This window comes from Meles meles, chromosome 21 (genome assembly GCF_922984935.1).
Source record: "Meles meles chromosome 21, mMelMel3.1 paternal haplotype, whole genome shotgun sequence".
Taxonomy (NCBI): domain Eukaryota; kingdom Metazoa; phylum Chordata; class Mammalia; order Carnivora; family Mustelidae; genus Meles; species Meles meles.
Window position 1 is genome coordinate 14,666,344 of NC_060086.1, and position 132,713 is coordinate 14,799,056.

Here is a 132,713-nt window from a genome sequence, read left to right on the forward strand (position 1 = left end):
CTGACACACACGCCTGATACTGATTTGTGATTAGCTCCTCTCTCCGTTCTCTTTTTCCCTGCCTGGAACGCTCCTTTCCCGGGCCTCGGTCTTTTTAAGTTGATCACATAACATCTCAACTCGTCTCTCACACTTTTCATTTCTTTTATAGTTTTTCATTTTAATTTTATTTTTAAAAATATTTTATTTATTCATTTGAGAGAGCGTGAACACGAGAGGACCTGCAGGGGTGGGGCAGAGACAGAGGGAGAAGCAGACTCCCCACAGAACAGGGACACCCACCCCCATGCGGGACTTGATCCCAGGACTCTGGGATCATGACCTGAGCCGAAGGCAGACGCTCAACGACTGAGCCACTGGGGGGCCCAACACTCTTCATCTCTCTGTGGGTTTCATTTGGTTTATTCTCCAGCCTAGGAGATCCCACTGGTGGGCATCTCCCCGCCCCGCTATTGTACTGTATTTCCCTCGTCTTGTATTTTGACAGTCACTCTTCGTACTTACATAAACTGTCCCTCTGTTCAGGCAGCCCGTTCCATAGCAATCTGTTCTTATTTTTCGGGTGTGATTTCTGCTGGAATCTCTTGGAGGATACTCATTAGAGGTTTTTTTGGATCATTATGCTTTCTTCCCTTCCCTGTGTTACCCTTTCTCCCATGGGAGATGCTTGTCCTATTTGCTCAGAAAGTCCCCTCTTTCAAGCTGCTGCTTTATGCCCACATTTCCAAAGACCAGGGGTTGACAAATGTTTTCCGACCTCCTTATGAGAGGCTGGCGGGGCTCTGTGGGGCAGACGTGGCGTGCCAGGTTGACTTTTCTCTAGGGCAGCGCGATACAAAATCTGGCTCATGAACCCCAGTCCTTCTGTGCAACAGAAATCGAAACTGAGCGCTTAGAAACTCTTTTACACCATTTCGACCTTGCCTGGATAACCGAGCATGAACGGCAAGTTTGTATCTTGAGTGTCTTTTTTATTTACTGTCAATTGCTAGTAATTCCTTTTATTATATTTGATAAAAGTACAGTCCAAAAGAGATTAGAAGCTTTTTTTGAAAAGGTGGAGGGCCTGGGAAATGTCTTCTCCTATCTATAGTTCAGGAGACACTGCTTTGGAGGGCTCAGGTGAGGGGAGGTCTAGGCAGGCTGTCCCTCTAGTAAATGTCACATGGGGAGGGGTCCTTGGGCCAGTGTCCCCATTCCAAGAGCCCTGGACACTCAGAGCAGGTTTCCCTAGAAATACTTCTTTGGCCTTAAATTTTAAATTTTCTAGTAGCAACATTAAAAAAGCAGGTGAGATTCATTTTAATATATCTTTTATTTAATTGAACTTATCTAGAATACTATTATTTCAATGTGTGAGTAATATCAAAAATCTGAATGAGATATTTTGTATTCTTTTTTCTAGACTGTCTTCCAAATCTGGGTAGCTCTTACACATACAGCACCTGAACTCAGATGCTAAATTTTTCTTGAAAATACTTGACCTCTTCTGAGATTTTGTCAAATTTACGGTTGAAAAAGTAGATTAAGACACAGTTCTGTCTTCTTAGGGGCTCAAGTTCCACGGTGTGTGCTTTTGTCAAAGCTTATCTCATGACATAGTTAAGATCTATAAGTTTTACCTTAAAAAAAATGGCCAAGCCAACCTCTATTTAATGATATGCATGTATGTAAATTTTATGCCCAAACCCACCACTAGTTAATGAGATGCCTACCACAGTACTGAAAGGTAAAGTCTGCTGATGTTTTCAACTTACTTGGAAATGTGTCATCGGAAATAAGGATTGATGGCTAAGGGATACCTAGATGGATATATATGTAATAAATCAAATTAAGCAGAATGCTCATTGTAGAATCTGGTGGGTGGGACATATGGGTGTTCGCTCTACAATTTTTCTAACTTGTCTGAATGCTTAAAAATTCTAAGAAGGTGTTGGGGAAGAAAAGAGACATGCATGTCTTCAACCGGCTGTACCTACAAGTAATCTCACTGCTAAATCTCAAAATTACAGTGTTGAGTGAAAGAAACCAGACTCTAGAGAGGATCTAGGTGTGGTTCCATTCACACAGTTTTGGGGCTGCATAGGTCAGAGGCCAGGCACAGTTATCTATGCTGTCAAGGGTCAGAAGGTGGTTAGCTGTGGTGGGGAGGGTGCCTAAAAGGCGGCACAGCGTTCTGAGGCACAGATGAAGTCCTATTTCTGATTACGTGTGTGGGCTCAGGGGTGTGTGTTTGCCTTGTGACAACTCACCAAGCTTTTTGCAGAAATTTGCACTTGGCTGTGTGCATTCGCTCCCTAATTGGTTTCGTTGTTTTAAGGCAGGCTGACCCTTCACACCGTGCATAAAGGAAACCAGAATTCTTGAAAAACCATGCTGCCTGATGTGAAGGTCTCCGAGTGCAAGGGAGATCCCGCCCCGATCCCCGGCGAGTCCTCTGGGCCTCGCTGCTATTTATTTGGGGGAACTTTCTCTATGCGGGTCTCGATCACAGCCTCGAACACGCTCCACAGAAAGCAAGCCTGTATTCCTTCGTCCCCAGTGCACACACATCCCCACCACCGCGCCCCCCAAGACGGCCTGGATGTCAGATTCTCCCGCGCCCCGACCACACGCCATGATTGATTTTTCTCTCGCTTAGTGTGTTAATATATCAAATGCCTTTCGCTCTGGTAGCTCAAGGGACTTTTCTCTGAGAACTTACAACATGAAATGGGAAGGCATGTCCTCTAGCTATTACAGGGGTAAATGAAAAGAGTGGCAGAAGGGGGAGAAGAATGGCAAACTGAGGCAGAATAGGAGGGGTGGGGGTGCTGGGGGAACAGGGGTGCCTCAGCAGGGAGAGAAGGGCCCGAGAATTATCAGGCTGTGTCCAATTCAGCCAGATTTGGGGGTTCATGATTCAGATAAAGCCTCAGGCAGGATCTTCCCAGCCATACAGTGAAGATCAAGGACCACCACCACCACCCCACCCCACCCCGCCCCAGGGCCTATGGCCATAACTGCCAAGAGTAAATTATTATAAACGTGGACATCTGGAAAGCACAATTTCTCTTATGGGGTCATTCAGCAGAACTTTGAGAGTACTAGTGAAGGTGGGTGTCCTGGACCCAGGACAGTGGGTGGGGGGAGGAAGGCACAGGTACGGTCTGTGGCCATGAAGTGTCCAGGAGCGGCACGTGCCAGGCAAGCCCAGGGCAGTTTCCAGAACAGAGGGTGAGGAGAGGTTAGGGCTTGGGGGGAAGGGGATGACAGGCTATAGGATTCCTAGCTTCCCGCCAAACCACAGGAGGAGGCCTGCAGTTCTTCAGAATGTGCCCAGTTCCTGTAAAAGGACAGCTGCCCACACCCCGACCCGGGCTGGAGAAAGGGGCATCCCTGCCCGAGTCACCCCCTAGGTCCTCCCCAGGTTCCCTGAGCCAAGGCAGTGGAGCTGGGGGGTCTGAACTGCAGCCCCAGGACCCACCTGCTCTCCCCTCCACTCTCCTCCCCTCTGCTCCCCAGGGACCAGGGACCCAAACCCCGCCCCACCCCCTCTTCCTTATCTCTTTCTAACCTTTTGCATTTTTTAGTCTCATTTCCTGTCGGGTTTTGCATTTCCCTCCCCCTGCCAGCCTATGACACACTTTCTCTCCTTTTTTTCTCTCTTTCACCTCCTCTGGCCTCGGGACTCCGGCCTGGGCTGCGCGCAGCCCCCTCCCCGCCCTGCAGCCCCTGGGCCGGCGGCACCCTTTAACCTACGGCCGGGCGCGGTGCCGCGGAGGGCCGGAGGGCCGGGGCCCAGGGGGAAGCCGGGGGCCTGCGCGAAGGAGGCGGCCAATGCGGCTGGTGGAGCATGAGCGCCCCAGGTAGGCAGGGCGGACGCGGGGGTGGGGGGCATGGGGCGCGACTGGGGGCGCAGAGTGGGGATGCCTCCGCCGCGGGGGGCGCCGTCGGGGGGGGGGGGGGGCGGGGGAGGGGTGTGCTGCCCGGGAGAGGACATGCGGGGGTGGGACGGCGTGGGGGGAGCCACAATGCATCCGGGCCCAGGAGGGGTGCGGCGGGAAGATGGGGGGTGGGCCAAGGGGGACGGTGCTGGGGGTGGGGTGCGGTCGCTGTCCGGGCGCACCTGGGGAGAACACACGCGGGGTGGGAGCGACTTGAGAGGTCTGGGATGACTTGCCCTCCTCGCCCTGTGGAGCTAGACCCCCATCTGTCTGTCTCCCCCTCCCTTTCTCTACCTCACTCTCCATGCGAGACCCCCCCCCCCCAAACCGCTACCCTAACCCTCTCCCTCCAGTCCTGATTAGTCCCACTTTCCACCTCCCTGTGTCCCCTCCGTGCCTCTCTGGGGCGGTCTGTCTCCCTGTATTTCCAGAGTCCCCACACCCATCTCAGAAGAAAGGGATGAACCTGGGAGTGGGTCAGGGGAGCAGGTCCCTAGAGTGGTCCCTGGCAGTGGCCTGGCAGGGTGCCCCTTGGTGCACCTGCCCCACAGAGAGGAAAAGAATCTTTTCTAACACCTGAAAGGACAGGAAGTTTCCATACCACAGCGAGGCCTGACTCAGAGGCTCCCAAGAAGGTGGGGCCCCTGGGTGCAGAGGGGGAAGGACGGCCTCCCCCATGGGGAGTGTATGAGAAGGGGACCCGAGGGGCTCCAGTTCCCAGCAAAGCCAGGAGGAGGTCCTGGTGACCCCAGCCTGGATGGAGGACCACCCCAGCACAGGGTTAGGCAGGAAGGCCCCCCTCCCCCAAGCTCTCCTGCACCCTGGGGCATGGGGAGGGAAGGTGAGTTCTCTGTGGCTTCAGAGCTCAGAGCAAAATTAGAGGGGCCACGGGGAGACTAGTAGGCTGTAGGGAAACAGCCTTCCCAGTCACACTTGCCCTGCAGGAACGGAGAGGTTTGTCTAAGCTGGGAGCTTCCCAGCACCAGCCCAGGAGTGGGTCAGCAGAGGGCCATTTGCTTACACCTGGACTTGGACCAAACTGACCTCTGTGCCCAGACCGTCCTCAGAGCCTTTGATTTGCAATTCCAAAAATTTGCCCTGACATTTACAACTCTCTCGAAGCTACAAGGTTATCAACCTTCTAGAAAGGGAAAACATGTTGGTCAGTCCCTTGACAATTACTGAGTGGCTACCGTGTGTGTAATGTTCCCTGGCAGTCCTGGGGGCCATGGATTCATGCAGCGACGGGAATTTAGTGAAAATTCTCCTCTTCTGTCCCTTCCCTGCGTATCCACTTCTGTCCACCTCCGAGGAAGCCATAAAGAAATGCTGGTCCCACGGTGGGCCGGGGGTGCTCTGAGGCCAGAGGGAGCCTGGCACCGAGCCTTGCCACACTCCAGCAACAAAGATTCTATCAGCCCTGGCATCAAAAAGGAAGGCTTCTGGCCCCGCCAGTCCAGTCTTGAGTCAGCACATGAATGATCCTCGTTGGGTTGTTTTTCTTAATGGTGGTAAAATAAACGTAATGTGAAATATACCGTCTCCACGGCTGTTGCCGTGTCCAGAACTTTCTCATCTCCCCACTCTGAGACTGTCCCCATTCAACACTAACCCCCACGCCCTCCCCTCGGTTCTTGGCATCCATCCTTCTGCTTTCTGTCTCTGTGAGCCTGATTCCTCCAACGACCTCCTGTAAGGGGGTTCCTACAGCATTTGTCTTTCTGTGGCTGGCTTGTTGCAGCGAATGTGATGTCCTCCAGGCTTACCCACGCTGTAGCGGGCATCTGAATTGCCTTCCTCTCTAAGGCTGAGTTGTATTCCATGGTGCCAACGCTCTTGGTTTTGTTTTCTCCATCCATGCTTGGTGAGATCTTTTCAAATGACTTGTGGACCTAACTTCATCGAAACGTCACAGCCCTTGTTTGAATCAGGCAGTGGGCACTGTCTAGGGGGGTGCTGCCCTGGGCGTCGTGGGGGACATACTGAAGGGAAGTGAGACCCAGATGCCCTCGCCCTAAGTAGTTCGTGCTGAGCGTACGGAGACTCAAACAAGATGGAACAGAATTGAGGGGAGGGAGGACGGAGGGAGGCGGTAAGGCTGCGACATGGTAGGTGGGCACGCCTAGAGGGCATGGTACTAGTAGAAGGTTCCAGGTTGAGACAGCACTGGCAGGACAACATCCTGGCCTCTTCTTTACTTTCCTACTAGTGTTTCTCCATCCCTTGGAGAGATGACTTGCTTCCCAGGACTGAAGGGCTGTGTGTCTGGTGCTCCAGGGGCAGAGGGGAGGGGCGGAGGGGAGCGGCGGGGTTGGGGGCAGGGGTGACGAAGGATGAAGGCGGCCCGTCCCGGCACCTCACTTGGAAGACGAGCTCGGGTCCTGATGTTCAGATGACGGCAATGAAGAGGAACGTTGGAGGATTCTTAGAGCTCCTCAAGTCCGTTTTAAGGCTGTCTTCTGCTCTCTGCTCAGCCTTGGAGGAAGTGCGCCCTGGTGATGGGGACAGGGAGTGACGTCTCATCTGTGCTCTGCCTGTGACCTTGGATGGGCCATCATGTCAGCTTCTGGGAGTCATTTCTCCCCAGTGAAACCCGGATATTCATACTGATTATTCTCAGGATTGTCAGTTACACCAAGCATAAAATGAGAAAACACGAATTGTGAAAAATGACCACCTTTTTGAGTATCACTGAGATCTGGGGAGGAGGAGAGGTGGGACAGCGAGGTCCAGACTTTCCCACTCAGCCCAGCTGGGTGGACTCCATCACTCAGCTTCCTTGCCCACAAGCGCCATCCTCCGGGCAATTGTGTGGACGTTCTTCAGTATCCCATCGGCCTAGAAAATATTTGCACAATTTAAATACAGGAACAGAGAGAAAAGGAAAAGACAACTTTCTAGGAAGCCCCTTAAAAATGCTTTTCTCTAGGGCACCTCAGTGTCTCAGTCATTAAGCGTCTGCCTTCGGCTCAGGTCATGATCCCGGGGTCCTGGGATCGAGCCCCGCTTCGGGCTGCCTGCTCCGCAGGAAGCCTGCTTCTCCCTCTCCTTCTCCCCCTGCTTGTGTTCCCTCTCTTGCTGCCTCTCTCTGTCAAATAAGTAAACAAAATCTTTTTTGAAAAATGCTTTTCTTCTAAGATTAGTTTCCCAGATGCCAGTCCTGACCTGGGCCAGCCCTCGCAGGAGAAACACTCTGGGCATCGTCCCCTGACCTCTCGGCGAGCTCCTCCTGCTCTGCGGATCAGTGGTTCTAATGTTCTCAGGAGGGGAACATTTTTGGTCACAATCTGTTCAGGGCGTCGAGGTTATGACAGTCGCTGTCATACTTTTGTTCGGGTGTCCATGGCCCAGTGCCAAGGAGTCATAAGGGTTGTATTCCCACCTTCCCGGGCTTGTGTGCTCTCTCCGTGGTCCAGCCCTATGGTCAGGCTGCCCCAGACACATGTACTGTGGACAGCTCCCCACACAGCTTGGGGTGGGTCATTCCCCACTGGATGATGGTCCTCACTCGTGGCTGAGCCTGAGGGAGGGGTGCACAGACTCCACATCCCAAAGGAGGCTCTCTCCTCCCCGTTGGTTTCTCTTCCGAGGGTACAGACTCCCTTCCTGCCCCACTCCCACTCAGGAATGAGCAGTCCTCAGACACACATGCGGCAGTGACAAGGTGGGGCCCGCTACACTTCTGTCCCCAGACCCTGGTGGTGCCGCGGGCAACACTCATCACCCTTGACTTTCTCCAGTCACCACCACCCACCCGTGGTGCTGGCCCTGTCCACGAGGAGACAAGATCCTTGAGTGGGAAGATCTGTGGTCTTGGAGCCAGGCAGAAGGGGCGCGCACCCTGGCTCTGCAGAGCGCCAGCTGGGTGCCCTCAGCACACTCAGGAGAGTCACCATGGCTCCAAGCCTTAATTGCCCATGTGTAAAATGCGTATAAAAATACCAACCCTAGGGGCACCTGGGTGGCTCAGTGGGTTAAAGCCTCTGCCTTCGGCTCGAGTCATGATCCCAGGGTCCTGGGATGGAGCCCTGCATCAGGCTCTCTGCTCAGCGGGGAGCCTGCTTCCCCCCCTCTCTCTGCCTGCTGCTCTGCCTACTTGTGATCTCTGTCTGTCAAATAAATAAATAAAAATCTTAAAAAAAAAAATACCAACCCTAAATTAACGTAGACCTCAGTGTCTCCAAATGAAGGTGCCCAGAGGACTTCTCCTTTTAATGTCGTACTTCTGACTTGGTTCCTTGGGGTGGAGGTGGGGAGCGGGAGGTAGGACAGAGTGAGGAGTTAAACACAAAACCATATGTACCACGGCGCTCTCTTCTAATTCACACACATACACACAAATCAACGAGATGTAGGAATTGGCACACTTTCTCTGTGACGGTCCAGAGAGTAAATATTTTAGGCTTTTCGAGACAGTCGGTCGCTGTGGAAACTGCTCAGCTCTGGTCTTACAGCATGAGACAGCGGGCACGAGCAAGTGTGGCCCAGTCGGGCCAAGGGCACAAAACGGCACGCAGGATTCACCCCTGACCATAGTTTGCCAACTCCAGAATGGGGGAACCTGGCCCATGAGGAAATTCTTTTTTTTTTTTTTTAAGATTTTATTTATTTATTTGAGAGAGAGAGCATGAGCGGCGGGGAGCAACAGAGGGAGAGGGAGAAGCAGGCTCCAAGCTGAGCGGGGAGACCCACACGGGGCTTGATCCCAGGAAGCTGAGATCATGACCGGAGCCAAATTCAGATGCTTAACTGACTGAGCCACCCAGGCGCCCCAAGAGGAAAAGTCTTAAAGGACCTGAGCAAACAGTATGAACATGCCAGTCAACGCACTTCCTTTCTAATTAAACGCATGCAAAGTCATACGGCAGGGGCATACCAGTTTCCACATCGTGGCTTTGACAATATTTACCAACAGGATAAGTGCATAAACCCTCTGGCCTAGGAATCCGCTTCTAAGAATTTATCTCACAGATGGAGGGTTTCTGCGCGCCGATGTCCACTGTAGCATCATCACAAGAAAAAGTTCGAAGCCACACCAGTGTGCCCCAGGAGTGAGGTCCATCCAATACCATAGAATTCTGTGAGGCCATTAATGGGCCAGGCAGGACTCTAGGGGACATCTGAGGGGTTTCTGGAAAAAACTCTAACACGTATAAGAAACTGCTCTGGTCTGGACCTTGGGGAGAGCGGCTTGGTATTTATTTTGTGTTTTGTAGGATTTGTTTTGTGTCCTTGTCCCTCTTTATGTTTCTTTTTTTACCAAGAGCATCTGTTATCTTTATGATCAAGAAAACAACAATGTAGGGGTGCTTGGGTGGCTTGGTTGGCATCTGCCTTTGGCTCGAGCCCTGATCTCAGGGTTCTGGGAGTCTGCTTCTCCCTCTCCCTTTGCCCCTCCCCCTTGCTCATGCATGCACGCACATGCTCTCTTTCTCAAATTAAATTAAAAAAAAAAAAAAAGAAAACAATGTAAAGTAAGGTTAGGAAGCATGTCTAGGGTTATTCCCATCCACTGTTGCTGCCGTCCTAGCTGCCCTGGGTCCCACCTTCCAGCTCGCCCCCCTGCCCAGAGAACCTGACTTCTGATCTCAGCGGCATCACAGTAAGAGAAATCCCAGGACCTCAGCGCTCCCGTTGAAAGACAAGACATGCATCTGACCTGCACAACCGCTGAGTGTGTCCATCCACCCATGTAGCCAAGCACCCAGGTGGAGACACAGGTCCCTTCCAGGCCCCTGGGGTCGGGGAGTGTCTGGAGCTCCTGCCCTGCCGCTCACCCCCTACCTGCTTTGCCTGCCCTTGGATGTCACATAAATGGAACCAAAGGGCACGTTCCCTTCTGCCTCCCACCTGAGACCCGCTCGTTGGCACCGTGTGCTGCCGCACTGGGGTTGTGGGACCCGTGCCGTATGAACATACCACGCTTTCTTTATCATCTCCCGCTGGGAAACATCTGCGTGTTTGCACTTAGGGGCTCTTACAATAAAGGCACAGTGGACATTCTTGTGGAAGTCTGAGTAGCAATGACCCATTCTTTTTTTAAAAATCTAAAGGCGCACAGAAGCCCCACGCCAGCCTTACTGAACGTCAGTTAATTATTATTGTAGCAGATGAACATTGGAATGAAATATAACCGTGACTTACCAACATTAGTACTTCCTTCCTGGCCTCTGAGTAAAGATTATGGGATTCACTGAAGGTTCCTAAGAAGAAATGGCCTTTTCTTTTTTTTTTTTTAAGGGATTCAAGTATAGTTGGTTCAGGGCGACATGTTCAGTTGAGTAGTAGGGATACCTCACTCGGCCGTCCCAGGCTCCAGGCCCTGATTCTCAGATGCTTTTCGAAGCCCTGAATGTGAACCATCACTCCTGGGGAGCCATAGCCCGCGGTCATCCTTGTTTTTGGAGAAGAGACGGGTGCACAGATCCCCTGTTCCCAGGGATGTTCTCCTGGGGCCTCTTGGGAAGTTTCTGTCTTATGGCTTCTATATTCGGGGAGGTTTTAGGTCTCAGAGGAAAGTGACTCCAAGTAGGGGACCCCCCCCCCGACTACAGCAGAGCACGGGGCATCTGTAGGGAACGGACTCATCTTTCTCCCTCAGCGTCATATAGAACTTGGACACTGTATTGCATCTTTCTTAACTAACTTCAAAATACACTTTTTAAGCCCAGCCTTCTCTGTCTTGTGGCAGAGTCATATGAACAGGCCTTCCTGCCCTGAGCCGGCAGCCACCTTCCCTCCTGGGTCTGGGCACGCTGCTGCTGTCCACCTCCTTCCCCCTGCACCGGTCCCAGGGCCAGTCGCATCTGTCCAGAGACTCCCTGCCTCCCAGCACCCTTGCTCTCCTGCATCGTCCACATCTCCCCTCTCCCCAAGGATCATGGCCATCTGCCTACAGATAGGCTGCGGCTCTACCAGACTTTAAAGAAAAGAGCAGCCCCCTACCCCCCGGCTTTCCTGGCCCCTCGCGGCTCCCGGCAGGTCTGGCTCTGGCCGGATTCGCACCAGTCCCCCGCCGCCGCTAGAGCAGAATCCCACAGTGGGGACTTACTGTCTCAGTCCGGGAGGCTGGACGTCCCCAAGGAACATGCGGCCAGGGCTGGGGTCTCCGAATGTCCATATCCGGGGCGGGTGGATAGCCGCCTTTCCCTCTTGGTGCGTTTGCTGCTAAGACTCTGTGTATGTCCCATTTCCTCCTCTGACGGAGACATCGGTGTGCCAGATTGCTTTAACTTAACTTAAATCAGCTTCCTTTAACTTAACCACCTCTTCGCAGGCCTTATTGCCGACTACAGGTCCAGGGCTGGGGCTTCAGTTTATGAACGCGGGGGATGCAATTTAGGCCATCAGCTTTCGAGCAGGTCTCTCTGGAAAGGTTGTCTACACTGTCTGTCCCCCACTCCTCCGCTGCCCTCCCTCTGGGCCCCAGCACTCAGTTTTAATAGCTCTCGTCAAGGTCACTGATGGCCCCCAGGCAGCTTAGTCCAAGGGTCCATTCTTAGTCCTCCCATGACCTGATCCTGGCCTCAAGTGACCGTCCTCTCCGTCCTCTTCAGAACACGGCATGGGTCCCGCCGCACTGACCACTCCTTCCTACTTCTCTTTTTTGGTTCCTCTGGAACCCCCGACCTCAGGGTCAGAGTGCCTGGGGCCTCTTCTCCCCGTGCTCACCTTCCCCGGGTGCCCCCAATCTCACGACAGCCAGGTCTCTGTCTGCTGATCAGGCCCCTTCCTGAGCTCTGGAGGCTAACAGCCAACAGTCTCAACTTGACCTGGACACGGAGCAGATCCAGAATTTCACGACCCTGCCAGGTGCCCAGGCTTAACCACCTCCGAGAGGCTCCTGATTCCTCTCTCAGAAACAGCAGCGCGTGCCCAGCTCAGCGCGGAAATCCACCTGCTCTCACGAGGTCGTGGAGAACGCCCTTCTTACGCCTTGTTGGTGCATCTGTTTGGGGCCTCGCTCCCCCAGCAGGTGGAGAATGGCGTGGGGTGTTGGAGACACCGCCCGACTCAGCAAGGCGGGGGGGACTCGGAGTCTGGGCCACAAACCCATTGCGCAGTCTTGGCCAAGTCCCTTCTGCCCTCTGGGCTCAGTCTCCTCCGATACAACTCAATTACACAGGACTTGGAACGCACGCGAGGTCCTTCTCGAGGGCCAGTCCTTGCAGCTAGTGATGGCTTGCGTTGAGAAGGACCGAGCGCGGTGGAAGAGTTCTGTGCTCGATTGCCCACGTCTGCTGTGGGTGTAAAAACTGAAAACTGAAGCCGGTGCCCCCGATGAGTCATCTGCGCACTTGCTTGTCAGAACCAGGAACGCTCAGAGCCTTCAAAATCCGTGATCGCTCCATGACCTTGAGCAAATCACCTCACTATCCCAAGATTTTTGCTTCTTCACGAGCAAGAGGGAGATAAACAACCTCTGCCTCCCTACCACCCGAAAATGGCTCCAGGGAGCATAAGAGATAGTCGGTGAAAATCGCTTTGGAAATTACAAAATGTTATAATGTTATATAAATGTGAGGTTTTATTGTTATTAATTGACCTCTCTAGTCCGTAATTCTTGGTAGCCATGCCTTCCTTGGGACCATCTCCTTGGGCTTTGCTTTCCTTTTCTCCCGCTCTGGCAAGACCATGCCATTTGTACTTCCCTGATGATGACGAGGAAGGGGGTGACATAATATTGGGCGTGGGGCATGATCTTCTGAGCTCGGAAGATCGCGACATCTTTAATGCCAGGGCAGGTGGCTTTCTCTGGGGCCCTGCAGGTGGGTGGGGGTAAGCCGTTGTGTCTCCAACCATGGTCTGGTCCCCCCGACTTCATGATGCTTTCGCACAACAGGTGGGGAACAAAAATCTTCCTGAATTAAATTTTTGTCTTCTTCAGGGTTCATCCTTAGGACCCAAATTCTGGAGTTAAATGAGTTCTCCCTTTGGGCAGTCAGGAGAGGTTGGTCCTGTGGCCGAGTCCGGCTCTGGCTCATTTCCAGAGTGGGCATCCGTGGAGGGGTCCTTATCCATCCGTTCTGTCACCTGATTAAAAACGTCCCTATCCCCAAATCCATATGTCTCCCTGCTTTCACCTTGAGCGTTGTTAATGCCCTGTGTTTTCTGTGAAAATCCCAAACAAGAGTCCCCATTTGTAGCCTCCTGTATGCATGAACTTTTCCCTCAGACCCAGGGGACCCATCTGTTCTTACATTATTTGGTTTAAGCGAAGCTTTGGGGCATTTCTTCTTGCCAGTGGTGTATTCTGAGTTGGATTCATTGGTCGGGCTCTTATTTATTAGCGAGTGTGTTTTATTGTAATTCATTTCCTTCTGGCTTCATTCTCCGGCCTTTGTCATGAACAATGTTTGGTGTGGTGTGAAATGAGAAGCATTCACAACTTTTCGAAGACATAAAGGGTCTTTTTTTTTCTGGGTTGATTTCTTTTCTTTTCTTTTTTTCTTTTTCTTTTCTTTTTTTTTTTTTTTTTTTTTTTTTTTTTTTTGGTTAGTGGCAGAAAAATAAAGGACTTGTGTTTCCTGTAGGCCTGGAAACAGTGAATCAGATTTTTGTTTTGTTTCAAACCTGAAAATCTCAGGCAGGGGTTGAAAGTCTCTGGACAGGGCTGAACGTCGTGTTTAAGGGCTCGGGGTGGTGCCCCTTCCCGATGGGCCGTTCCACAGGAGAGGGGGTGGCTACCCACAGAGACTGATTTGAGCAGGACCAGAAGGGTACCCTGAGTCAAACCACGGCTGGGGCAGAGTGGGTCCTGACAGTTCCTCCCTCGCCTTTCCTGTCCCGAGGGACATTTTTGTGATTCAACACCTGGTTGTTATTCACAGAAGAAAGAGTCTACGTGGAAGGTGTGGGCTCTGCCTCCCACCAGACACGAGACCTTGAATGGATCCCCGAACATCTCTGCGCTTCTCCTCTACTGTAACGTGGGGGTCACAGCAGTATTGGGCAAGATGCCCTCCCCTGGGGGCCCAGCACCTGCAGTGGGCTCATCACTCGGGGAGACACATGGGAAGGGACACGTGCACACTCATTGTACAGAAGTACGCTGCTTGTTAGCACGGGAACCTGTCCAATCTAGAATTTATCGAGAACAATTTACTCCTCTACCCGATCCCACATACCTGAACCCCCCCTTTACTACCATTATCCATTTACCCATCCCTCACACATGCCCAGTGTGCACCAGCCACCGGCCCCATGCTAGGTGCTAAGGATAAAAGGAGGGCAAGCTGGCATCCCGGCCCCAACCGGCCTGTAGTATGGTGAGGAGTCAGGCGAGGGAGCACCCGGGGCTGCCCGAGGAATTTAGAAAGACTTCCCAGGGCCGATCGAAGCTGAACGGAGTCTGGGAGCGTAACAAGGCTTTTGCCCGCGGAGAACCAGCCTATGCTAAAGCCATGGAGGGGTGGTGAGTGTCAGGCTCAGACAAAAAGATGGGGAGGAATCGGGGCAGAGGGAGGAGAGGCCACTGAGAGTCGTGGGCTGCTGTGCCAAGGAGGCAGATGCTGTCCTGTGGGCAAGAGCCGGCCGCTGGGGGGTTCTGAGCAGGAGCCACGAGCCAGGATGGATGTGCAGGTTCAAAAGATCACGAGTGGCAGCAAGGAGAACAGATGGGAGACTCGAAGCAAGAGGCAGGCCCCTCCCTGGGATGGGACACAGGCCAGGATTCGTTTTATTGTGATTTCAGATAAACTTCCCATTGAAGGGTAACTTTCACAGGAGAGACGTGTGCAGACCCCAAGCACGTGACCCCGAGGAGGTTACGCAAAGCTCACGTGCCCATGTCACCAGCGCCCAGATCAGGAAACAGAACGTGACCGGCTGAAAATTAACGACTGACATTAGTGATCATAGTGACTCTCCATATAGTCATAATGACTAGTATGGGTGTGTCCCAAATATTGTGTGGGACATCGAGGTGCTAAAAATATACTGTTTCTTCAAACTACAAATCTAATTGGGTGCTCTGTCTTCTCTCCAGACCCCCCGAGTGGCATCTATGTTTTGCACGTGTGGCTGTACTTTGCACTCAGCCCCTTGCCAGAGACAGCCCATTTCATGAATATGGCACATTTTATACATTTTATCTGAACTTACTGGTGAAGGCTCCTTGGGTTGTTTCTGATTTCTTGCCATTGGGAATAAGGCTGCTGTGAACATTCTTATCCCCGTCTTTTGGAGATCCATGCCTGTATTTCCACTCCAGAGGGGGATCTGCTGAATCACTGAGTATGCTGCTAGTCAGCTCTGCTAAATTCTGTCAAGTCATTCTCCAAGAATGTTCCAGACTACACCCCTGTCAGTGCCACATGTGAGGTCCAGCTGCCCGGCATCTTTGCTCACACATGCTGGTGTCTGTCTGTGCATATTATCCATTCCGATGGGGCTACGGCCAAAACAAATAACGTTGTGGTTTCAATTTGCATTTCGCCTGTGACTAAGTCTAGTCACTTTTTATGTGCGTATTGGCCATTTTGGATATCGTCCTTGGCAAAACACCCCCTCACGTGTTTTGCCTGTTAATCTCTTGGGTTGGCAGTTTCTTATTGAATTATAGTAGTTCTTTATATATGATAGGTAGGAGTCTGTTGTCAGACATGTGTGTTACTGCTATCTTTCTTCAGTTTATGGCTTGTTCTTTCACCTTCTTAATAAAGTCTGCTGATGAATGGAAGTTTTTCATTTTAACGTAGTCCAGTTGACATGGATTTTTTTCTTATGGCCAATTATTTTTTGAATCCTTTGCAGAAAGACTTGTCTACCCCAAGGTTTATGGCTTCTACTTAAAGCTTTACTGTTTTGTCTTTCACATTTTTTTTTTTTTGACTATTTCATTTATTTATTTAAGAGGGAGAGAGAGAGAGGGAGAACAAGCAGGGAGAGGGATAGAACAAGAGGGAGAAGTAGGCTCCCTGCAGAGCAGGAAGCCTGATAGGGGGCTCTATCCCAGGACCCTGGGATCATGACCAGAGCCAAAGGCAGTCACTTAACCAACTGAACCACATAGGCAGGTGTCCCTCTTCTTCCACATTTAGATCTATAATCCCTCTAGAGTGGTTTTCCTTTAATATAAATTTTATTGAAGGATAATTTACATAGGATAAAATGTACCCATTTTAATTATACAGTCCAGTGTGTTTTGAAAAATGTATATACCCATGTAATGACAACCACAGTCAAGACATAGACTGTTTCCATGACCGCATAAAGTTGCCCCAGGTCCCTTTGCCACTCAGGGTGTGGGCCATGGACCAGCAGTAGCGTTTTATGAATATTCCACTTACCTGGAAGCTGGCTACAAATGCAGATTCCCAGGTCCCGCCCCCACACCCGCTAAATTAGAATCCGCATTTCAACAATATTCCAGGGTACTTTGTATGCACACTAAAGGTTTAGAGGCAATCTGAGTTCCTTTGGAGAAAGACGACAAGCCAAAAATGCTGTTTCTATTGTTATAAATAGCATAGCCCGAGGCAAGGCAGGGTAAATGATAGATTATCCCATTTGGGGGAAAAATGAAAGTGAGAAGAAGGACTAAGTTGAGAAAAAGTGTTGAAGTCATTACGGGAGCACCCTGTATTCCCCGGATGGAGTCCTGCCCCAGCCATGTCAGGACAGGGCTCGGGGGAGGGATAGGATCTGACAGTGGGAAGGCTCATGAGGCTACCGTCTCCTGCTGTGTGCCCTGGACCAGAACGGAGAAAGCCATCCTAAGGACCGAGCTCAGAAGAGATTTAATTGGGGGGTTCTTATTGTTACCTTTTTGACTTTGTTTCAAGTTTGTTTGTTTTTTGTTTGTTTGTTTGTTTTTCAAGATTTTATTTATTTATTTGACAAAGAGAGAACACAAGTAGGCAGAGAGGCAGGCAGAGAGGAGGGGGGGAAGCAGGCTCCCCACCGAGCAGAGAGCCCGATGCGGTACTCGATCCCAGGCCCCTGAGATCATGTCCTGAGCTGAAGGCAGCGGCTTAACCCACTGAGCCACCCAGGCGCCCTCAAGTTTGTTTTTTATATTTATCTAATAAATACATGTATTAGTTTTAAATGTGCAGTATTTCCTCATGGCTTATCATAAAAAGTAGCAGTCCCCCCAGCCCTCCCCCTGCCCCACCCCGCCGCCATCTTAATTACCTCCTCTTTCCATGGCCCCTTACCACTCACACCTGGTGCCCTGTTCTCCAGGGAGCAAACCTTTCTTCTCCTGCTGGGCTGGGGAGGAAATATGGGGGTTAACTGCTCCTTTCCCACGTCTTCAGCCATCCCTCCTGGTGTAAGCCCCCCCCCGCCCCCGCAGGTCCACCGTCTGTGGTATGAGGTGACTATTTCCTGAGCCTTTCTAGGCCCTTCTTGCTAGCTCTTTGACCACAAAGTACTAGATTACATGTTTCTCCAAGTGTTTAAGCACTTTTAAATTATACACTAAGTATCTCTTAAAAATTCAAATAAATTGGGGCACCTAGGTGGTGCGGTCAGGTTATGCATCTGCCTTGGGCCCGTAGGTAGCATAGACACTGAGTGAGAACATGGTCATTCATTTCACCAGCCCCCATACTAGAATCACCTGATATACTGTGACTATTAGGGAAAAGTCACAAACATTGTTGCTATCGTAGACCCGCCCCTACTCATAATGGTTCCACTGATGACCTCTCATTTTTCGACTTTACGGTAGTACAAAAGTGACGTGCCTTCGGTAGCAACTACACTTTGAGCTGGATTTGGGTATGTTCCCAGCCTGGCCATTGCAGTATGATTTCTCTCATGCTGCTGGGCAGCCGTGGGCCGCCGCAGGGCCAGGATGAGCATAGCCAGTACGCTTCCAACCATCCTGCACCCACACACCCATGTTTTCCCTTTCAGGACAGTATCCGATGGATGACATGGGATATTCAGCCCTTTATTATAAAATTGGCTTTGTGTTGGACGGTTTTCCCAACTGTGGGCTAATGTCAGTGTTCTGAGCCCATCGAAGGTAGGCTTAAATGTAGCTATGATGTAATGTTCAGTAGGTTAAGTGTATTAAGTTGCATTTTTGACTTAACAGTATTTTCAGCTTCCAGTGGGCTAATCAGGAGGTAACTCTATCAGAACTCAAGGATGATCTGTACTTGAGATAACAGTTCTATTTTAGGTCAATTAAGAATGAGAAAAATGAAAGATCTTATTTTACATGTATTTATTTATTCCTTCTCCAGTGTTCTTCCTTTCTTTATAATGTCTTTCTTCTGCCTGAAGATCAACTTTTAACATGTCTTGCAGGGCAAGTCTTGCTGGCCGTAAATTCTCTGCATTTAGTTTATCTGAGCAAGTCTTTATTTCTCCTTCCCTTTGAGGACAATTTCTTTGGATATAGAATTCTAGGTTGGTGACTTTTTCTTTCTTGATACTTGGATACCGCCCTCCGTTCTCACTGCATGATGGCTGACAAGGAGACCACTGTGATTCTTACCGTTAGTGCTCTGTAGGTGTTTTCTCCCCCTGTGGATGCTTTCTAGATTTCCTGTTTTTTGGATTGCTGTAGTTTGGATCTGATGTATGTAGGTGTGTTTTTCTTTTCTTTTTCTTTTTTAAAAGATTTTATGTATTTGAGAGAAAGAGTGCAGAGCGAGCAGGCGAGAGAGAGAGCATGAGCGGGGAGGAGAGGGAGAAGCAGGCTCCCCACTGAGCAGGGAACCTGATGCAGGACTTGATCCCAGAACCCCAGGATCACGATCTGAGCCAAAGGCAGATGCTTAACCGACTGAGCCGCCCAGTCGCCCCTGTAGATGTGTTTATCTTGTTATTTATCCTTCTTGGTATTCTCTAAACTTCCTGGATCTGTGCAGTTTGGTGTCATTAGCTCTGGAAAGTTCTAGGTTATTATTAATTCAAATATTTCTCCTGCTTCTCTTTTTATCTGCCCTGCCCCCCACTCATCCAATTACATGTATCCTCCACCTCTGATATTAACCAATAATTCTTGCTTATTCTGTTCTGATTTTCCCCCCACTCTTTTCTCTTTCTATATTTCAGTTTGGGAAGTTATATTAACCTATATTCAAATGCACTGATTTTTTTTTTCCCTTGATGAGCTTGTCAGAGGCTCTCTTCATTCCTGATACTGTGTTTTTTGCTTCTAGCCTGCCCTCTCGGTTCTCACTGAGAGCTTCCATTTCTGCTTACGTGACCTGTATGCCTGTTACTTTTACTACTGGAAAAAATAGCACCAGCCACCTGTTAACCACAGTTATTTTAAATTCCCCATCTGATCATTCCTGGACCCTTGTCATACCTGAGTCAGCTTCTGATCACCGCCTTGTCACTTCAAAATGTGGGGTTTTTTTCTTGCCTTTTGGCATTCCTTGTGCTTTTTCGTGGAAAGTAATAGAACCTGAGGTAAAGAGGCCTTTAGCGGGAGGATATACGTTCATATGACCAGGACTGAGCTCTGTTTAATGTCCACGGTAGCTGTAGGTACAAATCAAGCTCCCGCCGCCTCAGAGATCCCTATTTTTTCTCCATTCTTGACTTTGAGCTTCCCTCCTCCTCAAAGTGTGAGTTTTTACAGCGCTTTCAGCTCTGATCCATGGTAGTCCTGGAGCCTGCTGGTGTGGTGGAATGTTCTAGAACATGTGACAAAGTGTCAGTCTTTTAGTGGGCCTGTGCCTCGGGGCTGGGATACCCCAGGGATACAGATTTCCCTTTATGACCCACTCCCTCCTCCAGCCACAGTGTCTTGATTTGTTTCCTTGACACCTTCCTTACCTGTGACTGTGGCTATGAAGAAGATCCTGGGTCTGTTCAAGGTGGTTCCTTTCATCTCCCTCTGCCAGAGCCACTGGGTGCATCTGTCCAGGGTCCTCCCTGTGAGAACTTGGTGGGGTTCCTGGTAGAAAAACCAAGAAGATTGTGGTGTCCCCTTTACAGAGAGGTCCCCCTAGCTTTTCAGTCTCACTGGTCTACACTCGGCCTCCAGCAATTTGCCAAAACCACCGTGAAGAGTTCCTACCAGTGTATGGCACCAGCAGCTTCTGTTCCCTCTAATAGGTCTCCGTTACTTCTTCCTGCTAGATGTCCCCGTCTCTCACATTCTCAAGGTGACCTCACTCCTCTGATGTTAGTTCTCTGAGTCTCTTAGTTCTCAAGAAAATTGTTGATTTGCCATTTATCCAGCTTTTTCTACCCAAAATCACAGGTCGATACCAAGCTGCTTTCATTACTGTAGTGTAGTACTGAGGGTCGGCTGTACCGCAGAGCAAGGGGACCCCACAACACCAATGTCTTAAAGAACAGAAAGTATATGTTTTTTTTTTCTCATGTAAAGCGTTGGGCAGGTTTTCAGGTTAGGAGGACAGCTGTCTTCCCTGCCGTTCAGGGCGCCAGGCTCTTTCCACCATACCCAGTGACCACGGTGTTGTTTTCACCAGGTCAGCGGAAGGGAAAGAGCAGAAAAGCATACACATGGGTGGTTTATTATGCACCTGTCCTGGGAGGAAGCCCTACTGCTTTTGTTCACCTTGAATTGAAAAGAACACAGTCACATGACCACACTTCATTCTAAAGAAGCCAGGAAATGTATGCAGTCACGCTCCTGTCCCCCCACCCAACCCCCAACACCTACCAACCTTTTTGTCTTTTTTTAAGATTTTATTTATTAGAGAGAGCACACAAATGGGTGGGAGGGGCAGAGGGAGAAGCAGACTCTCTGGCAAGCAGGGAGCCGGATGCGGGGCTCGATCCCAGGACCCAGAGACCATGACCTGAGCCGAAGGCAGATGCTTAACCCACTGAGCCACCCAGGCACCCCAGCAGCTACCAGTCTCAATCACTTACTGATTCACTTTTGATCTTAATGCCTGGTAGGACCAATCCATTTAACCTCATTCTTTGATCTTGTGTCTTGATTCTTCTTGACCACTTGCTTTCCCTCCCGCACCTCCCGCACCTGCTCCCGATGTTCTATAAAACACCCTGTTGGGACTTCACTTGTATCAAACCTATATACAGATCCATTTGTAGAGATCTGGCATCTTTCCGATACTGTTTCCGTCTGTGAATCTGGTTTATCTTTCCATTTCTTTAGGTCTTCTATAACGTCTTTCAATAAACTTTTAAAATCTCTGTAAAGGTCTTGCTTAGTTTTTGCTAGTATAGTGTCGTTTTAAAACCTAGCATTTATGTTTTCACTAGTGTAGAGAACATGGGGTTTTCTATATATTTAATCTTGGGATCGGAATGATACTGAATTCTTTTTTAAGTTCTGATAATTAGTCTCCCAGTTTTTTGGTTTTTCTATGCAGATAATAATATCATTTGTGGGGGATAATAGTGATTTCTCCCCTTCTTTCTCAATTCTTAGATTTTTTTTTCTTTCTTTCATTCTTTTTTATTTTTTAAATCTTTATATATAATATATGTTTTTATATTATATATACATTTATTTAAATATAAATATATATACTATGTATATTTATATATTCTATTTTTATATTTTATATATATATATATTATTTTCACTATGTTGGGTAGCATCTTGAACAAAATACCAAATAGTAGCAGTAATAGTGAGCATCTGTGTTTTCTTTCCAATCTTGAAGGAAAAACTTCAGACTTTCACTCTTAACTATTATGTTTGCTGGAGGATTTCTGTGGATATATATATATATATATTTATTTAATTAGTTTATTTATTTTCTTTCCATTCCTAGTTTGCAAATATATTTGATTTTGAACGCATGTCAGATCTTATCAGATGCTGTTTCTACAGTTACTGAAGTATGTACAATTCTGCCTCACTCTTAATTAATCAAATCTCTTTTTAATAGATTTTATTCATTTATTTGGCAGAGAGAGAAACAGGGAGAGAGGGAGCACAAGCAGGGGGAGTGGGAGAGGAAGAAGCAGGCTCCCTGCTGAGCAAGGAGCCCGATGTGGGGCTCCATCCCAGGACCCTGGGATCATGACCTGAGCTGAAGGCAGAGGCTTAATGACTGAGCCACCCAGGTGCCCCTTACTCAAATCTCTTTATACTATTTTCTAAACTTAAGCAACTTTGTATTTCTAGGATAAACCCAACTTGGTCATGATTTTGTTTATTGTAGTTAGATTTTTCTTTTCCTACTTGGACAATCTTTTTGAGTTAAAGCATTCATTTTGTGCTTTTTCCATTCCCCAACTTCAAATCTATATCTATATCTATATCTATATATACTTTTTTCCCTTCAGGATTGAGATATTTTTTGTGTTTCCCTCCCAGTTCTATCCCTCACCCACAGGTTTCTGGTTTGAAAGTTATACACTTCATTTTATATTCACTTACTGGAGACTGGAGACATTTAAACATTCGTATTTAATACATTTTAATACATTTGTATTTAATAAATTATAAAGTCAACTAACGTCTTTGCTCTCCTCCCCCAAAATCCAAGGACTTTTGGATTCATTTCCAAATGTTGAGCATACCACTTCATGGACTGCTGCCCAGTATTTTAGTCCTCTTATTTTTAAACCCACAAAATAGGCATCATTAGTTTTGTTTTCTATGTTTGCCTAGATTTATGTATATATTTGCCATTTTCTTTGGTCACTATTCCTCTCTGCATCCAGACCTAGTATTTTTCTTCCTTCCAGAGCTATGTCCCTTAGAAGTTCCTTTAATGAGGGTCTGTTGGCAATAAATTCTCTCTTTTTCTTGGTCTGAAAATTCCCCGATTTTGCTGTTGTTCTTTTTTTTTCAAAGATTTTATTTATTTACTTGACAGAAAGAAATCACAAGTAGGCAGAGAGGCAGGCAGAGAGGGGCGGCGGGAAGCAGGCTCCCGACTGAGCAGAGAGCCCGATGTGGGGCTCGATCCCAGGACTCTGAGATCATGACCTGAGCCGAAGGGAGAGGCTTAACCCACTGAGCCACCCAGGCGCCCCTTGCTGTTGTTCTTGAAATAAAATTGCACTAAGTATACAGTTGTGAGTCAGCTGATAGGTTTTCTCAGTACTTTGGATGAACCATCGACTGCCTGTAGTTTCTCTGCTTGTTGAGTTTTCTCCTCCCCAAGTGACTATTGTTCCTTCGGAGGTGGTCTTCTTCTCTCTGGCTTCTCTTACAGCTGCTTTCCGTCTTACGGTGTTCGCTCTCGGTCATCCCACAAACCTCATGGGTGTGAGTCGACACATCTGTTCTGCGTCTCGGGATTCCTCGTACATCCTGCGTATGGAGACTCACGTTTTCCTCAGTTCTGGAAAATGCTCAACCACGCCCCCTTCGAGGGCTGTCTCTCCTCCTGGACGTCCCAACCCACGTGGTGTCTTTTCCGTTGTGCCTCCACGTGCCTCAACTCCCTGATAGTTTCTGTCTTTTCGCCTTATTAGGCACCACCTTCTTGGTAAATTCTTAGCAGTTGGTATCTTAGTGATTTTTTTTTTTAAGATTTTATTTATTTATTTGAGAGAAGGAGAGAGCAGGGGGAGGAGCAGAGAGAGAGGAAAAAGCAGACTCCCTGCTCAGCCCAGAGCTGGAGGCAAGGCTCAACCCCAGGACGCCGACCGTGACCCGAGCCAAAACCAAGAATCAGACACCCAACCAACGGAGCTGTCCAGGGACCCCAGTGATTTCTTCATATCTGTTTTCAGTTGATTAATCCTCCTCTCTGGTGTGTCTGTCCTACCGTTGAGCCATCCTTTGAGAGCTTTAAAACCCATACTATGAAGGACTTATTCAAACACACGCAAAAGCAGAGATTTGGATGGTGAACGCTTTCCATGTCATTTTCCGCACGTGGCGCTCTCCTTACAGCCCGTGGCCCTTCTCCCCTCGCCCGTGGGCCTTGGAGCACATCCCCAGCTCTGCCTCATTTCAAAGAGAGCCTCTTGCTTCGGGAAGTTTTCAACGTCGATCATGATGGTTTGGTTCACTTAGAAATCTGCCTGTTGCTTTGAGTTGCTCTTTACTTTTTATATTTAGTTTCTTTAAACATATCGAACATTTTGATTATTTAAGCATATTAAAGATAACACGTCTGCGTTCCACATTGTTCAGCCTCTAATATTTGGATTCCTTGTGGCTCTGATGCTACCGTTGCTGTTCCGTTGATGCTTTATCCCTTTTTAAAAATCGTTCCCTGTTTTGGTTTCTTTGGGAAACATGAAGTGTTTCACTTAATTGCATAAATGATTTCTATCAGTCGTGAATCCCCCCCTCCCCCCCAAAAGGGAGAAGAATTTGGCTTGGCAGTTCTACAGATAATTTTATTGAATTTAATTTTAAAAAAATTTTTACATAGTTTTTTTTTAAGATTTTATTTATTTATTTGATAGACAGAGATCACAAGTAGTCAGAGAAGAAGGCAGAGAGAGAGGAGGAAGCAGGCTTCCCACTGAGCAGAGAACCTGATGCAGGGCTCGATCCCAGGACCCTGAGACCATGACCCAAGCTGAAGGCAGAAGCTTAACCCACTGAGCCACCCAGGCGCCCCTAAAAATTTTTTTAAATGTGTAATGAAAGTACGGCTGATATAAAATATTCATGTCTCATGTCGTGGTACAGCAGATCGCAGCGTGATCCAACAATTATAACAATCCAGAAGGCTCACCACACTGAGCACAGGACAGCATTACTGACTATATTCCCCGTGCTGCACTTATCATCCCTGTAACAGATTTATTTTATTTTATTTATAAAATAATTTAATTATTCTATTTTATTTTTAAATTTAAAATTCTTTTAATTTAAATAAGTTTTAAAATTAAATTTTAAATTTATTTTTAAATTGAAATTATTAATTTATTTATATTTAATTTATTTATTTTATGACTGGACGTCTGTGCCTCTTCACCCCCTTCACCCATTTTGCCCACACTCTGTCTTCGGCAACAACCAGTTTTTCCTCCGTATTTATGTGAGCCCACGTTCTTTGAAACATTCTCCACAGAAAAATGTTGAGGCCCGAATAGAGCGTGTGTTTCTCCAAAGACGATGTGGGTTTGCTTCTGCCAGACACCCGGGCCCCCTAGGAGCAGGGTCCCGCTGTCTGTTTGGTTCATGGGAACATTTTATGGAAGTACGATGTACATACGAGCAAAACGCAAGGCATTACCCAACAGCGTTTGTGGCCAGGCAGCGAACGGTGATCCCCACAGCAGAATTCCCCTCCTGCTTCTGTGGATCATGTCCTCCATCTGAGCTCAAAACCATCCTCTGCACAGGGTGGTTCTCTCTGTTTTCTCTTGATCGAACCTCACACTCTGGGCTCTTCCTTCGTAGCTGGCCTTTTTTAACGTAGCACACGCCGGTGAGACCCGTCCGTGGGGCTTTGCTCCCTGACTTTGCTATATAGTACTCCACTTTGTGTCTCTCTCCGGTGGTTGATGAGCATGAGGAGAACGGCTTCCCTTCGGGGATCTGATGCCACGAGCTTCCCGTGTGTGTCCCATGCGAATGACCATGCTCGTCTGTCAGGTCTCACACCTAGGAACGGAGGAATTGGGCGGGGTGTGCAAGATACTCGTGTTTCCGCTTTCCTACTAACCGTGTTCTGCAACGGTCATGCCAACATGTTTCCATCAGCTACGAGCGTGCAGGACGATTTAAACTAAATCCTCTGCTGGGTGCGTTTTTGTCCATGAAGTCAGGTGAATGAAAATCCTCAAGCTGGCCAGAAACAGGTGCCTGCAGTTTCGCAGCAGGGGCATTCCCCTTCTCCCAGTGGAGGCTAAGATGGGTGAATTCCCTTGCAGTCTCTGAGTTTGTTAAATCTTTTTTTTTTAATATTTTATTTATTTATCAGAGAGAGAGAGAGAGAGCACGCACAAGCAGGTAGAGGCAGAGAGAGAAGCAGGCTCCCAGCGAGGAAGGAACCTGACGCGGGACTCGATCCCCGGACTCTGGGATCATGACCTGAGCTGAAGGCAGCAGCTTAACTGACTGAGCCACCCAGGCGCCCCATGTTAAATCTTTTTTTAAAGATTTTATTTGTTTATTTAGAGAAAGAGTGAGCAGCGGGAGGGGCAGAGAGGGAGGGAGAGAATCTCTAGCAGACTCCTCACTGAGCATGGAGACCAACTCAGGGCTCGATCTCACGACCCTGAGATGAGGACCTGAGCTGAAATCAAGAGTCAGATGCTTAACTGACTGCCCCCCAGGCGCCCCTCCACCTGAGCTTTCACAGCCCATCACGTCTCTGCGAATACAGCCCATCAGGGGTCCTGTGCTGTAGGTGAGGGTCTCCGGTCTGAGTGCCCGCCCATCTCCAGCTGGCCCCAAGTTGGCTCACCTGGGCTCAGCAGAGGCTACTGGACAGCCCAACCCCAGTGTTTCCTCCCTAACTTCTGTAGCTCCTGCTCTGGTTTTGCTCCCAGCCCCTGAGGACTTCGCTTACGGTCTTACAGGGTCCGTTATGTACTTTAACATCCTGAAAGACTTTCTCTGGCATTTTCGATTTATTAGGGTGGAAATGTGTTCAACCATGTAGTCCTCCCAGAAGGGGTAGTCTCTGTCTGCTTTCCATCTCCAAAACTTTGTTGATGGGTCTCAGCTGCCCCGGTTCCTTCCATTCTCTGTGTCCATGTGAACACACACATGCGTGTGCATGTGTTTCGTTCCTTGATTGTCAGATCGGTGCCGTGTCAGGAGGGAACGGAGAGAATTATGTAGGCATATAACTGGAAATCCAACGTGAAGCATTTTAAGTAATTTTTTTTTCTCTCTCTCTCTCTGTATTTGCTGATGACTTCTCTCCTGGTGCCCCTGTCTCCTGGTTCTCAAACGTTGGTCTTCAGACCATTAGCACTGACATCTCTTGGGCTCTTGTGAGAAATCCAGGCTCCCAGACCCCACTCCAGACCCTCCAAGCTGTTTCTACAAGAGCCCCTGGTGATGTCTACACACAGCAGATCTCAAGAGGCACAGCTCAGTGAATCCAAGATCCCAAGAAACAAAGTTCTGGGACTTTGACCATGAGTCCAAGCCTCTGACTCCATTGGGCCCCACATGGGCCCCTTCTCCTGGCCCTGCTCCCTCTCGCATCCTGGCTCCTTCTTCCTTCTCCACTTGGGTCCCTGTTCAGGCCAGGAGCTCTGCTGTAGTGCTTCTCAACCTCCACGTTAGAAGCAGCTTCCACAACTCACTCTTCCTGGACCACACCATGACTGGTCACATCCTTATGTGGGGCAGCACCCCAAGCTTTGAGCATCATGTTCTAGAAGCTTCACAGGTGAGAGCCAGGTGTATCCAAGAGATGCAAAGATAGTGAGAAACAGCCATGGCCTTGGGAAGTTCCCAGCCTGGCGCTGAGAGAACATTCTAGAGAAGCACAAGCAGCCCTGAGGGCAGAGAGTCGATTTCTGGGCATTTAATTAATTTAATTTACGCACAGCTAATGAGCAACAGCATTATTTTGGAGTCAGAGGCTTGGACTCGTGGTAAAGTCCCAGAGCTTTGTTTCCTGGGATCTTGGATTCAGTTGAAGCGCTCAGGGTTTTCCTGGCCAAGTTTGGGGCCCCCGTGGCAAAGTAGACAAACTGAACTTGATCGCTTCATCCAGGATCCATTGCGGGATCCAGGACTGATGTGGGAAGAAACCCGTGACCAGGGTACCATCAAGTGGCATCCTCTGGAAGTTTCTCCCCAGACACTCTCGTCCTGCCCTGCGGACATCCTGTTTGAGAAACGGGTTGAAGGGCCCATCCATCGCCGCTAGTGAGCAGGGTGGCCCCGGCCCCACAGAGGCAAAGCGGGCCTCTGCTCCCCGACATCCCACAACCTCCGCTCTGCACCTACATTCTGATTTTTCAACGAGACTTGCCCTAATGCAGCCTTGGGCTCGTAAGTGGAGGACAGACCCTCCTAGAGCTGGGTTCTCCGGGACCCACTGTCTCTCTCCTCTGCCTGCTGGACGAGGCACCTGAGTTTCCCCTGAGATCCTGGGAGTTTTCATTCCTGGTGCTGTGCTGGTGGTTGAGACTCCCGCATGCCTCCCACGGGGAACTGGTGCCTGGGGTTGTTCTCCAAAGTAACAGGTCCTCAGCACACTCACCGACTTCCTGAGCGGGTTCTGGAATCCGAGTCTGGACGTGCTGCCCGCTGGAGTGGCCTGACTCAGCCGGCTGAGGAGTGGGCTGGCTCCAGGGCAAAAGGCACCACGGGGCGCTCTGGGCTGAGTGTGCTCCCCCGCCAAAACTCACCTGTTGAAATCCTCACTTGCGGGACCTTGGAATGGACTGTGTCTGGAGACAGGGTCTTGAAAGAGGTCGTTAAGGTAAAGTGAGGTCAGTAGGGTGAGCCCTAATCCAGTCTGACCGGTGCCGCCTGAGACGAGACGATCAGGACACAGACACACCCAGGGGGATGACCGTGGGGTGGACATAGGGAGAGCACGGTCGTCTGCATGGCAAGGAGAGAGGCCTCACAAGGAACCGATCCTGCTGACACCTTGATCTTGGACTTCCAGCCTCCAGACCTAGAACAGAATCAGATTCTGCCGTCCGGGCCGCCTGGTCTGTGGTACTGATACAGGGGCCCTGCTGACGTCTGCCTCTTCTGATGTGACTCCCCGCCCCGACGTGGGCGACAGCCCGAGACAGGGAACCAGACGCTCCCCTCTGGACACCGGAAGCAGTGATGTAGCAGATATTAGACCTGACTGCGGCGTCAGCCCCAAATACGCATCCAGTCCGTGGGTCCCCAGAGCGGAGCGTGGAAGCGGGCTGGGGAAGTAGTTTGGGTTTGCGCCTTTCCCATGGTTCCCCAGTATCCTTCCCCATTACCGTGGAACTGCTGGGTGAACACGGAGCCGAGCTGATTTTTTTTTTTTTTAATTGACCTTCCAGACCCACTGTGGGAGCTCCTGGGAGTTCATTTTAAAGTCAGAGAGAGAGAGAGGAGAAGCAGGAGCCGGCTGATTCCCGGTTTGACTGCATGCTAAATCTAGTTTGGTGTTTTCCCCACTTGGCACATCTCTTTAATGGTAGTTGGAATCTGATGAATGACAGGTCTGGGTATCCTGCCTCTGTAATTCGGGGGTCAGGACAAAAGAATGACCTCATTACAAGGCCCCCCGCACTCTGTCCTGTCCAGTCTGCCTTTTACTGCAGATTCCCACGATCTGCTTAGAAGCCAAGGGACATGGATGACAGGGATTGGGTCCCAAGCCAGAGCCCAGTCTCCGCTAAAGGGCCCTCAACCCACCCATCCAGTAAACTTCCTGCAACTTAATGTGGGTACTCAACTGAGCTGATTATACATAGATGGCGGCCGGACCTGCCCCCACCTCTGGGGCTCAGCCTGGGCTCCCTCCCTGCTCTGCCTGGCTGTCCTCTGACAGCCTCTGTCCCGTCCTGCAATCTCACTCAGGCCCCGTGGAACCTCTGCTGGGTGCCATCCTCCACTCAGCTGCCTCCCTCCTCTGAATTTCTAATGCATTTTGTGATTAAAAGCAAAATCCTGGTGGGGCGAGAAATGGTGCAGCCGGTGTGGAAAACACTTTGGCACTTCCTCAGAAGGTTAAACAGTGAGTTACCGTAAGACCCAGCAATTCCACTCGTAGGTGAGCCCCCCACAAGAATTGGGAACAGGTGTTCACACAACTTGTCCGCAGATGTTCACGGGAACACTATTCGCAGGAGCCAAATGGTGGAAATAACCCAAGTACACGTTAGCAGAGGACGGGATACGCAAAATGTGGTAAATTCAGACTATGGACTGTTAATCAGCCATGAAAAGGAATGGCGTCCACATGCCTGGTGCAAGGACAGCCTTGAAACCGTCGCGCTGCATGGAAGTCAGGCACGAAAGAGCCCCGCTCATTCCACTTACACGAAACATCCAGGATAGACGATTCCACGGGGACAGAAAAGCAAACCAGCAGTTGCCCAAGGCTGGGGGGGCGGGGGTAAGAACCTGACTGTGGAGGGTGTTTAGAAACAGGTAAAGGTGCTTGTACGACATGGGGAACGTGTAAAACGCTGCGAAACGGTCGATTTCCTGTTGTGTGAATTTCATCCCCGTGAGAAGGAGGAAATCGTGGACTCTTAGAGGCAGCGGGTGAATTCCCTTGCGGTCTCTGAGTTTGTTAAATCTTTTTTTTTTTCTTAAAAGGTTTTATTTATTTATCAGGGTTAATAAATCCAGTCCACCCTTGTAGGTGAGGCAGGGCTTCTGTGTAATGTGTGAGAGGCCACAGCTGATTAGGAGAGGGTCACAGGCAGGAGGACCGCTTAGTCATGATTTGTAGGTATGGACCAGTCCCCTCCACTGCCCTTGTTGGGGTTTTCACACTGATCACCCACTCGGTCCTTTCCCTGGATGGTTAGGATGACCATATCCCTTCTTGTCAAATCAGGACGCTCTTTGTTTCAATTAACGTACAAAAAATCAACGCCTTTTGCTGCGTCGTTCCTTGATTTTCAGTGCGTATGTGGATTCAGGTGACCACCGGCATAATCCACACTGAGAACAGCTCTGGGCCCCCAAAACAACTCCCTCAAATCGGCAACATCCTCCCCTCACCCCAGCCCTGCCAACCAACCATTGATGTGTTCTGATACTATACTTTCTCTTTGAAGAACATCATATACCTGAAATTTTGGAGGCTAGCTTCCTCCATCCAGCATAACGCCTTTTTTTTTTTTTTAAGACTTTATTTATTTATTTGAGAGAGAGGGAGAAGCAGACTTGCCGCTGAGCAGAGAACCCGACACAGGGCTTGATCTGAGGATCCCGGGATCATGACCTGAGGGAAAGGCTGGCGCTTCACCAACAGAGCCCCCCAGACACCCCATCAGGCATAATGGCTGTGACGTTCATCCACCTTATTGTGGATATCAACAACGAGTCCCTCTCTTCCTGGGTAGTTTATGATGTTCTGGACACAAGTGCTCTGTGAGACAGGTGATGCACAATCATATCCTCCCAATCAGTATCTTCTCTTTCATCCTTTTAATACCGTCTTTTGCCAAGTTTGCGATTTTTGAAAAGTCCCACTTGTCCATTTCTCTTTTCATGGACTCTGCTTTTGGTGTCTTGTCTAAGAACTCTGTCTGACCCATGGTCACAGATATTTTCTGGTTTTTTTCTAAAGGTTATACAGTTGTATGTTGTATTCTTAGATACAGGATCAATTTTGAATTAATTTTTAGACAATGTGGAATTTTATGTGGAAGTTCATGTTTTCGTGTAGGGATACCCAATTATTTCCTCACAGTTTATTGAAAACACCACCCTTCTATTGAGTAGCTTTGAACCTTTGTCATAAATCTCTTGGCCATATTTCTGTGGGTTTATTTCTGGGCTCTCTTCTGTTCCTCTGATCTAAGTCCACTCCTTCCCCAATACCATACCCTGTTGATGGCTCTAGCTTTATATTAGTTTCAAAATCAGGTTTTCAAATTGTTTCGATCATTCTCGTTTCTTTGCCTTTCCATGTAAATTTTAGAACTAGCTTATCTGTATCTACAAAAAAATCCTGCTGTGATTTTTTTTTTTTACTGAAATCAGATTAAATATATAGATCCATTTGGCAAGAATGCCTGTTTTTACCAGGTTGAGTTTTTTCATCCTTGAGCACCAGATGTCTCCTCATTCACTTGGGTCTTCTTTGATTCCTTTCATCAATATTTGTTCCGTATTCAGATCCCACACCTGTTTGAGGAGAATGGTGCCTATAGTTTTTATTTTTGTTTTTGGGAGAACTTCTTTACATCAAACCAGGGAACTCTTGATTGAAAGAAGAGACACTGTTCATAATTACACTAGGGCAATTGGCAGGAACCGGGTTGTACTGGGCAAATGCGGAAGTATCACAGAGATAGCGCACTCTGGTCATGAATGTCTCTCTTTGAGCATGATACTCTGATCGGTCTCGGAATCACAGACGTCTGGGCCTCCCACCACACAGGGGGAGTGGCTGTTGCTTCTTATACTCTGGACACCTTACTCACTCCACAATAAAGTAACCAAAGATTGCATTGGTGTTTGGTTTGGTTTTATATTTTATTTAGTTGCATTTCTAAAAATTCATCCGTGAAGCCATTCTTTTAAGTTTTTCAAGCAGTGTAAACAAAGCTATGACGTCCCTGTGTACAAACATATCGTCAGTCCTGTCAGTCCTGGGGGGCTCCCCTGGTGAAAGTGGGGCTCACCATAATCTAAGCTCTACTCTGTTCTCACGAATGCCAGCAAGGTCTCCCGCGGTATGAAAGCCCCATATTTTACATATCGTAATTTACAACAGGGAATTCCTGGATGTAGGCTACAATCACTGTATGTGTGAATGGTTATCCCCAAATCATTCACCAAAGCTGGCTGGACCAACTTATATTCTACCAAGACAGTGTGAGAGTATTTTTTTTTTCCCCTGTATCCTTACCAAAACTTTGTATTACCAAGGTCTAACATTCTTACCACTCAGATTGCTAAAACATGCGAAAGACAATAATAGTCACTAATGCTTATGGACGGTTGACTATGTTCCGGGCACTACTCCAGAATCTCTACTTATATATTTATATAAGCTCAGTGAATCCCATAGCAACCCCGTGAGGTGGGGTCATTTTCATTGTTCCTGTTCTGTAACGGAAGAAATTCAGGTGCAGGAGGAGATCTCATTGTTTCAGCTGGTTTTCAGAGCCTAATTATGGCTTCATGTTTATTGATCATGGAAACCTTTGTGACTTGCAGGTTCATTTTCCTTCTGCTCCATTCCTCACCTGTTTCTTATTGATCCTCTGCATTAATCTTTCTTTCATACATTACAGATGTTTTCCTAGACCATAGCCTACATTTTTAACTTGGTTGCACTGTTTTCCATCATACGGAAGTTTTAAATTATGATGGACGCAGACACATCAATCTTTTCCCAAATGACATTAACACAGTATGCCTTGTTTGGGGGGGCCTTCCCGATCCCAAGGTCATAAGCATATTTTGGTTCTTCTAATACTTTCGGAATTCATTATTTAATTTTTAAGTCATTAATCTACCCACAAATCATTTTGGCAGTGGGGCAAGGGAGGAGTAGAATTTTCTCCAAATGGTTAGCAGATTATCCCAACAGTCATTGAACACTGCTTTAATTCTCTACCTGGATTTGGAGCGCCACCCTACTCATGCACTTAATTTCTGCACATAGTTGAGTTGTTTTCTAGACTTTTGTTCATTGATCTAATTATCTGCACCTGTGCCTCTGTGGTCTATTATTTTATGATACGTTTTAATATCTGGAGAGATACAAGTTGATCCTGTATCTGGTCACCTTGCTCAGTCTTCCTATCAGTTCTAGCTGTTAGTGTTCTCATTACTGTTCCTTTTTCAATAGCTTTTAATTTATGTTTTTGTGTTTTTGGGGTGTATAGGTTGGAAATGGGAATCTCTGGCCATTTTTTAAAATTTTTATATTTTCACCAGCAAATATGCCCTATGTTATTTTTGCTTTTCGTTGGCTTGAAATTTCCTTTGTGGCTGATACATGGTAAATTTTTGTAAAATTTCTGCGTGTATTTGAGAAGAACTTATCTTCTCCGTTTGTTGGGTACAGAATTCTGTAGATCCATGACAGTAAACATGTTCATTATTTTTGATCCTCTGCGACTGTACTTATTTGTCTTTTCTCCAGGACGCTATGAAATCTCTTATGGGGGCAGCATCTTTGCCAACTTCTTCTATTTCTCTTAATTTGCTTTATGTGCTTCAAAGCTGTGTTATGAGGCGCATAAACATTCATGGCGGTTGATGGTTCCTCTTAATCACGTAAAAATCTTCTTTGTCCCTTTTAATGTTTTTCCCCTTGAATTCTGTTTTCTCATAAATACTTTTTTTTTAAAAAAAGATGTTTATTTGTTTATTTGACAGACAGAGATCACAAGTACGCAGAGAGAGAGGGGAGGAAGCAGGCTCCCCACTGAGCAGAGAGCCCGATGTGGGGCTCGATCCCAGGACCCTGGGATGATGATCTGAGCCGAAGGCAGAGGCTTTAACCCACTGAGCCACCCAGGCGCCCCTCAACCCTTTTATATTTACTGTAAATTATGACACACTGGACTTACTCTCAGTACTTCATCTCGTGGTTCCCACTTCTCATGATTTATTAGCCTCCTGCCTTTTGTAGAATTGGTCGGGTATTTTTGTTCTGTTTCTTTCCTATAATGGTTTGCTCATCGTTGTTTCTTTTCTTTTCTGTTTTTTTTTTTAAGAGGTGGGGGAGGGGCAGAGGGAGAGAGAATCTTAAGCAAACTCCACACCCAGCACGGAACCAAAAGCAGGGCTCCATATCTCAACCCAGAAATCATGACCTGAGCCGAAATCAAGAGTCAGACGCCTAAACCAACTGAGCCACCCAGGCACCCCTCATCATTGTTTCTCATCGATCTATGGTTATTCTGTTCATTATTGGAAGTGGGTTATTAAAGTATCCAGCTGTTATTGTAGAACCATTTCTCCCTCTTAATTCTTTTGCTTTATGTAATTTGGGGCTCTGTTATTAGGTGCGTATCTGTGTATAATTGTTGTATCTAATTAATCAGCCCTTTTACAATATATAATGCCTTTGTCTCTTATAACAATTATTACTTAAGTCTATCTTGTCTCATATTGGGAAAGCTGCCCCACCTCCCAGTTCTTGTTATTATTTGCATGGAATACCTTTTTCCATTCTTATTAGAATCCCATCCTAATGGTTTCGTTTTAATTTAATCACTTCTTTAAAGAGCTGTCTTCAAATATACATACATTCCAAGGTATAGGGGCTGGAGAAAGTTAACATATGAATTTTGCAGGGCACCTAGGTGACTCAGTCGGTTAAGCATCTGACTCTTGATCTTGGTTTAAGTCTTGATCTCGGGGTTGTGGGCTCAAATCACTCTGGGCTCCACACTGGACATGGAAACTACTTAAAAAAAAAAACAACATGAATTTTGCAGACACAATTCAGGTCATAGCACGTAGGTATCATTGTTTTTTCCCCCTTGAAATTTTTTCCTCCTCACTGAGGTCCATTGCTTCGTGATTTTTTCATTGTAGATCCATGCACGGTAAATGTTTTGAGTCCTTGTATGTGTGCAAAGTGTTTCTTTTCCTTTTTTTACACTCGAGTCATTAACTGAACATAGAATTCTAGTTTTAAAAGTATGTTTTCTTGGAACTGTAAAGATATTGTCCCCATTGTCTTCTTGTATCTGGTACTGCAGTTGGTCCCTCTGATTCTATGTAGGCAATATATATAATATAATATATAATATATTATATATATAATATAATAATAAAATAATATAATAATATAATAATGATTCTTTGTAGGCAATATATCTCTGTCAGCTTTTAGGACTTTTCTGTGTGAGTCTGGTGTTCTGAGCTTCATCACAAGGTAAATATGGTCTTTTTTCCTTTATCTTACTGGCAATTTGTGTGTCCTGTTAGCTGAGGCCTCTCATCTCTTTTCAGTTCTGGAGGGTTTTTTTCCTAGAATGTCTTAGAGTATATCTTTCTCTCCATTCTTTTCATTTTCTCCTTCTGGGTCACCTGTAAGAGAAATGTTGGCCCACCTGGCTCTAGCTTCCATTTCTCTTGACTTTTCTTTCATTCTGTTCAGCACCCCCTCCCTTTTTTCTGGATTCCGGGAGAATTCCTCAGTTCAATCGTGCAGCCCACTGATTCGGTCATGAGCTCTGTCCATTCTGCAACTTGGATCCACCTGCTGATTTTTGGCTCAGTGATGTTTCAGATCTCTCCTGGCTCAACCAATATTCTGCCTCTTTATGAAGACATTAAATATGCATGTTCTCATTCGTGGCTTGTTCTGCTGGCTCTGTGAACGGTTTCCCCGGGCGGAGGTTCTCTTTGTTGCACTTGGCTTTCTTCGGTGGCATTGGTGTTCTGCAAACACCCAAGGTTTCTCGTGAAGGGACTATATTTGCACTGAATGTTCTGTCCCTTGTCTGTTAAGGCTGCACCTGTCACTTCAGCCTTTCTGTGAGAGATGATCGCAGGTGTGTCATGGGGAAAGATGCTTCAGGCATTCCTTTTCTCGGCTTTGAATCCTCCAGGGCTCCTGGACCTTGCTTGCATACCCCATCCCTCATCCGTCACCCCAGGGGCTGCCCTGCCTCTCTGGCCACCAGGCTCCCACCTGCAGATAGATACCCCCATGATTTGCTGCCTGGCCATGGCTGAGAAGGTAGGAGTCTGCTGAGCTGCCCCTGACCCTACAGAGCTCTAAACTGTCACCCTAGGGCCACTCCTGTGCCGGGCACTTCCAAGCTGGGAATTGGCCCTTTTTGCAGTCATTTGGACCTGGGTTTTCTCTTTCAGTCTTCTGCTTATCAAAAGAGTCCTTGCAATTTCTCATGCACTGGCTGGGGTCTGAGGGAAGGGAGAAACTACATGGTATACAGACTTTCCCTTCTTCATACAATCCTACATTATATTTTTTTTTTAAAGATTTTACTTTTTTATTTGACAGACAGAGATCACAAGCAGGCAGAGAGACAGGCAGAGAGAGAGGAGGAAGCAGGCCCCCCGCTAAGCAGAGAGCCCAATGGGGGGCTTGATCTCAGGACCCTGGGATCATGACATGAGCTGAAGACAGATGCTTTAACCCACTGAGCCACCCGGCCGTCCCCCTACATTGTATTTTAAGTACTTGTGCTACATTATTGGGTCCTTTTCAACATTTAGTTAGTCGAAAGCATATGCACATCGTGCCTTTTTATGTGCACGGGCCTCTGCCATGCTGAGTTCCCCGTATCCTGCCCGTCTACACTTTTTAAAGGCAAATTTCAGCATTTTACATTTATTTCTGTTGAATCCCATCTTGTGGTTTGGGCCCTATATCCTTGCCTGTCAAATCTCTCTGAATGTTGATGAGCACATTTATCATACTAACTGTCTCTCCCAACGTTGTGTGACCTGCAGATCTGATAACATTCTCCTTTACACCTTCCTTCACTGTCGTTGCCAAAAAGTGTTGACCACGATGGTGCCCAGAAACGAGCTCTTTGGTTTTACCATTTGAGACCTTGCCCAATGTTTATTCACTTACTCAGCAGACATGTCAGTACTCTTTAGGTGATGCTGTTCAACATCTCCCGAGTTCACCTGTTGGGGAGAATAGTCAATCCAAATTCTATTATCTTATCCCAAAGGGTATTACAGAAAATTAGTCAGGAGCTGAAATCAGAACCTACCGTTTGTTAATCCTAGCAGATCAGCGTGTAATTGTCTCATTGTTTCCCGATTGCTCTGATATACTGGTTCGTCTCCAGAGCTGGAGTAGGAGCTTCTTGGGGGGAGGGTATTAGTGTCATTTTTGAGGGGCTTACGCATGTGCTTGTTCCAACGCGGAAGCCATTGTGTTCAAGACATAGTGCGCCATACCACAGTTGAAGAGATGTCGTGATTCTGACTTTATAGATGAGGAAATGCCTTGCTGGCCTTGCCTTTATAGATAAGGATATGCCTTGCCTTGCCCAGCTGGTTACGGTGGAGTTTATCTGTCTGACTCCAAGCCCAGTCCCTCTGTGGCACACTTGGTCCCTCCCCAGGTGTGGCACCACCCAGTCCACAATTTGGGAATAGGCTCAGAAAACACCATCCTCTAAAATTCCACCAGACAGGAATTGAGATAAAATGAGTGAGGTGATCCCTACCAGGGGGTCACCGACCCTAAAAGATGAACCGGAGTGAATGGGTCCTTCCCACACCTCATCAGTAGACACCAAGCCAAATGTAACCGAATGCACGGGATCTCATTCACTGGGCTTGTCCTTCATGAATCTTGGTGCCATGACAGAGCAGGGGAGTTCTTGGCAGAGAGCGAGAATTGACCTTGTGTTCTTTACCTGCACTGTCCTGGGGAAGGCATAGCCTGGTGCTACTGACAAATCCCTGTTTTCAGAACAGACATCCCTGGAGTGAGCGTGAGTTCATCATGCTTTTCCACGTGGATGAACATGGAGCTGAGATGACGCTTCTCGAAGTATGTGACAAAGAACACCTGTGAGTTGCTCCATAAAGCAAGGATTCTGCAATCAAACAAGTCGGGAAAGGCTGCCTGCTGCTTTTGCCTTGGGGAATTGTACGAGCTAAGGCTCTGAGAAGTCCTGCAGTATGCCAAGCTTCCAATCAGTTTGAGCACATCACAGCCCCCACTGCTCACTTTGTTGTTGTTGTTGTTGTTAAACATACTTCGAGGGAAATCCTGACTCTGGAGACCTCGCATTCTTTGCTCTGTTTTTGAACTTGTTCACTGGGCACATACCTCAGACCCAAATACACATCTAGCCTCTATAAAAGATGCACCCAGCATCTCTTATAACCTCACTTCACTGCTTTCAAATCTCGTATCACAGTGTCTTAATCTGTGTTTATTAGTATGCTTATTTGATTCCTGCTAATGTAACCCCCTGGACTGTAAGCTCCATGAAGGCAGAGATCACGCTGGTTTTTATTTATTTTTTTTTATTTATTTTTTCAGCGTAACAGTATTCATTCTTTTTGCACAACACCCAGTGCTCCATGCAAAACGTGCCCTCCCCATTACCCACCACCTGTTTCCCCAACCTCCCACCCTTGACCCTTCAAAACCCTCAGGTTGCCCCAACCTCCCACCCCTGACCCTTCAAAACCCTCAGGTTGTTTTTCAGAGTCCATAGTCTCTTATGGTTCGCCTCCCCTCCCCAATGTCCATAGCCCACTCCCCCTCTCCCAATCCCACCTCCCCCCAGCAACCCCCAGTTTGTTTTGTGAGATTAAGAGTCATTTATGGTTTGTCTCCCTCCCAATCCCATCTTGTTTCATTTATTCTTCTCCTTTCCCCCTACCCCCCCATGTTGCTTCTCCATGTCCTCATATCAGGGAGATCATATGATAGTTGTCTTTCTCCGATTGACTTATTTCACTAAGCATGATATGCTCTAGTTCCATCCACGTCGTCGCAAATGGCAAGATTTCATTTCTTTTGATGGCTGCATAGTATTCCATTGTGTATATATACCACATCTTCTTTATCCATTCATCTGTTGATGGACATCTAGGTTCTTTCCATAGTCTGGCTATTGTAGACATTGCTGCTATAAACATTCGGGTACACGTGCCCCTTCGGATCACTATGTTTGTATCTTTAGGGTAAATACCCAGTAGTGCAATTGCTGGGTCATAGGGTAGTTCTATTTTCAACATTTTGAGGAACCTCCATGCTGTTTTCCAGAGTGGTTGCACCAGCTTGCATTCCCACCAACAGTGGAGGAGGGTTCCCCTTTCTCCACATCCTCTCCAGCATCTGTCATTTCCTGACTTGTTAATTTTAGCCATTCTGACTGGTGTGAGGTGATATCTCATTGTGGTTTTGATTTGTATTTCTCTGATGCCGAGTGACGTGGAGCACTTTTTCATGTGTCTGTTGGCCATCTGGATGTCTTCTTTGCAGAAATGTCTGTTCATGTCCTCTGCCCATTTCTTGATTGGATTGTTTGTTCTTTGGGTGTTGAGTTTGCTAAGTTCCTTATAGATTTTGGATACTAGCCCTTTATCTGATATGTCGTTTGCAAATATCTTCTCCCATTCTGTCAGTTGTCTTTTGGTTTTGTTAACTGTTTCCTTTGCTGTGCAAAAGCTTTTGATCTTGATGAAATCCCAATAGTTCATTTTTGCCCTTGCTTCCCTTGCCTTTGCCGTTGTTCCTAGGAAGATGTTGCTACGGCTGAGGTCGAAGAGGTTGCTGCCTGCATTCTCCTCAAGGATTTTGATGGATTCCTTTCTCACATTGAGGTCCTTCATCCATTTGGAGTCTATTTTCATGTGTGGTGTAAGGAAGTGGTCCAATTTCATTTTTCTGCATGTGGCTGTCCAATTTTCCCAGCACCATTTATTGAAGAGGCTGTCTTTTTTCCATTGGACATTCTTTCCTGCTTTGTCGAAGATTAGTTGACCATAGAGTTGAGGGTCGATTTCTGGGCTCTCTATTCTGTTCCACTGATCTATGTGTCTGTTTTTGTGCCAGTACCATGCTGTCTTGATGATGACAGCTTTGTAATAGAGCTTGAAGTCCGGAATTGTGATGCCACCAACTTTGGCTTTGTTCTTCAATATTCCTTTGGCTATTCGAAGTCTTTTCTGGTTCCATATAAATTTTAGGATTATTTGTTCCATTTCTTTGAAAAAAATGGATGGTATTTTGATAGGGATTGCATTAAATGTGTAGATTGCTTTAGGTAGCATAGACATTTTCACAATATTTATTCTTCCAATCCAGGAGCATGGAACATTTTCCCATTTTTTTGTGTCTTCCTCAATTTCTTTCATGAGTACTTTATAATTTTCTGTGTATAGATTCTTAGTCTCTTTGGTTAGGTTTATTCCTAGGTATCTTATAGTTTTGGGTACAATTGTAAATGGGATTGACTCCTTAACTTCTCTTTCTTCAGTCTTGTTGTTGGTGTACAGAAATGCAACTGATTTCTGTGCATTGATTTTATATCCTGACACTTTACTGAATTCCTGTACAAGTTCTAGCAGTTTTGGAGAGGAGTCTTTTGGGTTTTCCACATATAGTATCATATCATCTGCGAAGAGTGATAGTTTGACTTCTTCTTTACCAATTTGGATGCCTTTAATTTCTTTTTGTTGTCTGATTGCTGAGGCTAGGACTTCTAATACTATGTTGAATAGCAGTGGTGATAATGGACATCCCTGCCGTGTTCCTGACCTTAACGGAAAAGCTTTCAGTTTTTCTCCATTGAGAATGATATTTGCGGTGGGTTTTTCATAGATGGCTTTGATAATATTGAGGTATGTGCCCTCTATCCCTACACTTTGGAGAGTTTTGATCAGGAAGGGATGCTGTACTTTGTCAAATGCTTTTTCAGCATCTATTGAGAGTATCATATGGTTCTTGTTCTTTCTTTTATTAATGTGTTCTATCACATTGATTGATTTGCGGATGTTGAACCAACCCTGAAGCCCTGGAGATCACGCTGGTTTTATTCACCCCTGCAAACTTAGTGCCCAAGGAAGAACGGGCATGTAGTAGTACTCAGAAGTGTGTACGGATAGAGTAAACGTGTCTCCAGTCATTATTTTAGTCTCCTGGGGCAGAAGTCTGTGCAGTTAACAGGTTATTCTAATTGACTTTCCACGTGTCAGGCCCCGGGCTAAGCTTCTGCACATTACTTCATTTACTCCCTGCGGCAACCCTGTAAAGTTTCTAGAGTCATCATTCCCCTCTTACAGGTTAAGCATTTGAGGCTTAGAGAGTTTGAGTCCCTTCCGCAGCTCCCTCAGCCAATAAGCCGCAGAACCAGGTTCAGTCCCAGGCCTGCCTCACTCCCGAGTCTACACTGCTGTGCTCTTCTGGGGGAAGGTGACCATTTATAATGGGACAAAAACGAATTAGCATTCTGCCTCATGAGTCAGCCTCGTAAGAGCCCGGTGCTCCAGATGACCCGGAACAAAGGGGAAAATATTCAATTCCTCAAGCTTGAAGAACTGAGTCTCTCGTCCCAAGTGGAGGGTGACCCAGGGGACCCCAACTATGGTGCAGCCGGAGTCTTGGTCTCTTTCTAGAGATTTCACTTAACCGCTCTGTGGCCAAACTTTCCTGCCGAAAGAGATCAAGGGTGGTGCCAGGCACGTTTAGGCAGGCCTTAGCTGCAGAAGTGTGCGCTGGTGCGAGTGCTCCCCTGGGAAGGCATGGCTGTGAGCCCGGGGCGGGGGGTGGGGGGGCCCTGCTGGCCTCTCTCCCAGCCCCGAGTGGTGCCTCAAGTCAGGGTCTGCTCTCTGGAACTCCCTGGCGTGTGGCTGTGGGTTATGCGACATGCCCCAGGGTGCTGCCCTTGGTTGCTGCACCCCTGGCCGCTGACCCAGCCACTTCTCCTCTCTGGGCCACTCTTGCAGCCCCCTGGGAGCCCGGAAATCCCCACTCTGCCTGGTTCTGGGCCTCTTGGCCCCTCAACCCATGACGCTCATTCACCCTGCCTCCTGGGGACCTGACATCCCATCTCCATGGTAACCTGCAGGAGGCTCGCGATGCTCTGGCCGGGAGTAGACCGAGTTGCGGTCCACATGCAGCAGATGTGGCCTCCTCCCACGGTGACCTGAGGTGGGAAAGAGGTGACTCGGAGCGAGCAGTGTGAAAAGCTGGTCCCCGTGCTTTCTGGGCCTCTTGTTGACGGAGGCATCCGCTCCCATGCCCTTCTTGACTTTGAGTTCTTGCCAAAACACATCACTGAGCCGATGTGACAGTAGGGTAAGGTTCTAAGAGGCCCTCCCGGCAAAGATCCATTATTAATAGGCCAGGCTGTGATGAATAGTTGGGCAGGAGACTAGACTGCACGGGGGACGTGTGGGATCTGCTGCAGGTGTGTGGCTTTCCAGTGTCTGAGGGGCCCGGGGCCAGCAAGGGTTCCCCCAGCGGTGCAACTGCCTGCTGAGTTCTGGGCCCCGCGCTGGGACAGCGGGGTGAGTGAAACAGACATGGGCCCTAACACAGGACGCACTCGAGGTGGCATCAGTGGTGAGATCTTGCACCACCAGCTGGTACCTTAAGAAGGGTCTTTTAGGGGCGCCTGGGTGGCTCAGTGGGTTAAAGCCTCTGCCTTCAGCTCAGGTCATGATCTCAGGGTCCTGGGATCAAGCCCTGCATCGGGCTGTCTGCTCAGCGGGGAGCCTGCTTCTCCCTCTCTCTCTGCCTGCCTCTCTGCCTACTTGTGATCTCTCTCTCTCTGTCAAATAAATAAATAAATAAATTCTTTAAAAAAAAAAAAAAGGAAGGCTCTTTTAGTTACACCAGGTGTTAGGTGGTGAGATGGAACAGTCAGCCCCTCTGTCCACTGTCAGCATCTGGTGTCCAAGGTCACCATGACCCCTCACCCCCTGAGTGGTCCCCTGCCTCCACTCTTTCCTCCTGAGTCTGTTCTCCCAGAACAGCCTATTCAGGCTGTTCAAGATGCAGACCACATCACATCACGCCTCCCGTCCCCGAAGATCAGCACTCACGCCGCATTTGCCCTCTGGCAGGCCCTCTCTGTGCCACTCCTCAGCGTGGCCATTGGGCACTTGAACTCCATGTCTCAACTGGGATGTGCCGTACATGTAAATAAACGCACTTTGGGTTTCAAGGTCTTAGAATTTTAAAAAACGCAGAATGTCTCTTCGACAGTTTTTATGTTGATCGCATGTCAAAATGTTCATACTTTGGTTATATTCGGTGAAAGGCGACGTATTATTGAAATTACTTTTCCCTGTTTTCTTCTGAGTTTCTGTAAAGTCACAGCTGGAGGATTTACGATGATGCCCCTATTCCTGGCCGATGTGATCTTCCTCTTGGACCACTGCAGGCCTTTTTCTTCCCCAGATTTGTGCTTGCTTGTCTCTCTGCCAGGATCCCGGGTCCCCCGAGGCTTCATTTACTTGGTTCCTTCTCATCCTTTGGGCCTTGAATTAAGACTGACACAGGCTTTCCCTGACTGCCTTATCCAAGGGCCTTCTCTTGGAGACCCACCACACCGTCAACACCTGCTTGCTTCTTTCCCGGCATTAATGACACTGTGGGATTGACATAATTTATTGACCCTGTTCTCCACCAGTCACCATCGGCCAAGCATATTCTAAGTCTTTCATGTGTATTCGTGTTCTAAAGCTTCCCTGCGACCCTCCGAGGGAGACCCGTCCCCATTTTACAGATGGGCAAACTGAGGGATCCCAACCCACAGATTGTAGGATTCCCTTGATGTGAAATGTCCCAAGAGGGACTCCATAGAGACAAAGCAGATTGGTGGTTGGTTGCCAGGAGCCGCAGGGAGGGGAGGCTGGGGAGTGACTGCTAAGGCATACGGGCTTCTCTTGGGGGTGACGGCGGTGTTCTGGAATTAGATGATAGGATTATACAACCTTGGGAATATATGAAATGCCCTGAATCATACACTTGAAATGGTAGATCTCATGAGACATAAATTAGAGCTCAGTTAACATAAATAACGATGTGTGGTGCTTCCTGAACGAGTCCGCACAGAGGCAAGCCTGAACAGACCAGGGCTCCCCACTTTTCTCAGGGAGTCCCCCAGAAATGCCGTGCACAGATGCAAAGTGAGGGTGTACCCATGCTATTCACTCCCCGGTACTTCTCTGCAGCTGCAGACACGCCGGGCCCTTTGCCAGGCATATGTGGCCACAGCAAACCGGACAGATGGGGTCCCTTACCTGGGGGTCCTGCGCCTGCTCACAGACGGCTTAGCCTGGAGCCCAGGCGCCCCCACCCCCACCCCCAAGATCTGTGGAGAGAATTCAGGAGCCCATGAACTTGCCTGGAAGGGAATTACATCTTTTTTTCCATCAGTTCTAATGAAAGTTCATCATTTCCTTCGATGACAAATTCAGTGACAAACCATGACCACGTCACTGCGCTTTCAACAGAAATCACAGATATTTTCCTATCCCATTACGGTTATTGTGGATACCTCAACGTATTATTTGCATGTCCCCAGAATCAGGGGAGTCATTGGGCCCCAGACTTGGATATTACTGGATGCGTTAATAAGGAAGCAAATGGGTTAGAAGATGATAATTTTTAAAATATTTGGCGTCTCGACAAAGTGGTTTCCCCGTGTGCTCTTCTGGGTTCATCGCGTATTTAAAAACTTCATTGGGGGATCCTGGGTGGCTCAGTGGGTTAAAGCCTCTGCCTTCTGCTCAGGTCATGATCCCAGGGTCCTGGGATCGAGCCCTGCATCGGGCTCTCTGCTCAGCAGGGAGCCTACTTCCTCCTCCTCTCTCTCTCTCTGCCTGTCTCTCTGCCTACCTGTGATCTCTCTCTGTCAAATAAATAAATGCATCTTTAAAAAAAGAAAAAAAAAACTTCATTCGGGATGTGGTTTCAGGTACCGAATGGGTTCGAGAAAGTTCGGAAGCGCCATCCCCAAGGGAGGAGTTCCTTGTGCTATATACATTCCTTGTGCTGGACACATTCCTGCACTGGAGGGAGTGGGCAGTGACAGTAATGGGTAATGGGTGACAAGAGAGAGGGAGTGGGCCGGCCTGAGCAGGCAGAGTGGACGGCCCAGGTGAGCGTGAAGGCAGGTGGCCCATGAGAGACGACAGGAGTGATGCTCGTGCCCTCGGCGTGGCCACAGGGCAGAATGGAGCTCGTGGTGTCCAATTCTCAACCCGCCCAGCTTTGGCTTATAGGCTTGGCCTTCGTTGCTTGAAAGACCCCTGAGGAAGTGAAGACAGAAAGAGCTCCAAGTCGCTTTCTAAAATACACGGCTAGGCTTAGTGAGCCCTCTCCACTCAAGGCAGAGCAAGAGGGGAGCCCTCTGTGGCAGGGAGGTGGTGGGGTGACCCACGTCTCTGCTCCAGAAACAGGGAGAGGAAGGCCCGTTTACGAATGGCGTGTCAGCCGCGGCGGTAAGTTTCCTGGTTTTACTGGTGTGTGTCCTAACCTGAGCGTTACTTCAGTGTGGCTTGGTGGTGTTTTTTTATCGTGGTTTCCCCCCTTTTTCCCCCTTTTCTGCTAATATTTCGTGCCGCAGCTCCCCACTCTCTCTTGTCACCCATTATCCATTACCGTCACCGCCCCGCCAGGCTGTCCTTGGAGGGGACTCTTAATGGAGCTGTCCTGGTTAAAGAAATGCGGTGCGATTGAACCGCAGTGAAGAATCAAAATCCAAATTCCTGAAAGGGATGAATAATAACTAGGTATTAAAGCATATTGGTTATTTATTACTGGCAGAAGGCAGGAAAACATTAGCATGGAAAAAGCTGTAAATTAATCACGGCCCGGTATAGGAGACCTGAAAGAGTCACCTCTGTCTTTGTTAACTCGGTTTTGTTATTCTTGATGTGTTCCCAACTCCCCATTTCCGTCTTTCTGTGATAGATTTTCATCCCAGCTGGCCAGCTGAAGGCAGGAAGGGGAGAGATTAAACCAAAAACAGGGTTCATCTCAGGTCCCCCGGCATTTAAAAGAAGTTGGCGGGGGAAAGAGCATCTGTTGGTTGACCTGGATTCGAATCCTGACCGGACCACTCGCTGCCCAATGGCCTTGGAGCGGTCACCAGCTGTCTCCAGATTCTGGGTCTCAGGCAAGGGCATATGATCCCAAAACCGTGCTCACACGGCTGTCATAAGGATTACACGAGATACTGCCTTTACCAGTTTAGTCCCATGGCTGATGGCAGCTGTTGGTGACCGACAAAGAGGAAAAAGTCCTTGCCACTCTAAATGCTACCTGTGGGCCAGCTGCGTCTCCGACCTCCTTCCTCAGGAACCAGCATCCCAGGTGCAGGGAACAGCATGCGCCAGGTGCAGGGACATGAGGAACCGAAGCTCTTGGGCAGGGCTGCTGTATGGGTCCCAGCCTTCCCAGGGTCATTGTCACCGCACACAAAAGGACTGCAGTCCTTCCCCCTTGGGATTGTTTTCCAAGCTTCTGGACCGTTGCCAGGGGGAGCAATTCAGAGAGAGGTCTGTATTTGGAGCAATTGCGGCATTGCGGGAAAGAGTCTTAAATAACCGTGTTATCCGCCAAGTCCCCGTAGTTTAAAGAAGTCTGTGCGGGTCCCACATCCTCCGGGACGGAGAGCAAGTGGTGAGCTGAATCACTCTCACGGACTGAATTATGTCCCCTCTGAATTCACATGTCGACAGTCCGAGCCCCCGTGGGGCTGTCCTGGGAGACGGTCCTCTAAGAAGCTAATTAAGGCTAAAATTATGTCATAAAAGGGGGGCCCCTGATGCAGTGGGATGAGTCCCTTTATAAGAAGAGAAGGAGACACCACATGTGGGCACGCAGGGGAGGCCACCGTCTGCAAGCCAGGAAGAGGCTCTCTCCAGAAACCAGCCCTGCTGGCACCTTGATCTCGACCTTGGAACTTCCAGAACTTCGAGAAATCAATATTTATTGGTTAAGCCCCCCGGTCTGTGAGGCTCTGTTCGCACAGCCAGAGCCAGTACGGTCACCGGCAGAGACTGAGCGTTTCTGACCCGCCTTCTTCAGACTTCTGCTGACTTCCGAGCTTCCGTCCAGCAAAGGCGTTCAGGGGCAGAATCCACCGCCGTTCAACCCTCTACACGTGTTTGTTTTTTTTTTTTTTCTCATAGACAAACAGTGCTGTGTTTTCGAGGCGCCCTTTCCCAGAACAGCTCTGTCCCCGCACCCCCCATGCACGCTGTCAGACCCCTAATGTGTGCACGTCCTCAGTTAGGAATCGCCGTTTGCACTGTTCCCAAGCAGTTGTGTGCGGAAGGGCAGACACACAGAAGAGCCAGCTGCCGGAGCCCAGGCGTGGAGGGTCTGTGTGTGAACAGGGCTCAGCCACTACTCCCCCACAGTATCACCCTGCACGGGGGTTCGTGCCTCTGAGCGCAGTGTGACCAAGAGCATCTGCGTCCCAGGGGACTTGTCAGAAGACAGCTGGTCGCTGTGTTTCTGCTCTACACGTCTTTCCTGGGAACAGAGTTTGATGGGACAAGACTAAGGAGGCATAAGGACTCTGAGCGTTGGTGACGTAGCCTGGAGAAAGGGGAGGGCTCATTGGAGGGGTGGGGACAGGTTTCCTAAGAACCAGCTCCTAAACCCGCAGGAGGTCGCCCCCCACCGAGGCTCAATTGTCTATCCTGGGGGGGTGTCCTTTCTCTGTGGATGCGACATTCTCCCTGACACTCACCCCCTTTCCTGCACTGTGAACAAGTGTGGGGGCATGTTCCCAGTGTCTCAGGGCCCTCCAGATTTGAGTCATGCTTCCAGATGGATGAGGTACCAATCCAGGATGGCCACCAGAAACTTTCTCCCAAGGACCCCGAGAGGTGCTTCCTGCAGCCCTGTGTCCCATGGGAGAGTGGCCCGAATGAGAGCCCATATTGCTCCTTTGAATTCTGATGCAGAAAAACAGGTTGTTGCTGCACCTCTCTGGCCTGGGCGTGCAGATCCTAAACCCAGATGTGGGCTGTTCAGAGCCCCCTCTGAGACCTAGGCCCCATGCTTTTCCTTGATGAAGCCCTGCTCATTTCCCCTGTGCTGAAGCTTACCTGACTTGTGTCCTCTGCCGGGGACCAGGATCCCTGAGCCCATCAAGGTGAATTACAGCTTTCTAACAGGACACAGAGTCGCCAGGACCAGCCTCCTTCCAGGAGACATGTGTGTGTTAACAGTGGCCTTCTGGAGACAGTTAAAGACTCGTACTGGTAAAGGGTAGCCCCTGCTTCTGCTGACTGGTGCCCCTGTGAAAAGAAGAGGATACAGAGACGCACAGAGAAGAACTTGAAGAATGTGTCTCCAAGTCCAGGAATGCCAAGGATCACCAAAAATGGCCAAAAGCGAAAAGAGAGGGGCCTTGAATAATAGCTTCTCTCTCCAAGCCTCCAGAAGGAACCTGTCTAGCCCACACCTTGAGTTCAGGCTTCCCGCCTCCCAAACCGAGGCCCGGATAAATTTCTGTTGTTTCAACCCACCCTCGTCTTACTGCCACATCCCCGGGAAACCAACACAGATAGACTAACTTGGGGGGCACTCGGCCTTTCCGTACTCCCCCACACGTGGTGGTTGGGGCTCCCACAATGCCAGGGGCTCCCACAATGCCAAGGGCTCCGGTGAGGTTAAGCTCATCTCCGGGGTGTTTGCCAAAGTTCTACCCCGCCCCCACTGCAAGTTCATCTCAGATGGCAAGGGAGCAAAAGCACAGCTTTGCAGTAGAAGGGTCATCTCGAATTCTCTAATTCTGATTTCTTTTTCCATGGAGACTTGACTGTACACTGGAAAACACAGCCCTTAAGTGTAGAAGCGTTTCTGCAAGCCTTCTATCTGCTCTTTGACTTATTACTGTTTGGTTTTTATCGGGGGGTGGGAGTTCTTTATTTGTTCTACGTACTAATCCTTTATCAGGGGCATATACACAGCAACAATTTCTGCCACATCTGGAGCGTCCCTGTTCATTTTCCTACGAGTGTTTTTAGTGGATGGTTTTTCAAGTTGTTTATTTTGATGATGTTTATTGATTTTTTTTTTCCCTATCTTCAGTTTTCCCATAAGTACTTTCTGATCTTGTCTAGGAAATCTTTGCCCACGTTAAGGTTGTAAAGATGGTCTTATGTTTTCTTCTCCAAACTTTGTAGTTTTGGATTTTAGGTTTGTTTTTTTTTTTTTAATTTTAGGTTTAAAGCTCTATCTTGAGTTAATTTTAGTGTCCAGCGTGAGGTAGGAGTTGAGGATTATATCTTTCTGTGTGGCTGTCTAGTTGTTTCAACACCAATCACTGAAAAGATTCTCCTGCCACCTTCTAATTGCTTTAGTGTCTTTGGCAAAAATTAACCGACTATGTAGCTATAGATCTATTTTTGGACTCAGTCCTCTGTTAACTGATAACGTTGCCTATCTTTACACAGCAAAACACACTGTCTTGCTGATTGTAGTTTCACAGTAAGCCTGGACATATCTGTATATAATATATGTTATACTATAATAATTACATGTTATATAAGAATGTAGTATAAACATATAAATGAATATGTAATACATACATTTATAATTAATACATATTAATTTATATCCTATTCCTCCAATTTGGTCCTTTTTTCCCCAGAAATTTTCCTTGCCATCCTATATAAATATTACAGTTAATTTATTCATGCTATACCAAAAAAGCTCTTTGATATTTGATTGAAATGTATTGCAGTCATAGGTAAATTGGGACCCTAACAGACACCTTAACATCTTAATGATACCGAAGTGTCTTCCTATCCATGAACATTGGGTTAGGGCTCTCCAATTGATTTAGGGCTTCTTTCTTTTCTTTTTTTTTTTAGCAAAGCTTCGTAGTTTTCAGTGTGGATGTTTCATACATCTTTCATTGTATTTAAATCTACAGTATATTGTGTTTTTTGATACTAGTTTTTTTTAATTTTTGTATATGACCTTGCATCCTGTGTCCTTGCTAATTTATGATTAATTGAAAGTAGTTATTACTGATACTCTAGTGTTTTTTTTACAGATTCCTTTGTATTTTTTTCTGTACAAAATTATGATGTCTATAAATAATGGCAGTTTTATGTCTTCCTTTCCAAACTTCCTTTCCTTTATTTCTTTTACTGGCCCAAATCCACATCTAGAAACACCAGTACAATGTTGAATAGAAGTGATTAGTGTGACTGTCCTTGCTTTGGTCCCAATGTTAGAAGGAAAGCATTTAGCCTTTTATCATGAAGTATGGTGATAGCTGTTATCAGCTTGAGGGAAATTCCTTCTATTCTAGTTTGCTGAGAGTCATTAATATGAATGAGTTGAATTCTGCCAACTGATTTCTGCTTCTGTTGAGGTAATCATATGTTTTTTTCCTCTAGTCTCTTAATATGATGAATTAGTGGTTGATTTTTGAATGTTGAACTAACCTTGCATTCCTGGAAGCAACCCCACTTGGTCATGATGTAATATCCTTTCTAAATATTTCTGAAATTTTGTGCTAAATTTACATTAAGTATTTTTGCATCTATATTCATGAAGGGTACTGTTTTTATTCCTGTACTTTTTTTTGGTTTTGGCATCAGCATATGTTGGGCACATTATAATGAGATGGGGAGTACTACTTCTCTCTTTTATGAAAGAATTTATAGATGTTATATTTATAAAAAGAATTTGTAGGTGTTAGTTCTAGCTGAAGTGTTTGGTAGAATTCACCAGTGAAGCCAAATGAGTCTAGAGCTTTCCTTGTGAAAGAGTTTCTGATAATGACTTCAGATTCTTTATTAGATAGGCTGACTCAAATTGTCTATTTCTTCCTAGGCCAACTTTGGAAATTTGCATCTTTTGAATAATTTTTGTCTTCTTATGCATAGAATTTGTGGGCATAAAGTTTTTCATAATATTCCTATAATATCTTCTCAGCACCAGGTGAATCTATAGTTAGTATCTCATCTCTGTTACTTGAATTATTTTGTTTTTTCTTTTTTTTTCTTAATCAGTCTAGCTAGAGGTTTATCAGTTTCATTAATCTTTTCAAAGAAGCTATTTTGTTGATTTTTTCCATATTGCTCTTATAGTTTCTATCTTATTGTTTCCCACTCTTACCTTTATTGTCTCCTTTCCTCTACTTACTTTGACTTTTCTGGCTTCTTAATGTAGAAATTTAGATCATTAATTTTACATCATTCTTCATTCTTGATATAGACCTTTAAAATTATAAATTTCTGGGGCACCTGGGTGGCTCAGTTTGTTGGACATCTGCCTTCAGCTCAGGTCATGATTTCAGAGTCCTGGGATTGAGCTTCACATCAGGCTCTCTGCTCAGTGGGGAGCCTGCCCCTCCTTCTTCCTTTGCCTGCTGCTCTGCCTACTCATGCTTCTCTCTCTCTGTCAAATAAATAAATAAAAATTTTTTAAAAAGTCATAAATTTCCCTCTAACCATTGCTTTAGCTGTGTGCCCCAAACTTTTGACATTATGTTTTTAATTTCTATTCAGTTCAAAATATTTTCAAAATTTCCCTTTTGCTTCTTCTTTGTTTAGGACTGTATCATTTAGGACTGTATCATTTAATTTCCAAATATCTAGGGATTTTTAATTATCAATTTCTAATTTATTCCCTTTTTCCCTAATTTATTTCCCTTTTTCTAATTTTTCCCTTCCCTTTTTGCCTTAAATTTATAAATTTATTCTAATTTATTCCCTTTTATTATATTTTATATAATTCTAATTCCTATAAAGTTATTGAGACTTGTTTTACGGCCTAACATAAAATCTTAGTGAATGTTTCATACATACCTAAGAAGCACCTGTATTCTGCAGGGATCCCACTGTTGTTAGCTCTTGTGTTTTGTAAATGTCAGTTGGGTCAGGTTGGTTGGTAGTGGTGTACAAATCTTTTGTGTCCTTGATTTTTATCTACTTGTCCTAACAATAACTGAGTGGGATGTTGAAATCTACAAGTATAATTGTCAGTTTGTCCAATCTTCCTTTCAGTTTTGTCCATTTTTTGCTTCACATGTTTTGAAGCTCTATAGTTAGATGCATACATATTTAGAACTGTTAAAGCTTCTGGATGAATGGACTCCATTATCTTTATAAAATGTCCCTCTTTATCTCTGGTAATATTCCTTTTCTGAAGCATATTTTTGGGATACTGGTACAGCCATTCCAGGTTTTATGAATAATGTTTCCATGTTTTTACTTTTATCTTACTTATGTCTTTATATGTAATGTGTGTCTATTACACACAGCATATAGTTGAGTGTTTTTTTTTTAAATTCACCCTGACAGTCTCTTCCTTTTAATTGACGTGTTTAGTCCATTTACATTTACTGTATGAGTCTTTTCTTTATGATGCATCCATTCTTGGTTTCATTTTTCCTTCTTTCCTGCCTTTCTTTGGATTAATCAAGGTCTATTTTGGTGTTCCATTTTTATCTCCTCTGTCGACCTGTTAGACATCCTCTTTGCTTTATTTGTGTATGCACAGTTGCTCTATGGTTTATATAACGCATCTTTAACTTACCACAATCTACCCTGCACTTATATCGCTTTATGCATCTAGCGTAAAGACTTATGACAGTATGCTTTCATTTAACCCCCCTCATTTTTGTGTTATTGTTGACATGTGTTTTCTACATATGTTATAAAGTACACAATAAATTGTTGTTATTTTTGCTTTAAATCATCAGTTATCTTTTAAATAAATTAAAAGTGAAAAATAAATGTATTTACTTACATATTTACCATTTTTGACACTCTTCAGTTCTTCGTGCAGCTTCAAGTTTCCGTCTGGTATCATTTGTTTTCATTCTGAAGACTATTCTTTACCTTCCTCATACTACAGGTCTGCTGTGATGACTCTTTTCAGGTTTATATCAAAGGAAGAGCTTTTATTTCATCCTACTTTTGAAAGATGTCTCACCAGATAAAGAAATCCAAGTTGACTTTTTGTTTCAGCACTTTAAAGATGTAGTTCTATTTTCTTTCCCCTCACATTGTTTCCCATGAGGAATGAACAGTAATTCTTATCACTATTCCATTGTGTAGAATATATCTTTTTTCTGTTGGCTTTTAAAATGTTTTTCTTTATATTCAATTTCCAGCAATTTGAGATATTCCTATTATAGTTTTTTATTTATTTTGCTTCAAGCTCACTGAGTTTCTTGAATCTGTGAGTTGATATTTTTTATCAAAAATGGAAACATTTTAAAAATAATTTCTCTCCCCCAATTTCTCTTTCTCTTCTCCTTCTGGGACTCTAATTACATGAGTGTTAGACTATGTGATATTATCCCACAATTCACTAATTCTCTGTTCAGTCTTTTCAGCCTTTTCTTTTCCTCTCTGCCTCAGGTGGATAGTTTTTCTTGCTCTATTTTCAAGTTCACTGATGATTCTGCATGTCCAAGTGGTTGTTACACCCATCTATTTGAATTTATAACTTAGATATTCTAATTTTTACATCTAGAATTTCCATGTAACTAGTTCTTGTTTCATACCTGTTTTACTCTTGTGCTCATGTTTTCTTTAAATTTTGACATATTTATAATAGCTGTTTCAGAGTCTTAGCATGCACATTCCAGATCCAGAAATAAAAAATTACATTTCTGTAATTTCTGGATCTGTTTCTATTGACTTTTCCCCTCTTCTGGTTATGAGTCAAATTTGCCAGCATATACACATGTCTAATAAATTTTCTTCTCGAACTCTGATCATTGTGGATACCAAGTTTCTGGATTTGATTATGATTCATGATAAGTTTTGATTACTTTATGTGTGAATAGGCCTACTTCTCTCTTTTATGAAAGAATTTATAGATGTTATATTTATAAAAAGAATTTGTAGGTGTTAATTCTATCTGAAGTGTTTGGTAGAATTCACCAGGAAGCCAAATGAGTCTAGAGCTTTTGAAACTTATTGTTAAGCTTTGCTAGGTATATCTAGAAAAGTCGTTATTCTGGAGTTAGAGTAGATCTACTGCTAAGGTGTAGATTTTCTGGATCTCTGAACTCAGTGAAGTTTCTCTGGTCTGGCTAGTTGGAAGTCTGACATCTTCTCAGTCCTGTGTGTCATCTGAAATTTATCAGTTCACAGCCCTGTGATAGTTGCTGTCTGCCACGCTCATAGAGTCTTCATGTGTAAGTATAGTTTAGTATTTAGCTTGTGTCTGTGTCTGTGTCTGTGTCTGTGTAATCGCTCTTGGTATCCTTCCTCCCAAACTTTAGACCTCAATAGCCCTGAACGCTGATCTCTCTCTCCACGGTTTGGTGAACCTGCCACTCTCCGGGCTCCACCTTTTTGCCCATACTATGTACAATGCATCCAGGCAAAAGCCAGAGCAGTCATGAGGTCTACCTCCTGAATTTCTCTTCAGTTATGGTTATCCTGAGCCACCTGTCTCAGTGTCTACAGTTATTTCAGACATCTTGTCACACTTTATAATTGTTTAATATTTTTGCTGTTACTCATAGCGTGTTACTTTCTGCATACCTCATGACTGATCTGAATTCACCAAGCCAGATAAGAAGATTTTATAAAAGATGAGCAATGATTTAGGATTTATTGTAAGTCGAAATCATGGGTCACCCTGTCCACAAATAAGACTTCAAGTATACCCAAAAATCTTGTTGTATAAAATATTGGAATTTTAGGGATGCCTGGGTGGCTCAGTTGGTAAAGAGTCTGCCTTCAGCTCAGGTCATGATCCCAGGGTCCTGGGATCAAGCCCCGCATTGGGCTCCTGCTCGGCGGGGAGCCTCCTTCTCCCTCTGCCTGCTGCTCTCCCTGCTTGTACCCTCCCTCTCTGACAAATCAATGAATAAAATCATAAAAAATAAAATAAAATTTTTAAAAATTGGAATTTCACGAGAAATACCTGAGGAACTTAATCCTACTTTGCAGAAAAATCCTTACTTCACTTTACAGAAGAACTAGCTACAAGTAAACAGTGTTCTTCCATGACCCATTGTTCTTCCATGACCCATTGTTCTTCCATGACCCGTTGGAAGGTGATTGTTGGAAGAGCTAGGTAATGGACAGCAGAGCCCAGGTCCCTAAGTTTTAGAAGTTGTTTCCAAGTTTTTGATCAGAAATGAAGTCAGCAAACCCCTGAGCTGTTGCATTGCATACATAAGCATCTAGGGCCCACAGCAAGGCCAGAACAAAGTGAGGGCCACTGAGGGATGAAGTATAAAGACCTGGTCCCACATGGGGCTCAGTGACCTCTAAGATCTTAAATGAATGTATTGAACCAAAATGGGAAGTCAGAAGCTCCATCAAAGGCCAGGCAAGGGGCAAGGTATGAGCCATGAGAGACCAGCACAGGTGTCAAAGAAACATTCTAGAAGACTTGGATGGGGAGTGAACAGGCAAGTCAGCAACCCGCGTCTCTGCCAACAGTGAGGACTGAGCTAGGACAGCACTTACCCGTGTCTGTGTGAGTCACCCAGAGAGCTTGTTAAAATGCAAGCTCTGACTCAGAAGGTCTGAGATGAGGCCTAAAGAGCTGCAGGTCCCACAGGTTCCAGATGGCACCGAGGCCGTGGGACAGCACTGATTGGGGAGGGCTTTCAGCCTGTGAGCCAGGGCAGTTCCTCACAGGGGCAATCAACTGATGCTTGTGGCGTAGAGGAGACCCTGGTGCTAAACCCAGTAAATGGAGACAATAGGGTTGGGTTTACACAGCATCGTTTACCCAAGACATTTCATCCTTAAAGTCAGCTGCACCTGCTGGGGCTGACGGTTATACCTGAGGGGGTTCAGCCTCTAGCATCCCAGAAATCTCAGCGGTGACCCTAGGAGAATTCCCCGAAGGGCCACGGGAGCCGAAACATGTGCTATTCCTGTTGGTTCAAGTTGTCATATGCCAGCAGAACGGCAGCGTGCTCAATTAAAAAAAAAAAAAAGGCAAGCACGAAAACAACCCTCAAAACTCTATTACCTTCTGCCATAAACTTTTTTCTAGAGTATCATACTGTCACACAGTGTGCCTTGACTGCAAACTCAGTCTGAAGTTTCGTGCTGGAGATTCCATCAGGAGAGAAGGAGACCCTCACATCTAACAGATGCTTGTGTTTGGGGAGTCTGTGTGCGCGCCATGAACCCTGCACGCTTGACGGACATACTCTCACGCCATCCACACACACCCGGGTCTTAGACAGTGTGGCGCAGAACACATTTGGTTGATGACAGCTTATTTTAGCACCAACCGTGTGGATTGGGTTTCCATGTTTCACCTTCAGCTTCTTTTTTTTTTTTTTTTAAAGATTTTATTTATTTATTTGACAGAGAGATCACAAGTAGGCAGAGAGGCAGGCAGAGAGAGAGAGAGAGGGAAGCAGGCTCCCTGCTGAGCAGAGAGCCCCATGCGGGACTCGATCCCAGGACCCTGAGATCATGACCTGAGCCGAAGGCAGCGGCTTAACCCACTGAGCCACCCAGGTGCCCCTCACCTTCAGCTTCTTGAATGATGCTTGAAATAGTCTGTTTCTTCTCAATATGACTTCGGATCTTATTGAGTTCTGGACTTTGGATTTAATGAATGAATCCATAAAAGGATAATAATAATGACGGCTCCCATTTATTGAGCACCTGCTGTATTCCAGGCACGGGCTTTAGAAATACATTCCATCATCACTAAAATTCCACCAGGTGTGAGCATTATGCCTATTTTATAGATAAACTATTTATAGATTATCTACAGATTCCCATTTTGTAAAAGTTAAACCGAGACCGGGGTAGTCGGAGGAGCCGGGTGGGTGTTGGAATTCCTGTGTTTGGTCAAGTGTAAATAGCCCCGAGTGTCCAATGAAACAGAGTAACAGGGCTCTTCCTTAGCTCTAGTACTTTTTCGTTTAGCCTCTTTCCAGTCCCCCCCACCTGCCGTGGAGACACAGCCAGGCCAGAGTGCCCAGGAACTTCCCACAACCCGGAGGGGACATCCGACCCGCATCCCATTCTCTAAGTGAGCACCCCCCGCCCCGCCTTGTCCTTCCGGCTCGGAGGCTGCTCCCTGCTCTCCAGGCTTCAGGGGTTGTGGCGAAGGGCAGAGGGAGAGGCAAGGGTTAACAGGTCCACAGGTTCTGTTTAATGTGGGGCGGTCTTTTCCTGCTTTGCTCCTGCTCTGCGGTCTCTAGGCTGGCTTCTGTGGCGACTTCATTAGCAGCAAGCTGCTAATTAAATTTCATATTTATGGTCAGAAAATAAAATCATTGGACCTTTTTGAAACAGGATTTTACGAGTTTTGGCTCTGGCAGCTGAGTCAGCAGTCAGGGGCCTACAGTGTTTAGAACTATGGTTTCAAGGCGGAGATAAATAAAATAAATAACGCAGAGGGGAGAGGTTGAATCCTGCGTCCTTGGGCGGGCCCAAACGAACACATTTTGGGGCCGTAGCAGGACAGACCCGGGCCTCCAGGGTGCGGCTGACCCCCCAAAGCGCCACTCCACGTTGGGCATGTTTTGTGTCTGGGTCCCCCTCCCCTCCCACCACGCAAGGCTGTTATTACAGAGCCGGATGTTTTGCGTTGTTATTGGTTTTTTTCCCCCCTTCTTGCCATACTAAAGAAATCATTCTTTACCTAAAACTCAGACTTGAACCTTGTTGGGTGTGCGTGCAGGAAGCTGCCAGAAGCCACTTCCTCTCACGGGTCACTTAGCTCCTGCTGCCTCCCCTGGAGGGGCTCTGGCATATCTTCTCAGCGGCTGCCCATACAATACAGCTCCCTCTGCGCTTCCATGCGGGCACCCCCCACCCCCTGTGCTGCGCCCCTGATGAGCCCAGTGGGCATCTCCCCATTGAGTCCAGGAAAGAATTCTACCAACTATGTGCTGGTTTCTCCAGTGAGGAGTGTCTTAGACTCCCAGGGACGCAAGGACATGAAGGCACCTGGCCCTACCCTGCAACATGGTTGGACCCCGTTTCCCCTACCCTCATCCTGGTTCTGGTGGGTTTATCTCTGCTTAGAAAGATCCGCTTTCTGCTTGGGACAAAGAAAAATGGGGCGTGATGAAAAGTCCAGGGTACAGAGGTAAAGAAGACCGGAATCGGTCCCTGTGCCTCCCCCACCACCGGACCCAGGGCCCGGACCCTCTTCTGTAGCGTGGAGGGTAAAGTGACGTATCCCACAGGGCAGGCATGGAGAAAGCCACCTGCGGGAATGCCCACGAAGGGCCCGGCAGGCCTGCCATTGGTGGGTAGCGTTCATTCAGCAAGGGCTCCCTTCTACCTGTCAGTAACTGGGAATTCATGGTGCAGGGGTCTGAAATGGCACCAAAGACTGCTCCTGGGTCTGAAATCCCATTACCTTGCGCTCTGACCATCTAGGAGGGAGGCTTCACCGTGGTTCTTTCCATTGATTTGCTGGCGAGTCCAGGAGTCATCCCTCAGTTGACAGTGTCCTGGTGATGTTCACAGCACAGCAGGTAGAGAGAGGCCCTGCTCCTATGGGAGATACACAGGAGCCTTCTATCCCACGCAGAGACAGCCCTAAACCCTCCCCAGAATTCATGTGGGGAAGCCCTAAGCCCCCATGGTGGGGGGAGATGGGGCCTTTGGGAAGTAATTAGGGTTAGAGGCGGTCATGAGGGTAGGGCCCTGTGATGGGGTTGGAGGTCTTACAGGAAGTGAAGAGGTAGGGGGAGCTCTCTCTTCACGAGCTCACACCAAGGAAAGGCCAGGTGAGGGCAGCATGGGAGGGTGGCCATCCATGAACCAGGAAGAGGTCTCTCACCAGACACCAAACCCACCAGCACCTTGACCTTGGACTGCCCAGGCTGAAGGACTGTGAGAGCTGAGTGTCTCTTGTTTAAGCTCCCCCAGTCCGAGTGGTGTTGCCGTAGCAGCAGAAGCTGACGAAGACACCGTGCGGCCTCGGGCCAATCCGATGACTCCCCCGAGGCTTGGCTTCGGGCGGTAATGTCAGCTGCCACACGGGACTGCTGGCCAGTGGAAGGATTTGCAGTTAAGCAGGACTTCCCTTCTGTGGCGTTGGAGTAGGGCTCGGCTTTCAGAATTGGAGGATGAGAACCGGGAGAAGACGGACCCAGCTGTCCCTAGGAGGTTCTTCTGAAGGTCGTCCCCTGCTCAGAGAGGGGGACATGCTCACCTCCTTCTTCCTCCTTTCCGCTCACCCAGCGGTGACGCCATCAGCACCTTAAACACGGGAGCATGACCAGGAGATGCTGCAAACCCCTTTCTGTCCTCAGGAGGGAGGCTGGGCCATCCCTGACGGGAGATCAGCCGTGTCCAGCCCTGAGTGCTGACCACATGTAGGCGCTGAGCTCTCGTGTTCTCCAAACTTCGCCTTTTCATCCTCACGCCCCCAGTGATGCTGGCACGGTCATTGTCCCCATGTGACAGCAGAGACCCCGAGGGCTCAGAGGGTGCCCTGCAGACCCAGCCCACCCTCCGTGCCCAGAGGCTGACCCGAGTGAGCTCCGTGCATGGGCTCCCTGACCCTTGGCTTCTGTGTGTGACCACTCACCCGCTTGGGCTGGAGGACAGGACCCCACGGCCACCTTGGAAAACAGGGGCGGTTTCTTACCGAGCTGACGGTACACCGACGCCATGACCAGCAATTCTAATCCCAGGGATTTATGCCAAAGAAAGGACAACACATGTCCATATGAAGATTTGTGCGAGAATGTCCCCAACAAGTGAACTTGGGACACCACCCAAATGTCCACTGAGAGGCGTGGGACGCACAAGCCCGTGACCCGTGCCACAAACGCATGCCCCTCGACGTGCTGAGCACAGCAAGCCAGGTCCTAAACAGTGCGTGACATGCTTTTCCGTCTTTCGGTGACAGAAATCCCAGGACTGGTGACCCCTGAGGGTGGGAACACAGGATGGAAAGGTCTGTGAAGGAACTTTCTAGGGTGTTGGCCACGTTCCACTTCTTAACTGGTGGTAAGGGGGTCTTCTTTTCAGAACTCACTGAACTGGGTACTTACAATGCATGGGGCTTCCTGATCTCACCGCAGTATTTTAGGACAGGGGAGAAGGTCCAGAAAGTTCTGTAGCGATCCACACAGGCTGGAACACAGGAGGGAAGCTGAAGCGGTGTGGGGCTCTGCCGTGTGGGGCCGGGGCGCCTGGGCGGGGACGCTCATCCAGGTGTGGAGGCGGGGAGGGGAGCTTCTAGGAAGGGGGCGGGCCGGCATTGCTGGGTCACCGGCGTGTGCGAGCGTCACCTGGACCCGTCCACCCACGGCTTCCGTTGCCCCCACTTCCCCGAGAGGACATGGCCCTGGGTTCCCCCAGGGGAATGGGGTGATCAGAGCCCCCCCACCCCCGCGCCGGGCAGCCCGCAGGGTACGAAGGCAGAGACACGGGTGGTCAGAGAGGCATAGGGGAGCCGGGTCAGTCGCCTGCCGTGGACGCCGGGATGTCTGGAGGAGAAAAGAGTAGGATGGGCAGTTTGACTCTGGGCAGCTTGATATGAGACTTGCGGAACAATCTTCCCTGGAATGTTCTAGGCCAGCCAGGCTTCTCCTTGGCCTAGGTCACAGGCAGGAGACGGCGGTGTCCCTGGTGAGGTGCTGGCAGGGGCCAGCAGGAGGGGAGAGCACGAGTGATGCCAGACTCCCGGCCCCTCCTCCCTCCACTGCGGCACCCCCATCCTCTCTGCGTCCCAGTGGCAGACGCGGCCCCACCTGCCAGAGAGAGCAGCGTCCCCTCCGCGTCTCCCAGCCTCCCCCTCGGTGGAAAGTCACCCACAGACTCTGCTCAGAACAAAAATAAAAAGGGAAGTATGCAGCCCCCCAGCCCCCACCTCTGCCCCTGCTAAAATTAGAGGCGGCCTCCGAGGGGGTGTTGTGTGGGCTTCCGGGGGAGGCCGCTGGCTCCCTGCAGCATCAGCACTTTCTGGGGGCCCTGTAGGCCACGCACCGGAGGAGAGGGAGTTGGAGGGGACCACACAGAGTCCCCTCTAGGCAGACCGGGACCGAGCTAGTTTGCAAGCACGTGAGTATATTTTCCAACTGGCCGGTCCTTTTGCTCGGAGCCATGTGGGTGCGGAGCTGGGGAATCTGTGTCCTTGTCAGGGAGAGCTTCTGCAGCAGACTGGGGGCTGCTGGGCGACCCCCCATCCCCCACCTCCTCCCTCTTGCTCTCGTCCACAGCATGTGTCTCACGGCTTCACGCATATTCCTATCCATTTCTGAACTTCTTAAACAACACGGTGTGGTTCCCGGCCGCTGGTGCTGGGGCGACTCTTTGATGCTGTCATGTTGACTGCACAGAGCGTGGAACAGAGCTCAGAGAAGCCCTCGATAAATGCCTGGTCAATTTGGACCAGAGCACTCCCGTTATTGTGTGCTGGGTTTTGTTGTTGTTTGTTTGTTTGTTTGTTTTGACTTTCTTCCAACGTGGGGAGGGGGAGGCAAGGGCAGAGGAGTGGACGTGAATGCACAGAGAGGTGCCCAGGCTCCCCGCTGGAGGGGTTGGCAGCCAGAAGCCCCACAGTCTTGCCCTCCCGGGATCCCCACCCTCCGAAGGAGCTCCTAGCAGCCTCTTCCGAGCTCCAGGAAGATAACATGTGCAAAGAAAGAACCTGTGGCCGAGGGTCCATCAGCATGCGAACCCGGGGTCCAACCCCTGCCCGTAGCCAACACAGAGGGAGAGAGAGAGAGAAGCTGGAGCGTGAGCTAGGGGAGAGAACTTTGATCCAGAACACAGGGTGGGAAAACACAGTAGGGCATGAATGACTTTTCTAGGAGGCAGAAGGGCCAGGGCCCAAGGGGAAGTCCCCCCACCCCTTGCCCCCACCCCACCAGCATCTCCCCAGGGCCTCAGAGAAGGTTCCTCATTTCCTACTAAAAGGCTTCAAGAATCCCTTAGGTCCTGCAGGGCTGAAACTTTTGCAGCCCCTGGTCTCTTGTGCTTATCAGACAGTCATACCTCGAGGGGGTCAAACTGACATCACGGGTTAGAAAGAAGGCAGGGAGGTCTAGGAGGCATCCTTGAAAACGAGAGACGGTGTAAGCACGGGGGTGTCTCAAAGTCTCGCAGCGGATGCCATTCCTCCATGGAGAAGTCTCCTGGCCTGAGGACGAAGGCCCGCCTGGCCAGTGACAATCGCAGAGAGCGCCAGGCAGCTGGCCTTCAAGCCTGGCTTTGCAGACGGACTTGTTCCCAGATCCCTGCACAGGCCCAGAGAGACTCACAAAATCAGCCTGTTCCCCTGTCCCCAGCAATCCACACTTGTTCCTAACAGCCCTCCAGTCCGTCCTGATTTCCCGTGTCTGGGTGCAGTTTTGACAGGCGCCTTATTTAATTATATGTGATCAAGTCATTTGACACAAGCCCAAAAAAAAAAACACAAGAGCTTTCTGGTTGCATCTGATTTACGAGCTTTCGCTTTCATGGACAGAAGCTAGTGATGATCTCTGAGTGTGGAGATCCCCAGATTCCTGCCCCTGCTGCTCTCGGAGGCTGGGGAAATGTTTCCATCCCACTGTGTAGGAAGCATAGAGAACATCAGAAAAACACGGGTGGTGTTTGCCAGTGCCCAGGAGGGGAGAAAGTGAAAAGAGACACCCACCAGCCTCCAGCCCCGGCAGATTCATTTAAAGACATTCTTACATAATAGATCGTTAAAAAGGAGAGACGCACACAAGACAGAACTCTCCTTACAAGGAAAAGCCAGGTGTGTTAAGACGCTTTGCAACATTCTCGTCCCATCTACCCCCTTATCCCGCACAGAGGAGTGGAAAATGTGAGTTTCCCTCCGTGTCTTTTACGTTTCAAGCTGCCTGGTGGCTTTTTAACACAGGTGAGCTGGCCTACGGGAAATCGATCAGGTTCATGTGCCAGTTGCCAGCGGTCGCTCCCAGGACGTGATGGTCCCACGGACGCCTTCACGGAAGCAGCCTTTCCTGGCCGGACCGCACTTTCCCATTCCCGTCCCCCACCCCCGGCCGGAGCCCACCCCCACCCGCGTCCGTCCCATTCCTGGGCCGTGCACCTGTGGGTTATTTAACCCCCTGTGGGGGCTAAAAACCCTGAGTTCCTCTTCCCTTTCCTCCGCCCTCGTCCTCTACAAACCCGCACGCACCCCGGCTGCTTCTGCTGCCTCTGCCTCCCTTGGGCCTTGTCCTGCATTTCCTGCATGCAGCATCCCTCCAGCAGATGTCACTCCTGATTCCCAGGGCTGCCTGGGCGCCGCGGGGAGGGTTGACCCGGCCCCTTACCCACCCTCAGGTCCCCCCCACCTCACCACCAGGCCCCAGGTCTCTTACTTCTTCATCAGAGTTGATAGTCCAGAAACTGCAGCTGTTTTTTGTTTTTTGTTTTTAATATTTTATTTATTTATTTGACAGACAGAGATCACAAGTAGGCATAGAGGCAGGCAGAGAGAGAGGGGGGGAGAAGCAGGATCCCTGCTGGGCAGAGAGCCCGATGTGGGGCTCTATCGCAGGACTCTGAGATCATGACCTGAGCCAAAACCCACTGAGCCACCCAGGCGGCCCCTGTAGCTGTTTTTATTTATTTGATCTGATTTGATGGATGGAGGTGAAGTTCACATAACCTCAACACCCCTTTTTATTTTTTTTTTAAAGACCTTATTTACTTGAGAGAGAGAGAAAGCCCAGAGGGAGAAGGAGAAGCAGGCTCTCTGCTAAGTGGTGAATCCCACGCAGGGCTCGATCCCAGGACCCCAAGATCATGATCTGAGCAGAAGGCAGACACTTACCTGACTGAGCCACTCAGGCGCACCCCCGTTTGGAAGGGAACTATTCAGTGGCATCCCGCACTCTCCCCGTGTTGCAGCCACACCCTCCCCCTAGCTCCGAAGCCTTTTCCAGCACCCCCGGAATAAAACCGCTTCTCTGCTAGTGATCACCCCTCCATCTCCGCCAGCCCCCATCCCCTGGTAGCCTGTCGCCCACCTCGTTTCCGTGTCTGTGGATTTCCCTCCCCTGGACGCGGCACATAAACGGGATCACCCAACACGTGGTCCTTTCGGGTGTGGTTTCTTTCCCTCTGTGTGAGGTTTTCAAGGTTTGCCCGTGGTATAGCGCAGATCAGCGCCCTGTTCCGTTTCGTGGCTGAATCGTATCCCACTGTACGTATAAATGTCTTTATTTCTGGAGTCGGTGGCTTGGAGGGCTCGGGGCGGTGAGGACCAGGAAGGGAGGTGGAAGTGGGGGGACCCTTGCTCGGCGCCACGATGTCGCAGACACTAGAAGCCGCCCACTGGCCTGCGAGGGTCTCTACCTGCCACCCTTGCCCACCCCGAGACCTGTGCGGCCCGAACCCTGAGCAGCCCCCGTCTGCGGGCATGTTGGGGACAGGAGCGTCTCTGGCCTTCCTTCCTGAGCTACGGTTGGCTCTGCCCCAGAGCACATTATCACAATTAATTACTGCCAGCCCTTGATTATCCGAGGTGATAGGGGGCCAGAAAACAGAGGGCTAATTGAAATGTGAGGCTGCAGGGGCTGTGGAAAGGAGGGGCCCTGATGCGTGGGGGAGCTGGTTATTTTGCAGTTAATTGTGAGTAAAGGGACCCTTTCTGGGTCCTTTCCTGCTTCTCTCTCCCTCCCTGAAGCCTGATGTTTCATTGGACGCACAAACTTATTTTGCTCCCAACATAGTGGTTCCTCAATTAATACACTGTAGCTGGCTTACCGCCCCCCCCCCCCCCACCTTGCCATCTCTGGGCAGACCCCCTAGCACAGGAAATCTGACTGGTTTGAATTTCACCTCTGTGCCCGTCGCTTGTCGTTAGAATAATCTGTTACAATAACCTGGGGAAGGGAACAAGAGTGCTGGAGGTAGGCACCGAACGTATTCTCCCCAACATGTCTGCAATAAATGGTGACGTTTCGAGATGCGCAGAAGGAAGGGAATGGAACAAATCAGGCATCTGGAACCCCCACAAACTGGGTCATTGGTCCCAGAAGGCTCCGGAGGCCGCGGTTTGCCCGGGAGTCCTTTGTGAGCGAGCAACTGTGCTGAGCGGCAAGACACCACTCTCATTTTGCCACCCAGTTGAAACTAACAACCACAGACGCGTCCCGCAGCTTTCCATCACCGGAGTCTTGATTGTCCCTTTTCTCCTGGGAAGCGCGAGCCTGGTCTAGCGTAATCCTAGATTAGGTGACTGACGCCCTCCGTGGGACACGCTGAATTTGCAGAGGGTGGTTTTTCCAGCCCTTCTGCACCGTAGCCATCTTTTCTGACACTCTGCCCGCCTCCACCCCGGCCGTCGTTGTGGGTTTTGTCACTGCTCCATTCTTCCCCCTCCCCCAATAGTGCACGAGTGCCCACTGCATGTCAGACACCCCCAGTTTCGTCCAGGAACGTGTCCCTGAAGGTCAGCTAGTGACCGCCCACAGGACTGAGTGAGGCTCCAGAGAGTGCCGGCTGGTACGGGGTTAGCGATTTTCCAAGAAGGAGTATTCCACACTGAACAGATTTGTAGCATGCTGGTGGCTAGCACGGGCTGTCCGCGGTGACGCAGACGGCCCTGCAGACTTGGGCGGTGCCCCGGGGAAGGAGCACCCTGCAAAAAGTGACTGATGTCGTGTTCTTCCCGACAGAATGTGGGGCCAGCTGGCTTTGCCGCAACTCACCCAGTCGGGGTGGGTTGTGACAAGAGAGCTCTGTCCCTGCAGGTCAGAAATTGGACAGAGTGTGGATTCTAGACTTCTGATCCATGACTGATTGAGAGGCCAAGAGAGATGGGCACTGAGATCCAAACTGCAGACACAGCAAAGCAAGCCGGTGCCAACGAAGGACGTATGAGCCCGTCCGCAGGCTGTTGTGAAGACCCGCACCACGTCTGCAGACACAAAGTCTTCCCCCGCCGACGGGAGGCAGCTAAAACGAGGAAAAGTGAGAGCGCGCTTATGCATTGGAAATCAATCCCTTTATAAATATTAAACGCCCATCTGTGCAAGCTCCTGTCTGGACCGCAGGGTGGACCGGGGAAGAAAAGAGAGGGATCCCTTCCCAGAGGCCTTAAGCAGCACAGTGGACATAAGGAGATGCCAACAACGCTGAGCCGGTGAGAGGCAAACCGGCAGCCCAGACAAAATGGTTGAAGACAGATCTTTGGTGTTTTTGTCTAAGTTCTGTTTGGCATGGAGGTGATTACATGGGACATCCAGCAGAGACCCTGTTTCTAGCCAGAGTTTGCTGTTGGCTTCCAAAGGGCCAGATTAAGTGATATTGATTAAGTGCCTACCGTGTGCACAGCGGCAGTCCTAAGATGTTAGCGCTGCTTGTCCAAGTCTACAGACCGTGAAATGGTGGTGGTGGTTGGGGGAGGGGCTCAGAGAAGTTAAGCAACATGCCTAAGGCCACACAGCAGCAAACGGCAGAGCTGGAATTCACACCCAGGATCCCCACTTCAAGATTAGATGCTTTCCGGGGGGCCTGGGTGGCTCAGTGGGTTAAGCCTCTGCCTTCGGCTCAGGTCATGATCTCAGGGTCCTGGGATCGAGCCCCGCATCGGGCTCTCTGCTCAGCGGGAAGCCTGCTTCCTCCTCTCTCTCTGCCTGCCTCTCTGCCTACTTGTGATCTCTGTCTATCAAATAAATAAATAAAATCTTTAAAAACAAAAACATTAGATGCTTTCCGCTAGGACACACAGTGTTAGTTCCTTATGCAAAGATCTTTTTTGCCTAGACTTTCAGTTTATTTAGAGCAGAATTCCTTGATCCTTTATGTGCGGATGCCATTTCTCCAGGAAGGGGGGGATGTCACTTGACATCGACAAGCACGGTGCACTGCGACCTCTCAAGGACAGGCTCTACACCCTCCTTGCACGTAGGTTTCCTGCATATGGAACCCCAGTGCCCCAGCTCTGTAGGCGTACCCCGAAGACGTCTGCAGAGACCGCACATCTAGCAAAGGCCCCTCCCTCTGTCTCTTCTGCTGCTGTTGCCTGCAGACCTGTCCAGGGGACTGAGGTCAGAGAAAGTACAGCTCTGACCTCAAGCCTCGAACACCACGGGGTGAAAATAAGAAAGTCTGAGGTCCACATACCATGCTGCTTCCTGCCTCAGTGTTCCCACCAGCCCCAGAGGCCTTTCGAGAAGACGTCTGTGGGAGCCCCTCGGGAGAGCAGGAGCCTCAGGCCTCTGAGGGGCTGCCCTTCCGCAGCAGAGGCGACCCCTGGTTTCACTTGTTGGCGTTCCACTCAGACCGTGGTAGAAGCATCGGAAAAAGCCGGAGGCAGGGACACCCTGCCCCCAAAGCCACCTCTCTATTCCCGCAGGAGGAAACCTGAAATCTGCATGCTTCTAGATACCAGCCTGCTCCCTGATTGAAGTCATTGGCAGAGTCCTAGTCAAACGTGTGGCAACGTGCTCAGAAGTCACTGAGTTACCGGTTCTCGTGATATTTCACGGAAGGCACAGCCCCACGAAAATACAAATGCATTTTCGGCTGTTTACCGCATGGCTTCGGAGTCTGTGTTCTGTGCACCTTCGAAAGGTAAAAGAGAGAGCCCAGACCACCTTGCTGCCGGGGCCTCAAAGCATGCTGGTGAGGCTGCAGACCAGCCCTGGGCCCCGGAGATAAGTCCATCGGAGCGGCAGTGTGGCCCACGTGGCCCCCTCCTCATTCCCTTGGCCGATCACCACATTGTGCCTCAGATCTGCGTTCTCCAAGCAGAGGCTCACCTGCCACCCAGGACTTCCTTCTTCCTCTTTCTTCCCAGCCCTGCTCCCTTCCTACCTTCCTCTTCCTTCCTACCCCTTCCCGAGAACCTACAGGCTTCCTTACCTTTCTGCCATTCTGACCTGGGCTCGCACTCCCCCCAAGGTTGCAGAACCAACCAGGTGACATCAGGACGAGGTAAAAGGGGGAAGATTTAAGGTCCAGATGTGGCTTGCACAGAACCCTCCAGCCTCATTCCTGGCTGCTCTTACTCGATGACGCTGGTGACCTTTTCTGTGAAATGCAAGGGCCCAACCTTTTCACTCAGAAAACTCTCACCGCACACACTCACCTGCCAGCCCAGGGGCAGGAGTCCATTCATGCAGGATCTGGTCTAGGGCTGTGTCTGCCCCACGTCTGATCCCTTCCCTTCCCACCCGCCTCCCCATTCCCCAAATCAAAAAGGAACTCGTGGTTTCCTTCCGCTTCTCCTGGGCTGGAATCAAGTCTCCTTACGATTCATGCACCAAAATGCACTCTGTGTCCTGTTTCTGCACAGTAGAAACCCCAGGCATGAAGGCCAGACTCTGGAAGGAGCCCCGTTTGTTCGCTCATCAGGCAGATGCGTGGAGAGCACACCACAGGCCGGCGGCATGTGCCTGACACTCACTGTGAGCATCACACAAGCCCTCTCAAGGAATCACAGCGAGTGTGTAAATGGGTGATGGCGAACCCAGGTGGAGAGCACAGGAATGTGGGTCCATTCCACAGCAGGGACTTGGGTACCACTGGGAGAGATCGGGGCAGGGCAGCCCCCTGGGCTGGCCATACCGCCAGCCGTTATCCAGGGCGTCTTGGCTAACCGACGACTGAACACAGTTCTGCGACAACGGAATGTTCTTATCATAATACCTTAGGCCATTAGAGTTGTTACTTTAGCAAATGTTCTTTGAAAATCCGCCCCATGTTAGAGTGACTGCAAACCAGGTCTCAGCGTGAAGCCTTCAGAGGGGGCCCGTGGACGCTCGGAGTTTCTCCCAACCCAGAGAACAAAACGGCAGCTGAACAGTGAAGACTGGGCACCCGGATAAAGCAGAGGGTCTGTCTTTGAAAGCACAGAGGGCTCCAGGGCTGGACTTGGCTGGTGGGTGCCGTGACATCACCGTGCCCGTGGCAAAGGCCATCTGCTGACCAGGCTTCCAAGGCCCACTTGGGAGAGAACGGCATTTCCGGATCACCGAGGCCGGGGCTCTCCCTGGCCGGCCCCGGAGCAAGACCATGCTTCCCAGGTTTGGTCAAATGGCCCAGCCCCAGCTCCTGGAGACCGTCAGCACAGCGGGAGCGCTGTGTGCCAGGCTCCGGGATCCAGGTGCTTCTGACGAGCCAATGCAATGAATGGATACACATTTCAGAACAATTTAAACCTGTTTTTCCTGGAAGTGCTTCTTTTCAAAAGCGCTGTGCAGCGCTGATGGGAAAACGGCAGCTGGAGGGGGGCAGTATCCTTTGCTAATGCAAGAGGTGTGTGCCCTTCCCAAGTTCTGACACAGTGCATGTCAGAAGCTGCAGGAGAAGGTGGGGTGTGTGGCAGGCCTGGGGACGGGGAAGGGGTGGTGCTCGCCGTGCTTTCGGTCTCTGGCTTCAGTCAATGCCTCGTACTCCCCACCAACCCCGAGCCCTCATATCTACTGATGCCTCCCTTCTTCCTTCCTAAAAGATACCAGGTCGACCCAATTTTATTCACAGAAACCATAGGCCCTTTGCCCGGGTTACCTGAAAGTAGATGAATGAAGCCCCTAGAGGAGCTCCAGGTGTGATTATGGGTGGCCTGGTCCCCGAGGAGATGGTCAGGGGAGGTTGGCGGTGCTCTGGAATGACGGCAAGGAGCTTGGCTGTCATGTGAGCAGGGGTTGATGGGGACCGGGGGGACGGTGGGATTCTGTGGAAGAATGAGGGCTGAATGAGAGAACGGAGAGATTCCAGTGGACGTGGTGGAGGCTGGAGACATGACTCGAGGCTGAAAAGGTTGAAAATCATGGCCCAGGGTCTGAGGCAGGATCTGCTCGTCACATGTCCTGGACTGTGCCTTATCTCCTCACAGGCCGCCGACCCCTTGGAGGGCACTCTGCTCGTGGGAGGTCCTTGGTCCTTACTGATCTCTTGCTTACTCTGGTTTTGGATCTAGAAAAAAAGGAATTGGCACCAACGGAAGAAGCGGTCAGATTGTGGGCCTCAGAAGTCTGTGGCTAGGGCTCATAGGACTTTCTTAGGAGGCTTGGATTGCCTTTGTTTGAAACAAAATCAGTTTTGTGCATAGTAGGGATTTTATTCTTCTCATGAACCAAGAATTCAGAGGTTAAGCTTGGACCCAAAGTGCTTGTGGCATCCTATTGTGAAATCCTTCACAGCCATACTTAGAGTGTGACCTTTGTCTTCATGCTCACAAGATAGCTGCTGTGCAGCTGAACATTGCATCCACACTCCAGGTAGAAAGACAAGAACAAATCAAAGGCTTTTCTGCCCTGATTCTGCCTCGATTCTGCCCCAATTCTGCCCCACGCCTCTACAGAGCCCTTTAAACATCTCCAGAAACTTCTACTTCCATCTCATTGGCCAGAACTGTGTCCCATCTAGCTGCCAGAGAGGCTGTAAGCATAGTTGTTCGAGGCTCCCCACAAAATTGGGACTGTGTTGAGAAAGGATGTTAGGTAGGCAGCCAGTGGTGTCTGCCACTCCACTGCGAATTTAAAACGATAATTGCTGCTTTCAAAATACGTATCAGGGAAGCTCTGTTGATTGCTATACACATGTTAATTGATGGGGAATACTATCTTCTCAATATTTCTGTTGAATGAGCTGAAGGAGATAGGTTAGAAAGTTACCTGGCATCCCAGGGAAGAATCCTGTAGGGGGAATTTTTCTTCCTGTTTCTCTATGTGTCCTTTTTATAGGAATGGGGACTACAGAGGGCGAGGGCGAGGGCCACAGGAGGGGTGGGGAGGCGTTCTGGTCCTTTTCTATAAAGCTTCATTTCCAGGGCTATGAACATGTGCAGCTGGACCAGCTTCTCGGCCCTTTCTCACAAGCCATAGACCATCCTTTAAATAATCTTTTTTTTTTTTTTTTTTTTTTTTTTTTGCCAGAAATCCTTTCAATTAAATGGAGGTTTCTTTGGAATAATGAAACCCTCCATCTCAAGCCTCTCACTCCAATCATCCCTGCAAATCAATTAAGCCGAGATACATCTATTTGACTGACTGCTGACCCCCTTCTCGTTCCAGAGCTTTGCCCCTGGGCAGCTCTTAGAGAGAGGAGGTGTCTGTCCCACAAACAGGGCTCTTTTCCAAAGGGCTGGGCACTCCGTGGATTTGAAATAGTAGTAGCTTCTTGTTTATTTTATTCAGGATATGATTTTTATTTATTCACGCAGCCAATATATATTGAATAGCTCCTAAGAGTAAGTCGTCATGCTGAGTTCTATGGGAGATGAGACAGAAGTGTGGCAGGTCGCTGAGCCTCTCTGAGCCTCTCTTCTATAAAATGGTGACAGTGGTACGTGCCTTCTAGTGTGTTGTAGGAAAAGAGATAATCCACATGGAGCATTTAGCACAGCATCTGCCTAGAGCTACACAATGGACATTTTCGTAGACAGCTATTAGAGGATGTGCTCCCGGAGAATGAGGGAATAAAGCCATAAAGAGAAAGATAGAGAGCCCAGGGAGCCAGGAATCAATTGCTGGATTAGCATAGATGCTAATTAGCATAGATGCATATGAAGCATCGCTGTTATGCTTAATAAATGTTAGTTGTGACCATCGCTAGTTTAATTAACATCAGATGAGTCGGAATCAATGAGGGCTGAGTTGAAATCTTTGTTCGGCTGCTTAGTGGCTGGTGGGATCTCACCCCATTATTTAACTCTCTGATCCTACCTTGTCCTCACAGAGTGGGAATAATAAAACCTAGAATAATAAAACCTACCTAACGGAGCTCCTGGGAAGCGAGGCGACGTCTGTGAAACACACAGGCAGCACTTCAGTGTATGGACAGGGGAGCTGTCCGACAAACACTGCGAAAGGTAGACTGTGTTAAGTGCACAGAGAATGGAGATAACTCTTTGATTCTTTATACTTAAATGTATCGTCTGTATTTCCAGCTACTGACATATGTTAATTTTTGCTCATTTATTTGCCAGGATAAGACATGTCATGCGGAATCGCAATGTAAAGTAGGCTTATAATAAAAACATCTGTTCCCAATTCTGATCCCCAGAGGCAAGCACTTCTGATTCTTCATTGTTGTTTTCTTCTGTTACTTACCTCATTTCTAAGTAACAGGTTTGCATGGCTATTTTCAGATATAGCCTCTTCAAGGCATTCTTTATTGACATACTCTTAGAGTATGTCAATAAAGAATTAGAAGAGCATTTAGCCCTCTTTTCTGAGTACCCCACTCCACTCCTCTCCCCTTCCTCCATCCTCTCCGTGCATTTAGATCACAGTTTTATATGTTACATTATTATCACTAGGGAAACATTGTTTATGTTGGGGGCAAGTTGTATGCTGTGATGATGTCCTTTCTTACCTTTTTGTTTTCTCCTGGAGTTAATACTGCCTTTTTTTTTTTTTTTTTCATTTATTGAGGGTTTTGTTTTCTGTTTTTGTTTTTTGTTGTTTTTTTTTTAATGTGCCTATCCTTCACTATTTTTCCATCTGACTCACAGGCCTGTCATTTACCTGACAATATTACTTCCTAAATTGTGAAATATATCAGATGACCATTCCGTTTTCCCCCTGGCCACCTCCTGCTAATGGGCCCTCCATGATCCTGCCATAATCTTGGCTAGCTCCTTCTTACCCCCTCTCTCTCATCCTGGAATTTTCCTTGCTGCTTTGTCCAGTTTTTCTGTTTTCTGAACTCCATACCTTCCTCATTACTGCTTTTTTCCCTTCATTTTACTGGAACATACCCTCTAGTAGCTTCCTAAGGAACGGTACATGGGAAATAAATGTTTAGAGTCGGGAAGCCTTGTTGGCTCAGTTGGTTAAGCTTCTGTCTTAGACTCAGGTCATGATCCCAGGGTCCTGGGATGGAGTCCTGTATCAGGCTCTATGGTTTCTCCCTCTGCCTGCCACTCCCCCTGCCTGTTCATTCTCTCTCTCTCTCTCTCTCTCTTTTTCTCTCTCTGACAAATAAATAAACCAAATCTTTAAAATAAATAAATAAGTATTTAGAGTCTTTGCCTTTTGGAAAACAGTATCATTCTATTTTCCTGCCTATAGTTTGGAGGGGGGGAGTTTAATAGAATTCTGGGTTAAAAAATATTTTCCATCGAAAATGTGAAGGCATCACTTCATTGTCTCCTAGCTTCCAGTATTGCTATCGAAATGTTGGATGCCAAACTTACTCCTAGTCCTTTTCCTATGACCTGATTTGTCCTCTCTGGAAGCTTTTAGGGTCTTCTCTTATTTCCTGATGACCTGAGATTTCACAAGGAGGTTCTGAGAAGGTTCTTTATCCACTGATGGCAATGAGCACCCAAAGGGCCATTTAAATCTGAGGACTCGTGGTCTTGCATCGGGAAACTCCTCTAATATTATTTCTCTGATAATTTCATCCCTAACTTTACATTCTAGCCCCAAAAGCTAGACAAGAAAGGGAACATAACCTCTGCACTCTCTTTGCAGGATTTCTATTAATTGGATATTAGACCTAAATTAACCTCATTTCCCCCACCATTTCTTATCTTTCTTCCATTTAACTTTTTATTAACTTTTTTGGAAGATTTCCTCAAATTTGTCTTCCAAACATTCTATTGATACATTTCTGGTATTTAATTTTTTAATTGCCAAGAACTCCCTCTCGTTCTTTCTTCCTTTTTCATAGCATCCTACTATTGTTTTATAGATGCAATATCTTATTTAATTTCAGTGGATATTAATTATCAGGTTGTGGGGTTCTCGTTTTTTGGGTTTTGTTTTTAATTTTCTCTTAATCGGCATCGTCTGCTTCGTGCAAGTTCTTCGTAGCAACTCGTCGCTTTTGATCTCTTCCTTTCACGTGAAGACTCTCCTCCAACATCAAGTGATTCTTGACTCTCTGTTTATTCTTCAGTAGGAGGTGACAAATGCAGTGTGTACAAGTTCTGCTTGTCGATTAAACAGCTTCACCGTAGGGCGAATGGGCGCCGACTGTGTTTCAGTAACACACGAATAACTCACTAAGCAGTTGACTTCCAGAAGCAATCGTTGTTCTTTTTAACCCTGAGCCCATAGCCGCCCTCTCAGAATGCGTTTGAGTTCTCTCTTAAGTTTGCGTATAAAAGTGCTATTTCAGGGAATATAGGTACATACATTTTCTGGTTCCCAGTCCTTCTAAAAGCAAACTTGTCTCTTTTAAAAGGTGATTCTAGGGCGCCTGGGTGGTTCAGTGGGTTGAGCCTCTGCCTTCGGCTCAGGTCATGATCTCAGGGTCCTGGGATCGAGTCCTGCATCGGGCTCTCTGCTTAGCAGACAGCCTGCTTCCTCCTCTCTCTCTGTCTGCCTTTCTGCCTACTTGTGATTTCTCTCTGTGTGTGTCAAATAAATAAATAAAATCTTTAAATAAATAAATAAATAAAAGGTGATTCTGGGGGCTGTGTGTGGTAGTAAAAGTAAGTCAGAGAAACTTGGGTCCAAATCCTGACTTCCATGCTAATTATATGATCTTGAACCTATCCCAGGTTTGGTTTGCTTGGCTATAAAATGGGGATGGTGATAGCAATAATAATATGAATAATACCGCCTATCTTGGAGAGTTTTTGAGGTTGCTTAGTTGTGTTTAGCAAGGGCCTGGCACATGGTAAATAATCTATAAGCCTCAGGGATGGTGTTTCAACCAGTTGAATGTTATACCAATACGCTAATCTCTGAAGAAACACGTCCTGTATGTTTTTCCGACCTTGTGACCAAGTTCTTGAGGGTGTCGTCAAAACCCTAACAGCAGAAATAGAAAGTTCAGCCTCATTACGGGTTGTCTTGTGTCTCAGTTTTTCCAACCTGCATTGACATGTTGGGTAGCTGTACAACCCTATGGAAATCCGGTTTTCCTTTCTTGTAACTAAAATCTTTCTTACAGTTAATTTTGTAAATGCCTTTTCTTCTGATTATGAAAAAAAAAATGCATGTCCTCCTGCTTGTAAATGCAAATGTAAGGAAAGTATAATTTCCCTTTGCCTTTGCTTATCGGCCTGCTGGTCTCTGCTGGGGCCTCTCGCCCTGCAGATCCCCTTCTTCCCCGGCCCTCGCCTGCAGAGCCAGGCAGTGGTGCCCCTGTTCCCAGCCACAGAGCAGGGAGGCCACGAGGAAATGAAGGAGATGGTGTCCTCCAGAGAAGCATGTCACTGTCACCTCCCCAGGGCAGAGGGCCTGTGACAGCTCACTCTGATCCAAGTGGACGCCCGACAAGAGAAGCTTCCATCAGCCCAGGGAGATCTGGTGTCACCTGTGATTAATCATCAAAGCTGAAAGCAAACAAGTTCCTGATTAAACAGCGATGTCCCAGGGTCCTTGTCACTGCCGAATAAGAGCGGTTGGTCATGAGCAGCTGCTTAAAGCCCCCGCCCCCGGGATCCCAGCTGCCGTCGGGACAGGTGTCAGGCCCCACCTCACCTTCTCAGGGGTTGTGCCTCACATTTCCGCCTCCCTGGCCCTCCTTTCCCGGGCTCCTGGAGTGGCCGAGCTGGGCACTGACGACGGCGTCGTAGGTCACCGTAAGGAACACCACCCTGGGGAAATTACGGTGCATGCCATGGTGTGTTCCCACCCAAAGCCATGGCGTGCTGGGGGCTGAAGACATAATTCACAGGGAAGGGAAGTCTTCTGGGCTCAGGACTGTGGTTTGCCGCTTTTGACCTAATGAATTTGTGGCTGATCAGAACGTCTCCACTCTGCAAACACTCCTGCCAAGGACTTTGCGAAGACCTTCCACCTTGGCCAGGACTAACCTCAGAGCTACCATCTGCCCTCCTCCCCAGTCCCAGAGGGCTCAGGACTTGTGGCCCCTGACCTTCCAGGCTGGCCCTGGGCTGTGACAAAAACCCGTCTCCCCAGCAGCTCCTGGCACGGTCCACTGTGTCGTTGTCACTGGGAGAGATGGGCACCCCGGGATTTTCTGGCCTTTTCTTCCAAAGCAGGGCATTGCTCTGATGCTTAAGTGGTTCTCTCTCTCTCTCTCTCCAGCCTCTGCCCTTGTGCCAAGTCAGATTATCTTTCCTTTTATAGATTCTGGCCGTCGCAGCTCTAGATCCCGAGGAAGACTGGCTCGGGGAGGGCCAGGCGCCAGCCTGGAGGCTCTGAAGTCGGACCTCCATATCGGGACGGCGGCTGCTGTCTACTGAGCACCGACTGTATGCCAGGTACTTGGCTTATGTTATCTCCTGTACTGGGAAAAAAAACCCAAACAAACAAACAAACAAACAAAAAAAAAACGCTGAGTGAGGCTTACCTGAGACTTGACAGGGGAACAGTTGGGGAAGTCCTAGGCAGAGAGAGGTGAGTGAGCAGGTTTGGTGAAGAGCCCAGGACACAGTCAAGACGAGAGTCCGGGAGCCAGCAGGAGCAAAGCTGAGCAAAATGATCCTCCCCATAGAACCTGCCCCAGGACCCTTGAACTTGCTTTTCCCACTGTTCATAAAAAGGACCATGGGATCTAGGCTCTGACTCAGGATTGAACACCAGCCCCCATGACCCCCAGTGAGGACTGTGGCATAGAGCAGGGAGGACCACCCAGCACCGTAGGCTGTCAGGGCCTCAGCGTCTGAGGGCACGATTCTGGGCAAACTCTTTTCAAGGAAACTGCCCAGAACTGGATACCAGCTGCTGGTAGATCCATCTCCGAAGACCAGGCAGAGTCAGGCACGTCCAGGGTCACGGCCAAGTGTACGGGGAGGAAATGATCTGAAATCGTGTCCAAAATGGTTTTTTCTTCGAGGTTAGCTACACTATCTGTAGTTTTTACCCATGAAATACTTCATGTAGTTACGTCTGTGTGTGTCTGTGTGTGTGTGTGAGACGATAATACAGGGGGCACCATGTCCCCGGCTGAGCGTCACCCCAAGCCCCAGTATCACTGGTGTCTCCCGGGGACAATGACATGGTGCTGCCCCCCGCATGGGAGCCACCGTTCTGGTTTTTATCCATTCCTTGCTCCTCAGTATGGTTTTGCTGTATATCCTTAACACCATAGCTCAGCGGTCCTTTTTAGAGACATGGACAGTGTCATATTGTGGGGGCTCCCGTGACCCGCCGCTGTCCCCGCGTCACACCCCGAGGTTCATCAGCGAGGACAGGGGTAGGCTGCTGCTTCTCGCTTGGCCACTTCAGCACGTGGCATCACTGAAGGCACGCGGTGCTTATCCCCGCTCCTGCCTAAGGACATCGGCCTGCTTCCTCCGGCTTGGATGCACACCATCCCTGCCGGGCCATCCTTGCACAAGCCCCCTGCCCTACAGGGTTATTTTCTCGAGGGATCACACCGAGGAGGGAAGCCTGGGAATGTGCCCTGCACATCCAAGCCTACCAGGTCAAGTCAGCCTGTTTTCCAATCCCGAAGTTTATTCCAGCCACTCCGGAAGGCCCGGAGGTGAATTCCTGCTCACCTTGGTCTTTGGCCCTGGAGTGGGAACAGATGGGCTGGGTCATGGTTCCTAATCCGAGGGAACACCATTCAGCCCAGACGATGTGTCTATAGAACACGAATGATCCTGCCCCCACCCCCGCTCTAGGTTGCGGACCATGACAGTAAGGAACAGGTGCACACCGGGCACAGGGTAGGAGCCCAGCCTGGGGGGCACTTCTGTCCCTTCTCTTCCGCAGCCCTCCTCACACACCCCTGCAGCTATCTGTGCCAGCAGCTGGCTCTCACCAGCAAACTGTGGCTGCCTCCCAAGGGCAGGGACCACGTGGGAACCACCTTTGCGTCCCTGCTCCTGGGACCAGCGCTCGGCGCTCACGGGCGCTCATCACTGTCAGCTGGTGGTGGAGGCCATGGCGTCTGCTGAGTGGCCCCGTGGCTCAGGACACTCACAAAACTAGGCAGTTGTCATGAGTTTGACTTGACCTGCGTTCGCAAAGGGGTGCGGGGCACCGTGGTGGCAGTGGTGGACACGAGATTGAGGCTCGGTCATTCCCTTGCATGTAAGGTGGGAGGGTCCCCTTCATTTCTTTTGCCAGGGGGAAGGCTTGGCTCTAGTCATGTCCTGCTTCGTTTTTATTCTCCTTTTTCCCAGCAGAGGCCATGGAAAGGGCACCCCAGTCCCTGGAGGAGGCATTTCTGTTGCACTGGGTATGCCTGGCTCTGCCCCCTCGGCCCGTGAAGGGCGGCCAGAAATGCTTCTCTGCTCCATCCAGACCTGCATGTCTCCCTGGCTTGAAATTTAACTAATTTCTGGGCACATGCCTTGACCCCCAGTAACCAGCGTCTGCCTGTGTGAGCACCTGGTTCTCAACTCACTGTCCTTAGCTAGTCTTTGTATCAGGTAGATATGTTCACTAGGCAGGAAGGTTTGGGGTGGATGTAATTGTTGATCCAATTTAAAATGGCTCAGGGAAAAGGGCATTTATTATCTTGCCTATGAAGTAGTCCAGTGGTGGGGGGGAGCGGTGGACGGCGTCTGGTATTAGTGAATTCAGTGCCCAGGAGGGGACATCAGGGACCCAAGTTCTCCCCATCTTTCTGCTCTGCCATCTTGCAGGTGTTAGCTTTTGTCCTCTGTGAGTCCTCAGGTCACAGGATGGCTGCACAACTCCCAGCATCACACACACCTCCACCTGCTAACATCCCAAAACTGGATGACAGTGTTCCTTCCTGTGTCCCTGTCAAAGATCAAGGAAAAGCACCCAAGTGCCCCCACAGCAGGCTTTCCCACAGGTAGTGGGTGTCATAAAGTGCTCTACGTGCCTTTTCTGAAGCCACTCGTAGAGACTGCACAAGACCTTGCTCCTCCCAGCTCAGAAGATGCCCAGCCTCCCTGAAGCCCCAGGCTACTCAGTTCCTGAGAGCCCTGAGGATTCTGTATGCAGGAGGAGTTGGGGGGTGACAAGGACAGACACAGCAGTGGCTGCCACATGCTCCATTAATGGGTTGAATCGAGTGCTTAGGATTTAGATAGAGTCTTTGAGAATAGTCTAGGAAAGTACATTTTGCTTCTTGGGTAGAAATGGCCATACTAACCCAAGGGAGGAGTGGCTGCCGTGGGCATGTTCACGTCGCCCCAAACCACAGGCTCACCGCGGAGCTCCGGTAGCCATCCTCTTCGTCAGCGAGAGGGCTGGCGGGGGTCAGGACTTGTGTCTGGGAGGCAGGGCTGTCTGCGTACTATTCCCCGCCCAGGAGAGGGACTGGGCTTCCATTTCTCCCACTCCAAATCAGTTGTCGCTCGTGACAGCAAACAGGTATGGTCACTCAGCCCTTCAAGTTGTAGGAAGCAAACACCCACGTGCATAGCTCAGATCGGTGTGGAGACTCCCAGATCCCACAGCAAGCACCAGGCAGCACAAGTGGCCAAGGCTTATGGGGCCAGGACTAGAGAGAGATGGCTCCTGCCTCTTCTTCAGGAGCCACCTGGCTTCTCATTCAGGCTTTGCTCAGCAGACTGGCTCCTTCTGCCTTCCTCCACCTTCTCTGGTTCCAGTCTCCCCTGCCTGTGCCGCGGCTTCTCTGTGACCCAGCTCTGTTCACCCCGATGCTGCCTCTGGCTCGATTCCCCACAGCACACTCACTGTCCCGCCGTCTCTTCGGCCCCACCCGAAACCCCCAGCCTGTGGACCAGTCCTCCGTGAGGCAGGTCAGTGGACCAGCCAGAGGGTTTCCTTGGTGCAAACAAGCCGCTGGGGCTGTGGTCTTCCCCAAAGATGTGTGACAGGGGGAAAGATTGGATATTGGCTTGTCTATTGTGCCGTACTTGCTATTGTACTCGTACATTCGTTTGTCTTTTTTTTTTCCTTCCAAACTGTACAAGCCGTGCACTGCCATATGCTTGTTGTAAATAAAAAACAGTGTCACATCCACATCCGCCTTGGTCACTAGCCTCTGAAGTTATTCTTCTTCCCAGATGTGACCATTGCGTCCAGTTTTCTGGAACCTTTTCCTGCCCTTTCTTTTCTCCCTTCCTTCCTCTCTCTCTGCACACGCACCTGACTAGTCTTGCTTAGCGGTGTGTTACGTTTGTGGTTTCACGCTGCGCTGTGACATCTTCCTCCCGACTCCCAAATAACGTGTCATTTTCCACACACCAGCCAATTCTCCGCCACCGGCTGGGATGCCACAACTCGACTCAATCCCAACACTAACTCTCCAGAGTCACCAAAGACCCCCACAAGCCTGCCCCCACTTCCAATGCCAGCTTCAAGTCCCAGGGGCCACCCATACCCTCCCCGAGCAGCCACAAATCCGGGGTTCCCACAACCCCTTGTCAGGTTCAGTAATTTGCCAAAATGACTCATACACCCCAAGAAGACACGATACTAAGTACAGCTTAAGGGATGCAAATGAGCAGCTGGAGGGTGGAGTCTAGAAGGGTCTGGAGTGTGGGAGCCTCTGTCCCCGTGGAGTTGAGGTAAGCCACCTGTCCAGCGGGGGCATGTATTCCCCTGCTCAGAAGCTCCTTGAAGCCCACTGTTGAAGGATTTTTATCAAGGTTTCATTAGATCATTCATTCTTGATTGATTAGATCATTCATTCTTGATGACTGAACTCAATTTCCAGCTTCTCTCTCCTCCCCGGAGGTAGGGGTGTGGGGCTGAATGTCATAACCCTCTAACCACTTGGTCTTTCCGGCATCCACCCCCCCCCCCCCCAAGCTATCTCCAAGCCCTTAAGCCCAGCGTCATCTCATTACCATACAAAAGACACTCATCATTCAAGATTCCAAGAGTCCTAAGAGCTCTGTGTCCGGAACCAGGACCAAGACCAAATTTTTTTTTGATAGTATATTTCATACATGTATTCTGAAATTTGACTTTTTTAAAAACAATATGTCTTGGGATGTGTTTACGCTACCACATTCCTTTCGAAGGTTACTCCCTATTACAAAAGGATTGTGGAGAAGGAACTGACCAGCTGACCAGCATCTCGCTTGCTTCCGTGGGTTCCTGCTGCAAACAGCGCCAAGGGTCCATGCAAAGCACTGGGGAAAATTAAGTATTCATCAGTAGAGAAATGGGTAAATAAATTATGGTATATTCTTGCAATAGAATAAGACATAAAACAGTCAAATCGAACAATTAACTCAATAGTCGCAGACTTTAATGCCTACTTTCAATAATGGATAGAACCACTAGCCGGAAGATCAACAAGGAGACAGAGGACTTGAATGACCCTATAAACGAACTAAATCTAGCAGACATCCTTAGCACACTCTTCCCAACGGCAGCAAGGCACACTCTTCTTTTTTTTTTTTTTTTTTTTTTAAAGATTTTATTTATTTATTTGACACAGAGAGATCATAAGTAGGCAGAGAGGCAGACAGAGAGAGTGAGAGGGAAGCAGGCTCCCTGCTGAGCAGAGAGCCCGATGTGGGACTCGATCCCAGGACTCTGAGATCATGACCTGAGCTGAAAGCAGCAGCTTAAACCACTGAGCCACCCAGGCGCCCCGGCACACTCTTCTTAAGCACACATCTGAAACATTCTCCAAGCTCGGTCGTACACGGGTCCATAGAGCTAGCTTCAGCAGCTTGAAAGGACTGAAATAATATGGAGCATGTTTTCCAGCCACAATGGCATTAAATTAAAAATAAATAACATGGAAATTTGGGGAATTCACAAATACAGGGGAAACTGAACACCACAATTCTACATCACCAGTGGGTCAAAGAAGGAATCGGGAAAGAAATTAGGAAACTTATTTTGAGATGAATGAAGGTGAAGATTGCAGCCTACCAAAATGGATGCAGCTGAAGCAGCGCTTGGAGGGAAATTTATAGCTCTAATGTTTTCACGTAGAAAGATCTTAATAACCTAGCGTTTCACCTTATGCAACTAGAAAAAGAAGAGCAAATTAAACCCAAAGGAAGCAGACAGAAGGAGATAATAGAGATTAGTACAGAATTAAGTGAGTTAGAGAATAGAAAAGCAATGGAAATCAGTGAAACCAAAAGTTCTTTGTTGTTTTTAATTTTTTTAAGAATATTTGACATGTAATGCTACATTAGTTTCAGATAAAGTTGGTTCTTTGAAATAACAGCAAAATTGATAAACCTTTAGCTAGAGTGACTAAGGAAAAAAGAGAGAAGTCTACACACTCTTCTCTCCCCTTCTTTCTCCCCCTTCCCCTTCCCTCTTCTCTCTCCCTACCCACCTCCTTCCTCCTCCTCTTCCTTCCCCTCCCCCTCCTTTCTCTCTCACTCTCCCCTTCTCCCTCTTCTACTTCCCCTTCTCTCTCCCCACTCCTCTCTTCCCCTTCCCTTCCCTGCCCCCCCCCAACAAGGTTAATGAGACTTACAGGAAACTAAGAAGAGAGAAACCATGGTTTGAGAGTATGATGGCTGGGGCAGTAAGAAGTTAAAATAGGTATTCATTTTGTTCCCCCTAATTAAGGCAAGGTATCCCTTGGTAGAGTTTCAAGGGCACCCTAGATCCAGAAGAACGTGATTCTGATTAGTGTAATCGGAAATAAAAGAGAGGACATTACTAGAAACCTTCTGTAAATAAAAGTGTTATAAAGGAATAATACAGTAATTGTTTCCAATAAATTATATGACTTAGATAAAATGGACAAATTCTTAGAAAGATACAAACTACTGAAACTGACTCAAGAAAAAACAGGAAATCTGAGCAAACATATAACAAGTAAAGAATTAGTAACCAAAAATATACCCACAAAGAAATGCCCAGGCCCAGATGTCTTCCCTGGTAGATTCTGCCATACAAAAGAAAAAATTCTTCACAGACTCTTCCAAAGGATAGAAAAGAAGGGAATATTTCCCAACTAATTCTGTAAGGCCAACATTACTCCAGTAACAAAACCACTCCAAGACATTCACAAGTGAGAAAACTACTGACCAATATCTCTTATGAATATAGAAGCAAAAGTCCTCAAAAGTATACCATCAAATTGAATCCAGTAGTATATAAGAATAATTACACACCACAACGAAGTGGGATTTATATCAAGAATTCATGCTTTTTCTAATACCTGAAAATCAAGAAATGTAATACACCGCATTAACAGAATCAAAACTAAAAATCACATGGTCATCTAAATTGATTAATTTCATGACAAAATTACTCAACAAACCAGGAACGTAAGGGATCTTCCCCACCCTGATAAAAGATATCTAAACACACACACACAACTAACCAACTAGTATCACACTTAATGACAAAAAAAAAAAAAAAAGGACACTTTCCCCCTACGATCAAGAACAAGAAAAGACGTTCTTGCCAATCCCATTCAATGTTGTGCTGGAGGTTCTAGGCAGGGCAGTTAGGCGAGAAAAAGAAATAAAAGCTGTCCAGATTGAAAAGCCAGAATTAAACTATCTAACTGCAGGTGACATTATCTTGCATGGAGAAGATCACAAGAAGCCCGGCAACAAACAATTAGAACTAAGAAATTATTTCAGTAAGGTTGCAGAATGAGAGATCAATAGAGAAAAATCAGTTGTCTATCTATACACTAGCAGTGAACATTCCACAAATGAAATTAAGAAAACAGTTCATATTTACGATGTCATCAAAAAGAATAAAATACCTAGGAACGCATTTAGCAAAAGAGGTGCAAGACTTATACACTGAAGGGGCGCCTGGGTGGCTCAGTGGGTGAAGCCTCTGCCTTCAGCTCAGGTCATAATCCCAGGGTCCTGGGATCGAGTCCCGCATCGGGCTCTCTGCTCAGCGGGGAGCCTGCTTCCCCCCACACACACACTGCCTGCCTCTCTCCGTACTTGTGATCTCTCTCTCCCTCTGTCAAATAAATAAATAAAATCTTAAAAAAAAAAAAAAAAGACTTGTACACTGAAAACTATAAAACATTGCTGGAAGAAAGTAAAGACCTTAAAAAAGAAAAAAGACTCATACACTGAAAACTATAAAACATTGCTGGAAGAAAGTAAAGACCTTAAAAAAGAAAAAAGACTCATACACTGAAAACTATAAAACATTGCTGGAAGAAAGTAAAGACCCAAACAAATGAAAAGATACCCTGTATTCATGGGTTATTGTTTTACGGCCTCCAAATCAATCTACACAGCCAGTGGAATCAGTATTGAAATCCCCGCTTCCTCCTTCTGCAGATATTGACAGACTGATCCTTAAAACCTATGGAATTGCTGTGACTAACCAAAACAATGTTAAAAAGAAGGAAAAAGTTCAGAGGACTCACGCATGCTTCCCAATTTCAAAACTTACTACACATCTACGGTATTGAAGACAATACGGTGCTGGCGTAAATATAGACCTATAGACCCATGCAACAGAATCGAGAGTCCAGAAGCAAACACAGTGAGTTGATTTTTGATGAAGATGCCAAGGCCAATCCATGGGGAAAGAATAATCTTTTCAACAAATTTTGCTGGGACAACTAAACACCCGCATGTGAAAGAACCAGTTGAACCTCTACCTCACATCATACGCAAATACGAATTCAAAATGCATCATGGGCCTTAAACGTAAGCCCTAAAAGGATAAAACTCTTAGGAAAAATAGAAGCAAATCTTCACGGCCTCAAACTAGACAATGGTTTTTGGATACACACCAAAAGCCCAAGTGAAAAAAGAAAAAAAATAAATCAATGGGACTCCATCAAAGCTAAAAACTTTTGTGCTACAAATAATACCTTTAAGGAGCATGAAAATGTAACCGAGAGAATGGGAGGATATACTTATACATCATATATCTGATAAGGGACTTATACGCAGGTCGCATAAAGAATTCCTACCACTCCATAGTAAAGACAACCCAGTTTAAAACTGGGCAGGGGGTTTTGAATAGACATCTCTCGGTATACAAATGGCCGATACGCACATGAAAGGATGCTAACATCGTTAGCCATTAGAGAAATACAAATCAAAATCACACTGAGATACCACTTCCTACCCACTCGGATGACTAATAAAACAGACAGACAACCACAGGTGTTGACAAGGATGTGCATACATTAGAATCCTCATACATCGCTAGCAGGAATGTAAATTGTGGCAGGCACTTTGGGAAGCCGTTTGGCAGTTCCTCAAGTTCTTAAAGATGGGCTTTCCATGGGGCTCAACAATTCTACCTTCTGTGTCTGTCCAAGGGATATAAGAACATAGGTCTAGGGGCTCCTGGGTGACTCCGTTGGTTAGGCATCTTCTTTCAGTTCAGGTCATAATCTTGCAGTCCTTGGATTGAGCCCCACATCAGGCTCCTGCTCAGCAGGGAGCCTGCTTCTCCCTCTCCCTCTGCCTCTCTTCCCTCCCTGCATGTGCTCTCTGCTCTCTCTCATGCTTTCTCTCAAATAAAAATGAATCTTTAAAAAAAAAACAAAACACCATAGGTCTACACAAAAACACATACACATACACATACATTCATAGCAACATAACTTATAATCACCAAGAAATAGAAGCCACCCACCCAAATGTTCACCAATGGATAGGTAAATAAGATGGGATATAGGCATATGATGAAAAATTATTCATCAGTAAAAAGAAAGGAAGTACTGAAACAAAATGGATGAAAAGTAAAAACATTACGCTCCATGAAAGAAGTCTGTCACAAAAGACCACATGTTGCAAGATTCTACTTACATAAAAGGTTCAGAATATTAAGTCTACAGAGACAGAACGTAGATTGGGGGCACCTACCACTGCGGGAGCAGGAATGGGGGGACTGGGGAGATGCTAGCTAAGAGGGATGGAGTTTCTTTTGGGGTTGATGATGGAAATGTTCTAAAATCCATTGTGATGGTTGCACAACTCTGTGAATACGCTAAAAACCACTGAAATGTACACATTGAATTTTTAAAGGTGAATTGTATGGTGCATGATTTATATCCCAATAAAGCTGTTTTGAAAAAATGAACGCACACGCACGTGCGTGTGTGTGTGTCAATGTAGATAAAACTCAAAAAAGGTAAAAAACTCAAAAAAAAGAAAAAAACAAGTTGAAAAAGGAAACAAGGAAGCATATAATATGATGTCTTTTATATGAAATTGTAAAACGGAAAGCAATAGTATCTATTGTTTGGGGGAAGATAAATTCTTAGTAAGATAAAAACTTGGATGGAAAGGATATACTCCAACTGCAAAATTTTCCCTCTCTATAAATAATTTTTTTCGAACTTTATGGCTTACTTGTCCATGTTTATGTGTAGTATATAAAGAAATATATATCTTTATGTCTGTATCCTTTTCCTTTCTTAAATAAGAGGTAAAATACCATATGTACTTTATTACTTTTTTTTTAACACTCGATAGTATATTCTAGAGATCACCCTAAAAGAGCTTAAGGAGCCATTCCAGTGAGGCTCCTTATTAACCTTGTTGGGGCTTTTGTCCAAAAGGAGGAGGGCCAGAGATGGACGACTACATGGAGACACTGAAGGATGAGGAGGATGCCTTGTGGGAGAATGTGGAGTGCAACCGGCACATGCTCAGTCGCTACATCAACCCGGCCAAGCTCACCCCCTACCTGCGCCAGTGTAAGGTCATTGATGAGCAGGATGAAGACGAGGTCCTCAACGCGCCCATGCTGCCATCCAAGATCAACCGGGCAGGTAACCCGAGGAGCCGCCCAGGAGGAAAGGGTGGGCGACCCCTTGTGGCAGCTTCAGGAATTACCCCATAGATGACTACCTGAAGGACGGTTCTCCCCGTCAGGAATTTTCAAACTGGGGTGCGCAGACTTCTGCCCACCCCTGTTCCCCCATCGAGCTCTCTACATCTGAAAGTTAAAATAGTTATTCATTTTGTTCCCCCTAATTGAGGCAAGGTATCCCTTGGTAGAGTTTCAAGGGCACCCTAGATCCAGAAGAATGTGATTCTGATTAGTATAATCCGAAATAAAAGAGAGGACATTACTAGAAACCTTCTATAAATAAAAGCGTTATAAAGGAATAATATGAATAATTTTTCCAATAAATTATATGACTTAGATGAAATGGACAAATTTCATCTTCGGCTCGGGTCATGATCCCAGGGTCCTGGTATCGAGTCCCCGCATCAGGCTCTTATAAACTTGGATGGGGGGAAATTACATCTTTATTTTACTAACTTTAACCAAGATTTAGCGTTTCCATCAATTGCAAATGTATGTAGGCGACGAATCACAGTGGGGCTTAGCAATACCTGTGATTTTGTCAACAATAAAATTACAGCTATCTTCATACCACGTTACAGCTGTTACAGATCTTCCAAAATAGCATTTACACTCATCTCCCCCTCAAAATTAGTTATTAGAGCTGCCAAGAGATTGTGTTATTAATGCATTAGTGAAGAAGCACTTTTATTACTGAATCTCAAATTTAATATTTGATAACATATCTTATTAGAATTGATTCCCTTTATAGTCCAATTCCTTTTTATCTGTTTAAAAATATTATTCTGAGAAGGAGTCCACGGCCCTTTATCCCATTCTTCAAAGGTACTAAGTGTGGTTTGTAAAACTTGGTTTTACGTACATAAGCGTATATATACACCTATGTTTGTGCAGGTGTGTATGGGCACAAGGTCACAATGTAAAATATCTTTCTTTCAGTGGCTCACCATTGAAAGCGTTTGGAAATCACTACCCCGCCTTACGATGAAACATACTTATTATGTCTGTCCTGGAACCTCAAGGGAAGAAATATCTGAAAATAAAATATTTGAGGATGGGCCAAGAAATGTAAATATTATGTGGAGCCAATAGCAAAGAAACGGAAAGTGCCTGGCAGGTTACATTTAAGTTAAAGATATTTCCGGACTAGGAAATAATCCCAAAGATCATGGAGCTGTACCTGCTTCCCGTGACTTTTCCTAGCTCTGCCCCCGAAGATTTGTCTTCCTGCTCCGAGTATCAGAAAACCATGCATTACTCTGTAATTGCTTTGTACTTCCAGCCCCCTTCAATCACAGAAGAGCTGGTGCCTGTGTGGTTTATTTCAGCGCCGGTCAGTTGGGAAGCTCTTTGAAACTGTTGGTTTCCCATAACTGCAATTCCATTTAGCCTGGTTCTACCAATTTCTCAGAGAAAGGAAAACTAACAGCCACTGAATCCCTGTTGAGGGTCTGGCACTTTGATTTATAGTATCTGGACTCCCAGATACCACTGTCGAGTGACAGGATGTGGTGAAACTGTCTTCCTAGAGTTTATTAAGGGTTACTAGTCCAGGGTGAGGCTGGGCGCCGAGACTGGCATCCAATCAGAAGTGCCTTCTTCTTCTCACTGGGTGATTTCCGTTCCGCCAGGCCGACTGTTGGACATCCTACATACCAAGGGCCAAAGGGGCTACGTGGTCTTCTTGGAAAGCCTGGAATTTTACTACCCAGAACTGTACAAACTGGTGACCGGAAAGGAGCCCACCCGGAGATTCTCCACCATTGTGGGTACGTGGCTTTGCCATCAGGAGCCTTGGAACTCTGGTAGGAGCGTGTGTGTGCATCTGTGTGTATGTGTGAGTCCAGTGGGGGGACAGTTCCATGACGTCAGGACAGTGTTCACGTGGCCCTTGTGCGCTGTCAACCACTCATTTCTGCCTGATGATCAAAGGCAGGTGACAGAGACAGACCAAAGGAGGAGCCAAGAGAAGTGGGTGTTCGTGGAGCAACCTCCATGAGTGTTGGTGCGGGTGGGGCAGAAACCCCTACTGCCCTCTGGATCCTGTCCTTGCCTTGCCTACTGCATAGGCAGCAACCCTGAGCCAGAGCCCTCGGTAACCTCAGCTCAACTTTCCTCCCTAAATAGTCCTCAATTAGCCTTCTCTCTGCCTCCACCACTACCCCAGTTCCAAGGCTCCTCCAATCCCATCCACTCTACAGCCATTCCTCTTCTCTCCAGTGCTATTTCCAGCCTTCAAGTCACCCTCTTCACCTGAAAACCTTTGGTGGTCTTCCACGGCACCCAGCTAACACCCATGGCTTTAGTGGAGCCCACAAGAACTCTACGCGGTCAGCCCCTCCCCGCTCACACTCCGCTTCTGCCTCTCCACCTCTCCGGACTCCAGCCACTTCGGTCTTCCTTCAGTTTCTGAAATGTGCCAAGTTCCTCCTCGCAGGGCTCCCTGGAGGGCTTTGGCAATGTTTTCCCACCTTCTTAGGACATGTTTTCCCTCCTCTACGCTGTCTTGCTCACTCTGAGTGTCCAGGGCCTGAAGCCTCGGAGCAGTGTTGGTGTGAGTGAGTGAGTGAGTGAGTGAGTGCAGGACGGACCCGCACTCCACCCCTGGGGCCCCGTGCACTCTCCCCACTCCTCGGACCTGACGGGCGCCCCCTCTCCGCAGTGGAGGAGGGCCACGAGGGCCTCACGCACTTCCTCATGAACGAGGTCATCAAGCTACAGCAGCAGATGAAGGCCAAGGACCTGCAGCGGTGCGAGCTGCTGGCCAAGTCGCGGCAGCTGGAGGACGAGAAGAAGCAGCTGACGCTGACTCGGGTGGAGCTGCTGACCTTCCAGGAGCGGTACTACAAGATGAAGGAGGAGCGCGACAGCTACAACGACGAGCTGGTCAAGGTGAAGGACGACAACTACAACCTGGCCATGCGCTACGCCCAGCTCAGCGAGGAGAAGAACATGGCGGTCATGAGAAGCCGAGACCTGCAACTCGAGGTGAGCGGCATGCGCGGGGCCGGGGGGCTGCTGGGGCTCGGGACGCCCGCGCGGGCAGGTGCACACAGGCGCGCACGGGCCGCCAGAGCTTCTCACTCAGCTAGGAGAGGGGAAGTGGGTGACACTGTGTTCTCGGGGGCACCTCGATCCACTATGCGCATGAACACACCAACCCAGTGAGGCTTAGCATGACAGCCGAGGGCCCGGGGCCACCGTGTGCGTGTGCAGACGTGCGCATCAAGACCGGGCGGGGCTTCCCACCCCTGGGTCCGGCCTCAGATCCTCCGTGCGCATGTCAGAACATGCGCACACGGACCCGGTGGGGCTTCCCGCCACCTGCTCCGTCTGCCCCCCATCCCGCCCTGCCTCCCACCTCTGGCCCAGGTACCACGTGCGTGTGCACACATGCTCACCCAGCCCCTCTACAAAGCCAGGACAGGGGGACGCTGGAGAGCCCAGGGACCCTGACCGTGAGCGACCCTCAGGAAAATCAACGGGGAGGCGGACCCAACACTGGTTCCTTGGAGACTTGAGGTGTCTGAGGCCGGGCCCCCGCCGTTCACAGCTGGACCCACAAATCTCCGCATGGCACTGGGGACGGTCAATGTACTTATCAATGAACAATCCGCCACCCAAGTGATTAATGTCATGACTGCGTTTACCTCCTAAATGGGGACGGGGAAGGGAATTTGCTTAACTCATTTATCCTTTTTATTTATTGAGGGCCACCGTGCCCCAGGCTCTTTTCCAGGGATGCATAACTCAAGACCCAGGCTCTGCCGTCATAGAGCTTACATGCTAATCAGCAAACAAATACATAAGCACCTGCTAATAATAAGTGCTACTAAGGAGAGGGAAGGAAGGAGGATGAGGATAGTGAGTGAGAGGTGCGACTTTGAAGAGGATGGCCGGGAAGAGTCTTTGAGAAGGGGACACGGGAGCAGAGGTCTGAGGGCCGGGAGGGAGCCAGCCCCGCAGGGCTCACGGGGGAGAGCAAAGAGCACATGGAAGGTCCTAAGTAGGGGGCATGCTTGGTGGTTTTGACCATCCAGAAAGCCAGTGGCCAGGAGCCAACTGAGCAAGTGGTCCAGAGAGGTGGCCACGGTCCAGATCGTCAGGGCAGGGTAAGAACTCTGGAATTTATTCCGGTTGCGATGGGAAGCCACTGAAGGATTGAGAGCTGGAGAGTGACAACTGATTTATATCTAGAAGGATTACTCTGGCTGCTGGGTAGAAAACAGACTCAGAATATTTATTAAGCACTTGCCGTGTGTAAGGCTCAGTGCTAAGCACGGTGGGGGACACGGGGATAAATAACCCGATTTCTGCTCGGGTCACTTACAATTTAGTTGAAGCAGACAGATCAGTAAACAATTCGCTGGAATTCAGGTGAGTCAGTGGCATGGCGGGCAGTAGAGCATTTCTGCCAAGAACACAGGACTTCGAAAGCCTATACATTTGGGTTCGAATCTGCCTTCGGTTTCTGGCTTTACCTCTTTACTTGGCTTCTAGCCCGTTTGCTCGTTTGTAAATGGCAATCATGGAAAATAATTCCTGTGCCCTAGGGCTGCTGAGACACAGCCCCTTGTCTTCGGCAAAATGGCTGACCCAGTAAGCACCCCAGAGTGCTGGCACTCTGTGCCCACTTGCATGGGACACGGGATCTGGACCCAGCACTGGGCACTCGGGCTGACCTTCCAAGATGCCGGGAAGGAGTTTTGTTGTAGCTAGGATTTGGAGACGTTAGCCCATGACAGCGACTTAGAAGTTTCTCTCCTAGAACTTTGTCCTATATTATATTTCCCTGGTGATATAGGAACAGAAGGAAGTGTGTCCAGAACTTGAAAGAACATCTGGCCAGCTGAGTCCCTAGGTCATTTCCCAACCCCGGGCTGCTTCCCTGTGTGCCTCTTCCTTCCTTCCCTTCCATGGGGGCCCAGGCACTGTTTTCCTTGCTAAAATTACTACCCTCTACCTGCCAGGTGCCTTGCAGGGTTCTCCCCGTAAGCCTAGATTTGTAAGAGGGAGCTAGCCCCTTTGGCGCCTCCCTTCCCCGTGGCCCTTGAAGACAGGCCTGCCCTGTGTGCTCTGTAAGGTCGATCAGTTTGGGGAAACAGACAACCTTAGTCACAAAGGTCTAAGAAGTCTTCTCCTGGGCCACCTTCCTGACAGTTGCCTCTCCAGGGCAGAGCTCGGCACATCTCCGCTTGTCTTGTTGCATTTCCAGATGTCAAAACCGCCTCCTCCGGGCAGCTTCTCTCCCGGCCCTGAGTGTAGCTCCTTTAGAAGATGCTGTGAACCCAGAGGGTCTCACACTGTCCTTTTCACAGCAGTCCTGTTTGTCTGAATAGGTTTGTGGGAAACCCACAAGGACAAACCTATACCAGTCACCCTGGGGGTAAAGTCAGGGTGTGGGGCCCAGAACCCTGAGCTCGTGGTCACCTCACTTCCTGTGGTGGCATGGGTTTTTGAATGAAGCCCCCCCGCCCTGCCCGGGGTTTTCTAAGGGACATGTAGCCCCTTTCAGAACTATCCTAAATTAACAAATCAAGAGCTCGTCATCAAGAAGATGGCACTTTGTTTTACCGCAACAGGTTTCTTTGAGCCCTTCTCTGTCGCTAATTGGAACAAGGCGGGTGGGCCTCACACAGCTTATGTGGGAAGTCTGCTGGGCATCTGGGGGACCGTTGCCTTTCCTCCGTATTGCCTGCCAACTGCACCGTTGGATCTTGCAGATCGACCAGCTCAAGCACCGGTTGAATAAGATGGAGGAAGAGTGCAAGCTCGAGAGGAACCAGTCTCTGAAACTCAAGAACGACATCGAGAACCGGCCCAAGAGGGAGCAGGTTCTGGAACTGGAGCGGGAGAATGAGATGCTGAAGACCAAAATCCAGGAGCTGCAGTCCATCATCCAGGTGTGGGCTGGGGCAGGGCAGCGGATGGGAGGGGCAGACCCCGGCCGGGGCGTGCATCCCCCTTGCTGGCCACGGGGCTGCAGGCAGTCCACATTGTCCCGGGGTCCTTTGTGTCCCCGCTCTGCCAGGTGGGGTCACCGCACTCCCCACTTGTCGGAGACACGACATTATGTGAGATGACACTTGTCCCGGGCTCTGTGAGGCAGGGACAACCAGGAAACAGATTTCCCCCTTAAAGATCCCCAGAAATCCACCTCTCAGCTCCGCATGATTTGTTAAAATGTCCAGTGGCTCCCCACGTTTCTCATCACAGACTCGTTTTCAGGTGTGGAGGAGGAGGTAGCTGAGAAACACATGGACAGGGAAAGAAAAAGGCTTCCCCTCCCCCTTCATCCAGAATGGTTCTCGCAGAGTTGGCTGCCCGAGGTTTAAGGCGTGGATCTGGAGCCAAGAATGAATCCCGGGTTAACCAAAGCAGATTAATTGATATTTAGGGGGATGCATCTGGACGGGAGAGCTGTCCTCTCTTTGCTGTCACCTGTGAAGTGTTTAGGGGAGCGCCAACTGCTTTTTTTGGCTCTGATAAGAGCTAGGGCAGAACAATAGGCATTGGAATGTTCCTGAGCAGAAGTGGGTTTTATGCTTCTTTCCAAGAGATAAAATTCTTAAATAATAAGCTGCTTAAGGACCCCAGGAGGCACCAACTCCTTCTCTGCTTCCCTGGCACAAAACCTTCTGCTCTCCCAGCATCTGTCGCTGGCTCTGTGGTTCCCCCCTTCCCTTCCCCCTGCCTCTCCCTTTGGGTCCACCTGGCTCCCGGCCCTGCCCCTCCCCCATCATGGTCACACCATCTTGCCTGCCCGCCCAGGCCGGGAAGCGCAGCCTGCCGGACTCGGACAAGGCCATCTTGGACATCCTGGAGCACGACCGCAAGGAGGCTCTGGAGGACCGGCAGGACCTGGTCAACAAGATCTACAACCTGCAGGAGGAGGTCCGCCAGGCGGAGGAGCTGCGGGATAAGGTGGGAGCCCCCAGGCGGAGGAGCAGCACCCCGTCCCCACCCCCACCCCGGCCCCGGCCAGTACACCGACCCCCACTCTCTTCTGGGGACTAAGGTTTCAACCCAGTCCAGATTTCCCAGGTGTGCAGGCCTGAGCCCCTCGCTGTGATTGGTGAACTGCTGCACACCCCAGCCCCCGCCTTCCCCCTCCTGACCGCAGGCTCCATGAGGGCACGCAGTGTCTGCCCTTGCATTCCCTTGCATGTAGTAGGTAGGAAGCACATCCCAGCTAAATGTCCCCTGATGTGGCCCCCGCTCTTCAGAGAGCTGGCTCTCCAGGAGGGATAGCCCAGCGGGGAGGCTCGGCTGGGAGACCCCCCGGCCCCGCCTGCTGCCCGCTGGGTGCCGGCACTGAACTGAGCTCTCCCCATTGCTCGCAGTACCTGGAGGAGAAGGAGGACCTGGAGCTGAAGTGCTCGACGCTGGGCAAGGACTGTGAGATGTACAAGCACCGAATGAACACGGTCATGCTACAGCTGGAGGAGGTGGAGCGCGAGCGGGACCAGGTATGCGCGGACGTCTAGATGGCGTGGGGGCCTGAGCCGGGCTCCAGGGGCTCCTATGCCAGTGCGTGGTCCCCAGAGTCAGACAGCCACGCTCAGGCTCCGTCACTCATCAGACGTGCGGCTGCAGGCCATCTCCGCCCCTCAGAGGCCTCAGGGTCCGCATCTGGAAAATGGGAGGTGTTGGGGAGATACGGCCCTAGGGCTCTCAGCACGGTGCCGGTTCCTGGTGAGGGCAGGACACATAGCAGCTGTAATGTGGACTGTTGGGGAAGAGTTGAGGTCAGGAGAAGAGCAGGCTGACCCCCGCGCTGGGAAGCAGATGTCCAGACAGAGATCACGTCCTGGGTCTGATTTGGATCGGTTGGGGTGAAGAACAAAAGCGGCCTTGTCCTCCCCACCCCCCACCCCCGCCCCACAGGCCTTCCATTCCCGGGACGAAGCCCAGACCCAGTACTCACAGTGCTTAATCGAGAAGGACAAGTACAGGAAGCAGATCCGGGAGCTGGAGGAGAAGAACGACGAGATGAGGATTGAGATGGTCCGGCGGGAAGCCTGCATCGTCAACCTGGAGAGCAAGCTCCGGCGGCTCTCGAAAGACAGCAACAGCCTGGAGCAGGTGGGGCCCAGGTGGGCGTGGCCCCGCACACCTGCAGCCAGCGGGGGGGGGGGGGGGGGCTCCCCACCGGGGGCTCCCCACCTCCCCACCCTGTCCTTGACCCTCCTGCACATGCACACACCACTCTGCACGGACGGTGAATTTTGAACTTGGAAAATGTGGGGTAAAACCCTGTCTTGGCCACTTGCTTGGGCAAGTGACTTCCCCAGGTAGCCTCAGCTCCTTCTCCGTGGACCGCGGCTGGCTGCCAGCCACCCATCGAAGTCGCCACCACCACATGGAGGGTCACTGGGCATCAGGTGCCCGCTGCCCACTGCAGCCCCCGGTGCCTATGAGGGCACCGTCCTTTACAGACAGTATGGCGCTGGATGCTGCCATCGGAGCAGATGACCTTACCGTTGTCATAGCCGTGCCATCGGGTGTGGTCACACACAGGTCCAGGGCTGAGTGCCTTCTGCGTGTGAGCTCCAGCCCGCCAAGCCCTCCTTCCAGGAAGGTACCATGACAGTCCTCATGTACCAGGGGAGGAGCCCGGACCCTAGCAGCTGGGGGCACCCCTGGTCCGTGGCCTGGGGAACCTGGGGCGAGACCCTCAGAGGACACCGGTCCAAGAACTTGGCATTTCAACACCATGTTGTAAATCACAACAGTCCGTCTGGGCAGTTCGGCCACCTGTACAGTGGTGGGCTAGGGACAGGCAGGAGACACGCTGGGACAGGTGGCAGGAGGTGGCCAAGTCAGCTTGAGGGCTGAGGCCCTTCGTTGTTCTTTAGGGACCTTGACGCGTTTTGTGCCAGGAAGTAAGGCAGAGAGCTTTGGGTTTGGAGGAGGGAGCAGGAAGGTTGTATGGTTTGGGGAGAGCAGTGCAGCTGGGCCCGAGGCAGTAGCTAGAAAGCACCCGGACGGACAAGGCCCGAGCTGTGAGGTTCTGTGTTTGGAGCTCAGGCCCGGGTTGCCCCCTTGGGCTGTGAAGGTGGCTTGTCAGGCCCTAGGGGCTATTCCATTCATACTGCAAACACCACAAAACAGGGGGAGACAAGGGCAGGAGGCTGCTGACGAGTGGATGGAGCCAGAACCACGAGCCTGGGCATCAGGGAGGGGGAGAGGGGGACACAGGGGTCAGGGAGATGCACAGGCCGTCCTGAGTTTCAAGCTGGGGCCCCTGGGAAGGTCAGCCACCGACGGTGGCCGCTTATCCTGCCGCATCACTGGTGCTGACCTCTCTCCACCCCAGAGTCTTCCCAGGAACCTGCCAGTGGCCATCATCTCTCAGAACTTTGGGGACGCCAGCCCCAGGACGAACGGGCAGGAAGCTGATGACTCGTCTACCTCGGAGGAGTCTCCGGAAGACAGCAGATACTTTCTACCCTACCACCCCCCCAAACGCAGGATGAATCTGAAGGGCATCCAGGTATGAGGGGAGGGGCAGCCACAGGACCCCTGGGGGATGTGGCTGGATGCGACTCCCCCTGTTCCAGCCCCATCGGTGGGGATCCTGCCAGCCCCAGCTTCTGCCCCATTTGCTTTCACACACCTCCCATTTCTTGTCCGCGGAGCTGAAGTTAGAGACGGAATGAAGTAAGCATTATTTCGAAATTCATTCGTTTATTCAGCAAATAGGTATTGAGTGTCTATCCTGTGTTTATTGACGTTAATGGCTTGTGAGAGGCCCGCTGGGGTTCCTGTCCGCTCCGCTCAATGTCCAGGGCCGTCCGAGGCTCCCTCTCCAGGAGGAATGAGCGCATGAGATCATCTCACATGAGAGGGGCCAGGCAGCGCAGGGTGGAATACCTCCTGCCCCCCCGTAAAGCATCAGCACCTTGTGCCGGGCAAGGGTAGCCGAAAGCCTCATGCTTTCTGGAAAATTCCCCATGTCTGAGTCATGTACCCGGTTCTACTGGGCCTCACACCCACACGTGCTCCTTCCCTGGCCTCCACTGTCAGCTCTGATGCCCACTGAGCCATGTGTTGTCACCTCCCAGGATGGGGGGGGGGGCGCTCTGTGCCTGCCGCTGCCACACAGCCTGGGGTGCGGGCGTCACGTGCCATCGGGGGTCCCAATGCCACACAAGCTTCCTCTGTCCGTTCCCTCACTCCGCTGACAGGTGTCTCAGGCCTTGTCTGATTTGTCCCCTCTGTCCGTTGTCTTCCCCTCCCTCTCACAGCTACAGAGAGCCAAGTCCCCCATCAGCCTGAAACGAGCCTCAGATTTCCAAGGTTGGTGTGCCCCCAGACCCATCTCCTCTCTGTCTGTCCATCTGCCTCTCCTGCTCCTTTTTGCCCATTGTGGCGATCTGTCTTGCACAGTCAACTTGAGACAGGCCTGGGGGCCCCAGGTGGTGGGGCACCTGATAGTAATTAACACTCATCATCATGGGACAGGGATAGAGCTGTGACATAGAAACATCCCGTCTGGCGCACGCACACACACGTGCACACATGTGCTCACACACACGCTCACACTCACACACACACACACTGAGTTCAGCCCGGAGCCCGTGATCCTTTCGCCGGGACTGGCGCTTCTGTTCACGGCTTGTCAGCAGGACACGGGCTCGACCGTCCTTCCCGGCTTTCAGCCAGGTAGTCTGGGTCCAGCTGTGAGCCCCTGGCTCTCCAAGACACGGCATCTTCAGGATCCCTGTCCCTCATTCTCACTGTGACTCTAACGTCAGTGAGACTCTTGTGTGTCTCACTGTGACAGGTGGCTACTGAGGGTGTGCCTGGGGAAGTCAGACATCTGCTGTGTGCCAGGTGCCCATAGCTGGGAGCCTGTGCTCTGAGACGGGGCCATCAGTGAGGAGGGAGAGTGTGGCTCTGTACGCCCAAGAAAGAGGGAACGGAGGAGGGCTGCAGAAGTAGCCATCACGAAGGCTACTCAGGACACAACGGGGAGCAGGGGTAGGCTGGCGGAGCCTGGCGTGCTGCCCTTCCAGTGCTCAGAGCAGGGAATGCTGTCCCCCGTCTCCCGTCGGCCTGTTTGATAGAGATGGTGGGATCCGTTTGAGGATGGGGTCCCTGGGCAGGGAGGTTTCCAGCCTACCAGACCCCTGCTTCCATTCATGCCATTTCACAGAGCGCCAGGTGGGGCCCCCCTGAGCCCCGAGACATGGGACATCGTCCCAGGCTGCCCAGGGCCTGGCGACGGCAAGAGACACTAGTGGGCAAGACCAGAGTCTCCCTCCCGGGAGCCAACAGCTGGGGAAACAAGAGAAGGGAGGAGGCCGCCCCCACCCTCCCTAGGAGAACAGGCCACCCAGACAGGACAGCCCCCAGGTGCTCGGTGCTCACGGGGGGCTCTCAATGCCCTCTCCCCTGCCTTTCCCCTTTGCCTCCTGCCTCCGCGAGGACAGGGCGAGGGCATGAAGAAGAAGGTACAGACGCCAGCCCCAGCTCCTCCAGATCCCTGCCCATCACCAACTCCTTCTCCAAGATGGTAAGCCAGCCGGGTCCCCAGCACACCCCCTTCTGGCTCAGAGCCCGTCCCCAGCCCCACCTCTCCGTGGGCCGCAGCAGGCCGACCCCCTTGCTTTGCGCTCTGTGCTCTGCCCTGGGCCTGCAAGCAGCCTCACTCTGGGCTGCAGCCCAGACCCTCCTTATGTTTATTTAAAGATGTTTCCACCAGCTAAGGTTGTATTTACACCTTCTCGCGCCTTCTTTCCCAATTTAACACTTGGTGGGAGAAAGAAGAGAGGGGCCTCTGAGGAGCCATAGGGAACCACACAGGCAGCTGCTGAAAATTCTGCTAGGACTTCAGGTCCCAGGCCCCTCTGGCAGCCCCTGGAGGCTAGCCCCAGAGAGGGGGGGTGCTGGAGCAGCTGGAGCCGCAGACCACACAGCCCAGGCTCCCTGCCCCTCCCCCAGTCCCAGCCCGCCCTCCTCACCCCCAACACCCCCAATCTGGGGGTCCCAGCTTCCCCCTACCCTCCGGCAGGCAGCAGAAGGCGTGGGATTAGAAATTCTAACCCCAGAGGCAAAGCCCTGGGAAGCTTGTCAGCTCAGCTTCCAAAATCAGGCCCTGGGGGACGCAGAGGTTCGATAAGAAATGGCTCCTGTGTGCGGCTCTGGGGGGCAAAAGCCTAGGCTCTTATTTAAGGCAGCCCTTGCCAGGAGCCTGCAGGACTTCTTTCAAAGGATCGTCCTCTAGCAGCCTTGCCATTTGGGGTATCTGTCGCTGCCGCCACCACCAGGCCCCGGGGTCTTCCTCTCCAGAGTTGGGGTACAAGCCCGGCACCGCGGGGCCCGAGGAACCCAGCCGAGCAGGGTTCAAGGCTCAGCCCCGCACCCCCAATCTGCAAGCCCCACCCCCAGCCCTAGCCCCAGCGGCCTCCTGCCTGCGCCCTCCCTGCCCCCGCCAAAGGCTAGCAGATGTGCGAGCAGATGTGCGCCCCACTCTGGCTACAGCTGCCCTAAGCGGCCCCCAGCTGAGCACAAGCCTTCTCTGGCCAAGGTTGCTGCTGAGAACCAGTTCGCCTGCCCCTGTCGGGGGCGGGGATGCATCCGCGTGCATTTGAGCCCCTGTATCTGTAATATTTGTGCCCACGGAGGCACGGGGCTCCCCATCGCGCATCTGTGTTTCAAAGCAGCCCCACCGGAGCCGCTCCAGCATCATGTCCATCACCGCCGAGCCCCCCGGAAACGACTCCATCCTCCGGCGCTACAAGGAAGACGCGCCTCACCGCAGGTGGGTGGCGGGGGTGGCCAGAGGGCGCCCCACGGACTCCACACCCACTCACTCAGCCCTTGAGCCAGCCTCGTGCTGCCCACTTCACCGGTGAGGCAAGGCTCAGAGAAGGCGCTTGGTTTTCCCAGGGTCACTCCGCGAACTGCCAAACGGCGCAGCCTATGTATGTTTGCCCCGCTCGCGTGGAAATCAGGCATTTCCTGCCAAGAGCCGTAGACCCCAGCAAGAGTCTCCCCGTTCCTGCTTCCCCTCCCCCTTCCTCACCTCTGGGAAACCATCCATCCCCAGCTGGGGAGAGCGCCATGGAGGTGTGCCCCGGGCACTCAGATGCTGCGGGGTCAGCGGGACGTCAGGCATCTCATGCTCGGCATTAGAGATCCCTGGGTGGTTTCCAGAGGGTCTGGCAGCACCCAGCGCCCTGCAGGGTGGAATCCATGTCCCTGAACTGTCCACGGCCTGGTGTGGGCCTCGTGGCCGTGGGGAGCTTGGAACTCAGAGTCCGTGTCCTGTCTTGCATAAAGGGCACTCTCAGCCATGTAAGGCCCATCCCACACAGTGGCCTGAGCTCAAGTGGGTGCTCGGCTCCGTGTTGGGAAGGGAGTGAGTGGGAATCAGCCAGTGGGGCTGTTGGGACGCTGCTGACCGGCCCTTGGTGAGCCTCCTCTCACCGGCCACCTGGGACACCCTGCTTCCAGTGGTCTGTCCAGCCCTGTCCAGCTCTCTGTCCACCTTCCCCTCCTGCCCATGCCACCCTCTCCAAGCCAAGGCCTCTCGGAGAGCCAGAACGTTCCAGAATCCCCCGCCCTCAACCACGGCACACAGCCTGGGAAGCTCTTTGGTCACCCGCCCTTCCCCGCGCCTCCCTTGTCTTGCAGCACAGTCGAAGAGGACAATGACAGCGGCGGGTTCGACGTCTTGGACTTTGACGGTAGGCACGGGGTGGATCTCAGAGGCGCACCTGTGTGGCGGCTGCCTACCGTCTGGCGGGGGCACGACCATGTCACCCACACTCCGGGCCCTCCAGCTCAGAGCCCTGCACCTCCTAGGTCCTCAGGAAACACACGCGGTGTGGACGTCGAGAGGACAGTGTTTTCCTTCCCTTCCTCCCTGAGACTGGAGGTGTGGGGCAGATGAGCCCTGGGGAGACTGAGGGTGGGCAGCAGTCCTAAACCGGCCCCACAGCAGAGCCATCGTGACAGAGGGGACGTTCCCTGGGCCTCCAAAAAGCCCTGCAGAGAGCTGGGAACGAGGACTCAGTTTCCAGGGAGCCGCGGCCCCTTACAATCGGGGCGTGGGGGGGTTCAGCCCAGCGCACGTGGAGCCCCCACAGCCCACTACACCTGGGGCACAGGACACAAAGACTCATCCCCGAGTCCTTGCGCTGGCTGACCCCTGGGTGGTAGGGCTGTGATGTACCCACCCCGAGCACCTGCCTGGGCAGGCAGAAGACAGAGGGGTGGGAAGGGTCCAGAAGCTTCCTGGAGATGTTCCCGTGCCTCCAACAGCCCCTCCTCCACTGGAAGCACAGGGGCTGGCCCCCACGGCCCCAGGTGGGCCTGCCACTCTCTCTCGTATCCGGGCTTCCCCCAACCCTGCCCATACACTCCGTGGCTCTGGCTGCCAGCAGATACGATGAAGGATTAGCAGCTCTCCCTAATTGGGGACCATCAGAAGCTATCAAGTGTTAAAGAGAGGTTAGCACCTAATAGAGGCTGGGTAATGAGAAGAATTGAAGGAGTTTTGGAAAGGGGAACGCTCCAAAGAGAATTCTGGGCAGCCATCCAAGGCATTCTGCAGCGTCAAGACAAATTCCCGATGCTGGGAGGCCTTTGTTACCAGCTCAGAGCTGGTTTGCACGTCCTCTATCCTGGTGCCTGGGCTGCAGGGAGCGGGTGTCTGACCCCCGAGGCCTTGGAGTCTCACTGAGTTGGGAAGAGGGGTCAGTCCTCCATCCGGAGTCTGCCCTGCAGGCCCCGCCCCAGCCCGCAGGCCTGGAAGCTGCAGATGTAAGATCTAAGGTGGTCCCGAGATGAAAATATGGACCCTAATTCAATTCTGCTAGGGCAGACCCCTTTCCCACGTACAGAAACAGGAATCCTAAAAAGCAGGTAGCTGGCAGGGCTTCCCAGTAGAAGAGCCTCAGAGGCAGGGGCATAGTTTTTTGGAAGACGTTTCAGTGCAGCATCTACGGCCAGCCTCCTGGCCCGGGGCCCAGTGGGAAAATTTCCTGGGAGGCAGGCAGGGAGCAGCAGGAGCCACCCTCCCTGTTCTGCGGGTTCTCACGAGCAGAGTGGCCCCTTTGCAGATGACAGTCACGAGCGCTGCTCCTTCGGACCCCCGTCCATCCACTCCTCCTCCTCCTCCCACCAGTCTGAGGGCCTGGATGCCTACGACCTGGAGCAAGTCAACCTCATGTTTAGGAAGTTCTCTCTAGAAAGGTACCCTGGTGGCGGGAAAAGGGAGCCAGAGCTGGGGGAGGGGACAGCGGAGGGGACGGCGGCATAAAGGCCCGCCAACCCCTAGATCTCCCAAAAAGGGACCATCCAGCTCCCCCAGATTCTAGGCTCAGAGGGTCCCAGAGCCAGAAAGCATCTCCCCAGACCCTGATCAGGCCCAGAGAGGAAGGGGCCTGTGCAGGGCCACCCAGAGAGGCAAGGGGGCAGCCCTTGATGTCCAAGGGGCCCCTGCCCCACCTGAGAGGCGGGAAGCCTGGTGGCCGGTGCCCACGGCAGCCCCCCACTCCCTGGTGTGTGAGGACGAGCCGAGCAGCCTGTTGGCACAGACGTCCAGTGGGAGAGCTCAATGTGGCCGCTGCCACGGGCTGGGGGGACAGCGATGGGACCCTGCTCCACATCCTTGGCTGCGACTCCTGGCAGTGAGCACCAGGCTCTGTCTTCCAGTTCCCGAAATCTAAGCTCCCATTCTCGCCTCTGGGTTCCCCCCATCCCACGGGAGCCAGTTACATCTCCCAGCCCAGGCGTCTTCTCCTGCAGCGAGAGGAAGGGGACCCTGCCCCTGGAGGCCTGCCGTGGGGCATGTCCTAACCGCCACTCCCTTCCCTGACCCAGACCCTTCCGGCCGTCTGTCACGTCCGTGGGGCACGTGCGGGGTCCCGGGCCATCGGTGCAGCACACCACACTGAACGGCGACAGTCTCACCTCTCAGCTCACCCTGCTCGGGGGCAACGCACGAGGCAGTTTTGTCCACGTGGTCAAGCCGGGCTCCCTGGCCGAGAAGGCGGGCCTCCGCGAGGGCCACCAGCTGCTGCTGGTGAGGGGCCGGGGGAGGTGGCAGCACAGCCCGAGTAGGGCCCCGGACTTTCCCCGCTCCTTCCACACCTGTGCTCACAGAGGGCACACGCACCCGCAGGAGGGAGCAGGAGGGAGGCAGGCCTGCAGCCCCTCCCCCCAATTCTCTCCCAAGGCCCCCGTGTGTGTGCGTGTGTCTGGAGCGCGTATGCACACACCCCTGTGCACACACATTAACCCACGGGGAGGCAGATGAGTTTAAGTGGGCCCCTTCCTTGGCTCTCGGCGACCTTGAGCTGGTCACAGTTTGGGGGGAGGGGCTTTTGTTTCCCTGGGCGGGGCGGCCTCACCCCTGCAGCCCCGCCTGCCCATGGAGCCCAGGAGAACAGTGTGTCTCTGATACCCAGCTGGAAGGCTGCATCAAAGGCGAGCGGCAGAGCGTCCCCCTGGACACGTGCACAAAGGAGGAGGTGCACTGGACCATCCAGCGATGCAGCGGCCCCGTCACCCTGCACTACAAGCTCAACCAGGAGGGTAAGGCCGCCACGCCCGCCTGTGCACAGCCACGCCCAGCAGCACAGCCCGTGTGGGTGAGGCCCTGGATAAGCGGCCTCCACGTTCAGTGGGAGGAATGAGCTGGTCGCAGCCCCATCGGGAGGGTCTGACGTGACCCTGGCAGGCAGGGGAGGGCAGGTGAACGGGAGCCCCGGGGAGCACATCCCGGCCCTAGGATGTCTTGGTGTAGACAGCCTGCTTGGTCACACACAGATGGCCAGACCAGGCAGGAGGAGGCAGGGGTCCCTGGCTGATGGCCTACTTCCTGGCCCCAACGGAGGTGGGGACTCCAGGCTGGCCGCCCCGACACCGGCAGGGCCACCAAGCCACAGTCCAGGCCATGCCTTCTGCTCTGTGGTCGGGGCTCCAGGACCATCTCCAGAAGGCCTCCCTCCCTTCTCATCTGGCCCCAGCAGGGCTGCGATCTCAGCTCCTCTTCCTGGGCCCCGAGGCCTGGGCAGTGAGCGCCAGGCTCCGCCTTCCAGTTCCCGAAGTCTAAGCACCCATTCTCACCTCTGGGTTATTTTTCCTGCATGATTGTCTCTGCAGCTGGATCTTATTTTTAACCACTAGGGCTCATGAATGTTTCAACAGAGAATAAATAGCCACTTTCTCTCTAGCCGCTCCCCACTGCCCCCTGCTAGCGCGCACTCCTTCCCGGCAGTGGCTGGTTGCTGGGGAAGATGACTGTGATGGCTCTGTCCCCACACACAGGGCCCAGCCACTGCAGCCTCCTTCTCCTCACGTGGGCAGGCTCCTCCCCTCTTCCCAGCCCGGCTTTCCAGCCCGGCTTTCCAGCCCGGCAGAAAGTCTCTGGGCAGCGCCCTGCCCACTGGCCAGCAGTCCCCTGAGTTGAAGCTCTGTGGTCCAGAATTCAGGGTCAGAAAGGTCCCGCCCAGCAGGGTCACGTCTATAGGGCCTTTCTCTGAGGCAGCAGAGAGCTCAGAGAGTGATGGGCGTTAACCCCGCCCAGGGGAGCTGGAAGGACCTGACCGGCCATCCCCGCCGGCCTCTCCAGAAACATTGACCAGACAGCCCTGCTGGTGGGTTCAAGCCTTCCCCAGTGCATGTGGTGATGACACGCTGGGCCTGACTCTTAGAACCGTTATAGTTTCTACTGGGTTAGGCAGCTCGGGGGGGGGGGGGGCCTGATTTGGGGATTTGCATTATGGATTTATATTATAGACATTCATTTTGCTGGATTTATTGTATTCGAGGTTTATGACCTGCTTTCGTCCAGAGGGATTTGTACAAACTCATACTGTAGAGGACAGTGGCATTAAATAAGGTCAAAACAGCACACAGTGTGGTCCTACCACTTGGGAAGACCTCTGGGTGGTGTCTGGACAGCTACACGTGTCGATGATCAAGGACCTAGTGATTGCACTTCCGTGAGTAGAGCCAGGAGAAACGAGAGCACGTGTCCACAAAAGACACGTATGAAACTGCTCCCAGCAGAGCGACCTGTCACAGCCAAGTCCCGGGAACAGCGCAGCTGTGCACACAGCAGAAGGGCTAAATGAAAGCGTGGAGGGTGTCGCAGCAGAGGTCCCCGACCTGTTGCAGCTTGGCACACAACTTAGCTGCGAGTTCCTTGGCAGCCAAGACAAAGTGCGGACACAGGGGGAGTCCCTGTGAGCTCTAAGAGGCACATGCCACTTGGGTGCGTCCCCAGGGGCAGCAAAGAGGGAATTTGTGCCTGGAGGATCTTGACAGCGGGAAGCCCTTCGCCGGCGGACAGCCCTCACTTCCTTGACCTTCTCTCCTTGCACAGGGTACCGGAAGCTGCTAAAGGACATGGAGGAGGGCCTGATCACCTCGGGGGACTCCTTCTACATCCGGCTGAACCTGAACATCTCCAGCCAGCTGGACGCCTGCTCCCTGTCCCTGAAGTGCGATGATGTCGTGCATGTCCGTGACACCATGTACCAGGACAGGCACGAGTGGCTGTGCGCGCGGGTCGACCCTTTCACGGACCACGACCTGGACGTGGGCACCATACCCAGCTACAGCCGGTGAGGACGGAGCTGGTGCCGCGGCGGGGGGAGGGGAAGGAGGGGCTGCCGCCCAGCAGAGGGGCTCACCGGGGGACTGGCGCCTGCTGACCAGTGAGGCCCCCCCATTCCCTCCTCCTCCTGAAGCTTCCCCTGCCGCCCAGGGATATTTCTCCCTTGAGTCCTGTTGCTTCACTCACGCCCAGGAAACTATCCTTCAGCCATTGCAGGGGAATGCTGTGGGCTCTCGGTTTTATGCTCTTTGGCTAGTCATGGCAAGCGTTGCCGCAGGCCACCTCCCTGATATCCTCACGTAATTAGACAGCCGTAGCACATCGGTTAAACACGACAGGTGTCTGTTAAGCACCTGCGGACTCCAGCGGTCACTCAGGCCGGCCCTGTAAGGTCAGCATCTGCAGACACCCTCTCCCAGGGCTTGGAGGAGGGGATTTGCCATGGTCAGCCGTGGCTGCGGGGCTCAAAACGAGCTGTCTGGTGTCATGTCCTCCCTGGGGTGGCCCCTGAGCCCCAGAGCTCCCCCTGCCTAAGGGCAGGCCTGGCCCTGAGGTTCTGCCCTCCTCTCCCATCTCCCCCAGAGCCCAGCAACTCCTCCTGGTCAAGCTACAGCGTCTGATGCATAGGGGAAGCCGAGAAGAGACAGACAACAGCCACCACACCCTGAGGGCACTCCGGGTAGGTACCCCTGCGCGCTGCCAGCGGACACCTCCCGCGCAGGGGCGGTTTGGAGAGGGCTGACACGGGAGCCGCTAATCTCAAGGGTGATGGGCTGTAGGGACTTTGGTTCCTCGGGAATGGGACAGCCGCTCCAGGAGGAGCCCTGCCCTCAGGGACCTTCCCCAGCAGGGACACAGCCTTTCCCCTGCATCTCTGGTCTCCGCTAGAACAAGTCTCGGGGCTCCCCTTACCCTCCAAGCTTGCTCCCCATCTGGAATGCCTTGATTCCACGACTAATGCTTCTCCCCTTCACACTGAGGGGGCTTGAGGACACGTCCCTGGTTCTCAGTGGCCTCCATGGGCTCTCGCATCCTGCCGAGCCCAGCAAGTCTGACCAACTGATAACTAATTTCAGAACACCCTTCAGCCTGAAGAGCCACTTTCCACCAGTGACCCCCGGGTCAGTCCCCGCCTCTCTCGAGCAAGTTTCCTTTTCGGCCAGCTCCTTCAGGTAAAATGCCCAGAGCGCCTACTGACTTGGCAATCGTGTTTGGCTGTGTCTATGCCCTCTTGCTGCCGAGAAGAGAAGACCTGATTAAAATAACTGTGCTTTGCGTTTGTACACCCACTCGAAACTTTCCCCAGTGCCTCACGTTTCCCATCCCATTGTACCCTCACAGTGACAGGTCAGTAGAGTGTCTCTGCACCTGTTGGAAACAATGTCACTTGCATAAAAGATGGGAGGAAGTTAAGGCTAGAAGATTTTAAATAACTTAGCTATTCAAGTATTAATAGATCAGAAACAGTGTATCAGGGAAAAAAAGACATCGCAGGTGTCTAGGTCAGTTTCATCCCTCTGATCATGCATGAAATTTATCTCTGAGCATCCTGGCAGCCAAGGGAAAAAGGGAAAGACTGCAGATTCTTTAAATCTTATCTGATCACAGAAACATTTTATTTCTCTGGGACCAGAAAAATGTTTCCCTATGTTTAATTCTAAAATGGACTTTATTTTGCATGATTCCTTTTACAAGGACATTGACTAGCACAGTAGACGATAGCTTCAGAAGGGATTTCACATAAATGCAGAAGTATCCTCTGCAGCCCTTTCTTCTGTTGCCTGCTGACAAGAGCTAAGGGAGGAAGGTTAAGGTGTGGTCCCACAAGGATATCCCTGTGTTGGTACCAGGCTAATCCGGCCCCAGCGGAGCTGGTATGTCACTCCACTTGCTCCATTCTAATGTGAGAACATAGGACACCCAAGGAAATGGTGAGCAGTATGACCCTGAAACCAGGTAGATGCAGACAGGTGCCGGAGAGATACTCAGGGAGGTAGAAGGAGCCCTGGTGAGTCTGAGCTACTCCTACGTGTGAGACCACAGTCCTGCCCATGTCACTGCCCACATGTCATGCAAAAGTCATAAACCTTGGGCACCCCTGGGTGCCTCACCCAAGGGCCAGTGAATGACAGAGCCCGACTGAGATCTCAGCTCCCCAGATTTTTCTTCCTGCCGCAGGAGGGTATGGAGAGATCAAAGCAGCTCAGAGAGTTGTTGGGAATTTAGTCTGTGTCCACCATGGAGGAATCCCTCTCCACCCTCCAGGGCTCAACTCTGAATTGTACAAGGTGGGTGCCCCCAGAGCATTTGGGGAAACTGAGGCAGGGGCTGTGGAGAACGGTGTTATGGGAGATGGAGCTGTCCTGCCCACGCCCACAAAGTGGGGGCTCCCAGCCGGAGACCTTCCACCCACGGCTCCCCAGGAATGCACATGGGATTGCCAGAGGGACTCCCCGTGCACCCCACCTGCACCACACCACACCACACAGGGTTCAAGCCTGATTAGGGAGGAGAGTCAGCCTTTGTTTGCTTACTTACTTACCAGTGATGTCCAAAATCGCTCAAGGACCCTTCCAGCCTGCTAAGTGTCTCCTGTCTTCACGGGAGAATGTGACTGACCCTGGTCCCTGGGAAGAGCTGGGGTCCTACCAGAGGTCTCCCCAAGCCTGGTGGTGGCAGCTCAGTCTGGTTAGAAGCAAGGTCCACCAGCCCTGCCCCTGTCCTCCAGTTCGTCAGCAGGTCTGAGAACAAGTACAAGAGAATGAACAGCAACGAGCGAGTCCGCATCGTCTCGGGGAGCCCCCTGGGGAGTCTGACCCGGACGTCCCTGGATGCCACCAAGCTCTTGACCGAGAAGCAGGAAGGTATGACATTCCTGGATGCCACCTAGCTCTTGACCGAGAAGCAGGAGGGAGTCTGGCCCCTCCCCACCTCTTGCTGGCATGGGGGCTTCCGGGGGTCCGGGCAGGTCCTGTGGCTCCCCACCGGGGGGGTGGGACACACACTCCCTCGAAACGGGTTCCACCCTGGGAGGAGCTGCCAGGGGACCCGCCTGGCCTTGGCCCTGTGGCACACACAGCCTGCCAGCAGGGGTGAAGGAGGAGGGCATCTCACCAGGCTCACCCCTCACAAACACTCGCTAGTGTTGGTTGGAGCCCAGATGCCCATGTTAATTGGAGCTGTTTGCTGTGAAGTGTTCACTTATTGATTTCTCTCCCCACTGCGTGCTTCTTGCCATTGATCAAGCCGGCCCGGGGTCACCGGCTGCACAGCCCCTGTGGAAGGGGACTGATGGCGAGCCAGCCTTCCCAGCTGCCCTCATGGGGCCAGGTGGCCCAGGCACAGATGGCAGGAAGGCCTGGGATCCCCTCCAGACTGGCCCTCTGACAGCCAGGTCAGGGGACCAAGGAAAGGACAAGCCACTGGTTTCTGGGGCTGTGGTTCCTGGAGCTGCCCAGGGCCATCTCTGTGCCGCTCCCCACACACCAGCCAGAGAGGCTGGAAAAGGCAGAAGGGAGGCCACATCGTTCCCTGCCTCTGGCTCTGGTGGCTTCCCAGAGCTTCTGAAATAAGCCCCAAGCCCCTCTTGGCCAGCCCTTCCCACCCATGCCCCCTCGTCCGTTCCTGCCAGCCGCTCATTCTCCTCATGAAGGGGAGGGTGGTCCCTCCCCTTCAGGGACAGCTCTTGCTCCAACTCTTCTCACCTGGCTCCTTCTCTAACCACTGGCCCCAGTCCCTGACTGTCCTCAGAAAAGCCATCCTTGCCCATCCTGCTCCCACTCCCTCCTTGAGAGCTAGGCACTGCTGCCCAGTGCGGTTGGGCTCATTACAGGCCTCTGACCTGCCTCCAGCTGCCACCACCTCCCTGAAAGCAGGCACCAGGAGGCAGGGCCATGGCCCCAGCCGCCCAGAGCAGGGCCGGGCCCTGGGGTACTTCGTAAACACTCCCGGATGGCCAAGGGGCATCCTGGTTCCTGCAGACCCCGTGGGGTCAAGGAGGCTCCCAGGCCCTCCATGCCCTGCACCCTGGCAGGCAGGCCGGGGTCTCACCTCTGGCCCTTCCCTGTTCCCTCCCAGAGATGGACCCCGAGAGTGAGCTCAGCAAGAACCTCAGCCTGATCCCCTACAGCCTGGTGCGTGCCTTCTACTGTGAGCGCCGCCGGCCCGTCCTCTTCACGCCCACCATGCTGGCCAAGGCACTGGTCCAGAAACTGCTCAACTCAGGGGGCGCGATGGAGTTCACCATGTGCAAGCCAGGTGAGTGCGCCCCACAGGCCAGGAGTGCATCCTGGGGCTGCCTCCTCCACCAGGTCAGGTGCAGGGGTGGGTAGGAGAGCGGATGGAAGGGCCACGCTCCCTCCTGGCCCGGTGTGCATGGGGAGGTAGAGTCACAGTCCCCGTCGCTGTGGCAGCCCCCTCGGAGTTCCCCGCGGCCCCAGAGTGGGGAACCTCCCCTTCAACATTCACACCAAGGGTCTGGGATGAAGGGCACAGGGTCAGTTAGGAGATAGGACTTGGGATGCCCACTCTGGGCCCTTAGGTAAGAGCCGAGCCATCTCTCATCACTAGGGCGCCTGTGTCCTCGATGTGGCTAGGGAACCATGGTCAGATACCCTATAACAGAGGGCTGAGCCCCAATCCTGGTCGCGAACTAACTACAGTCATCCTTAGCATCATCTGTATTTAATTCGTGGCCATCCGGGACCACCCGTATCAGCCGAAAAGCAGGTGCCCAGCGGGGCATTTGTTATAATAAAATACATGTAACATAAAATTTACCACTTCAACCACTTCAGAGTGTCCAGTGCGGGGCTGTGAAGTATACCTGTACTTGCAGAACTTTTTCATCTTCCCCAAATGAAACTCTGTCCCCACTAAACCCTCAGTGCCCCCCCCCTTGCCCCAGGTGCCCACGTTACTCTCTGTGTAGATCTGACTTCTCCGTGGGCCTTGAGTGAGGGGAATCATCCGGTGTCCTTCCTTGGCCTCTGGCTTCTGTCACTCAGCATCATATCCTTGAGGTCTGACCCTGTGGTAGCTGGTGGCAGCACGTCCTTCCTCGTTAAGGCCGAGGGACAGTCCCCGCGGTGTCTACCTCACCAACACTGGTCCTGTGCCTTAACAGCAGTCGTGCTAATGGATGTGACATGCAGGCCTCAAGGTTTTGGGTTCGCCTTCAGAGGGGCAGTTTACATACAGCAACGTGCCCCCATTTTCAGCGTGACCTTGAACGAGTCTGGGTGGGTGTCTGCACCCCACAACCCAGCCACGAGCAGGAGACAGGACAGTGCGTCCCCTCAGGCTCCGCTCCACCCCCCCCGCCCCAGGCGCTGCTAATCAGCTTGCCATCACACATTGGTTTGCGTGTTTTAGACTCTTCTACAAACGGGACCATGCAGTGTAGAATCCCTTGCAACTGACTCCCTTCACTCCACATGTTTTTGAGACCCATCCGTGCTCCTGCTGCTTGCAGAGTCCCATCCCTGCAACCTGGGCGGCCATATCCATCCATCAGGGGTCCTTTCTGCAAACCTCGTGTAGGTTTCTCGTGTGGGACTGGGTCTGGGAATGTTCAGAAGCATCACAGGGTGGGGTGCAGACATCATGAGCATTCTCTCCTGCTTTTGCCACCTGCATTCATCAGTAAGCCCTAACATGTGGGGGGGGCCTGAGCCGGAGCAGACCCCCCTGCTGATTCCCGGGACACAGTGCCACACGCAACCTTCTCTGGCATGCTGGCGCTGATGCCCCTGAGCACTCCCTGGATGCCCGGCTCAGTGGGAAGTGAGAGGCTGCACCCCCAGTGTCCCCCCCATGGTTTAGACCCTCTACGGTCCACGGCCGGGAAGGCCTCGGTGGACAGTGTGGTTGGTGGGAATGAGCATGTCCCTTGAGGCGAGTGGTCTCTGGGTTAGGTTCTGCCCTTCCCATCCCTCCCCAGCTGTTTATTTGGGGCAAGCTCTCTGTTTCTTATGCTGCAAAACTGGGATAATAGTGGTCACTTCTCCTAGAAGTTAGAAGCTCATGGATGGCCAGAGGCTACCCTGGGGCCAAGGACAGCATGGGTTCCAGGTTCTTAGCCCCCCACATGGAGCAAGCGGGTGCAGACAGTTCACTAAGTCCTGCAGCTGCCGCAACACCCCCTGCCTTTCTTGACAGGGTCTGCTTGGCTCCAAGGCCCTCCCAAGCCCAGCTTCAGGTGTAGGAATCTTTCAAGGGTGTGCAACCCCAGGCTCTGCCTGCCTATCTGGGAACCTCACACACTCTGCAGGGAGGCTCTGGGAAGAGGACCTCACTCCTGCCTGAGGCTCCCTCCCTGGCAATACAAGATTAGGTAGAAAGCCGATTTAAAAATCCCACTTAGCCGCTCTGAATCCTATAAATGTGTTCTGTCTTCCCTTTGGTGCATTCATAGCCAGGGAGCTGTGGGCACTGTAGGGTGGGCGTTCTAGGCTGCCTCCCTCCCCCAAAATCACCTTTGGCTCCTCCCATGCTGGCTCGCCCCCAGATCCCTTCCCACTCAGTTCCAGTGCACAATGTAGCGTACTCGCCAAATCCGCAGGCTAGTGTGGGCTGCCCCGGCCAGCCTGGGTCTGAACAGGGAACTCTATCCTCCTCCTTTCATAAATGGAGAACCTGAGGTCAAGAGATTAAAGATGTGTTCATGGTCACCCAGCAAGTGAGTTGGGCCTCCAATATATACCTCCTCTTCCAGGAAGCCTGCCTCTTCCTCTATTCCCTCCAGAACTCCTCACTGCTGCCACAGTAAATAGCCCATCACTGCGCCTACTAAATTGTTTTGTAGTTTTCTGTATCCCACATTCTTCTCCCCAGCTGTGTCATAGATTCTCAAGTACAACAACAGCTATGCTTTTAACATATTTTTATTCTAATGACTGATCCTTAGATTTTCAATAAATGATAAATTCCAATAAAAATTAACTTAATGGATGGGCAGATGGATGGAGGGATGGTGGGGGGGATGGTTGAATGGAAGGATAGTTGGATGAGTACATAGATGAACGGGTGTATTGGTGGATGGGTAGATGAATGGATGGGTGGATGGGTGGAGGGATAGACAGATGGATAGCTGGAGGGGGGATGGATGGTTAGATAGGTAGGTGGATGGGTAGCTGGGTGGATGGATAGTTAGATGGATGGGTAGATTGGTGGAGGGATGGAGGGATGGTTAGATGGATAGATGGATGGTTGGATGGGTGAGTGAGTAGATGGTTGGATGAATGGTTGAACGGGTGGGTGGATGAATAGATGGATGGATGAATTGATAGATAGTAAGTGGATGGATAGATGGTTGCATGTGTGGATGGGTAGATGAATGGATGGTTGGGTGGATGGATGGATGGATGGATGGATGGATGGATGGATGGATGATTAGTTGCATGGGTGAATGGATGGATGGTGGATGGATGGATGATTGGATGGGTGGGTGGGTGGGTGGATAGTCGTCCATCCTTCACGATAGACAACTCACCAGTATTGCACTTCAGTGTCTGAGCTGCTTTGTCCAATGAAGCTTAATGCTGAGAATTTACCAACCAGATCTTCTGTGGGGCTGCTGTGGAAAGTGTAAAGAAGCCCTTGACATTGCCCTTGAGAAACCTCACAGTCTAGTACAGGAGCTAGGGTTCATTTAAATGTGGCCTGAAGGGAACCAAGGTGGAGTTCTATTGAGCCCAGAAAGGGGAGGTTTGTGCTTCCCTCAGGACTGGCCCTCTGTCTGCAGACGTTGTCACCAGAGACGAGTTCCTCAGGAAGCAGAAGACGGAGACCATCATCTACTCCCGGGAGAAGAACCCCAACACTTTTGAATGTATTGTTCCCGCCAACATCGAAGCTGTGGCCGCCAAGGTGAGGTGGGGTTGGGGGTTGGATGGGGTGGACCACCAGTGATATTTGTGAGGCGGCCTCAGCCGTGGACAAGGATGGGGTACAGAGTTGCTCTGATCTCCCTGTGCGCGAACCTCTTCCTTTTCCTTTTCTCTTCTGCTCCGTGTTCCCTCTCCACACACCCTCATTCTCCGGGGTCTGCCATGGACGTTGACAATTTGAAGCCACCTTCTATTTCGGATGGCTTCCTGGCACTGGCCTTCCCAATTCACTTTGCCCAGGGTCGCGTGCCTGTCTGTGAGAACCAGGACCAGAGACAGAGGGCGCGTGGGTCAGAGAGACAGACAGGGAGAGTGAGTGGGCACCAGGAGTCCTATTCCCCTCAGAGGGAAGTTGGCAGCAATGCAGGAGAGGTACCTGTGTGCATTCTAGAATCTTCTGCAGCCAGACAACATGGTCCTTATCGGTCCCTAGCATTGAGTTCTTTCTCCTTCCGGGACCTTTCCAAAAGCAAAGCTAACTGTTGAGTGCTGCCCCAGCATGTGGGGTGTCAGCTCTGCAGTGGATGGTGACCTTGGGGCCACACAGAGATTGTCCTTCTTCAGAAGCAGTGAGCTCCTGGGTGCCAGGGAATCACGCTTTGCAGATGCTCCCGGGACTGTCCAGCCCCACCTCATTTTTCGGGGGTTTTCCACCCTTGATAGAACACGAACGCCTTCGTGAGCGGAAAGGGGTAGCAGGTGTTCCTGAAGCTGATGTTGCTTTTCATTAAAACTCACTCGTGCTACCTGCTTCCCCTTGGGCTCGATGCCTGGGTTCCGGCAGCACTCATTGCTGTGCATAGCCTTGTGGGACCAAGTGTGCCAACAAGCAGGGGTCGGGCTTCACCTGGTTCCCTGGTGCCGCTGGGGGCACTCAGGGCTCTCTCGCCCCTGTCTCTGTCCCGCGGAGCCTGACCCTGCACCACGGGCCCCGCCCCAGCTACCCAGAGGGGCTGGAGGATCTCCTGATCACTGGCCGCTGTGCTTGCAGGACAAACACTGCCTGCTAGAGGCCGGGATCAGCTGCACCAGAGACTTGATCAAGTCCAGGATCTACCCCATCGTGCTCTTCATTCGGGTGTCGGAGAAGAACATCAAGAGGTTCAGGTAGGGCTTGGAGACCCTCCCGCCGGGCTTCCTGCAGCCCCTCCCTCCTTGCCATACCTCTGGGGTTGCCACTGAGAACCACTGGGCGCTTGGTCCCCCTGCTCCCCGTTTAGGGTGCCTGGCTGTGCCCGGCTGCAATCCAGGGCAGGCGCGACCCCCAGCTTCTAGCAGCGGAGACAATAACCCCCAGAGCACGTTCAGAGGGGCGAGGACTAGGCGGAACGGATGCAGGCCCCAGGCGGCTCGGGAAGGGAAGCTGACATTGGAGCAGCCCGAGGGCTGAGAGGGCAGGCAGGGCAGGTGCTGAGGGGGAAGAGCCTAGACCTTGAGGCGGGGACAGCAGCAAGAGACCATGCTGTGGACTGTGGCAGGGAGAGGCACCTTGCAGCCGAGCAGTCCAGACCATGCCACGTGACATGATCTAACAGGATGTAAAAGGCTCCCTCCCGCTGCTGCGTGGAGACAGGGGTTAGGACCACCTGGGTGAGAGCTGGGACCCGATCCTCTTTCACGGTGGTGAGAAAAGGTCTGAATCCATGTTCAAGGTCAAGCCGGTGGTCTTTGTGGCAGGGTTGGCTATGGGGTTTGGGGCTTGGCCATTAGGCGGCGCTATCCGTGACCCCAATTCTCCCACACATACATGCTGCAAGTGAGAGGAGGTGGTGAGGTCAGTGGCCTCTTCCACCAGATCTTTCCAGTGCGCCTGCTAAGTGCCTGGCCCCGGGGGACCCACGAATGAGCACACAAGACAAAAATCCCCACCTCGCCACCGCACTCACATTGTGACCGGTGCTGTCTGGAACCCCAAGGTGGCCGCGTGATGGCGAGGCTGGGGGGAAGCCTGGCACGCTGCGGGCAGGGACGTGGGAGCGCGCGGCCGCTGCCGAAGACGGCGGCACAGGGGTTTCTCACAGGATGGCCGCATGACCCAGCGGTTCCACACCAGGGCATCTTGCCCCGAGGAACCCAAAGCATCTTCTCTGGAACAGCTCACAGCTGTGATGCGCCTTAGAAAGGAAGAGCGTTCCGGCACCTGCGACAACAGGGTGAGCCTCGACGACATGAGGCTCTGCGAAACAAGCCAGGCACAAGGGGCAAATACGATTCCACTGACTCCAGGCCCCTGGGCGAGTCGCAGACGGGTCGATGGTGGCCCCAGCGGCCGGGGAGGGTGAGAGGGGGTTAGCGTGTTCTCGGGTGTGCGGCTCAGTTTTGCAGGATGAGAAAGTTCTGGAGTTCGGTGGCACGATGACGTGAAGAGACGTAACACTACCGGACTGTGTTCTGTAACAGCGGTCAGGACGGGAACTTTCCCGTGTGTGCGACCACGATTACATAAGACTAAGCAGCGTAACTCCCCTGTGCGGTCCATCAATTAGTTCTGAAAGATGGGAGAATTTTTTTTTAAGTAAACTAAAGGGAAAAAATTGAAAGATAGATTTTTTTTTAAGATTTTTTATTTAGTTATTTGACAGACAGAGATCACAAGTAGGCAGAGAGGCAGGCAGAGAGAGAGAGGGAAGCAGGCTCCCTGCAGAGCAGAGAGCCCAATGCGGGGCTCCATCCCAGGACCCTGGGATCATGACCTGAGCCGAAGACAGAGGCTTTAACCCACTGAGCCACCCAGGCACCCCGAAAGATAGATTTTTTTAAGCCCTACCTCTTGGGATTTCCGCAAGGACCAGAGTAACGGGGCCTGTGGCACAGTGGAGTGCAGGAAGGCAGCAGGGGGTGGCCGTGGGGTGGACAGGGGAGGTCAAGTGGCACAGCACTGAGGCTCTCCCCCCCCCCCCGCACGGGGACAGAGGGTCCCCTTGCCTGGGCTCCTGCGCAGCTCCCACAGCGCGCTGTGTGTGTCCCCCCCCCCGCCCCACCCTCTGCCCACAGAAAGATGCTGCCGCGGCCCGAGACAGAGGAGGAGTTCCTGCGGCTGTGCCGGCTGAAGGAGAAGGAGCTGGAGGCCCTGCCCTGCCTGTACGCCACGGTGGAGGCCGACATGTGGGGCAGTGTGGAGGAGCTGCTCCGGGTCCTCAAGGACAAGATCAGCGAGGAGCAGCGCAAGACCGTCTGGGTGGACGAGGACCAGCTGTGAGGGGGCCCCCGGAGTCCGAGCGCAGCTCCCAGGGTGTCCGGACCCCGGCAGGCAGTGCCAGGGGACGAGGGGGCTCCGTCCTCCTGGTCGTGGGCCACCTCCCACCAGGGAGCCCCGGGACAGACTCAGCTGAGGGGACAGACACTCTCCAGTGGGGACGGGACAGGTTTATGCCCCCCGAGGCTGACCTGGCCCCAAGGCACCAGCAGGGAGGCAGGGTCCCCCAAAGGACCCGACGCCAGGCCGGAGGCCAGCGGCCCCACGGAAGCCGGAGCAGAAGATGAATGTAACGCATGGAACAGGTGTCCTCTTTGTAGGCAGGGACCCTGAGCACCAGGGCACCTGCCAGCCCTCGGAACACACCAGATATGCCTTCCCAGGCAGGACAGTTGGGGCAGAAGGGGAACCGTGCCATGCTCTTGTTTTTCTTGCATTAAAATCTCTCCATTTCCTTGTTTTCAGCCTTTATAAAATTACGATTATTTCATTGTTGGCAGAGGTGTTCAACTTTTGCCCCCTCAGTAACCTGCAGAGCACTCTGAGATAGCTTAGGTCAGGCCCCATGTCCGGTGCAGGCAGGGAGACTGGACATCCCAGTTCATCCCAGTTCATCCAGGACACACCTGAGTCACCCCTGGTCTTTGGGCGGGATGGTTCCCAGCCCTTCTTTCACTAAGCTATGTCCTGATTGTGGTGACAAGTTATCAAGTCACTCTGGAACGGGCCTGTCCTTCCATAGGCTGCTTGGGAGGTCCCCCCCACCCCCATCCCAGACTCCAGCCCCAGAAGCCAGGGCCCCTGGCTCGAGTTCTCTGCTTCTCTGCACGTCACGTTCATACATACAGCCTGGCTGCTTCCTTCCTTTCTGCACGCGGGGTAAGGGTCTGGATTGGGTTTGCTCCCGCTGCCTGAGGGCTGGCTGGACTGGCAGGTGTGTGTGCAGGACAGCCGTGCTTCCCTCCGCAGCAGATAGCAAAGGCTCTGTGGGTTCGAGAGCCATTCTCCTGGACCCCTTCATGCAGACTTTCCAAGTATGGACCTGACTGGGCGTGGCCAAAGCCAGGCCAGTCCATCCTGCCACCACACTGAGTATTTATCATACAGGTAGGTGGCAGGATGGGCTTCCATCCCAGGTCTGCGTGTTCATGGGAACCGGGGGAGAAACTGCTGGTTGACAGCCCACTTACTAACAAGATCCTGTTTTTATTCTGGGAAATGGTGTACAGCTAAGAGACCGTATACCCCAACCTCCCTTGCAGCTAGGGAGGAATCAAGAAAATGTAACGCAACAAGGTTTGGAGGAAAGACAAAGCAGACAAACAGCCCTTTCTCTAGTTCCCTCCTGGACTACAAATGTGATGGCTGGAGCTCCAGCAGTCATTTTGGACCTTGAGGTGACCTTGAAAATGGAAACTCTGTGCAAGAGGGTGGTGGAGAAGAAAGAGAAAAGGAGTCTGAGTCACTGATGGCACTTTGGAGCCCAGGACTACTGCTTGGGTTTTGTTTACATGGGACAGAAATAAATTTTTATCTTGTCTTCAATGACTGTTATTTCAGTCCTTGGTTACTTAATAGCTTAAAGCAATTCCTAACAGATACAGGAACAACTCTTGGTCTTAAATACCATGGGCACGAGGAGTGGTTTAGGTTTTTGCCACATAGTCAAGATATGAATTACAAATAAAAGAGCTTTTGATGAATATCTAGGTCTAAAAAAACAACACTGTGCATCCTGTGGGATTTTTTCTTATTTTTATTTTTTAGCATTTTTACCCTTAGAAGTCAAATGAGCACCACAAAGCCGGGGGAGGTACAAGTGGGGGTGGGGGTGAGGGGTGTCCGAGGCAGGGGGTCTGGTCCCCTTGTCCCTCTGTGATGATGATTCGTCCCCACAACCCTGAGATCCAAGTTTGCCAGACAGAGCAACGCCTTTACAAACAAAAATATATTCCCCCAAGAGCCAGTTAGTGAGGATTTTTTTTTTTTCTTCCTCAAAACAGCCCCCAGAATCAAGCTGGATGTGCTGGGCCCAGAGAGGCCATGCTTCTGGAGGCCCAGCTATGGTTATTTGTCCCCAGATAAGCCGTCTGGCTCTCAAGGAGCTGCAGGAGCTCGAAGGTCTCAGCTTCCGTCTTGCTAGAGCTGTACATTGAACGGTAAATTCTACCCAAGCTGAGGCAGTCGTGTTTCCACTCACACCCGGTGCTTCCTCATAAAGTACTTAGAGCCAAGGGGACAGACGTGACCAGAAGAGAGACCCGGAATAAAAGGTCTGCTGATTTATTTCTGTTTATTTATCTAACTTCAGATGCTCAGGCCTGTGCAGAGTAATCAAACTCGTGGCTTGCATGTAATTTGGGAGGTGGGAGGAGACGATGAGGGGTGAAGAGACGACACACGTAGGGAAAGATGCCTGGAAAAAATTGGTGGTGGGTTCTCCCCCCCCTCCCCCACTTCCCTGCACCCCTGAGCCATTTTCACCAAGTTCCAGAAGGCAGGGCTGTGGGCCTGTGTGTGTGCTAATAAGATGGGGCAGGAGGAGAGAAGGTCAGGAATGAGTTGCTGTGTTCTGGGTCAGTCCCCGATGGAACTGGGAAGTCAGCAGGAAGCTGGGGTTTGGCACCCCGGGGGGGTTTCAAAGAAGACCCCTGACATCATCTGTTCTAGCTCCAGGCTGCCTGGGAAGGAAAGTGGGGCATGCGTTGGGCTGGGCGATGGGGAGACTGCAGCTCAAATTACTGCACCAGAGTCTGCAAGCCGTGTGTTCCCCTGGGAGCCAGACTGGGGCTCAGGAAGGTGCCTGAGATGCACAGTAGAGCTTGCTGCCCGCATGGGGAACCTAGGACCCCAGGCTCAAGAAGGGAGCCTGTGCCAGGGGGATAACACCAGGGATAGATGTGTGGTCTTCCTCCAAGGACACCAACCACACAGCTCAGAGCCCCGGAAACGGTGTCACATGTGTGGATCTACACTTTGCTGGGGGAGAAACGGCAGGCTTTCTCAGATTCCTGGGGGCCCTGCATCCCCAGATTAATGAACTGTGCTCTCGGGTTGGGAAAATATTAGCAGCTATTTTTTGAGCTCCTACTCTGTGCCAAGCACTTTGTAAGTATTCTTTGACTTCCTGATCTCACAACTCTCCTCCATTTTATACAGGAGAAGAAAAGCCCAGAGAGGCCAAATAGCTAGACAAAGGTCACACAGCTGGAAAGCTGGAACTCCAGCCAGCCCTGGCTGACTTGCCAACTGCAGGCTTTACTGGATTTTCCAGTTCAGAGGGCAGGGCCCAGGTCCAACTGCTGGGCCTCTCTGCTCTCACAGTGACTGGGGACAGGCTCTGGGGTCCCAGGCAGTGGCTGGCTTGGGGCCAAGTCTCAGGATCAGATGGGAGAGGATGTGGGTTTCCTCTCTTCCCCCGAGGCAGCCTGCTTGGGTTTCTACCTAACCAGGCCACACTTTGGGGGTAGGGAGGGGAGTGCGGGAGGGGCTCATCTCTGAGTCCTGGCGTCCTGCCATCACAATGGCCTCAAAACCCACGGCATCCAGGGTCACGTTCCCCGGGAGTGCATCTATCTAGGTTGGCATCTCCCTCCAGCCCTGCTTTGCTCCCTGTCCTGGATTTGTCTCTGGCAGTCCTGCCAAGGTCAGCCAGGATGTTCTGGCTGCTTGATGGGGAGATGCACCTCCTAGCACCTGCTCCGGCCCCTGTGTTATCCAGAATGTTCTGCAGGGGTTCCAGCAACTTCCAGGAAGCCTCAGCCTGTGCTCTGACGACCTGGGGCCAGAGAAATCTCCAGGGGCAGGAGTCGGGGGCCGGGGGGAGGGTTCCATCTGAGGCTGAACCTTGGTTTTTTTTGTTTCCATTTCAAACCCCAGGAACCCAAACTAAAAGCAACAGGAAGTGTCCTACCCCACTGTCCTGACTCCCTTCCCCCACTCAGGCTGCGGGGCTCTGGGGGAAAAAAAAAACAGACCCTGAGAACAATTCAGACCACCGCCCTTGGGGTCAGCAGAAAGGACCCAGGAACCTCAGGAGGGCAGAGGCTCTTGGTTTTTAACCTGGAATTCTGTACCCATTTCTAACAGATAAAACCTTCACAGGCTTCGGAAGCATGTGTTAGAAGACGCCATCCACGTAGATCCCGTCCCCTGCCCTGTCCCCATCCCCGTCCCCATCCCCCCAGAACCGCCTGCGCCCGTTCAGGCTCTTCCTGCACAGACAAGCGATGGGTGTGCTTGCTGCTCGCTTTGGTGCACGACAGAGGACACTACCCACGCTGTCCCATACTTTATACCCAGGGACTCTCTCCCTATCCTTTCCCACAGCTGTCCAGTGTCCCTGGCGGGCCACCGCATCATTTCCTCGTCAGATATGTAGGTCATTGGCAGGGACTAGCTGTCCCTGCATCTCTGAGAGGGGCTCTGCCCGGGTCACCCCCCTGCACGGCCCCCGGTGCCCCCCGTCGCAGTGGTACCCACTGACGGCCCGGCTTCTGTGGGTGAGGACCAGAACAGGCCTGGCACTCTGGTCTGGGGCTTTCTCCATGGGACTGTCACAGAGACCCACAGGGGCTTTCGACGTGTGACCGGCCAATCCTCTCCCGCCTCAGGGAAACTTGGAAGTTCTAAGACCCCCACCCCCGGGGCTGCTCTCTGCTGCAAAGTGGTAAGCAGGGGTTGGGGGGGGGAGCTTTGTACAGGACCCCACAACACCTCCTGCCCTCCACTAAGGAATACCAGTCCACACAGGCCTAAAGCCAAATTCACACCCTCAGACCCCAAAACTTCCTCTCCCCACCCACCCTGCTCGATCCTACAGCCAAAAATGCTGGGTGACACCCCCTTTCTCTCACTGTGTCTCTGTCTCTCTTACACTCTCACTCATCCTGGAACTCTTAACTCCCTCCTGAAGCCATTCACCTCTCCCCATCCCACCACTGCCACACTGGCCCAGGCTGACCTTGCCTCTCGCTGACAGCTAGGATACCCCCAAACCACACATAGCACCCCCCAACCACATCAGCCCTCTTGATTTTTCTCTGGCTTCTGGGGCTCCACACAGGCTGTTCCTCTTCTGATATGCTGTTCCCTTCGCTCTGCCTCCCTCCTACTCATGCATCAGGGGTCCTCTGGGGGAGGACGGCCTGAACTGATCTGACCTGACTTGAGGGGCACACCTGCCACAATTCTTGTCAGACCATGTTGTGGTGACTGGCTTCAGTGTGAGCTTCACAAGGGTGGAGAGCAGGTCTGTCTGATTTACCCCTCGCACCCAGTAGCTGGGCACAGACAGCTGCTGAGTTGGATATACAATGAAGTGCAAATCATCACTTTGCCATCGGAGCTGCCCAGAGTCCAGCAAGAATGTAAGTGAGTGAAGTGGGCCATCGTAAGGCCATAGGGATAGGTGGGGACTGTGGCAAACTGTCCAGCATGTAGTTCATCTAAAAGAGGTAGTTGGAACTCAGCCCCAATCACTTAATGTCATGTAGGAAGCAAATCCTGTCTTACCAGACCTTCTCATTGTTCTAGAGAACAGTTGGCTTTCCTCTTCAGGCCAATTACCTCATTGGTACAAGAAGGCTGCCACAGCTCCAGACATCACATCCTCATTTCTGGTGCCCAAAACAAGAAGGGAAGATCTCTCCTTTATTGTGGAGGAACATGTTTCCCAGAAACCCCCAGTAGGCCTTCTCTGATGTCCCATTTGGCCAGAGTATTGAATCCTATACCCACTCTGGGGCTATGCACATTGTCACTCAAACATAGGAAACAGAACTTGTCCTTAAGGGAAGAAACAACAACATTTGCCACAGGAGAGCTTATTTAGATGGTAAGGCCTCTTTGAGGAGGTGACATTTTGAGCAAGGGCCCAAAGGGAATGACAATAAGCCATGAAAAAACAATGTGGGGCAAGAGTGTTCAAGCAGTGAACACAGCAGGTGCAAAAGTCCTGGGGCAGACACAGAAGCCTGCCCCAGCTAGCTCAAGTGGAAAAGAAGGACAGGTTGTTGTGTGATGGGATACACTGTTCTCCTCCCTCCCTCTCCCCCTAGGGAGGGCTGTACTCCCACCCTTGGACCTTCTATGTCAGGAGGAGGCCAAGAATGAGACTAGAGGCTTGGGGGAAGTCCGAGAGAGGAGGAAGCAGCCGCAATGAGAGAAGTCAATGGGAGAAAGAGAGAGCATGTTTTCCAGGGTTATAGTGCACACAATGTGTTTGCTTCGTGACATTTAAGGAACTCAAGTCTTGGGATGCCTTTTTTGGTTGCCGGACTGTGTTTCTTGGCTTCAGCCACTTTCAAGAGGCCGCTCTCAGGTCACATCACCAGAGGAACTGAGAATATCTACAGCCAGAAAGTTCCAGAGCAGTCAGGCCCCATGGGGGTGGGAAGGGGCCAGCAAACAAGGCAGCCCTGTGGGTGGCTGAGCCAGACGGTACCAGGGAGAACCTCAGTGTGGGGACAGTGTTGATACCATGGGATCAGCGAAAACTCCAGGTCAGGACTCACTCTCCCCTGATAGCAGGCAGGGGGCTCCCCTGGAATGCCTAGCTGTGAGCACAGGCAGGTCAGGGTTAGGGGAACAGCCATTGGCAGAGAAAGGGGTATGGGGGAGGCAGCCCGGGTACCTGCGCTCCCACAAGCCTGGCTCTCCCCAGGCCCTCACCTTCAAAGAAAAGAAATCCAAGAGGGACACTGCATGTTGGCAGCTGGAGGTGTCGCTCTCAGCAGAAAGGGCAGCCCACGGTCACTCCTCTCCCCATGACCTTTACCCGGCTCGCACCTAATTTCTCCCAATCCTGTTGTTTCGCCTAATTTCTATTCGTTAGAGAAACAGTCACAAACCAAAGGTGGCTGTCACTTTCGCTTGCAAGGTTCATGGGGTCCCCGGGGTCTGGGCCAGCCAGGCTCTTCCTGCAGGGTCCAAGCACCCCCTCCACACAGACCTGGGTCAAGCACGCAGTGGTCCATCCAGGCAGCCCGCCCTCACCTGGCGGCTCCCCTTCCCGCCTCTCGCCCTGCCCTCTTGTCATCCAACCTCTGTGGATGAATCGAGCTGCCTCCATGGGGCTGGGGCGCGGTCAGCCTGTCCACATTGATTTCCCCCGTCATTCCCTTGGTCTTCTGCTCACCTGGGGCTCTTACCACCATCTCAGGCGAGCTGGCCAGGATTGCCTGCTCCCTTGGCTTTGAGGATCCTGGACCTCTGACTTTGAACAAGACCCTCAAACCAGTCCTGGCACCAACATGTCCCAGTGGCAAACATCACCCCCATTTAACAGATGGGGGAACTGAGGTACAGTTGCTGGGAAGGGGCAGAGCTGAGATTTGAAGGGGAGGTCTCGGGGTACCCCTCACAGCCAGCTGGGGCATCCCTGTGGTAGGCTCCACTGTCGGGGCGGGGGTCAGGGTCACGCCAGAGCATCCAGGTCTTCAGGAGGGAGAGGGAGGGGCCCCCTGCAGGGGCGGCAGGAAGCGTGGGGCTCACAAGAAGGGGGTGAGAGAGGAGGGGGCGTGGACCAGAAGTAGAGACGCTTGGCTTGCTGGTTTGTTTGGGTGCTAAAATTAGCAGCTTGTGAGTGAGGGGGCCACGGGCTCACGCTCTGCTCTGAGCACTGGCTGAGTCGAAACCCCAGGTGCTCGTCTAAAAATTGTCTCGAAAGTTTCCGAGCCGGTACGGCTGACTGGAAATGAATGTCTAATAACTGGAATTTCCTCCTTTTCTATCACATGTCGTGTTCGGTTCTGACCTTGTTTTGACCGAGGCTGCAAGGATCCTCAGCTGGGCTGACGGGGCACAAATGTGGGTACAAGGCTGTGGGACGTGCGTGTGCGCACATGCACGTGTGTGTGAGAGACAGAGAGACGCAGAAAAAGGCTCAGAGACCTTTCGTTCCTCCAGAAAAGACTGGTCCTTACCCTTCGTGTCCCCAGCCCTAAGCCCAGCCCGGGGTGGACACCATTCTCCTTGGTGACAGCGTGCCTGCACAGGGAGGGGTCCCCAGGCGTCTGTGGGCTGGCAGATGCAGGATCCCAGGGATGGAAGGAGGGACATCTGAGTTCTAAGGGAACTTTCTGTAATTCCTTGAAGGTCATCTTTCTGTAAAGTGAGGCCATAACACCTGATATGCCCAGCGGGGGGTGGCTGTGAGGGCCAAGTGACCTCACACAAGGGAGCCCCCAAACGGGACGGTCTGGCGAGTCCAGGGCCCCTAGGCTTCTCAGGTTGGGTTTGTCCCAAATGTTCAAAACCAAACAGGGGTGGCCTGAAAACAGATTCCTCGTCCCCCACCAGCCACCAACACTCAGCCTTAGTGCCCAGGCTAACCCGCTGTGCCCTTCAAATGCTCTCCCCCACTCCCACCCCTCCACCACCGCCCAGGGAGCACGCTGGCCAGACCTCGCCCCAACCGGCCCCCATGCCACCGGTGTGTCTCTGGCCGGGAGTGGTTTTTACCAGTGTGTGCCCCATGATCCCTCCAGCATCTGAAACACCTCAGAGACCCCCTCCTCTCAAAGCAGCGTTTGCCCATGCATCAAATAAGGCTCACAGGATTTTAAGGGAAACTGTCTTTGTTGAAATACAGTTCTCAAAGTATTTAAGAGCAAATCTGTAATCTGGTCACTGATGTGCCTTCTTGCAAATGCTTCAAGTAACAAGATTCAACGGCAAGACCTAGGGCGGGGACGTTGGGATGGGTGTGATGGTGTCTCCGGTCATCAGCGGCATCAGCGGAGTCGCCGTGAGGTGTCCGTGTGTCAGTTAGTGAGCAAGCCCAGGGACGCGTGCACCCCTCGGGGGGCTCGCTCGTTGCCCCCGCGTGTAATGGAAGGAAACACTGACCTTGATTCAGAGTTAGAGAAAGTGAGGTGGTCATTCCATCCAGTCAAAGTACACAGACAGCCCTGGATTCTGTTCACAGGCCCAAGGGAAGGAGCCCGTCTAGAACACAGATTGGGTCTAGTTCATTCTTCTGTTTCCAAACTTAGCAAAGCCTGGAGCGGGTGGCAGGTGTCCCCAACATAGGGCAGGGAGCCCAGCCCCGCCTCCAAGGTACAGTATGGACAGACCAGGAGGTCTGATGTCCCAAGTACTGAGAATGGAACCAGATTACCCCACCCCCGCAACTGCCTGGCGACGGCTGAGGGTGGGTCTGACCTTGATCATGGCTGGGGGTGCGCTGTCAGGGACACCCAAAGCAGGAAGGAACACAGACCTTCAACTAAAGCTTGAGCTGGGGAGGCCTGGCCAGGAACTCACCTAGAGGGGAACCCCAGACACTCTCAGCTACCCTCCCCATGCACCAGACAAGAGGGAGGAAGGCTGTGTTGCCTCAAGGGAGAGCCGCTGGGCTCATCCTGGCTCTCTGCACCCAAGGGCAAGGGGCCCGGGAGGGACCCCTGTGCTGCACGCCCCTGCTGGGGCTGGGTAGGAAGCCCGGGCGGCCAAGGGCTGCCATCCAGGAGGGCTCCGGGCCCGGCAGGAAGGGTGATGGCCGGGCGCTCGGCAACATTTGCAACACCCGGTTCCTGCTGCGTTCCAGGTCACAACTGGGGAGCAGGGTGGCCAGCTCAGCCCGGGAAATGTGATTTCTTACCCCCACACCCCCATTCAGCTCTTAGGGGCGGTGCAGAGAGGAGTTAGACGGGAGCACGGGGAAGGAGGCCCGCCGGATGCCCGACACCCCGAGCCTGGGGCTGGCGCAGCAATATCTGTGCAGCCCCTAGATCTGGGAGGGAAGGCAAGAAACACGGGTTCATCTGGCCCCATTCCTTTCATACTTGATTACTGAGAGCCTCCTCTGGGATCTGCGGCCCTGGTCCACTCGAATTACCATCAGCCGCTGGTTTTTCCGGGGATTTTCTTCGCTCTTGCTTTCCTGCTTTTCTTTTCGTCACAGGCTGTGTGTGTGTGTGTGTGTGTGTGTGTGTGTCCATGCACACCAGCTTCAGCCAGTGGATGTAGAGGCTGGGAAGACTTCTAGCACCCTCTAGTGGTGGGAAACGCTTCACCGTTTCCGTGCCGGTCTGTGTGTTTGGGTGTGTGCACACTTGTGTGTGTGTTTGGGGTGGGTGTGCACGTGTGTGGAGGGTGTCAGGTCCATGGTATGGCACGCAGGAGTCCTGGGCCCTCAGCCACATACATATTCATGGGGCAACCCCCCCCCACCTCGCTGCCCCAATTTCCTCCACCACCCCCAGCCCCACTGCTGGCCTTGTTGCCGGCAGGCTGACTGCCATCTGCCCTCCAATGCACCCTCCCTCTTCAAATCCCCCCAGGCAGGCTGCGGCCAGCTTGTCACACCCGGTCCCCCGCAGATCCTCACCCTCAGGCCCACTGACCCACTTTCTGGTCAGAGACGGGGGTGGGGCACGGGGACCCTGTTCCCCCAGCCCAGAGTTCCGCGATGCTTGCTGACATTAGTCTCCCAGGATTACGCCCACCCTGGTTCTGCAGAGGCTCGGCCTCCCCTGTCCCCTTCAGAGCCACAGACTTTCCTCGCACCAGCTGCTGGAGCAAAGAACTATTGATTTCCCTCCGCAAAATAACACGGGGCCAAAAGGGCAGGTTCCTCTTGGCTCCTGCCATCCCCCCAAGTCACCCGGGGCCCTCCGAGGCCTGGCATTTCTTTGGAGGTCCCAGACCCCAAAAGTCACATCAATAAATCCAGCATCCTCCCGCAGGCCCCGGGTGGCCTGTTCTGGGGAGAAACTTCTCTCTGTGGTTTTACTGGAGCCCCCATCAGCAGGGTTTGAGTCTGGCTGTGCCACTCACAACTGTGGGAACTTGCATGGGTGTTTCCAGCTGTCAAATGGGCGTGGGTCTGTATAATCAGAAGAGGGTCACGCAGACCGTTTACGCTGACATACGTGCCCGATCCCACCATGAATTCGTGCGATGGGATGACGAACAGTCATTGCAAATGTGGCTCTTTCCCGGGTAGGAGAGAGAAGGGAAAAGGCCTGGGGTAGGGTATTCCTGTCATGGTCTCTTTCTTCCATCAGATCCGAAAAAGCACCTGCAGGACAAGTCATAGCATTCAGGGGAGCTGGAAGACAGGCATGGGACAGATCTATTCTACTCTCTAGTTTTCTCTCTGTTTGAATTATTTCATGAAAAGATAGTAAAATGAAGCAAGAATGTTAGCATCCCTCAGAGGACTGCTAGGAGGGTGTGTCGAAAGCACCCAGTCCCAGCACCAGGGACACCCCTGTCCATCCCATCGCACCCACCACCTGCTGCCCACCCCCACCAGTCCTGACCCGGGGCCCCACAGTCCCCCTCTGCTGTCCTCTGTCCCTTCCCAGCCCTGGGAGCATCAGCTGATCAGCTCCTCCTTGGGTGAATTTGCCTTCGCTTGCGGGGTGCAAGGATTAGCAATAGACCTCAACCCGAGAGAACGAAGTCACGGGCTCAGACTGAGGAAGCATTTCCCGGTATGCGATACGCAAGTGACATTAGGAACTCCGCAGACTTTTGAAAAATAATATCATGTATAATGATATGTATGTGATATACACAAATAATATACACGTGATATATTAAAATACATATACGTGTATATACAGATAATATACACTATGGTATGAGGAGGAGACAGGAGACAATGGAGATATTTACTTTTGAGCTGTCTGGTTTTGGCAAGCAACACTGGCTTCCCCTAGACTTTTCTTCTGTAATCTGTGTGTTTACATTGAAGAATAGGGTGGGCATGTCAGTCCCCATCAGGGCCCTCTGGGCCAGCCAGGGGTCCTGCCTCTGCCTGCTCATCAGGCGATGGGCAGCTACGTTTATACACAAAGGGATGGTACCACACGTGGCCTCCTTTCTATCTGAGGACCCAGGAAGGACCCATGTCTCTGCATCCCTCATTCCAAGGGGGTCCGTGGGCCTCATCACAGCTTGCCTGAGCCTGGAGACCCTGCAGGTGCCACGGTGGGATATGGACAGGGCCTGACCCTCAGGAGCTGGGCCATTCCCCCTGCCTCACTCATGGGGGGACTGCACCTGAAGCCACCTGCCGGGCGTCACACAGGAAGCCCCAGGCAGGGCCCAGATGATGGAGGCCACTGAGCAGGAAAAGGCAGAGAAAAATTCTGGTGTTGCCCCCAGCCTCCCAGGCAGGTCAGGTTAGGCTCAGCCCCTCCTGGCCCCTCAGCGTGTCCCTGCTTCCCATCCAGGCAGGACCCTAGTTGCCGGGACCCCCGCATTTCCCCACCCGGAGCCTCTGTGAAGCCCCTCCTCACTGGGCCCGAAGGAGACCCTCATTCTCCCTTGGCCACGGGGGCAGATCACACGCTGCCCATGAGATCTGGGACACGCCTGGGGAAGCTCCACTGGGGACTGTGGTTCCTGCAAGCCTCGCCCTCACCATGGGCTGGACACAGAAACACCACCTCCTGAAACCTCGAAACACCCCAGAAGATAGGTGCTCCCACCATCTCCAGCTTTGGAGGAGGAAACCGGCCCGGAGGAGGGCAAGTGGCTTTCCGAGGCCAGGAGACATGGGAATCAGGGCCAGGTCAGTGTCACCCCAAAATGTTGACTCTGTGATGTGCCCTCCCCACCCCACCCCACCCAGAGCACGTGGTGACCAGTGCACGCTGGCAGGAAGGGAAAAGCCAAATGTGCCCATGGGGATAATGCCCTTGGAACTGTGGGGAGTACGTGCCACCCTGGCCAGCCCATACGTCCCTCCTGCAAGGATTTGGCTGTGGCACCGCAGGGCCCCCAGCCCTGCCGGAGAAGCCCCCATCCTGGAGTTGAGCCCACTTCTGCCCAGGCACACCCCTGGCCCCCACCCCCTGTCGTGGGCTGAGATATAAATTAAAATTCAATTTCATTAAGCCAGTGAGCAATCAATCCCAGGCTCTGGCTAACAATGCCGGGCAGGGGGCCTCGGCTTCCTCCGTGGCTGTAATTCACCCGACCTCCCCCGCTCTTGTTCGCAAACTGCTAGAGCAGCACTTCCCGCCCAAATTTATGGCGCTGGCAGCGTCTGGGGCCTGAGTTACAGCTGCAGGTTTGATCGGGGACTGCATTATTCTGCATGTAATCCTCATGCCCTGACAGGCAGGGAAGGGCCTGTTGTTCTCCCAGAGCCGGGCATTGTTCCCCTGCTGGCCAGGCCCCACTTGGAGTCTGGGATCCTGGGTCCTGGGCCCCAAACCACCCAACCCCAGGCGGAGATCCGCCGTCAGAGAGCTCGACCCACAGTGGCATCGATGCCCCTCTGGACACGGACCCATGCAATTCTGTAAAGGGGGAGGGGGTTGCTGGAATCCCATTTCACAGATAGGCAAACTGAGGCACAGAGTTCTGTGACCCGCTCGGAGAGAGCCTGGCCTCAACCCCAGGCCAGCTAATGGCAGAGCCCCCCGCTGAGCCTCTGTACCAGTGAAATTCACTTCCAAGGACGCACCGGCTATGTTCATGCGTGTCTGCTGCTTGTCATAGCCCAAAATCAGAGCAAAAGAACGTATTCAGCAGTCCACGGAGCATGGCCATCACGGACCCATGGGATTCTGGGCTCGTGAAGAAGAGGGAGGCTGCTTCGTGTGTCCTGATATCCAAAGGTGTCCCAGCCCGTGGAGGGAGCAAGGAGAAAATTACCCTTCTGTGTAATACATGGATGATGCATGAAGCACATACTATATGTGAGCGTATGCACACGTACCAATGCGTGTACGCATGTATGCAGGCTTGTGCATGCACAGAAAATGTGCCTGTAGATACCAGTGTCAGCAAGGCTCACCTCTGGGCTGCAGAACTGGAGGGAGGAGGGGGTCCGCTTCCCGCCTTGCAAAGATCTGAACGTTGCAGCCAGCCCATAATACTTCTGTAATGATAAAAACCATAAAGCTTTTTTCAAGACCCATATGCTCCCCCGCAGAGCATCTGGCTGCTTCTAGAAGTTTCCATAACCCCGTCTGGGCGTCAGATGTTCACACCGGTGCATAGGAGGAGAGTTTAGCCCTCTGTGCCCCCCCCCCACCCTTACCCCACCCCATGCACACCTTGCTGGAACTCTGGGCACCTCCTACAAGGACTGGGGCACTTCTGACCTTTGGGGGGGGCCTGGGGGAGGGGGGGTGATGGCTCAGGGCTGCAGAGCTGCAGGACAGGGGGACTGGCCTGAGCTGGAAGCAGAAGGCAGGGAGGAAAGAGGGTGAGGCCCAGAAAAGCACGGGGATCGTTCCTACCATGTTAGGGAGCTCCCAGCTCATGGAGCAGTGCTTGCCCCGCTGTGGGGGGCCAGAAACGGTGGTCCCCTCCCCGTTTCGTATTGTTCTTTTTTGAGAACCAATAGTTGTTAAAGCTTCTTTCACATCCCAAGGCTACAACTTCCAGATCTGTGCCTCCCATGAACTCACAGGCTTAGAAGCCAAGCAGAACAACGTGTCCAAAGTGTCAGCCTGTGCGGTGGTCCTGCGCGCGAGTCCACAAGACAGACACACTCAGAACGGGGTCTCTCTCTCCATCATTAGCCCCACCCCAAGGGCAAGCCCCCCTCCCCTCCGCTGGACAGAGAAAGGGTCTCCCCCCATTCTGCTCAGGCTCCCTCTGCCTTTTTGCCTCTCTGCAGCCAGAGGAATCTCTAGATGCAAATATGGTCTGGTCCTGCCACAGCTCAGAGCCCTCCAGGGACCCCCTCCCAACTGCTCTCAGGACAGCATCTGCTCTACTGTCTGGTTTCCAAAGCTCTGCCCAGTCTGGTCTCTGCACCCTGTGCCGACTCTATCATCTTACCCTACACACACACACACGTGCACACACATGCACGTACACACACTCCAGCTGTGCCCTGCCCCTCCCCTCCCGTTGCTGGCCCTCTCCTGTCTGGCTAGTTTCTACTCTTGGGACTCAGCTCAGGATGCAGGCTCCCAGACATCTACACTGTCACTGGGTTCCCTCTCCTTCCCGATCTACCACTAGTTTCCTCTTCCCGCCTCCTCGGGTCAGGCTGCACCACGTAACCAGTCGTGGCCAGTGAGCTGTGCTGTTTCCTAGACGAAGCATTGAATTAACCAAAGGAGAGACTCTCGTGATCCTTTCCCTTCACGGACCAGCAGATGTTGGGAGTGCAGGGAATGGGGATGCCAAAGATCAAAGTCGCCTGGTCACTACCCAAAGGACAACTACCTGAGAGATGCAGGGACTCACAGCCAGGTGTGTTACCAACACACAAAGCCTTGTCATTCTAAGTGATGATGTTTGGGCTATAACCATAGCCCCAATAGACTGTCACATACATCAAGCCAAGCTTCCCTCTAGAAGTTCCTGATCACCAATCACTCCGTTTCCACCACAGAGTGAGGCCAGCTGACCTGACTCTGGTGCCCACAGCCCCGGAGTGCCCCCAGTACACCTCCATATGCTGGGTTAGCCCTGCCTGCTCAGGGCTCTGCGCCCGGCTGCTACACCGCTGGAAGGACTCTAGATCCCGCCACAGGAGCCCAGCACAGAGGAGGGGCTCAGTACATGATTGATGAGCTGATGTCCAATTGGAAATGAGCTGGGCTCTGAACAGTGTGCGTCCCAGGTAGGGGGTACTGCACAACTGTGGTGCAGAAGCCGAAACAGCCCAGTGAACGGGGCTCTGAAAGACAGTGGGCCGGTGGGGGGACTGACTTCAGCCTGGAAGTTCCAGACCCCACGAATCCCACAGGCAGGACACCGGCCAAGCCCCGCTGATGCAGGTGGGCTCAGCTCCAAGGACAACCAGCAGTCTCACCCTCTCCCTCCCGGGTGCCGACTCTCCCCAAGTGACACTCCCAGAGCCTCTCCGTGCGTCCTTTGGTGGGAGGGTGGACCGCGGCTTCTCCCCAAGAGAAAACGTCCCCGGGTGGGGCCAAGCTGGGCATCGCTGCTCCCTCGGCTTCCTTGTGAGTTGAAATGTATTTTTTCCCCCGTTCCTAATTAACTCCCTGCCATCCTGCTTGCAGTAAAGCCTGATTTATCTCTGCCTCTCTGCATGCAGGGGACGGGCTATTTAATCTCTGCCGCGTGGACTCGGGCACACCGTCTCAATGAAATGTACATCCCTCATCCTGTTAGGAGCCTGCCAGCTCTCCTCCATCTCCCTGCTGTCCGCAAGCCCGGCCGTCCCGGACCGCTGCTGCTGTAAATCACGGTCTCTCCTCTATAATAACACCCTCTGCCCTTTGGCCTCCCTTGTCAGCACGGCTCGGACTCTGCCAAGAGACAGTCAGTGGCTCAGTCCCATTGGCAAACCCGGCAAGCCAGAAGCTGGACCCCAGTATTCCCCAGCCCGGCCCCCTGTGGCCGGTGCTCTCCGCGCTCCTCCGAAGTCCAGAGGCCGCCCTTGGGCAGTTCCCACGTGTGCCTCCCTGGAGGATGCCCGGTCAGGGGAGCTTGCTCTGCCCACTGCAGGGCAGACTGGGTGCCAGGAGTTAGCACGCTGAGAGCCATCCCTATCCACGGAGGGGCAGGAGCGGCATGGAGAGCTGGTAACTAGAAGGGAAAGCAAGCCCCGATGGGTCCTGTTCGGGAAAGATGCGGATCCTGGGTCTTCCGCACTGGTCTGAGCCCATTCTGCACACCCTGGAGGGGAGGGGCTGGTTTCAAACCCCAGCTGCTTACTCTCAGGGGGCAATTCCTAGGCAAGTCCCACACAAGCTCAAGCAGGAAGGAGGGGACACTGAGGCTAGGTGCCCAAGAGTGAGTCGGCACCCACCCCCCGGCTGGAGAGGAGGCGGACAGAAGCACCCACCCTCTCAGCAGAGCAAGGAACGTGGCCGGAAGCGTGGGCAACTTTCGTGGCTGCCTGTTTGGCTGCTTCAGAAATCGTATGCAGA

The 132,713-nt window shown here is 51.3% G+C and overlaps 1 protein-coding gene across 3 annotated transcripts; it reads left to right on the forward strand.

Moving 5' to 3' along the window:
• The first annotated feature begins 3,632 nt into the window (after nucleotides 1-3,632).
• On the forward strand, nucleotides 3,633-117,433 carry CARD11 (caspase recruitment domain family member 11). Of its 3 annotated transcripts, none has more exons than XM_045994043.1 (25): nucleotides 3,633-3,848; nucleotides 75,711-75,844; nucleotides 85,969-86,181; nucleotides 87,854-87,991; nucleotides 88,885-89,210; nucleotides 91,946-92,125; nucleotides 92,994-93,146; nucleotides 93,566-93,691; nucleotides 94,110-94,307; nucleotides 95,542-95,718; nucleotides 96,473-96,524; nucleotides 97,661-97,743; nucleotides 98,891-98,991; nucleotides 99,867-99,919; nucleotides 101,297-101,429; nucleotides 102,060-102,261; nucleotides 102,647-102,773; nucleotides 104,569-104,809; nucleotides 105,385-105,481; nucleotides 105,879-105,974; nucleotides 107,531-107,666; nucleotides 108,880-109,059; nucleotides 112,547-112,671; nucleotides 113,683-113,798; nucleotides 115,686-117,433. In XM_045994043.1, exons 2-25 carry the CDS (start codon nucleotides 75,838-75,840, stop codon nucleotides 115,888-115,890), a joined length of 3,465 nt encoding a protein of 1,154 aa, XP_045849999.1. In that variant the 5' UTR covers nucleotides 3,633-3,848; nucleotides 75,711-75,837; the 3' UTR covers nucleotides 115,891-117,433. The 3 variants fall into 3 exon arrangements, with proteins under 3 accessions (XP_045849999.1, XP_045850001.1, XP_045850000.1); XM_045994045.1 differs by having other exon boundaries at nucleotides 98,894-98,991; XM_045994044.1 differs by lacking the exon at nucleotides 3,633-3,848 and adding an exon at nucleotides 60,746-60,804.
• Nucleotides 117,434-132,713: the final 15,280 nt, after the last annotated feature.

Excerpts from the sequence above, each read along its gene's own strand:
- CARD11 (XM_045994043.1), top strand. Across the intron at positions 87,992-88,884 it reads GAGATTCTCCACCATTGTGG|TGGAGGAGGGCCACGAGGGC; the intron begins GTACGTGGCTTT and ends CCCTCTCCGCAG. Across the intron at positions 94,308-95,541 it reads ACAGCAACAGCCTGGAGCAG|AGTCTTCCCAGGAACCTGCC; the intron begins GTGGGGCCCAGG and ends TCTCCACCCCAG.